Consider the following 117,328-nt stretch of genomic DNA (forward strand, 5'->3'; position numbering starts at 1 on the left):
GCAAAGCACCACAGATTGCTGTCTGTATGTCTTAGAAAAGAAACCCAAGTACTCCACACAGTAGACTGTTTCAGACAAGGTAGATACATATATAATGAAAGTAGCTGTATTTTTGAAACAGAAAAGGATGCCCTAATCATGGCCCCTGTTTAGTACTGGCAGAGACTGCACTTGTGTTGCACTGCAGCAGCCAAGAGTGGTTCCAAACTTTGGTTGAAGAACAAGGGAATTAGAGAATGCCAGTAGAGAAGACTAATTACCCATGATTATTTAGGCCATTTTTCAAGCATTGTCCAGAAGGTTTATATGTTGAAAAGATTCAGGAAAATGTTACTCAAATGGGATGCTCTACAATTTAATTGATTAAGAAAGGGGTGGCACGGTTTGACTGGTAAGAGGACTGAGACGAGAGAGTAATTTGGTAATTACATATATTGCATGACTTCTTATGGTAAAGACATAAGAAGCAGAGACTGGGAATGGAATCCACGTAAGCATGGTAGGTGACATAAAGCCAGATTGTTTGTGGTAGAGAATTTGTAGCACTATTGGTTTTTATGGGAAAGCTTCAGAGAAACTGAAAGCTGCTCTGTCCCTGTTGCTAGTTTAGTCTGGCAAATTTCACACTGGTTCTTGTCTGTATATTGCTGGTTTTTTTCTCCAATCTTTTGAGTACGTAATTCAGAGCTTACCCAGGGAGCACCTTCCCAGCACAGCAAGGTCTCCATGTACAACTGTGCCCATGTGCTGCACTCCTGAGTGGTCTTCTACTTGTCTTCTGTTGAGGGTGTCAAAAATGGCAGCAGCCCACCTGATCATCCTAGTTCACTTAGACACTTGCAAGTCTGCAAAGCAGCAGGTGGCATGTGTGGTAGTTCACTTGGTGTTGATAAAGGTAGCTCCGTGACTCTCGGCGCTGCTACGATCATAACCGTGTGCCCCTGCCAAAACTAGAAATAAAAAAATCAAGAACAAAACAGGAATTGAAAAACAGGTATTCTATTTTATCGGGAAGCAAAATACAACTCAACAATTTACACATGTGATCCTAAAACTTGCATAGACATTTGGTCATATAAAATACTACATAAATGTCATTAGCAAGGCGGCAATTTTCTAGCCAACTATCTTCAAGAGAGGCCTACAGAAAACAAACAAACAAAAAACCAACCAAACAAAAAAAAACCAAACCGAACAACAGCACCCCCAAAATCTTTTCCCTGCTTTCATTGCTTTTCAATAAAAGTGTTTCCTGCCTTTTCTACAAGGTAGACCAAGCTCTGAAGCCAGTGCTCCTCATCATACCGGGCGTTTGAGATCATCTGGCTTTTCCCTTTGTTGTGGGCTCTTTGAGGGCCTTCGGTTTGCATTCCTGTGAAGTCCCTCCAAGCAACAACCTTCATGCATTAAATTAATCCTCTCACTGACTTTGGTGATGGAGGTTTAGATCGCTACCTGCAGCACATTCCAGTGCAGACACTGCTGCTTTGTTTTGCCCTTTTAAAAAAGGGGTGTTGAAGGGCCCGCGGAGCGTTTTATCAGGCACGGAGGACACTGAGGTTGGGTACCGCGAAGCAAAGCCACACAATGCACACTTTGTGCTGGCAATTTAATCCATATTTCGTTTTGCCATGAATGATGGCAAAACCCACTTGCCCTTCACATTGCACATGAGCCATTTTGATTATGTTTGATAATGTAGTGCTTTCAATAGGATAAAAATAATAGTGGGTGGATTTGCCTAGTGAGCCTGCTGCTTTCCACAACAGCAGTGAATAGCGGGATTAGAGAAAATGTTTTCTAACAGTGCACTGACAGAGAGGGTGGCTGACTGAGGCTTCCAGCAAGTGCCATAGCTTCAACAGCAGGGTCAACTGAGTAAAACCCAGATTAAATCTTTTTTTTTTTTTTTTTTTTTTTTCAGCATTTGATTTTCTAAATCCTTCCTTATCACAGTTGGATTTCATTTTTTTTTCCATTGAACTGACAAAAGGAGATTTGTCTCGTTCAAAAGGTTATAAATGACATTTTTCCAAAGCATTGGTGGAAAAGCACACAAAAAATAAGGCAGCTTTTAGAAGATGCTTTCTCTGAGCCTCAGTCTTTGTGGAGTTTTCCATTTCTTCTGTCCAGGTCCCAGTCTCAGTTTCTGGGTGGACAATTCACGTGCTATTCAGCATGCAAAAATTCTCGTAAGTATAGGAGATAATAAACTAAAATCTAGACTGTAATCAACAGTTTAAGGGAGAGCACTGGTTTAAAGCTTGGAGAAAATTAAACCACTGGAATTCAATAAATCGCCTTGATTTGCCCAAGATCTGTATCAGGCAGTTCACTGGAACATAATGATAAGCATGTATAAATACACAATGTATATGTGTATGTGGAGATATATTCTACAGTAGAATAAAATAATAATCAAATTTAGAAGAATTGATCATCTTGCATGTGATCTGAGGCAGGGCATTGTCCAGGCCAATTAATTTTATTCCTAAATCCTTAAACATCAGGAAATTACAGAACACTATGGACCAATTCAGATGAGACTTTTACACTATACAAGCATTTATTCTGCATGTGGCAGAGGTTACAAAATTAATTGAGAAGTTTTTTAAAAAAATAGTAAAGGTTCTATTTCCATTTTTTTTTTTTTAATGCCTTTCAGCCCAAAAATCCAAGTGCCCTAGATATTTCACAGGTCAATAGAGGAGCCTTGGAAAAAAAAAAAAAAAAACAAACCAAAACAGAAAAATACTATAAACAACAAAATAAAACATTTAGGACCTACAGCCAGCACTCTATGGCTCCCTTTCAGAGCTGCAATTTCTTGCTTTTCAATAGCAACATACTGGAATATTCACTGAACAAAAGCAATTTCTCCACCGGGGTCAGCAGCATCTGAAGGCCCGGCCGACCCCGTCGGAGGAACAGGGAGCAGCGGCAGCTCTAACGCCTCCCACCTGGTGGGGATCCCAGCAGGGTGTTTGGTCATGGGGACCCTCTGTGCATGCGTGCACGCACACCTCCAAACAATGGACATTTTAGGAGAACAATATTGAACAAAATAGGAATGGTAGAGGTGGTAATTTGTTATGAAAATGAGAATAAAGAGAAATGGACATCTAGCTATTAGCATACCAAAAAAGAGCAAAATCAGCCATAATATTACAAAGTAATCACATTTTTAAAGCCAAAGTGAAGATCTAGTCTACAGCCGCCTTACTTCTTTAACTTCATGTTCACTTAAACTCACATAAACTCTTGTCGTGGTCTGAGCTCAGAGGGCACCTGAGCACCACACAGCTGCTCACTTCCCACTTCGCCCCCAGCGCTGAGAAGGAGAAAATAAGACAGACTTGGGATTCAAGATAGGACAGGGAGGGATAAATCACCTGTTACAGTTGCGGTCAAAAGGCAGACTTGTTAGGGGAAGAAAAAAAAGCCCATACATTCATTACAGACACTAACAACAACACTTAAGGGAGTAGAACAGTGAGAAGCATTGCCACATCTTGAGAACACCTTCCCCCCATCCCTCCCTTCTTCCTGGGCTCAGCTCTGCTCCGGATCTCTCTACCTCCTCCCCCAGCAGCGCAGGGGCAGGGAATGGGGGGTGCAGTCAGTGCTGCCACTTCTTCCAGCTTTGGTGGGGGGAGATTCTGGAACTTCCTTCCCCCGCTCCATTGTAGTTCCCCCTCTCCCCTCACAGGAGACAGTCCTCCACAAACTTTCTCCGACGTGAGTCCCTCCCACTGGCTGCAGCCCTTCCCAAGCTGCTCCGACATGGGACACCCCCGCATGCCGCAGTCCTCCCATCACTGAACAACAACAGTGGGGGCTGCTTCTTCCCACAAGATCCCAGCCTCCTTCAGGCACAGCAATCTCAGTTGTCTCTGCGAAGCCCCTCACAGGCCATAAATCAGTGTCTGCTCTACCGTAGATCTCCATGGGTGGCAGGGGGGGCTGCCCTGCCATCTCACCACAGGATACAGGGGGGTCTCTGCTCCGGCACACCTCCCCCCTCCTTTCTTCCTCCGTTCCTCCACTGACCTTGGTGTTCACGCAGCTGCCGCAACTCCTCCTCACCAGTCCCACTGCCCGTCACCACGTCCCTTCTTAAATACGTTATCGCAGAGGCGCAGCTGATTGGCTCAGTTTTGGTGCAGAGGTGGAGCTGACTTGGAGCTGGGGGAGCTTCGAGAAGCTTCTCACAGGGGGCCGCCCCTATAGCCCCCTGCCCTGCTACCAAAAACCCCACCACTCACTCAAACCCAGGACAGCTCTGCACCTGACCAAAGCAAAACCAGGAAGATCTGGAATCAGCAGAATAACAGCACTTACTGCGCTAGTTCTGTTCATACATGGCAAATGTGCTTTCTTGTATATTTATGTTGACTTGTGCAACATATGGTAGCTGAGTTTAACATGAGGAAACTCAACAACCTGTATCAGTTTGGCCATTTGTTTCACTCTTTTCCAAGAGAAAAAAGGAAGTTGTTGACCAACCTGATGCTGTTTTATGTTATTGGGCACAAGAATAGTTGTGTTGCTTTATCATATCTTCAGCTTTATTAAAAGTTATTCCTAAGGATGTTCAGCAATGGAAGTTAAGTGTACTGCACCTTTGCAAGAGTGAGAAAAACCTTCTGACTGAGATACCAAAACAAACCCATAATAGTCCACCAGATAACACTTGTACATTTTGTCAAAATTCTTCATCTCTTTCTGATATTTTGAGACTACAAATAGAAAATATTAATTGCTTGAAAAATTTTTCATGCCATGACAAAATCTCACACAAGAGTATTTACTCCAGGAGGGTTTGTGCAGCCACCCTCCATGTTAAACCCTCAATAAATTGAAATCCTCAATATTAATTTAAGTTGTATCTTTAAATATATTTTAACCTTTGGAAGACTTGGTTACTCAAGGAGGACTAATCCATTTATATGGGCAAGAACTACCTCAAAGTTATTTTCATACACTGTTTTTTAATGATCTAGACAGATGGATTCAGGCATAAGGAAGGATCTAAATCTTTTAGATGATAAAATACCTATTTTATTAATGGGTTAAAAGAAGCAAGCCCTGTGGGTTCAGTCTTCTCTCTTTAGTTCCAACGGGCTATGGGATCTGCAGGGAAGAGCTCAAGAATGCCATAAATTATATCTCCTGTAGATTTCAACAACAAATAGATAGCATTAGAGTTTACTCAAGGTGTTGGCAAGTGCTGTAATTGGGATTCCTGAAAATATGTCTGCCAGATGATGTTTCCTAATACACAGAATATCATTGAGGAGGTCTTGCTGCATTTACAGCCAGATGCTTTCTTTTCCTAGGGAGGTCTTTTTATTGCCTTTTTGCAGTAGGTGAACGGGGGCAGTGGGGGAAGCAGCAATGCCTGCAGAAGCCAGAGGAGAGCAGGGTGCATCGCCAGTACATCTGGCACACACTGTAGCCTGTTACAGCTGATTTCCCTCTGCAAGCCTCCCAGCTGTGCTTGGAAACCTAAAAATCCCCAAAGATGCAATATTGCACCTTCTGCAGTGTTGTAACTGCAGTAGATGAAAGCTAGAAGTAAAAATAAATTAATATTATCTGTTAGTTGAGAGGGAGGAACCAAAAATAACTAAAGGTTTGGGGCACAAAGCCTTCTTGGATCTGCTTTCTAATGTTTGCTTGCACACTTTGCATCTAGTGAAAGGTCTACAACTGCTGCGGTTCCAAGGATGCTCCTGCAATTCTTACCTGATCCTAGGGAACAGAAGTTACCTTTCAGTTTGGCCTTCTTATAGTTCACACTGCAAGACCTGGAGGGTTTCAATGCCTGAAAATCTCTGTTCTTTTCCCAATTACCTAACCGTTTTGACAAAAACAAAACAAAACAAAACAAAAATCCGAACAAAAAAAAACACACCAAAACCCTCTCTGTTCAAATGTTGCTTAAGTTCCATTACATACAAGCTGCCTATAATAAGACTCCAATTTAACTTTCTCATGGCAAAGAAATGCAGTTACTTTAATGTCACCCAGAAAACAGCCCAGGAATCAGATGGTGATTCATGCTGTTAGCAGTGTCTCTCTCTGCTGCTTTGCCCCCCTAGCCCAAGAAGCAGGCCAGAAAAAAAATCAAAACACCTCTTTGACCAGAGCAACCCCAACCCACATCAGCAACCCAGTCTTCACAAATCTGTTATTGAATCACAGCTTATGGGTAGTTCAAACAAAACAAAACGGGCAGAGACAGGAGAGAAAAACTGCACAAACCATTACTGGAGAGTTATTCAGGAAAATTCTTGGTTGTGTATTAAAAGATTAGCTAAATAACCTTGGGCTGCACAGGAAGAAAAGTAGGAAGGAAAACTCTCCTGATCTTTACATCTGCCCTGCCCCTTGAGCATACCAGGCATTTTATCTTCTTAGTCTTCATAAATATTTGATTTTGCGAAGTAGACATGCAGCATTTACCCCTCATTCTTGACACAGAAGGGTTTGCGCTCCCCATCCTTTGCCCAGTGTCAGAAATAGTAACACATGACTGGCACTGAAGGCTCATTCCAGTCAGGAAAGGAATGTCTCTATCTCTTACCACTTCTCCTCCTGTTTTATGGCTCTTTCCTACTGTTCTGCCTTAATTATCACTCCTGATATTTTCGGGTATTTCTTTGCCTTCTTTCCACCAAGCCCATTTTTCCCATTCTCCCGCCTCCACTAGCTGGTCTGCTCCTCCATCGCCACATGACCGCAGAATTGTGGATTTAATTTCATGAACCTGGAAGATGTAACACAATGTACACAAGCATCTCGAAGGCTTTTCTCTGTTCTTATATACAAGCAAAGGAGATAAAAGAAAGGGAAACAAAGGTACCCAACCATAATGTACAAATGCTGGCCTGTGCAACACTGGGTAAAGATTACTTTCAGAAAGGCAATGAGCTCAAATTCAAAGTCAGCCTCCCTGGAAAAGTATTATTTGGTTGCATTCCTATCTGTGGACAGCTGTTTCTAAAATGGAAGATAATGGTTGAGTGATTAAAATGGTGATTTTTAAACCCATGCCCTCATTAGGACTTTTCTGCAAGAACGCTCAATGAAAATTAGAGACAAGGAACTGGTCACAGCATTGAGAAAGAGTTATCTATGACAGTATGCAAAAATTCCTGATAGAGGGTCTTACCCTAAAGTGCTGCAAAAAGTTTACCTATTGAAAAGAATACAGGAAGGACAGTTGTGAATTATGATGGTTTAAACCAACTGAAAACGAAAACCTACTGCCTTTTTTTTTTTTTTTTTTTGTCTGGAACAGTCATTTTCTCTTCCCTGAGATTATCTTACCACAAAATATTACAGCAAAATAAATATTCATTCACACCAGATCTGCTGTACACTCCTGACCTGGTGTTCAACTTAATTTCCTGAATGGGTGAGTCAAAGCAGGTTGGGCCAACCTGTAAGTTGAGACACAGGAGGGCATTCCCTGCTGTGCATTTAGTAGGTGGGTGGAAAGCAGCATCAACAGAGCAAAGGAGTTACTGCAGAAAGGACAACACGATTAGACTTAGTCTGCTGCATAGAACTGCTAATTATAAATTGGCCCCAATCACATAGAAGTTACTTGCTTATATTTGGCTCAGCAAAAAACTAGAGTCAAAATTACTTTAATGCTAATGTTTTAAAACACTTTAAAACTTACAAACAGCAAGATGGAAAAGGTGGAATGAAGAAACCCACGTAATTTGGTCTGAAACAGGCAACAGTCCCTGCAGGTGCCAGGAGGGGATGCCAGAAGGCGGTACCCCCACCCGCTCACCGCAGGTTTGTCGACAGCCCCACCGCCCCAGTCTCAAACCCTCAACTTTTGGAGCTCACCAGCTATTGCTGTTTAACAGATCAGCCACAAATAATAGATTTCTTTTATATATATATATATATATAAATAAAAATATTTATATATTTATATATTTATATATTTATATATATTTATATATATATAAATACTGTTATAATCTTCACATTTGTTTATGGGAGAAAACTATAGGGCCTTACAAGAGGCTTTCAAGAGCCCCTACAGCTGCTCATCAGGGCTGGGCTCTGGCAGATCTGCAGTGTGATGCTCCTCAGCTGGGTCCAGCCCAATGCAAAAGCGATGCCACGGCCATTGCACACAGTAGCTCCTCCATCCACACCTGCTGCAGAAGAAACATTGTAAGATATTGACATCTGCCTGACTCCTTTTTTTGTTTTGTTTTTTTTTTTTTTTTTTGTCAAGTGTCGAAGTTTGCTCAATGTCATCCAGTGGGTGAATGGATTTTACACAGGAAACATACACTACGCTACAACATACTGCTGTATTACAAAATTTAGCCATAAAGAAGCATTTGCACTTGGTCTGTTTGGCTCTGGTTCTTTATTAGGTGATGAAGTGGGAAACTGCAAACTAGTTTCAATGGGTGAGCCTTTTCCTTAGCACTGCCCACTGACTTCCAGCAGCTGAAGGATATATTCCTGGATGCAATTAATTCATCAATTTGCAGTATGTGAAAACCCAGATTCAGAAGTGATCGAAAACACTGCCACTACTACACTGCAAGCTCTTGCAATATACAGTATCTTGCAGTATTGCCCCAAGCTGAGCCTGTTTTGCCTGTGGTGGTAATTGCTACGTGATCTCCCTGTCCTAATCAAGACCCACAAGCCTTTTGTTATATTTTCTCCCCCCTGCTCAGGTGGGCAGGGGAGTGACAGAGCAGCTTTGGTGGGCACTTGGCATCCAGCCAGGGTCGACCCATCACTGGAGTAAAGGATGAACAAAGCTGCAGATACATGCAAGTGTGGGTGTAAAAATTGGTGTAATCAGAATGATTTAAGGAACCCAGAAGAACACATAAATTATACGAATTTAGCCTTACCCCTAAATTTGGTGCAACACCTGGAGGCTAATTTGCCATCTGCTTGCTCTCAGCAGAACTACAGAACAAAATGGTTTAGCAACCCCTTGCTGCAGCAAGTGGTCCATGCCAGACACTGTGCCTGTCCTGTGAGGGCTGGAATAAGAGCAGGTCAGAACCTAGTCCTGGCTTTTGCAAGAACCAGTTCTGGGACTTCACTGAAGATCTGTCATCTTCCTTTCCCTTTTTAATATTTATGAGCACAGGGAGCACTAATTGGCAGGATAACGGCCACTTTTTCTAACCGATGCACCTTCAGAGGTTGAGGAGGAGCACATTTGCCAATCAAAATATGATGAAGTGTGAAATTAAACTGTGCTACCCGCCCTTTAACCTTCCCTGTGCAGAAGGGAATATTCTGCAGCCTGACCGACTGCAGCAAGCATCCTGAGCACCGTCGGCACATCCACATACCTCAGTCCTCCATTTTTTTTTCCTGCACGAAGGTCTGAGTGCAAAATCCAGCCTTACCTCCTACCCCCACAGGCACAGCAGCCGCGCGTGGGCACCACTGCGCGTGAAACCCAAGGCCAAAGGCTGCCTGCACTTCTGTTTCATTGCACCCTTGGCTTCAGCAATAAACCCAGTGCCCTGCGAGGAGCTGGTTAGAGACCAGCTCGCCCCTTGCCAGGAGTGTCAGGGCTGAGGACCTTGCTGGGTGCATCGCAGACCTCGCGAGGTACGCAGTGCGTACAGCACGCTGGGTACATCCGCGGGTGGAGATGCAGGATGGTATTTTTAATTTCATCCTCTAGAGAAAAACGCAGCCCCATGCTGATTTGCGCCGCAGTTGACGGGGGCCGCGGACGGACGTGGGCAGGAGAACAGGCGGCAGCCGCCACCACGGGTGCCCCAATCCGTGCCTGGGGGGGATGCTGAAGTCCCCAGCAGGGCCAAGCTGCTGCTTTTCACTGTCACAAAACTGCTCCCCTCTTCCCCGCACAGCTCGCTGGCATTTGTGCACAGGGTGGGAGTTACACCCTGGCTCGTCCCGGTGGCTTTGGGCACCTGAGGCAGCTCGTGGCAGGAGATGCTGCTCCTGCTTTTGGGAAGTCATTCGCATAGCCCCCGCCAAGGGCCACAGCGGTGCGGGAAAGCAGATATTGGGGGCAGGGGCGGGCTTGGTTCCTTGACACCAGCATGTCACACCAATGCTACCCTTCGGCTTTAATTAAGCAAAAGGGAAGTCTCAGGCAGATCTGTTCAAGGAGTGGGGAAACGGAGCAGAGAGCAGGGAAAGTTCGAGTGGTGCAGCCAGGGAGCCAGCGGCCAACTCGGCTCAGCACCGAGGGGTGGAAGCTGTGGGAAGGTGAAACAAACGCATCAGCAAGGCCAAAGGGGAGGAGACAAGATGCAATGCAGGATGTACAAAACTAGCCAAAGATCAGCTAAAGAAGGTAAACTTATCCCAGAAAAGATTAAAATGTGTATAGTGCCGGCTGGGAAGGTATGGGGACAGTGACAGCCTGACTCAGTCTGATTGAGGTAGGCTGGTCATTTACATGTTTGCAATCAAAATAAAAGATCTCATCATTTTCTTGGCTGGCCTCAGCAAGGATTAATTCTCTCCTTAGAGCTTAAGACACTTTTCCTTTTTGAATGAACACAGCTGTGCCAAGCACATTTTAGTTCAAACCAACTTGTAAGAACACACTTCATGATCCCTGAGTTCAGAAAGGCAGCTGAGTGAGTGCACTTGAGTGCCTGTCTGCTGTAATGGACTTTTAATTGCCTGCTCCTTTGCTAGCTGATCCCACTACACCGGTCTGTAGCGAACAGTTCAGACCTGTAGTTATAACTTAAACACTGTAAACTTTCAGCTGAGCAAGCCAACAAGATTTATCATTTGGTATGTCATAGTTACTGTGAAGAAGGATGCTCACTTCAGAATCTTGCACCATTTTCACTGTGCTTTTTTTCACTAACCAGATATATCTTCATTTGACATAATAATAAATTTATAAATTAATTTCACTTATTATCTCTCCTACTAGAAATGTTTGGATGCCTTCCCTACACCTTTGACCAGGCCAAGAGCATATCCAGAAACTAAGAAAAAACCCTAAAGACCCTCTTCGTGAGTTAATCCAGGTCTCCAACAGCCAGCTGTGACCATATAAATTAAAGATACACATGGACTTTCCATAGGGCTTCACAGAAGCATTTTGCAGACTTATCTTGAAGGTAATGAAGCTGTGATATGACACATTCAAATAAAAAGCTGTGATGGGGACTTTCATAGATAGATCTTACATGACACCAGACAGTTCTTCTTTGGCCCTTGAGCACCTGAACTGCTTTACCCAGAAGAAAAGAAGCTATCTCTGAATGTATACATTTTGTTGGACACTGCCCTGTATAGAAGATTTCACATGCAACATTAAAAGATAAAGGCCTGCCTGCAACTGGGAGTGGTTGCACAGGATCGTAACTCTCATTTCCTCCTGCGAGTGTAATATCCAAAAGTCCTTACTAATTCTGGGAACTCCTGCAAATTTCCTGCCCTTGGTCCTGTGTTTTGTTTGCAGCACTCACCCCACCTTTCTAGCTCTCATGTCAAGGCCATGTTGTGACACAAGCATCTCCTGCATCCTTCTCCCTTTTCTGTCCTTACTCCAACCCACAGCCTCCCTCCCTGTCACACTGGCTTGAAACTTTTTGCATCTGACATCTGCGAATCCAAACCCTCATCTGATTTTAGCCCATTTGGTCCTAAACATCCACGTGTTTTAGTTCTCCTCTTCCCTCTCCCCCCCATTGCCCAGGGCTGTCAGCACAGCACTGCTCCAGCCGCTCTCCCTCCGGCCTCCTCAGCGGCTGGTTTTCCACACCTGACTTTCACCATTTCGTCCCCCCAGGTTCCTGGCACGTCGGACTGACAAGCAACGTGACCACCAAAAGGATCTGTGCACACGCTGACGATGGGTTCGGGGAAGGGCTGTTTTGGAGGACCTTTTTGTGGACCTCCTTTTGGAGGACCAACCTGGTGCTGCAGGTCAGGGCGCAGGAGGTCAGGGGGCCCCCACACTGGGCATCCCTCCCGTGGGACCTGCAAGTGGGTTTTGGGAGACAGAGAAGAGGCAGCCCAGACTCAGACCAACAGGAAAAGCCATGGAAGATGTAAACGCACCTGGGGCATTAACACTACAGCTGCGCCGCAGAGCAGTGAGAGCAGGTCCAGCCTCCACCATGCAGGAGCCAAGCCAACCCACCAGCCAAACCTCTCCTAAAAAAGCCACCAATTATTGACATCTTCATCCCCTCCGTGTTGCCATTACCCAGCTTCTTATGAACATCTCCCAGTCCCTGCGGGAGGGATAGCATTTCAGCAGCCCCACTGATGATAACCCTAAAAGTAGAGTAAGATGTGGAGACACAGCTGCTGCCAAGCACCCCAGTGCTCCTGAACAGTAAGGAAATACCAGTTTGGCTGTCACGTGCCCTGCCAAGGGATGTTACGGGACTACTAATTGCTCCAAATGACCTCTGGGAATATTAACACCTACTCTTTTCCAAACAGTGGTCACCGCCAGATCCAGTGCCTCCTTCCACTGTGAGCTGGTTTATTCACACTTCAGTTACTCAGAGATTCATCTACAGACAGTAATTTGTCAGCTGCCTCCACAACTGAAACCACATCTTCTCAATCAGGCTGGCAGGTGCCAGCAGCCTGTTGGCAGTGTGCTGGCAGCTAGCCCTTGGAAAAACGATGTAGGTCTGCAGGAAAATACTGCCTGCTTGGGGATTCAGGGAGGAGAAACTTCGATCAGCCACCTCATTTCATCTCCTGAGTATGTTGCCACTAGAGAAATACTCCTAACTAGAGACATTCGTAGTCATCTGCTGTGTGCATTGTCCAACAGATGGGATGTGTCCTGCTCCCAGTCTGTTCTGGGATGGTCTAATGTGAACCACGGCATGCCTGCAGCATACTGCATCCAGCCAAGCCGCTCAGCCAGGGTGCATCCACAAAATGTGTCTGCAACTCCTTATCCTTTGCATTCTTTTCTATACTTAGGAGATTCACATGTACACAACAGCCAGGCAAAGCATGGGAAGGGCAAGCAAATATCGAGACAAGTTTTGAATTCATGAATCTCTTGGGACTGTCAACAAGTCATAGGGAGATGCTACAGGAGCAGTTAAAATAATGAGGGTGTGATGGCAGCTGTACCTACAATAGGTCTGTCCTAAGGAGCAAATAGTTATATACTTTGACTTCTAAAGACAAACTTGAGATCATCACCTCGTGTATCGTTTTCAAAGTCCCACCTGCAGAAGTGACTCGGGCAGTAGCAGCTCTTTAGGCTCCCAAGTGGCTCAAGCACTCCTGAGTGTTTAACAGAAGGTAAGAAGAGACTCCTCTTGAAGGTGAGTGCTCAAATAAAAGACTCTCCGTGACCAAGAAACCTCGAGGGAGTTCAAATCCTGCGGCTTAGTTATCCCTATTCTCCAGCAGTTGCTTGAGTGAGCTGGGAGCTCCCGTGGCCAGGAATGAGCAGTAAGAGAGATGCCGCAGCAGCCTTGCTGCCGGCCGGGGTTACACCACGACAGAGATGCAGCAGGCGAGGAGCAGCAGCTCCAGAGAGGTGCCGGAGCACTGCTCCCGCCGGGCAGCTGTGCCAGCATCCAAACAGCCCCTGGGGCACGTCTGGCTTGCAGCACACCTTCACCTGGTCCATCATGATTTTCTGCTGGGACTTGGAAATTTCTGCTCATACAAACAGGCCATCTGCAGGTGTAGCCGATGGCCTAGCCCTGCCGCAGATAGATATGGAGCAGCTCAGTCGCTGTAGTGCTGCTGAGTTTCCTTTTCTGTAGCTTCAGGTGGGCTTTGGCTCCAGTAGGAAATCTGCAAAAAATGTTAAGTGCCAACAAAGAGTTAGATACATTTCAGGGAAAAAAACAAACAAAACAAATCAAAGCAAAATAAAACAAACAAACAAAAAACCCCCTGATCTCTAATTTTTCACAAAAACAATTAAAAATTTAATTTTTAAGAAAACCTCATACTTTGCACAAGTACAAATACTGAGATTACAGTATCTTTTGCATTACTCAGATGGAAATAATCCCAGTGAATTTCACCCCTCCTCACAGTTTTTGCCTGCTAATACTTCTACACACGTACAAATATAATGCAATCATACATCTACCGAAGTGAAATTTTAACACACATAGTGCCACATGTGCATACAAAGAGAAAAGAGGAGAGAAGAGAGAGAGAGAAGAGAAAATAGAACTGTAAAATAAAAATGGGACTGTATCTCACTTCATCAAGCACAGACCTCAATACCAATCAAACAGTTGTCATACAACAGCATCTGCAATATCCTCACAACCAGATATCAATACTAGCTCCTCACTGGTAAAATTCAGACATTTTCAAGTGGAAAGCTAGGGCTTTCTGAAGTCCCATTACAATAGCTAGGACACCAACCTCCCAGTTTTCTGCAGTACTTCTGAACTGAATGTCTCCAGCATTTCTGGAAATCAAATTACTCGTTAATATTTCTTTGACATTCTGTACATTGCTTGTTTAATTTTTTTAATAGTGTTTACAGCATTAGAGCAGTACTAACAAAGACAGAGGTTACACACAGAAACATCGACCCTGCCAGAGACTTGCTAACCTTTCTGTTAGGATTTATAGAAATAGCAATCCACAGGAGGGTACAGTATTTATAGTATAGGTAGAAAAAAGCAAATAAAAGGTGGGAAAATTAGTTGCCTGCCGAGACAGGATTTGTCTGTCCCAGTGTTAGCCTCACTGACAGGATGGTAGGGCTGGAGAGCAGTGCCCTGAATCCAGATGGGATTCCTCTGTAGGGTAAATCAGCATAAACAGGGTTAATTTATCTGGGGGATTTCCTGCAACCAGGGTATGCATTCTCTGAATGGGTTCTGAAAGAAAACAAGGAAAACACATTCAAATCTAACCGAAAAGATTAATAAAAGACAGGTTCCCGGTCAGTGGAGGGTGATGAGAAGCAGCAGCAATATAAAAAGGAGATCCCACAGCTGGCTCAGATGATTTGTCATAATGAGAACTTTTCTCCAATATGCAGCAAAACAAAACATCATTTGCCCCAACATTTAGGGGGAGATAAAATAAAATTCTGGGATGTCAGCCAAACCACCAGCTCCAACTTCACATGTCTCCTGTTTCCATGTACATACTGCGACCGCTGTTTCAGGTCTTGATAAATAAGCTGCCCAGAGAGCTCGCACTTTTAACAAACCCTCCCAAGAAATCACAGAAGCCCTGCACTAACTTTGGCCCTTAAACACTTTTTTTCAGAGGACCAGAGCTAAGAAAGCACACACGTGCATGTCCCTTGGTTGACTGAGAGCACTGATGGATCTTCTACCCAGAGCTGGAGCACCAAAGGGGCCTCTGGCCAAAGATATGTGAGCTCAGACTGTCACCTTCCCCTGTCCCAACATCGATACAAGGCACACAGCCCTAAATCCCCTGCCTATAAACAGAGGCAAGTAATGAAAAAGTAAGAGAAAAGCTCAAAAGTCCGGTTCATTTTTAAGAGTCCTGCACTTTTGAACGGGTTATACCAAAGTGACCTGTTACATAGGGTGCAGTGACTGGGATTTGAAGTGTTTTCAGCTGACACAAAGGGTCCTGACACATGGAGAATGAGTTATGAAGAGAGTCTAGCTTTTACTGACTACTTAGTTTGTGAAATGTCTTTTTTTGCCAAATGAAACAGATAAAGCTGAAGATGCAACATGGGGTGAGAAAAAAACATGAAGCAGGCAAGAAGAAAAAAAATCAGAGTAAAGCCAGCAAAGGCACAGGCTTCAGACCAGCTAAACAGATACTTCTGATGGGCCAAGGGAAAGGTGTGGAAAACAGAATAGCTCACAAAGTAAGAAACTGAATGTCAAATTAGCTATTTCCCTGGACTCAGACAGCCTACATCAGTTTTTCACACACATTTGAGACCATCAGAAATGAAAATAAGAAAAAAATAAAAGCAGAGTTTCTTGGAAAACAGAGATTACAAATGGAACAAACTACTAAAACCACCTTGTCTTGGGAATTTGGTTTAAAGACCAGATTGAATCAAAGGTAGCTAATTTGATTTAGTAGAACAAGTTACCTAAATCCCTATTTAGGAAAAACACTGCCAGCAATTCAGCACTGTTTTGCAAAAGGCCTTCGATGTTAAATAGTTTCAGCAAGAGCAATTCCTACAGACACATGGCACTTCTCAAAGCATGTAGGACATGTTTGTTGGACAGGTGCCAGGGCAAGACAACAGATTGAACTTACAGGAAAATAAGAAGAAAATTTGCCAAGATGATGAGGAATCGAGTCTGATCAGAACCTATCTGGTCTCTGACTGCTGATCTGGGTTGCAGATCCGAATAGCACTGCCTCTTCCTTGCAGCACGCAATTACACCTCCAGTTCTTAGGGAATTCCTTTTTCAAGCCCATCGCGACAGTACGTGATATTTGCGCAAATGTTAAGCGACAGTGAACTGTAATTTCAATTCTCATTTGTAATGAATGGGATTTACTATGGCAAGCATGAATCATTTTGATAACACGTATAATTATAAAAGTTTTAGTATGTTATAAAAGTTGCTATATCACTTGTATTCCCCCAGGGCTCTCTTACAAAATGATTTTGTTACAACTGTATTCTTCTTGGAACTGAAGTGTAGACAACTGAGCACATCTGTATGTCAAGAGAAGCATTGTAAGCCAAGACATTCAAGGCAATTTTGCTGCCTTTTTAGTTTCTAAAATCCATGGGAAGAAATGCGATCACTTCTGGACTGCAGCACGATCAGCTGTTCAAAGCTGCAGCTACTGATTTCCCCCCAGGCCATCAGTCAGCGGCTTTCGCACAGCTCATGGCTGCCCAGAGCCGATGCTGGGGCTCAGCTACCAGGAGCCGGGATGCCTGTCAAATGACCTTGGGGGAAAACAGGTATAAATAACATAGGGCTTTAATGACTTCATTTGAGCTATGGAAATTTATCCTGGATGAGGATTTGGCTCTGTACAGAGCGCTGCAAAGTGAGTTAACTGGATTCCACATTCGTAAGGAAGAAAAGTGGGGTTGGTATGAGTGTGCACTACGTGACACCAGCAATCCCTTCTGACTTTATAAGCACTTTTTTCTTTCATATATATTTTGTAGGCTATGATTGAGCCCTTGTGACTAGTTCTGAAGGGTACCATTAATAAACAGACTTTAACTGCCCTGCTAGCCTGTTGTATGTTAGAGGAGCTCGATGATCTTGCCCAACCCTTCCATTAAGGGCTGCTGCAAACATCAGCAAACACAGGCTTCTGATCATGTTCAAGGGAAAGCCAAAATTCAAACACCTACTTGATAAACTACTGTTATTCATGAGGTGCAGCCGCCTGCACTGTATCGAGAGCTGCTGTCTTGTGACGTGCAACCTAGAGGGTCTCATCCAGCCCGACTCGCCCCAGCTTGCCAATGTTTCGCCTTCTCAGTTGGCCACGTTTGGGGCATTTCCCCCAAGTCCACCTCTGCCAACACTCATCTCCCACAGCGTGGGGAAGGCAGGTGAGAAATGCTGCTCACTTCGGGCTATATGGGCCGTAGGAGCTGTGGGCAGGGTGAACAGAACCTACTATGCTGCCATTTTCTTTTCCTCTGACAAGATCCCAACCACCAGGTCAGAGTCACAGCCCAAATCACTCCCCACCTCCTCCTACCCCCTTCGGTCATGCCCCACTGCAGCTGTAAGAGCAGAGAGAGAAGGGGAGGCATTTGGAGGCATCTGAGGAGTAAAGTGAGGGGGCTGTAAGGAGTCGGAGGGACAAGTGCCAAAAGCCACTTCATAAACCCCAAGATGTCCTGAAGATTAATTAAAAGCATCTTCCACAACTAAATTAATATTGTACTACATGATACAGTCATTAATGCATAAAGTCAGTCATATATGGCCAGCAGAAAAAACAAATGATGGTGGCATTTGACGATTGAAAAATGGTAACATAAAAAAAGAGTAAGTTTGGTGCTTCGAGGTGTTCTGAATTTAAAACAGGATTCCTGACACTTCTATTCCAGCCATCTGTGCTTTCACTATAGTTACTGGAGCAACACAAGGCATGTGCAAGAGCTTGTTCATCCCATCCTAAGACAGGTAGGATATATCCCATTTTGAAGGTGCCCATTTCTTGTCATCAAGTTTAATGGCAGCTGGAAAGGCAAGCTTTAGCTGCCTACAAGTTCCTTAGAGGTTACAGGCTCATAGGCAACTGCTTGGCAAGAGGCATCCCACTTCCTTTCCTCTGTGTTTTTCAATCTATGCACCAGCAGCACACCAACTAGTCATCCAGTCAGATCTTTATCAGTACTTTGCTTCTGGTTTAAGCATTTTGTCTTTAACAGATTTTTTGGATACTTCCTCTGAACAACAAGTCGAAACGATTTCCTACAACTACGCAGCTCTGGTGTGCCATGGTGCTCCGTTTAAAAAGCCATCTGCTGAAGAGCAGGCACAGCGGACTTAAAAGGTAAACAAATCTCAGTGTGGGGAAGATCAGAAGGGCCGACAGGCAGTCCTGCCGGTGCTGATTTATACTTCCTTATCTTTTATCTCCTTCCCTCTCCTCCCCGAGCACGCTAGCTGTTCTCCCACGGTCCTTCTCCCAGGGAAATACGTGTGCTTGCCTTCTGCAATCGTGCATTTTCAATTCTCAAGTTCTTTAAGTCTTCTAATTTTAATGTAATACTCCCTTTCTGGTATACTGCAAACCTGCCAGAGTAAAGCACTCACTTGAACTTGTTTCCAACAGCACGTAAATAAATCCCTGGCTCTGGGAACAGAAACTCTCCAATACTTTGCCCAGAAGCAATCTGAGATAGCAGATGCACAGTGCCTCCCACTTCACAGCAAGCAGAGGAAGCTCTTTGGCTCGCATGGCTTTTCCAGCTCTCCACTCACGAACTCTCCCAAGCTGTGAAGCTCCCAGCAGGACAGTTACCCAGCCAGCGTGGACGTGTTACCCTCGTGCCAAAACTTCCTTCCGAAGACGCTCTCTTCATTCATGGCTCCTAAGACCAGAAAAGATGGTTGTCCAATAGCAGAACTATGGCTACAGGGCTTCTCTGAATTACTCTGAACTAGGGCATATTTTTGAGAATACAGTCCAGTTTTAATGTACATTTCTAGTGCTGACCAGTCAACCCCAGCACTGTCCTTCATGTGTGTTCCAGTGCTCGGTTGTCCCTGCTATGAAAAAAAAAAAAAAACAAACAACTTAAAAAATTAGGAGAAAATTTGTCTAATTTCAACTTTCAGCTACTGGCCCTTGTTAAGCATTTGTTTTCAGATCAACGTTCAACCTTTCAGATTTCTGCTTCTGTATCACAATTAAGGTATTTTAATCTTCTGATAAACTGAAACTCATAGAGCCATCAATATCTTTTGATTTTACAATGATCTGTTCCGTTCATTTCCATCTTAGCATCATCTATGATACTCCATTACTTTGATATATATTCATTTTCCATTTTTGCTCACCGATTCAAGTTTGACCCACTGTACAAGCTGCTATTTAACATCTGTAGAAAGGAAAGTATTTTATCAACATACAATATGAATTCTTCCATCTGGCTTTCCACTAAAGACAAAGCAGAAATATTTTTACACCCCTCTGCTTTTCCTGTTACTGACAATGCTGTAATTTCCATTTTAGAGTTATTGCTTTGGAAGGAAAATCTTCTTTTACTCTCCCCAAGTTTCTAACTCAGAGGTCACCTTGCTTCTGTATCAACCTTTTTTCATGCCTGGATTCTAATCTATATTTAATTCTTCCCTGCCCTATTTCCCTTCTCTTTCCTGCCTTCTTCCCTTAACTGCTGCCCTCTGCTCTAGTTATCTTTGTTGGTGAGGCATTTAGTGAACTCCATACACCACGAGCTGCATTTATGTCACCAGAAAGCCATTACTAAGCAATATTTCGGTCTGCCTTAAGTGAATCGGAAAAATAATCACATCAAACATGAAAAAAAAGCAGAGCTGACACCTCAGAATATCAAACGTAATCCACATGCGTTTTTCTGATGTGACTTAATTATGTGTTATTATTTCAGGATTGCATAAGGGTATAATTTCTTCTGAAGATGTTCACTACTTATTTTCTATAGCAGCTAAAATCCAAAACATAGTACAATTTCAGCTTAAAAGCATGATGCTGAGTTACAGTATTATAAAACCAACTTTTGGATAGCTGGTTCAGCAGGCCCAGTGGGAAAATATGGAATGCTGGAAAAGGATTACAGTGGTTTTTACATTTACAAAGAGTTACACTGCTGGTCACAAGAGAGGTCTCACATTACTGAAAGTATACATATTTGCTGGAAAATAAAAGTCTCTCAAAAAGAAAAAAAGAAAGGAAAAAGCATGAGACATTTGAACAGCTGGAAGCATTTTTAGAATCCACCAAAAGAAAAAAAATTTAGAATAATATTTCCCTTACTGTAGTAAGCATCATAGTGGTGATATAATACGTTCTCAAGAGGCTTAATCATGTCTACTGTTCAATCCCCAAAGGTTATTTCATAAAACAAAAATTAGTGGAGTCAACAGAGTTTCTTCACAAAAAAAAAAAACCTGAAGCTGTCGTTCTGAGTCATATTTATTTTTCTACCAGCTCTCATCTTTGTCAAATGTCCCAAGAGCTATGAATCCGTGACAACAAGCTGCAGTCCAGTGTGCTCTGGCAAAAGACAAGATTTTCTTTGTCTATATCTGATTTCAGTATTAGGAAGATGTTGTTTGACACCACTCTGATAAAAACTTTAAAAGACTGTTGTTTACAGAAGGATCAAATGACACAGTGAATTAAGGAAGTAATAGCAGCCATGGACATAAAACAGTGTGTCTACTACATATATTTCGATAAAGTATCTACACTCCAGAGCCAACATCACTTGAATTTCTTTCAAATTAAAATCTAGGGGCAATCTCTTAATTTTAAATGTTCTGCTTATTCCGCCAATTATGATGCTTTATTTTCTTTACCGTAGTGCTCCCAGGGCTGTGTCAGCACTAGGATTTCCTTTTGCTAAGTTCTTTTTATCACAATGGATCTTTCAACATGTGCCAACTCCAGATAAACATTATTGGTAGTTTGCTCCAGTACAAAAACCAGGCAACAAACAACACAGGGCTCCCTTAGCAACAACCTTGAATTCCCTTTAAAATATACTTCCATTAAAAACTCCACGAGGGGTTGTTAAATTTATATTCACGAGCTACTGTATCCTTTTGAGAAATTCCCATCTCCATGGTGTGTTTTTACTCATGCCTAAATTTACATTTGTTTAGTTTTTGTGGGTTTTTTAATCGCTTAACTTGCAACAAAATACCCACGTAGTTTGTTAAGTGAAACCACTCATTCTTTCCTCGTAGGGACCAACTGCAGGTACAGAATGTACAACACAGAAGCCTTGTTGCGGTTCATGTCTGAAAATATGCCTGCTATTGTTTAATCAAAACATTTCTTATCTAAAAATGTCTAAACCCAGTTCTAATAGAATGGCAGTGCTATCTATACAAGACAATTCCCGTGATGCAAAAACAAATTGAAAAAATAGGGTGAAATATCAAACAATACCTGATAGCACAAATTCAGCTAAAAAACAGGGGAAAATCATCCATTTAGCTCTCTTCTTTCTGCCTTCCCAAACAACCATGTTTTCTGGTTGAGCTTTTTTAGCTTTATTCTTCACTTGCTTCTCTCCAGCTATTTGCCCACACCTCTCAGCCTTGGTTTGTTTCCTTTCCCGCTCCTTTCATTGCATTTCTACTGAGCAGGACACTAATGATACCTCTTGTAACAGCCTACAGAGCACCTCTAAAAAACAAGGCCATTTCTAGAGAAAAATTCATCACTTTTTTTTTTTTTTTTTTTTAGGCACTCAAATACCATTTCATAATTTATTTCAAGAGGAAAAGAAAACCCCACTGATAATATTTCCTTTGTTCAGCATTCACCATATAATGTGCAACCTTAAACTGCTCCAGCCTATTCTGGAAAAACATCTTTGTTCTGAATTTGTTCTGAATTATTTTGTCTCCTCCAAAATGTGTCCTCCTGTACTTTAAACAGTTCCTTAACGTTCATCCGTTATTAAAAGGAAACTCCATGCGAACAAACACGCAGGGTCCAGATTCAGGCCATGCCTATGCAGCAACATTGCCAACGTATTTCCATAGTAATTGTTCTCTGCAATGGAATCATCAAAACGCCTGCAAATCCATATTCACTGAAAGATGATAGACTTCATCCAGTAAAGCCCTTAAAGTAAGGTAGGCAAAACTAAACCACCACTACACAATAAAACACACACACAAATAACGGATAAATGGACAAAAGGACCCAGTTCATGGGATAATACTCAGAAAACAGCTGTTGACCCCTAAACACTGAGGCTCAGTGGAAGATCTGCAAAAGATAAGCCTAGGAGCTAAAATTCTGTTGGGTATTTTTAAAACTATTAATTCAACAGCAAGACCAGTTTTATGGCACCTTGTAAATTCCATTCCTCCTCCCAAACATTTTATGCACCTGATACGATGAATGGTTTGCTATTCTGTTCCAAACCGGAAAAAGACCAGGTCAATGTATTCATAGAACAAAAGATACTACTTTTACTTACAAACCTGGCCACGCATATAGCCACTGGTTCATCACAGCTACAAGAGCATGGCTACTTTCCATGTAATCCTCCGCTATGAAACATTTGTGGGGTACCTATTTTACTCCTTTTGTCTCTCTTTTTTTCTGTCGCAAGATATCTCTTTCCTCCACACCCTAACATTTTCCATCACATGCCTGTATGATTACAGTTTTTCTTTTTCCATCTTTTTGTTCCCTACCTCACATACAGTTCCTAGTTTTCCGCTTCATCTTTCTTTCCAATTTCCCCTCCACTGCAAACACAATTTGCTTTTCTCCAATGCAGAACTCCTGCAAGAAATAGGGTTAAACGAGTTTAAAGAATATCCATGACTGTGTGAGAAAGACCCATGCAAATAGTTCTGGGTCATGACACTCAACAGGTACGTCCTAATACTGAATGCAACATGCATACCAAAATACCATTCATACCACTCCACTCACTCTAGAGATGAGTTCAATTTCCATCTGATCAGCTGTTCCAACAAGATCACATTTTCTAACAGTCCATGCTAGAGGATTTGTTCTTTCAAATTCCATGCTTAAGCTGCTATGCAACGGAAAGCCAACATCTTCATAAATGAAACAAGTTGATCCAAAGAAATTATTTATTACTGTTCCACCAGCATGAATACTCAAACTTTTACAAGTGTTCACCAAAAACCAAAATGAGTCACCACAATATTTTATCCACAATTACGAAGACATATGCAATCTTCCATAAAAGAATTCAGTTCTGTTGAACATTTTTATGAGTCCATGATAAACGTTTCGAAGTCCTGGTCTAAGTCTGAAACAAGGGCATCCACAAAATCTTCAACCGAAGGTGATTTCTGAAGCATACCTACAAAACCAAGAGAATAGACTCTTAGCAAGAATACTAGGACCTTGAAAGCTTTGTCAAAAACAACACTTACTGCTAAATAACTTTTAATGTCACATAATGACAGAAATTGCTATCATGTTTCCTTGTTAAGAAATAAATGTAATTACAGTGTACAGGGATTATTTAATTTCTTCAAGCTACCTGTTACAAATTATCACAGAATTGACAGGTTTCAAGATTGTTAACTGATTTTTATCATTACAATCTTGCTTAAGCAGGGAATTATATCCATATTAAAACAAAGTAACCATAGACTCAGTCATTTCCAAATGACTGGAATAAATCAGTGATTCAGTAGGTATCTAAATCCTTATCTGATGAGTATCAGGTCCGACAGAGACAGAAAAAGAAATATATTTTCTCAAAGTGTTATACATCTTAAAAACAATTAATTTAGTATTTTTTTTAAAGTACAAATATCTGAAATTTTTTTCACAGGGCATGCAATACACCCGAATAAAAGCATTTTCAGTGCACTGCAGTTTTAGTTTTGCCTTTTTACAGTACCAGAACTTACCTTTTATTAAGAACTTTAATTAGTGCATGTTAGCTATAGCATATGGCTACAGAATAACAGACAGAGAAATTAGCATAATGAAGAATCATGCTCAAGTACTTTGCCAGGTAATTCTATAAACAGAGCAGCTAAAAATCTCACACCTTCCTCCCCAGAATCCAAGCTTTTAGAAAGCATGAGAATATATCCGGTAAATTATTTTCAGATGTTTCTTTGTACTGAACATTACATTAATGTTGGTCTTTTCACTGTTATTAACATTTTCAAGATCATATATGGAAATTTACTGCATTACTTGTACCAGAAAAAAAAAAAAAAAAAACAAAACAAAAAAAAACCCAACAGTACAGCTGCCAAAAAATGTAAAATTTCATCTTCATACTTCTTTGAAGTGATCTGTTCTTTCTGACAACTGCCAATGTAAATATAACCTTGTTCTACCCTTTCTGATCGGTGTATCTACTGAACAGAATTTTATATTCTTTCACATCCTCAGCAGTATTTGCTTTCAGTGGAAATTCTAATTGCATGCTGCTAAAAGAGTGGAATCTTTTACTACAGCACAAAGATTCAAAACCCACCAGGAAACAGACCAGCTCAAGGTAATTCTGTGTGAGCAAGCAAAAAGAATTTTTTTGCTAAGACCTCACAGAATCCCATTTCAATCTGATTTAAACACGTTGCAAGTGTCAACACAAATTGCCATGACCCAGTAGATTAATACTGAGCACTACAAGGAAAACAAATCTCATACTATGTATAGGTTGACTGAAATGCTGTTAAATTAAGCTTGTATCAAGCTATTTTCAAAATGAAAGAGAACACAGTATTTCCAAATACTTGGTAAACTTGTCATCTGCTTTAATGTTAATAAAATTGCTGTGGAATTACTTCTAGTTCACAATGAAAAATGGCTTGCTATGCACTGTGCTGAGAAACAGATGTGTCCAGATACCAGCTACTAATCTAACCTTCCCAGAGACCCATGGCGTCTTGCAGACTCCCTCCCTCAGGTTTCTGAGCAGGCTGGCTGGGGGACATGGGTTTGCTCCCTAACAGACTTGGAAAATTCCAGTTTAAACCCGTATTATTTTCCTGCAGTTTTCTCAGAAGTGGAGAGAACGCCTTAAGAAGGTGACATGGATGGCAGCCCACTGGAACATGTCCTGTCATGCATGACTACTGGAGCTTCGTCTGAAACTCAGTTGGAGCAGTCCAGTCCCCACAGTACAATTCATTTTGCCATTTTTTGGCCTCATTTTTCCGCAGACATTTACATCTGACCTAACTGGCCCTATTTCTAGAAACTGAGCAGTAGGAAGACACTTCATGCGTGCCACTCATCTGACCTTTTTTAGAGGTCTACTTTATGATGAGTTGTGCCTACGAAGAACCTACTTTTCCCCGTATCCCAGAAAGGAAACCTGGATGACTAGTTCAGGTATAAAAATCTCAGACTAGTGAAATTATTCCTTTCTTCCTATTTTTAAGATGGGACTTTATAAAAGAACCATTTTTCTGCGGCCAATATGCTCTTTTCTATCAAGTATCAATATGGAGGGATGACTGTAATGCTGCGTAGACAATATATAAAGATAGCCATAACAGACATAACCACCACTTCCCAAGCCCCAAAATACAAAAAACCCCTCCCAACTGACTTTATAAAAACCAGCCAGTCTGGATGATGTTTAGCCCATTCTTTTGACACACTAAAACCTATTCATGATTCTTAAAACTGTGATTATCAATATGTTGCAAAAGAAGAAAAGCTAACAGCATAATGCTTAGGGGGAAGAGATTGATGCTGGGATTATCTTCAAGTAGATTTAATTTCCCTCTTACAAAAAATGGCAAATAAGAACAAAAGCATTCCAATCCTGGATATTACAAAATGAATAAAAGAAACATAATTAATTACAGTACACTTCTATGTATTTTAGTGCAGCTGAACACAGTCTTACAAAATCTCACTCAAAACGTGTTACAAATTGCATTCATTTAGACTTCACATGGTTTGTTTTAAATGTCGGAGAATTCAAAATCATTCTGACAATAGCGATGTCAAATGGCCTCCTAGCTAGTAGTTCCAACTTTTGATAATACAAACCAGTTTCAGATTTCTTCCATTTGTGGTCTACTGCATTGCTATTTTCCCATCACTGACATCAAAAGCAGACACTAGGAGAATTTACTTTTGCAAGGGAAGGATGAAGAGTAACTGAGGTCACTGCCGAAGAACTCCTACAGTAGTAAAATTTACGAAATAAGTAACTACAGATTTTAGAGTAGACAACTCCAAAAGAAACAGACACTGGTGGTATTACCATATTTTAACCTCTTACTCTACACAGATGTGTTAAGGGTCATGTCTCTCTCTAAAGTCCATCAAAATATATCAAAGCAAGATCAGCTTTGATATATTGTAAGTACTCAGCACTTCAGCCTAAATGATTTAGTAAGATGTCCACAAGGTCTGATGGTTGCAGTTTTAAAATCTAGGAGTGTATTTTATACGTTCGGCCCAACTCCTATTTCAGCTCAGTCTCTCCCAAGCCTAAGGCAACTGCATAGCTTATCTTCTCCGCTTTGAAGTTTTCTTTCACATTACAGCACAGTGGTTAACCACACCCTTTTGAGAGATGGTTAGCTGTAACCTACAATCACTGAAAATTGGGAGAAGAATAAAGCCTGTGGCATAATTTGGCCTCTGCCCCTTTGGAACACTAATTATTTTGGGTCCATGTAGTTTGAGTTAACATATGTTGCCATTCACATCACCTAGGATTTATGCATATTTCTTATACTTTCAAAGAGACATAAAATCATTATCTGAAGATTTTTACTGCCTCTTCAAATCGTAATTATTCCACAAAGTATAATTTGAGGCACGGAAAAACAAATTTTCAAACTGCATTGGAGCAAGTGCATGTTTATTTACATAGTCGGTTGGTTTGATTACCATGTATGCACACAGCTGAGTATGACTGTCTGCAATATAATACAGCATTAACAAATCAAGAACACAACTTCACATGTAGGACCTCTTCAGAGACCCAAAGGGCAATATGACTGCATCAAAACTGCTCTTAATTCACTGATCATCCAACCCAGTACTTTTCACACTGCAATGCACTTTCTGCCTATACACCTGGGTTTCTTTCCAGTCTGGGAGTGCCAAGGGAGAGGGGGAGGGATGGTGCACACCTGAATCTTGTTCAGACCTGCAACCAGCACACAACTGGACCTGGAAGGGACACCTGGGTTACGTATCTTTAAAAGAATTTGGAAACCCTAATGCTATGTAGTCCTGGGAAGGAGAGAGTCTGCAAGAGCCATGTGGCCAACCCAAAAATTATAGAGGAATCAAGTTCTTCTCAAACTGTATTTCCTCTCTATGGAAAAAAAAAGAAAGCCTCCTGGGCAAAGCATTGTTCACTCATTTTTTAATTGCTCCTGCTATCCATATTTGTGACTATTTCTGTACTTTGTAGATTATCAAAGGGGTAGGATAAAAGGGGTCACTTCAGAAAATATTTAAAAAGGTTTCATAAAGCCTTAGGGTTTTGGTTTTGTTTTTTTTTTTTTTAATGGAAACAAATGCCAAGAGAATCAAATCCAAACAACAAAAAAAGTATATTGTGTTTTCTAATTAAAGACTAGTCCAAACAAGAATCTTGTCAGTAACTCTACTGGATGGCAGGTCAGATCCTTTATCTTCCCTCATCAGTATATCTATGGAATCATGTGGGAGAAAGATTAAAAGCTAGGGTCATATCCAAACACAAAAGAAAGACAATAGATAGCTTCTGAGAAGAAAATCGTAACAATGAAACTGTATAAACGAAATGTGTTTGTGAAGTTGTCTGTTATCAAACAGTCAATGAATATGGCTAACTTTACAATGAGATACAGAAGCACTTCAAGGGTGAGGATACATATGTGCATCTAAAAGTCAGACTTTTACAAGCACATTTCTTTATATATAAAAAAATGCCTGAAATAATAGCCTACAGAACTTAAAAGTTTTTTAAATATGGCACTAGTGAGCACCGAATCTGGACTGTTTCCCCGAAGAAAAATAAAAACAACAAGCTTTTAAGTTTGGTGGAACCTGTCTTTAATCAGGTCATGTGCTATGGGAGCGTAGTTTTGCAACTGATGAAAACCAACAGAAGATGGAAATCAAGTATTCTGAAACATCCGTAATGAAAAGGAAAAATGCAGCAAAAGGAATCAGAAGCTTATTGAACCTAAATAAATTAAAGAACAAGTAACTGTTCTTATTTTCTCCTTAAATTCTCAATTTTTGCAGTAAATACAGAACATTTAAGTATAAACATATAATAAGCTTTTCCATCATGTGCATTCTATGATTTAACCTCAAATAATCCCAAACAAGCCATCAAATTATTAACTTGTCAAAAGACCTGAGTCACCTCAGTTTCATTTTTCAGGGAGTCATTCAAGCATGTTTGTTTAAGTTTTGCACTGTCTACAAATGAACATCACAATATGCATGGGCAAGTAATCTGCTGCTGAATTTGGATTATTTTTATGATCTTGAATATCTTTTAAAATTTCTGTTTAAAGTAATACTAAACAAAATACAGAGTATAAAAGTGAAATTCAGAATACAAAAGTGGCCAGGGAGATAATCTGAAGCAGGGAAGATGCAACCTTGATGGAAGACGATCAAATCAGGGAATACTTAAGCAAACTGGACATACATAAATCCACAGGCCTTGATGGGATACACCCATGATTGCTGAGGGAGCTGGGAGATGACATTGCAAGGTGACTCTCAGTAATCTTTGATCAATCATGGCCACTGGGAGAAGTGCCAAAAGACTGGAAAAAAGCAAATGTCACTCCTATCTTCAAAAAGGGCAAGAAGGAGAACACAGGGAACTACAGGCTGGTCAGTCTCACCTCAATTCCTACGAAGGTGGTGGAGGAGTTAATCCTGGAAACCATTTCCAGTCTCATGAACAACAAAGAAAACATCAGGAATAGTCACCATGGGTTCACTAAGGGAAAGTCATGCTTAACCAACTTGATAACCTTATATGATGAAACAACTGGCCTAGTAAATGAGGGTAGAGCTGTGGATATTGTCTACCTGGACTTCAGCAAGGTTTTTGACACTGTCTCCCACAAGATCCTCACAGAGAAGCTGTGATATATGAGCTGGATGATCAGACAGTGAGGTGGATTAAAAGCTGGCTGAATGACCAAGCTCAGAGGGAGTTAATCAGTGCCACAAAGTTTAGTTGAAGGCCAGTAATGACCAGTGTACCCAATGGGTCAACACTAGGTCCAGTCTTGTTTAATACAGAATCACAACATGGTTTGGGTTGAAAGGGACCTTAAAGATCATCTAATTCCAACCCCTGTGCCATGGGCAGGGACACCTTCTGATAGACCACGTTGCTCCAAGCCCCGTCCAACCTGGCCTTGAACACTCCCAGGGAGGGGGCAGCCACAGCTTCTCTGGGAAACCTGTTCTAGTGTCTCATCACTCTCACAGTAAAGAATTTCTTCTTGATACCTAATCTAAATCTACCCTCTTTCAGTTTGAAACCATTACCCCTTGTCCTATCACTACACTCGCTGATAAAGAATCCCTACTCATCTTTCCTGTAGGCACCCTTTAAGTACTGGAAGGCCACTGTAAGGTCTCCCTGGAGCCTTCTCTTCTCTAGGCTGAACAACCCCAACTCTCTCAGCCTGTCTTCATTAATGATATGGATGATTAGGCAGAGTTCAACAAGGAGAAGCGCAAAATCCTGCACCTGGGGAGGAACAACCCCAGGCACCAACATATGCTGGGGGCCACCCAGCAAGAAAGCAGCTTTGCAGAAAAGGACTTGAGGGTCCTGGTGGACACCGAGTTGAACATGAGCCAGCATCGGGCTGGAATGCTGTGCCCAGTGCTGGGCTCCTCAGTACAATCAGTGACCCGGACATACTAGAGAGAGTCCAACAAAGGGCCATGAAGATGATGAAGGGACTGGAGCATTTGTTCAATTAGGAAGGACTAAGAGAGCTGGAACTGTTCAGCCTAGAGAAAAGAATGCTCAGGGGGATCTTACTAGAGAGTATAGAAACCTGGAAGGAGGGTGCAGAAAAGACAGAGCCACGTTTTTGTCAGTGGTGGCCAATGACAGGACCAGAGGCAGTGGGCACAAACTGAAACATGGGAAGTTCCCTCTGAACATCAGCAAACACTTTTTTCCTGTGATGGTGACTGACCACTGGCACAGGTTGCCACTAGAGGCTGTGGAGTCTCCCTCCTTGGAGATATTCAAAAACTGTCTGGACTTGGTCCTGGGCAACGGGCTCTAGGTAGACCTGCTTGAGCAGGGAGGTTGGACTAGAAGACCTCCAGAGGTCCCTTCCAACCTCAACTATTCTATGATTCTGTAATTCTGTGAGAACATCTTGAAAACCTCTGCCATTTTTTGTAAATCATAGCTTGTGCTCTCGTCACCAGTATCATGCTAATGCTGACAGAGGAGTTACTGCTGTCTGGTTCCCCTGTTACATGTGAACAAGCACACCAGCAGGTGCACTACAGTCACTGACCTTAAAGTGGCACACAGTTCCATTAAGTGGTTTATGGATTCACTGATTTAAGGAAAAAAAATTTTGAATCAAACTGTATATCTTTTATACATAGATTTTTCTGGTCACATCATAAAAGATCCCATTATTCTATCATTATCATCAAGTTCACTGCCCTGCAGTATGCACAACTATTCCTTAAACACAGCTTGCTCTCTTCTTCAAACCCCAGGCTGCACAGCTATCACTGCTTCATCATTCTTCATTGGTCCTGACAACTCACTGACGAACTATCTGCACTAAATGAATTGAGGACTACAAGCATGAGGACTATGAATACTGAAATGCTTAAAACATCTAATTACTGCATTACAAGAGTTAAACTTGTTGGTGTGCTTTCACTGTACCTTGCCAGACTTCATCGTATTTGGATTTCCTTTAAACTTAAAATAAACTTGGAATTTCCTGGGCTATGATGCCACTTTTTTTGATTAACTTCAGTAGCAAGTTTTATCCAAAATAACTGATGCATACTCTCAACCCCAAACTGATTGTAACGTGTTCCACTGTGTTCTCTCACATGCAAGCGGAAAAGCCAGTTGTACTTTCACAGATTTTATATAAGCCCATCCACAGATGAATTTTGCACAATTCATTCAAATAATATTTGATTCAAGGGAGCACAGTGCCAGCAACTTCAACGTAGCCTCTAGGACATTCCAGGAAGATTCCATGCTCAGTAAAATTAAAAATACATCACAGAAATAGAAAAGATGATAAGCACAACTAGTGCTTAAAAACATTCTTTCTTTCTCTACCATATGACTTACAATATAATAATTGGATTTGCTTGTAAAGTTACATGTTCCTATCTTGCAGCTCCTCTAATCCACAATTTTGGACTACAGTTTGAGGTTACAATCACAGACTCTTCAAGAACCGGAAAGAAAGGGAAGTTTGCAAAGTCATGCTGAATGAAAAGTAACCCCATCGATCAGAAATATAGTTGCTTAATATGAGTCTAAGGAGACCAGAGATTATGGCCTTAAATATAAACAGGTGGGTCAAAGAACTGAAATGTTCTAGTTATGAAACTGTGCCAATCTCATGGTGAAATACAGACACGTTACCACTGTCTTCCTCATCTGTGGAAGGAACACCACAAATTCCAGACTACCAAACTGGAGTGAACTGAGGACAATTAATTAATATTCATCCCTAATATTAAGAATTTCAGAGCAACTTGAAAGATGCCCCATTAGATGAAGTACTTACCAAGTGCGAATCAGGAACAGTGACACTAATGCAAAAATGTTTGGTTTGAATACTAACATTATGGAGAAAAGTCTTTATCCTGATCTCACTGATAGATTTGAGATAAAATCAGCAGTTTCTCAAACTTGTTTGATTCTCCTGACATTAATTTTTTTAATATATGAAGTATAGTATTTTTGCTACCACTATGAATGATTTTTAAAAGTTATCTTCCAGATTAAAAAAGGCAAATATGGTATTGAGAAGAATAATAAACCATGTTTTATTACAGTCCTCAGACTTCCATTTCGCAAGAACGTAAACTCAAAGTATTGATACAACCAAACCTATTTTGAGGATGCTAAAACGTCACGGGCAAAACAAGTTCAAATTCTTGTATTCAAAATAACTAGATCTATTATGAATTCCATGTATGTAAAAGTTACTGATTTTTTGTATCTGAAAATGGTGTCATCTATCTTTCTTCAAGTATGTGATACTCTTGTTCTGAATTCTTTAGAGAGCCTTGTAATACAACCCCTTCCAACAGTTCATCCCGTGTGTGTTTTTATTCTGTGTATCACAAGTTCTACTGACCATGACATAAAGTTGGCAACCAGTCCATTTAACTAAATACATGAACAAGGTTTTTTTCATAAATCCAATGAAAATCGTAACTAAAAAGACCAAATTGGGAAATGCAGTTAAATTATTTCCTCCTTGAGCAAGGGAATAAAACAGTTCTAATTTTTTTTCTACCTTGAACCATAAGTAAGGGCTCTTTTCCACCGCCATGTGCCAGCATCTCTCTACGATAGCGCTCGCCCATTGCCCTGGAGAAACACAGATGTTAGGGCCATCTGCAAACACAACCAGTTCAGCTTTCAGTCAGATTTGTTTCCAGGATCTTGACAGGACTCAGAAACAGAGATCAAATGAAATTTTCCACCCTGAAACAATGACTGCCTCACTTCCATGTTGACTCCTCAAATTCAAATTACATTTAAAATTATACTATGAGTAACTGAACTAGACAAATCTTATACATATGAATATGTGTTGGTGTTTATAGAAGTTAATTTGTGAACAACATTTCAGCCTTCACTGCTCCAAGGGAAGAAGTTGTTCTATTACAATGCTCTGAACATTCACTTAAGGTATAAGAGCACTTACACTCTGTGATCTCACCATTTACTTTTTAATTTCACAAAGCTAAATAAGCAGGATAGCTATACTTAGCTTTGAAGTTGGTGACATGAAGCTTTAATATGCACAGCTGCTTTGATTTCAATAGAAAATTACAACTAATTAAGCAACTATGAAAATCAAGCTCTCTAATTACATCTAAATATGGATTTCAGTGCCTCCCAATTGGCACACCTGTATTTTAAAACACTGACACGAATTTTTTTGCACCAATGAACATGTCCCAAAGTACACTTTATACATGTGGTTATCTCCTGTTTTGTAATCCTCTTAAAAATCAAGAAAAAGGCTAAAAACTAATTGTCATTTAAAAAGCCCACCAACCTATGTAGCCCCATTTGTTTCATGTTTTTCAGAAACAAGTAGCATTACACTTTATTCTACTTAATATTTTTTCTGGTTTTACCTATCAAATGGGTCCTGAGCAAAACACTGTTTCCACACCATGGAGGCAACAGCCCTAGACATGAGGTAGGAGTAATATTTGGCACCGTATCCCACAAGATGACTGAATCGCAGCTGCCAGGCCTGTAAGGAAAAAACAAAAAAACAGAAGTCATCTTTTAAATCCTTTAAATTGTTTGGCATTTTCTGAAATATGATGGAAGAAATCTGATACTGTTAATGACACACAGTTCGGAAAAAAAAAAAAAAAAAGAAAGAAAAAAGAAAAAAAACAACCACCACCAGAAATACCAGAATGAACACATCCTTTATTATAAGAAGCATTCTTCAACCTAGATACTGTATTTCCAATATACTGATCATCACAATTGAAATTATGCATAAATAAGGTCAGAAGGAGAAAAAAATCAAGCAGTAAAAGAATGTATTCATATTTGATAATAGCCATGTTGTTTTACTGCTCTTGAAGGAAAACCACAATTACCTTATTACAAGTAACACCACATTTTATCATTTTCCATGCAGGCAAGCCAATGCCACACCTGGAAAAATTCAATTTATAAACTCTTGCCACAGACAAGATGATAATAGGGACTTGTACTTAATACTATAAAAAATACAGCTTTCCATATGCCAAAAAACTCAGAGGTAGACAAATTACATCCACATGCAATGTCATTGTTCACAGATTTGTTTGCACATTTTCAAATGCATAGCAGATTATCATCTGTAATTATATTGCTATTCATTTATGTATTGTTACTTGGCTTAATGACTCATTCCAGTGATGGTGGACTCATTTTTAATGCTGTTTGGTGTTGATTGCTTACTTATGTTTTCTTAGCAGAGAAAATCATAAGTATCAGCTTTAGTTTCACAGAAATTAAAATACTTTTTTTTTTTTTTTCCCCTGACTGTAACAGAGTAATTTCAATTGGGAGAGACCCCCAAAGGTCATCTGGTCCAACCTGTGCTCAAAGCAGAGCCAACTTTGATGAGGTTTCTCAGGGTTCTGTCTAAAGTCTCGGCACCTCCATGGATGAAGATTTCATCACCTCTCTGGTGCAATGTAGAAAGGCAAGCAGGTCCAAGCTGAAAAGGCATTGTTTCCCAACAGATTTGGGCACAGTTTTTGACCTGAAGCTGGATGAATGTATAGATGAAGGAGTGAGAAACCTACTCTGCCCTTTTGTGTCTCTGAGAAAACCAAAGATGAGATGATCTTACTTGTCTTCATATCCAAAGTTGAAGCTCTTAACATTCTTGTGATATGACTGTTGTCACGATTTTTGTAGGTATTACAGAAAACAGAGTTTTAAAGAGGAACTAGAAGATAAAAAATAAAGTAGCACAACAAATGTTTTAAATTTAAATCCATGGGCTGTCAGACGCTTTTTCTTATCCTAGAGTCAGTGGCTAAAATTCTGAGGCAGCCAAACAGAAAAGTGAAGGGGCATGAGCAATTTTCCAGAACTATTTATCTTCGTGATTCTTTATCACACTAAGTAACAATATCCTGATTTTTGACAGCTGAAATAAACTGTTTCTTTATTCAAGAAAGTGCTGATTATTGCCTTATTCTCCATTAGCCAAGTCAAAGATGTAATGACCAACTGAGAGGGTTGAAACAGAAAGTATTTGGCTTTTTGTCTTAAAAAAGTTAGCATACAGTGGCCTATAATCTAGATCACTGTGAACAGCTGATAAGAAACAAAGTTGTTAGCTCCCTTTTCTGAGCAACACCCCCAAATAAAGTTCTCAAAGTTAGCTCTAATCCAGCCATTCAAAAGCTACTTTTACCAAGAGGGTTATCTCCACCCTAAAACAGGTGTCCAAAACAGATGGAATTTGCCATGGGTGAGCAATCTAGCCTCTACAATTAGTTTAAAGTAGGAGCAGCAAAGTTAGAGGAGATTAAAAAATGTCTCTCGTCTTCAATGTGGGTCTTGATGCATGATGCAAATTCTTAAGAATTATTAACTTTTCTTTTTCTTTTCTTTAAAGTAAACACCAACTGTACCATACCTCATTGTAATGCAAGTATGTAGAAACATTCAGTTTGGATACACTCTCCAGTTTGCTCTGAAAAGTATTGTGGTTGCTGTGTTTATACTTTATAGCTATAGTTTTTCTAACTAGTACCTTAATTATAACCAAAATTGCTAAACTAAAAGCAGATTTTAAAACAGATCTGAGAGCCTACATTCTTAGAAGGCTAAGCAGGAGAACATGTCAGGTTTTATTTTATTGTATAGTAAGTTTTCAAAGTTAGGATTAAAAGTTTCAAATTGAAAATAGAACTCTCTCAGGAATATGGAAAGCTTTACTGATGAACTGGTTTCACATACTCAGAAAATTAAATAATTTTCAAATAGATCATTTCAGTGAAAAATTCAACTTGCTTTTTCCGCTACAAACAAAAATAATTGACATATAAAAGAATATTTCTACCTCTTCCATCAGAAAGGAATTATTTTAATGCTTCATACAAGCTGTAACTAGGACAGTATGTCTTCCTCAACAGCTCAAATAACATTGTTCACATCAAACGCTCTTGTATTTAATGGTCTGCACTTAAAACAGCTCGTCTGCACTTCCAAGATGATCAACTTTCCATTCATCAGGTTTGTTGAAACTCTATCACAAGTAAGCAAGGAGAAAAGAACATCTCAGCAATCTGTCCAAGACTAAAAGTTTGTTTCAGAGTCTGCACCTAAAACAGGCCTCAGTACCCTTTGTTCAAATATAAGACATTTTGTTTGACCTTGTCTTTGCTAATATACTTAAGTAATGTCACATTGCTTCCTTTCAAAAGAGAAAGGGAAAGGGTATAGAAAGGCCAAGGAAACACACTACTCCTCTCCCTGCATTTGGGGAGGTTCTCAAATATGAAGTTTAGAATTCAAAAATTCACTGGCAACAGGACAGTATCCCAAAAGGGAAACAAAAATAGAGGATGAGTCAATTCCTCTTAAGATAGATGCCTAACACCGATAAGGTATAGATGACTCTCTCTTTCTTCACTGGAATACATAAGGAATGTACTTTTAGATAGCTCAAGTTATGTAAGATGACTACCATCCTCAAAGGCATACTGCAAGTAAGATAGTTTCCTGATTGCAAACAGCAGTCAAGGAAATCTGATTATAAACACTGCTGTTCCCTAGTGAAGTATGAAGCCTATATTAGATTTTAAAATGTTTTGGGTTTTTTTAACCAGTACAGATTTCCCCCCCTCTAGAGTATGAATAACTCTAGCATGTCATCATTCCCTGACACTACATTTTTTTCTCAGTCACCACACAAAGTTTCTGATCAGGAACTCTCAATCTTCAATATTTCATCACTACACAGTACCTATTACATTGCTTAAGTACATTTTCTGATTCTATGCTGTTCTAGCAATTAACTTTCCACAACTGGACTTAGCTACCTGTAAACAAATAATTAAAGATTAAGACACATCCTCTACCCTAAATCACAAGGAGCTACCTGCCTGCTTAAAAAATTCTTCCTACTTTATATAGATGAGATTACAATCTAGGCAATAAAACATTCATAAGCCCAAGAATATATAGGCTAATACTCCTTTCAAAAATTCTATGATCAATAAACACATCATTGTAAATGTATTTAAAACTAAATGGTTCACCTTTTAGCATAAAACCCCATGTTAATAAAATTAGCTATAGATGCAAAATTACTTGACTTCTTGTGTTATTTCCAATGCTGAATGATTTCTCCATATTAAAAAAAAAAAAAAAAAAAAAAAAAAGACCTATCGATTTCCCTTTTGGAAAGGGTGAAGGCTAGACATGTAACTAGGGCACTCTACTTATTAAATGTTATATTTTTGGTAAGCAGCTAGAAAGTTAATGAAAGCTCTGAGTAATCACCTACTTCAAAAAGTTCCATGAACCCATTCCAGGAGTTTATAAAACAGTGCATTTTACAGCATAGCCCATGGGTTATGATAATATGACATCCACAGGTCATGTTCATGCCTGCTTTTTATTCAGCACAACAGACTGAAATAAAGGTGTGAAAGTGATCCACTGCAGGTAGTAAAGCGACCTTTTCTCCACCAACATTATCAATCTTCTCCTATAATAATTTCTGAAATATTTTCAAAATTCCATGTGCAATGGCTGTCCATCTTACCATGTAACAAACAAAAATAGCTCACTGATACTTTGTATTCTTACACCTTATCAGGAATTTTTTACAAAGTCCTTGTAGGATACATTCTCAGGGTAACATTCAGTTCATTTTACTTTAGCTACCTTAAACTAGGTGTCTTGCCCAAACTAGACACATAGGCTTCTTTTGTAGTCAGAGGACAAAAGTATTTATCCTGTTATCTTTGGAGAGGATAGCACTACTGCTTTACGAGAAATTTGAGTAATTTACTACAACTTCTATTTTCTATTTAAAAGTTAGGCCACTTCATTGATTTTAACAACATGTAGGATCAGTTAAACTAAACTGTTTTGAAGACTATATAAAAAAATTTAGGATTCAATTATTTTGAAGACTACATAATATTAGGATTCGATTATTTGAATTCTAAATTTATAACTGTTAAGATTATCACAGAAATAATCTCATATAAAAATTTAGATATGACTCTAAAAAGACAAAACTGAAAGAATAAAATAATAGGTAGCTTAATATATACTAATTTATCTTTTGCTTGAGTGTGGGTAATAATCATTCTATGGAGCTCCACTAATTACATGGAAAGAGCACTACAAAATCCTATAACAATTTTTGAAAGGAAAAAAAAAGCAACCTACAGAAATTCTTGACTAGTGCTTAGGCTTTTCAGAATGCTCTTCCAACAGTTTATGCTGTGACTTAAGTTACTTCAAAGTACATTTAAGTCCATTTTGCTTTCAACTTAAGAGAAAAAACACAAGTGAGAACCTGAAAAGACCCAACACTAAATTAAGAAACGTACTTTCGTCATTTAAGTCTTCTAATTACAAAATGTGTGCTACAGTAATTACATCAATGAGCAAGTTGTTGAATAGTTTCCACAAGGAACAATATTTGATGGAGATGATACTTGGTGCCCTCCCCCTTCTTAATTAAATTCTTATTCTGGCAGGGAATCCAATAGAGGAGCAGCCAACTTATCTCCTTCGGGGGCTACTGGGTGGAGAACCCCTGGGTCTGGCACTAACTTGATATTTTTGCTCCTAATGCCCTTGAATTTAGCTATCAGCATGGGTGGAAAACTCCTGAGAGTCATGAAAAAGCTCCAGGTTCTGGTAACTTGGGAGCCAAGAGAGAATGGCAATTAGCATGAAAATCAGTACAGGCTACTTCCCTCTGCTGAGACCAAGGTTCATCAGGGCTAGTGAAAATCCAGGACAACACCACTCTGGCATGCAAGCAAGCACACTGGAAGTTAGCACAGGCAATGTTTTCTTGGCACTGTGTCAGCCGCTCATACAGCAGGAGCCGGAGGTGGAACATAAAATGCTGCAGGTTACAGGTCAATAACTATAAAGCCACTTTTCAGCACAGAAAAACGGTGAATTTACTGTGGGGTGCAGATTGGAGGGATGCTCCACATTCAGCTCAGCAAGTTTCCCATTCTGATGTACTAGCTGCACAGGCATCATTTTAAAATATCAAAGTGCTTTTAGCAAAAGAAGAAGCAGGATTATCTGATGACCAGGAGATCTTGTCTTACTTTTTTCCTTTGACACCACTTTGCATTTTCATGCTCTTCACACCCATATTCTGTCCCAGATCACTTTTCTCAAAATTCAAGAAAGATACTCAAGAGATTTCACAGCACAGAACTGGAACAACATTCAGTCATCACATACAGAAAATGCCAGTCTCATTCATTCATTACAGTGACTCCCATAATTAGTGTGCTATCTGCTTGAATTAAATGCCCTTCTCTGAACCTCTTCTATGCTCTCTTTCCCAACATAACTAAGCCTGCAGTTAGACAAGCTGAGAAGCTTCCTGGTAAGGCTCCTCTTTTTTTCCTGCCCCCATATAGTAATGGGTGGGAGCAGCCCAGCACTGCAAGTGAAGCCTGGGCTGTGGCTGCCAGGCTCTGAAGCTCAAGCTCTGCTGCTGGGTATGCGTATTTTGGGGAGGCCAAATTGTCACATAACAGAATTTATTCTCCCAGTTTTCTGTTTAAACTACTCATTTACTTTATGAAACAAGAAAAGGATTTTCACACACACTTTGAAGCTTAAAGAATTCACTCTTTTGCTCTGAAACAAATCACAGAATATTTTTCCTTATTGTATCAGTTTGTTACATAAGTTTACAGCATGCTTTGAAGATGTCCTCAATTCATTCTCAGTTGAAGAAACAGTTTAATGAGTTTTGGAGTGCAGAGTTTGCAAAGTGTTTGTGCCAGTAGCTACCTCCAGGGAAAAGCTAGAGCACTAACTGACTGGCAGAAACAATTCTCTCCACAGGTATGCAGCAGCTTGCTCGGTCAACTTACTTTCTGTATTTTTGGCCTGAGCCTCTCTAAGTTTTATAGAATTACATCATCATTATTCTGGAGTTTCACAATAATAAAAAAATCCAATAAAGAGCTTTAAAGCCACTTCCTGTGCTGCAGTTTCTAATCTTGTTTAGAATAACACGAAGCTAATTTCAAGAAACCACATCTTGTGCTGTGCCCCTAACTTGCTTAATGTCAATACTCTTCAGTTTTTCAGTGTCATGCATTTGTGTTAGGAGTGGGAGACTGCACAAAGTAAACCAACCCAGAGACATCACTGACATTTTAGAAAGCAAGTCAAGCAAGAGATTAAGATTTCAATTTATAACACTTCTATGTTTTTATTATAAAATGATAAATAAATCTAGCAAGGCACAGAATGTAAATATTTTTGCAGTTGTTTACACTAGGGAAGAGGAAAGGAATTTAGCATGCAATTAACCACTTAGGTGATTCTAGATATGTACCATATGGTCTTTGGATTACTTAAAGAAAAATATTTCATTTTTATTTATAAACTCTTAATGCATTTGAGCTGCTTATAGCAAAACAATTTAACACTATTTACGCTTCATCCTCTTCTCTCCTCCCCGCAAGGGTGGGGAAATGGGAACATGGGAGATAACAAGGAATAGTGACATCAAAAATCTGTATGTATGATCTGCATTGCTCCACAATCCTTAAAACTTGGATTAAAAGACACAGAGATACAAACACTGATTCTATATTGTATCCTTTCACTGACCTTATTCGGACAAGTTGAGAGACGGTGTTACTTATAAACTTTGTAAGTAGTGTTTAAAGTAAAATATAAGAAATATGAACTCAGACAATTTTCAAATAAGTCCTTCACGTGTAACACGTAACTCTACACACATATACATACACATGCAACGTACAGACCATTCTATTACCAAATTAATGATTTCTATTACTGCCTAAGCTTTAAAGATGCATAAGCCCAAGATGACCAGAATCAGATCATCACAGTTTCTTTTGGGTACAGACTCAGACTGAAGCACAAGGTTTTTATTCGGTTTTATCAATTAAACCAAATTTTAAGTATTGACCTATTATTTTAAAACAAACATCATGAAAGCTGCTTAAGATAAGCTCTTACAAAAAATGGGAAGTATTTTAAGCAAGGTTGTAACTGCAAAATATATTTTCCAGTACAACTTAATCATGCACATTATCTGTTACTTACACTGGAAGATGAAATAGCTACTATTTTACAGTGATGCTCATTTACTGTCTTTTGCCAGAGCCATTCTAGACAGGGATCGTGATTCTAATTCTGAATATGCCACAAACAGCAGTATGAACTTGAAGAAACTACTTTTTTTCCCCTCTCAAACTGCCACCTCTTGTTAATTGATGGTGATAATACTTCTCTCTCATTCTTTTCTGTTTTGACTGCAAGATTTTCATATAAAGAACAATCTCTCACTACATTTGAAAAGCATTTAATGTCAGGCCCTCTAGCCTGTGTTTATAGCAATGATGTATTCAGCTATATCTGTCACTATCAAATACAGCACCAGTACTGAAATCCTGGAGAAAGAAAAAGACATGAGCTGTGAGAACATAATTATATAAAACTAAACAAAGCAATCAGTGTTTTACATATATACATATACATATGTAAGATATATCTAAAGCACATATAGCTATTTCAAAATGTTACCAGGAGATATATGCAACTACTTCATTCACTGTTTCTTAAAATGCTCTACTACATGGTAAATACTATCACTAAAGTATGTTTGAGTTTCATGGGTCTAACACTTACAAAAAGAATTTCCTTAAAAGTGCTTCACATCTTATGATATCTGTAAACACTCTGCTGCTGTAGATAGCTGCCCAGTGAATAGTGTCATATTACCACCGGAAAACAAATCTTCACAGTATTTGCTATCAGCATTTTCTTTATCATAAAATGTACTCAACTCCAGAAAGACAGAAACCTAAACAAACCTTGAAGGGTGACTTTAAGAGCTTTTGAAAGCCCCAACATCTACTTTAATACTGACCTCAGCAGGGCACCAATCTTTCTGAAATGGCTTTTAGCTATTAATTATTTATAGAACTATCACTTCCCCAGAGTTCACTGTGCACTCCTTTATTAATCTTTTCCTCAGACCCAGACTGTTCAACTTCATTTTATGGTATACTTTTAAGAAGGCTCATATGAAAACTAATCCAGGGATTTGCACTTTGTGTAAACAACTTTGGTTTCCAACATGGCAAGGTAAAAAATTACTTTGAAGGGGTTACACAAACTTCAAGAGGTTGACTAATGACATATGACTTCATCTCTCTTCAAAACACTCTGAAAAGTGGAATATGAGCAACATCAGTGCCTCATCAAGCAATTGAAGAGAGAGGAAAAGTGGAAAAGCAACCTTCTATGAAGACTCTCTGCCTTTACTATGAAATTTATGTCCCTGTGATCTACAGCAGCAGTTTCTTTAAAACTCCCTGTAAGGGAGATCCTAGACCTACCAAGTGGCTTCTTCCCTCTTCAGCAAACAAGGGAAAAGACTGACAAGAGTTGAAAAGATTAGGTACTAAACATAATCACATTTGCTGTAAATTAAACTATTTTTTCCCTCCTGCTCACTCATAAGAAACAAATAATCACAGTCTCAATCCCAATGATATTCTTTTTCATAAAGGTTTTCAATACCAGAACATACTCATGTGTGCCAACATAATTTTGTCTTCGCTAGATAAAAACTCCATTTCCTCAACTTTCCTCACAGGTCAAGGTTCCAAACCTACTATCTTTCCAAAACTGCTTCCTTCTATTTCTTCCAGTTTAACTACATCTTTTTATAAGGTAGACACCTACTACAGGCTACAACACTACCCACTGCCAAGTCCCCAACACCAAATACTAAAATATATTAAAAAAAAAATCAGATATTATTTTCTTTAACAGCATCCCATGAATAAAAGCATGCTCTTTCGGCATTTACTGCTTTCCTAATGCAAACTAGAATAGAACAGACTATTTCAGTTGGAAGGGATCTACAATGACCATCTAGTCCAACTGCCTGACCACTTCAGGGCTGACCAAAAGTTAAAGCATGTTATTAAGGGCAATGTCCAAATGCCTCTTAAACACTGACAGGCTTGGGGCATCAACCACCTCTCCAGGAGGTCTCTTCCACTGTTTGACCACCCTCTTGGTAGAAATGCTTCCTCATCTCCAGTGTAAAACTTCTCTGATGCAGCTTTGAGCCATTCTCGCACGTCCTGTCACTGGATACTGGGGAGAAGAGCTCAGCACCTCCCTCTTCACCTCCCCTCCTCAGGAATCTGTGGAGAGCAATGAGGTCGCCCCTCATCCTTTCCTCCAAAATAGACAAGACAAAGTCAGCCACTCCTCACAGAACATGCCTTCCAGCCCTTCCACCAGCTTTGTTGTCCTCCTATGGACGCATTCAAATACCTTAACAACCTTCTTAAATTGCGGAGCCCAGAACTTCACACAGTACTTGAGGTGAGGCTGCACCAGTGCTGAACACAGCAGGATAATCCCCTCTTTTGACCGGCTGGTTATGCTGTGTTTGATGCACCCCAGGATGGGGTTTGCTCTCTTGGCTGCCAGCACACGCTGCTGACTCACACTGAGCCTGCTGTTGACCAGCACCCCCAGATCTCCTTCTGCAGGGCTGCTCTCCAGCCACTCCTCTCCCAACTTATACTTGGTGCCCAGCATTACTCTGTCCTAGGTGCAGAATCCAGCATTTGGACGAGTTAGATTTCATCCCATTAATCATTGCCCAGTGCTCCAATCTATCTAGAACCCTCTGCAAGGCCTCTTGTCCCTCGAGAGAGTCAACAGCAACTTCCAGTTTGGTATCATCAGCAAACTTGCTAATGGTGCATTCAACTCCTGCATCCAGACCGTTAATAAATATATTGAACAGGACTGGCTGTAGAATTGAATCCTGAGGAACGCTGCTGGTGACTGGTCACCAGCCAGATGTAGCCCCATTCACTACAACCCTTTGAGATCTGCCTTTCAGTCAGTTCTTCAGCCAGTGCACTGTAAACCTGCTCATCCCACAGTTGGACAACTTGTCCAGAAGGATGCTGTGAGAGACAGTATCAAAAGCCTTACTAAAATCCAGAAAAGCTACATCCACTGCCTTCCCTTTATCCACTTGGTGGGTGACCTTATCACAGAAGGATATCAAATTAGTTAAACTGGACCTTTCCTTCATGAACTCATGCTGATTGTGTCTGATGATTGCATTATTCTTTAAACACCTTTCAACAGTACCCAGTACAATCTTCTCCACAATTTTTCCAGGAACTGAGGTTAGACTAACACATCTGTAGTTTTTCTTCCCTAATACCCTTTTCGTAAATTGGAATAACACCGGCTAGCTCCCGGTCACCAGGGACCTCCCCAGAGTCCCAAGACCTTTGGTATATGATCAAGAGGGGTCCTTCTGTAACATCTGCTACCTCCTTCAGTACCCTGGGATGAGTCCCATCAGGCCTCATGGACTTGTGAACATTCAGCTGATACAGCTGGTCCCCTACAATTGCAGTGTCCACAAATGGAAAGTCGCTGTTCCCACACAGGTGGTCCTCAGACCCAGGGGACCGGGCAGCACAAGGTCTATCAGTATTACTAAAGACTGAGGCAAAAAATGCATTGAATGCCTCTGCTTTTTCTTGTATTGGTCCAATGTTTTCTTTAGACCTCCTCTTGCTATTAACATACTTTAAAAAGCCCTTCTTGTTACCCAAAACAAGTGGCCAGTTTCAACTCTAACTGAGCTCCGGCCTTCTTCTCTCTGCATAAATGAACCACAGCTCTGTACTCTTCCTGTGAAGCCCGACATTGCTTCCAGAGACCATACAGTTTCTCTTTCCTCCTGAGTTCCATGATGAGTTCCCTGTTCAGCCAAGCTTGTCTTCTGCCCTGCTTGCTTGAATTACAACACAGTGATCCAACTACTTTGGATCCAAATTCATTTCAATTCTATTTTTCACTTCCGCAATCTTTGTCAACTGAAGGAGCGTCTATAAGTATCATAAATAATTTCTCATCCAAATCATCAACAAAAACACAGAACTGCAGTAATTCCTGGACAGACCCCTGGTGACTTCCACTTAAAATGTCCCAGTCAAACTAAGCTTTCACCTGCTCTGTCAGCATGTTTTTTGTATGTTGGCTCAGCCATAACTCCACAGTTTGCTCATAGAATTACGAATTGCAAGTGTCAGAATGCTTGCTAAGTCTAGAGTTATGATATCAACTACTTCCTTCCAATTCCCAAGGTCAATCAATTTCTTAAGAAGACAAGAGGGTTTTTCCATCTCAGATGGTTCTTAAAAAAATCATGGTTATTTAGCTCACTTGACTGTTCTCAAGGTACTTGTGAGCTGCTTAATAATTGGTTCTACTACTTCCTGAGTGACAAAGTCTGAATGATTAGTCTACAATTCCCAAGTCCTCCTCCCTTCATAAGAGTAGTTATAATAGCACTACCACTTTTTCATGAGTTTGAGTGATAAGTATTCTGACAGCCTGACTACATCTAATCTAATTATTCTTTCTCTCTCATTCCTTAATCTCTGTTGTGTTTCTATCCATCTCAAAAAGTATACACATTAAAATTTCACTTATTTTTTAAAAAACACTGAGGCAGAGGCATGGAATATTTCTGCTTTCTCTGACATTTGTTGTTCTTTCCCTCACTGTCCTCTTATTTCTTCAGTAGTTATGGAACTTTATTAACTTCACTACTTGCATTTTGCAGCTCATAATTTCTAGCCTTTTTTTGTTCTGAATTTTTATATTCTTTTAATAATTATCTCTAGTCATATAATGATTTTTTTTTTTTTATCATCTTAATAAGGTCTTTAAAGGGCTTGGTCCCTTATTACCAAATCTTTTTTCCATCAGGATAGTCTGTGTCTTTGGCTCAGTCTCTCTGATAACTACACAATGCCTTTTGAATCATCATACTTCACTATTTTCCAGTTCCAGCAAATATCTAGCAGTTTTCCTCTTTCTGTTGCATTGGTTTTAATCATTATTGACATTTTTGGTTTTTAAGCTGCTCAAAACTTCCAATTTTATTTTTGGCTCATTAGAGCTTATCCTGTTTTCTGGTTTTCAAGTTTTTATATGACTTCTACTTTTCTAATAGCCTCCTATTCACATATATTCAAATGTACAGGCTTTTTATCTTAATCATTTCTTTTTGGCATCTTACTGATTAGCACCATAAATTTTATTCCTTCTTCCTCAACCCACTACTGGTCACTTGAAAGCTCTTTGCCAACAGCACCAATTCTACCTTTCAGCTGTTATTTTTCATTTCCTTTAACCAAAGTTTTGCTTAGGTTCTAAGGTTATATTAGTTTAACTTCATAAATCTAAGACAAATTTGGGAAGATTGTAGATAAAATAAATATGATGTGAAATCACAGTTTAAAGTTTAATAGGCAGTCACTACTTTGCCTCCTCTACCAATAATTTCAAGATTTATGTTCACTACTTCAGTAAAGTTTTCAGAATTCAAAACCACTTTTAGAGCCAGAGGTTAAGGGTTATTGCTTATTTATTTTAAGATAACTGCCTCATCACTTGCCCAGTCTGAATATTTATTCTTTTTATATAGTGTTACTGATATTCACATGAAATGCTATACAGGATTTGAGTTATAACTACACATTAGTATTCACTCCAAGGACCTAACAAGAAATCCTAAGACAATAGATGCCACAACGACACAGATGACAGATTCGATAACAAGATACTTCACTCAAACTGCCAACCAACCATCAGTAGGCTAAGGAACAGGCCTGTTAAAAACGATACTCTCCTCTCCACTGAAGCACCACTACTGACAGCGATCATGATCAGTATCAGACTGCGATACCGAAATTCAGAAACCACACTGTCTCAATTTTTGGCCTCTGGCTTAACTAACACAACTAAGCCTGAGGCTAGGTCACCTTCGAACTCCTAAGAAAAGGTTCCTAAGAAAGAAAAAAGAGGCACACAGCTGCTGTTTTGCCCTCAGGTGTTCTTCAGCAAAACAATCAGGGGACTCGAGCCCATGGTGACAATGTGTGATGCAGAAACTATTTTCTCTCTGCAGAGAAGCTAGTTCTTTCTGTCTAGTGACACTAACTCTTCTTCAGCTGATCAACCTCCTAGATGCTTTTATACGTGTCCTGCTAATGAAATCCTTGTGTTCTCAGCACTCATGGCAAGCCACATCTTCCTGTAGTGCCTGACAGCCTCCCTGAGCAAGCACTCCAAATGTTAGGCTGCAGCTCATCCACTGATTTCCTTTGTCAGGAGCATGACAGACACAATCCCAGCAAGTTAAGACAAGGACCTAGGTGGAGCCTTCCAAGGTCAGGATCCCTGTCTGGGCAGAGTCCCTCCAGCTGCAGGAAGAAGAAAGAACTAACAACCACATTTGCGATACACCATTTTCCATACACATCTTCCCTCTAGGGTATCTATAACAATACTTGCCTTGTTTTCTGTTGGCAAACTTGGCTGGCTAACATATTTGGTCTCACAGGTGTTTTGGTCTCTCCGATCACTGGCAACCATAGGCCATTAAGAAGTTACCATGCTGCCAAAGAAATCTGCACTCTGGACAAAAGTATATAAGCATAATTGAACCTGTAACCTGATGTAAATTTTAGGCCACCGGTAGAGGTGGTCCTTCTGAACTAATGTGTACTTAACATGTTAGAGCAAAAAGGTATAAAGCAAATTATTTAATGTTCCAAAAAATATCAAAAGGTTCCCTACATACCAACATGTTCCCTCCTAACAAATGTAATTATAATGATGTGTGGGGATTAATTCCAACACTGAACTTTATATTCAAGTACCACACAAGAAATTCTGATGTTTCTAGAAGAAAAGCTTACTGGAAGGCCACATAATTTTAAAAAATACAAAAGGGACTATTTGGCAGTGATCTAAAAAAGAACCCAGATTCACTGTGCCTTACTCTTCAAAACCATTAAACCATTTTTCCTCACAGTCACAAGTCAAACCAGGACACCCCACCAACTTCTGAATTAGAATGAAGAAAGCTTACATATTAATTGTCTGTCCATCATAGAAAGCCCATAATAATTTTTTGAAAATAAGAATCAATAATTCAAACTAATTCTATATTTTACAAAGAAAATTCAGATATGATGATTTGGGCAGCTGGTGTTTACTGTAAAACCACTTAATTATTGGGAGCTCTTTCTTCATAACTGCAGGAGGCTGCAAGTTTCACTATCACTGCAGAGCCTGTTCACCCTGTGTCTCATTTTTTGTTATGATATTGAACCAAAACCCACAGCAGGAGATAGGAATTACTATGCTTGGCGCAGGACTAACAATGGCATATCATTAAGTTTTGATGACTGTCTCAAAGGGAAGTAGTTTTCAAGTCTGAACTTGGAGGACAGGCAGGGGACTAAGCTACAGATCACGGAGAGAAACTTTGATCATGTCTCAGGTTGATCAAAGGGTCACCTGATACTTTTAAAAAAGTCTCTCTGGACATCCTGGAGACAAAGGTAGAAGAGACCACAGGAGATATTCTAAAAGCAGACAGTGTTACCAATTTCAAGACAGGCCATAGTAAATGGAAACTGGCTCACAAGGGATGAGAAATAAGCCATGAATTGAAGAAAAGTTTGGAGCAAAAGCAGAGTACTGAATTCCTAACAGTGCACAGATTTTGACACCAAGTACATTCACGAAGAAATAGCAAGAAAATGTGTGGACATTATTATTTGGTTTATCTTGCCTTCTCAAGAGTCAAAAGGAAGAATGATTGCTTTTTAAAGGCATCACAAGGACTCAACCATCCCACTTGCGCAAAGTTTCTATTCATTTTCAAAACTCAGTAACACAAATCTCCTCTGCCAACAAAACCACCAGACACTACAAAAACAGGCAGATACATTTCCTTGCCCCCTGCCTGCCAGTCATCAGCTTCTGGATTTGGTAATAGAGCAAGGAAATCCCAGTGGAATTTCATCCTCCACGAGCCAGCAGCAAACCTTGTGTACTTTTGAATAGATAAGCAATGGCCAGCCAGAAATAGATACTTGCATTCTTCAGGAAAACAAAGTCTCATGGAATGCTGTTTCTCTGTGCTTCCGTCTGTCTACAGTCTGCTCCGTTCTTCCTTTCTGCCTTGCATGTGGTACTAGTTTCTGCGACCATCTGTGTCAACGCAGTCAACGTAAATACTACTGCATGCAGTGCCAATTGCTCCAATGCCTGTAAAACCTATTTGAATGGCAAATACTGACTTTGACAGGATTTTCTTCCCACTATCCCGTCTACTGTTGGCATGGAAGACATGGTATTTGTTGAGGATGATGCTTTGGTTTACTTTAAAACAGGTATCTCCATATCAATACAGCAGCATTTACTTATTAGGTACAGTTTATGTGCCTCGGTGTTGAAAGTATTATAACAAAAAGATGCATTCAAATTGTCCTGTTATCTGAGATGTGCCTCAAAGACAGAACTTCATCTGCTGAAGATATATGCTGTGGATCTACTTCAGAAAATTAGTTTGCACACTGAGACTGAAGCCCAAGTACATTCAGAGGATATTTACTAAATTTACTTGCCTGTCAAGAGCAATAAGAGGGAATTAACGTTTATCAGAAGGAGATAATAATGGATGCTTGTGCAGCCCCGACAGACAATACTACTAGAGAAAAATCACATTAATGTAGTTAAGTTCTTCACTAAGGAAGAATTACTTTTACCCACCACCATTAACTTAAGATATACAAGCCTAACTTAGCAATTCGTAATTGAATCTAAACCTACAGAAAGCAGATAAAATTAAAATAATCTAAACACTTTGTCTTCTCTGCAAGCCATATATGGTACCTAGCCAAATGACAGATGAGAATAAAAGCTGATCTCTTTTACTATATTTCAGTGTCTAGATCTGAAATTAAATGAAAAGAAGGAATATACTCTCTTCACTTAAGAAAAAATCTTTTTCTTTCAAGACATTTTTTTTTCTGGACTACGAATTAAACTGAAAGCATATCTTAAGTTTGGAAGAAAGAACAGCAAAGGACAGCAAACCAAATTACAGACATTACTTACTCTACAGAGTGTTAAGGTTCTTCTAATGTAATTTTTCCACTAAGTCTTACTGAAATTTAAATTGTATTACAGTTTTTGACTAGAGACACTAATTCTGGCAATTCAACAGTTCACAGCACATTTTTCTGGGATAAAGTTTCAAGCCAAAACTTGCTGTCTCTCTTCATATTGAGACTCTGCTCGTTACAAGATGTTACAATCTTTTGAAAGTAACAGCTAAATAAAAAATATTTTAAACGGAATAAAAAACCCACAGGCTAACTTTCAAAGCAGAGAGCTGTTCCATTCACTGGCTAACACGTGAGGAGGAATGATGTAAAACACTTACAAAAATGCTAAGAAGTCAGATATTGTACTCTGAAGATATCTTGCTTCCACTTCTCTGGCTTTGCCAGGCCAGCAGAGGCCATACAGCTTCAATGAGGAAAGGGCTGAAGCACAGATCTCCTAATACGCTTCTCAGAAACTGAAAGTCACACTTTTGCTAAAGAGAAAAGTACATTTCCTGAGAAGCAGAAAGGAAAGAAAAGACCTGGGTATTCTGACCAAAGTGTCAAACAGTGATTCAGGCCTTACTCTGGCTGGGAATTCAGCTCCAGACAGTCCATAGAACCCCGTGACTATCATCTCTGCAGACTGCACCTCTGGAAGTCACATGAAGTACAGAACAAATGCATGATTCGTCATGATGGAAGATCAAAATTACCTAGCTCAGTAGAAGTCAAGGCTTTAACACTTTCAGACACCAGATTAAAGGTTAAGTGATGTGCCGAAGGTCACAGCAGTACAGTGAGAAAAACTCACTTCCCAGTCCTACTTCACACTGACTTGCTCTCACGTGCTGACACTGACAGCATACAAACACCAACATGCAGCACAGTGTTTTGTTGTCTTTTACAAACAGTTCTTTGCAAAGCTAGAATAAACCCTCTTTCCAGTGTATTGTTTCCAGCGCCTTCCTTAATAAGAAAATAAAATAAAAAGTAATCAAGTTCAGCATGACAAGACTATACCTGTACAAGAATGGGTACATTAATTACATTTTTATTTTTAGCTGAAAATTTCAAACACCCTACTCTCAGGATAAAGTCGCTGAAAGAAAGCAAACTCTTTCAACGTAATACAATAAGCATGTGAATGTGTGGGGCAAGGGGCAGAGAGAGGTAGAGGTATTAATGTGCTATCAAAGAAAAGGTGTAGCTTATACAGTCAGAATGTTTCTACTCACTGTATTAGGTACATATGACAATCCATAAACTTTCTCCTGTGTTTCCTTTAAAATTTCTGTGGTTGACTTTTGTAGGGGATGTTTCCCATGATAGATTTGGTCCAAGACAGCATAAAATACCTGAAGAGATAAAATAAATACATGTTGGTCTTTGGCACATGGCATTGGCATTTGACAACCAAAAAAGATCAATAGAAAAGAATGGGAGAAAAAGAATAGGGAGAGGGAAGAGTTTAAATATATATGGTTTTGTAAATATTTCAGTTTTAGTATAACATACAAGGAGAGAAACGGGTTTTTGGAGTACATCTCTCACCACCATCATGCCCTTTCATAAATCTGTCTTTAGGTCACCAAGAACACTGGCAGTACTAAATCACCTGCATTTTTAAATAAAATTAAGACCTGTCCTGAAAGCCGTCCAGCAATGCCACTTTTCAAAAAGATTATTTTTAAATAGATTTAATAAAAAGACTTAAAGTTATGTGAGTGGACACAGCAAAATAAGCTATTCCAATACATGTGCATGCAGCCATGAGAACACATCACACCCGCACGGGCAAGTTATGGCCCAGGCAGTGAACATAAGCAGCTGCACATGGAGCAGCTGATGCCCCTGAGCTTCTGCTAGAGCACTCAAACAGTGTAGTACTAAGGCAGATCCTTCCTTTATTTTAGCTCTCACAATCAGAGCAATAAATCGCTGCCGGGTAAGCTTAGCCTGAGATCACACTGTACCAGGAGGGTACTTTGCCACAGCTAAGATCTAGTTCATAGGTGATTTTTGTGCAGAAGCATGTGAACTATGGCTGAATACAGGTGCATGGCTAAATTACTGAGGTGTTTGGAGATCAGGAAAGCAGCACCAATCAAAAGACTTTACAAGAAAAGATAGCAAAGCAGAGTATCAGGCATTTTAACAGCAAACATGAAATAGGCATGGATAGAAGACAGTGCCAAGGCTCACTGTGTGACATCACTGAAAAAAAAAAAAATAATTGCAACATTTTTTTTTTTTGATGCTGATGATTTCCTATTCTGTGGAACTGCAGGAAAGACAGAAGAAGAGGACATCCACTGCTGTGCAACACAAGGTATTTTTGAGAAGTTTGGTGGATCCAGATATTTAAGCCAAAGAGTTGAGGTCAGGCCATCCTGTGGTAGGCACATTTAATAGGAAAATTGATGGTAGGGAGCCTCAAAAAAATTTTTATGCAAGGAATGAAGCAAATTATTTGGCTAAAGATTCAGGCCCACCCAATCACATTCCCAGGGACACTGCGATACCATTCCCAAAGAGATAAACACACTGTTTTAGGAATTACAACCATGAAATGCAGAAATTTTATGGAGAAAATGCTGTTTGGAGGCATTCTGCATCCATGGAGAATGGATGTTTTACGTGACATGAATAACACAAACCCCTCAACCCATGAAAAAAATCTTTATTATTATGAAATTTGGGTACAAATCCATTCTGAGCTCTTTAATAATTTATCAGAATTCAGCATTTATTTTATTTGGGCTGGATACAACACATGCTCTCACCAAAACTGTTTCTAAAGGATCGTATTCCTCCTGTTTGAATAAGCTGTCTTCTAACAGACAGAATCTTGATAAATTCTTTGACAGTGTTTGTTGACAAATAACAAATGTGAAAATTGATTTTTTTTCAAGAAAAACTGAGGGTCATAAGGAGAGGGGTGAAGAAGCCATGGCTTGCAGGAGGACTCCTGAATTTCCTGCTTGCTATCTATATGGCTAATGAGGACAAAAGAGGTCAGTAAGACCTAAACTTGCACAAGCAGCCACTAAAGATATTGCAAGTTTTGTGTCCCAGATAGCAACACTGAACAAGAGATGCAAGCACTTAGTATCACCTATCTACAAACCCAGAGTAGGCAGCAAATATCTATTCAGAGGATAACTCCATGAAGACACTGCACCAAATGGCAAACAATAATAAGCACTTTATTTTTTTAAACCAAACTTTGCAGGGGTATTTTAAATTTTCCATCATTATATTGAAAGCATGAAAAACTAAAAATCTAAAGAAAAACCTATACTAGATTGTGAGAACTACAATATTATTTACTCTTATCTTAGAAGAGAAAGAGGCTTCACATTGCCTTTGCTTTTATGTTTCATCCTTAGAACTGGTCTCGAGAATCCAAGTTCATTTTTTAACAAAGTTTAACAAAAGCTACAGCATTTATGGTAGCAAAAGTGACTGAGAGTATGACCAACAGTAAGAACCATGCATAGATCTGGAAATTACCTAATGTAGCAGTCCTAGAAAACTCACTTTCTCCCGTTACCGTAGGCCTTTGTGACTGCAGGAGTCATTTCATACCAACTTCCCTTACCTCTCCAAAAAACCCGCAAACCAAGCATGAGGAACTTCCACATCTGACAATGGACTTTAGCATCCTGCTTCAGCCCAGCCTTGATTCTTTTTTCTATCTCCCAGCTTTGTTAGGATCTGTTTGCAGTTGCTCTTCAGTGTTCCTGTCAAGGTGGCGCAGACTGCACTGCAGTGGACCTTCTCTAAAGTAAAATTTGGAGTCATGTAGTTTGTGGTCAGGGAGCTGAAGCAAAAGCTCAATTCACAGCTAGGTAGTGGGAAAATGTCAGCTGAAGACCAGTGAATTGGACTGCCCAAAGAACAACGTGGTGATAGGGAAGTGAGTCACTGAAGCCAGCTATAAGCTTTTCCCCATCCTGGCACATGTAAAGTGTGGGAAGAAAGCTATAAGCCAGGCCACCTGGACAGCATAGTTAAAAAAAAAAAAATCCATCCCTGAAAATAAACTGATGAACTTTATAGCCATAAGCATTCCCATCTACAAACCACAGTTCTGTGTGTTTACACAGGCCTTTGAAACGGGAAAAGGAGACACATCCCAGAAACAGAGGACTTTAGGTGATATTGCTGAGGAGCATGCGAACACTTAATATTAAGCAGTAGCTAGAAAATTATTTCCGATTTCAGTAAAACACATTTCCCAAAAGGCCTGAAAATATAAAAAGGCCATCAAATAGTTATCTATTTTCATACTGTCTATCTATTTTGCACTGACATTGGTATGTATTGGTTTCACTTGATTACAGTTCTTGCTAGCTCCTTGAGAGCTTAATAGCATTAATATGTAAACAGTTATGCATTTTCCAGTGAAGTTACTATTGACTGAAAGACTCTGGGACTCAGTCTGCATGAAAAAAGCATTATGAGAAGATGCATGGATTCTCCTATCATTCCTCTTGAGTAACTGATTACATGAGCTGGAGGACAATGCAGAGGTATTATAGTTATGATGAAAAACCGGCATCATTTCTTATTTTCACGTGCCAATTTTCTGAATGGAAAGAGCCTTTAGGCATTTTTCCCACTGCTGGAAAATTTGTAAGCATTTTTCTTTCTTTTAAAGGTCAGATAAGGCTTACATAGCATCTAGTTGTCAATATACTCTTTGTAAAGCCTGAAGGAAAGATATTAGAGCCATCAATTCACAGTAGTATGTATATACTTTGGCATGTTTTTCTTCAGTTAATTATTATACTTTTAAATCTGCATAATACACACTTCTACAAAGGAATGGATGAACTTTATATTTGCCATGCAGTCAACTTCTCTGGGACATTTTTTGTGAATTAATAAACAGAATGGCTCTGCCAGTCTGACTCTTTGAAATGAGTGCATACTTCTGCAGGTATTACATTTGGAATCTCCAAAAACATGTGGTGCTGAAGTCGGAAATTAATAAATTAATAATAGTGTGACATTATGGTTATCTGGCATGGGTTGAGACTAGTTGAACATTAGTTACACAAAAGTAATTAGAGGGCAAGCAGCCTGCTTAATCACTGCATCATTGCTAGCACCAGTCAATTATTAGGTGCCCACAGGAATTTGATCCCACTAGAAGTGAGTGCTGTCCCCTCAGTTCTGAAGCTACGAAGTCTGGAGTCACTCTAGGACAGACCCTACAGAGAGAGACCCCAGGAGCAGCTAAGGGCCAACAGCAGCAGGGGGATTGCACAGCCCACCCCATGGGACCAATTCAGTGACCCCTCCTTGATTGACTGCTGGAACACATCATCTCCCCGTCACAGGACAGGGAGGCCATGTCACCTGTTAATGTATCTGTGACTTAAAGTGTTCTTGCTATCCAAGCCCATTTAGCACCCACACTGTCAATTTGGTCTCAGACCTTGACAGGATTATAGCAAATACATATTAGAAGTTGAGACGAAATCTGTCAGATCTATGTATAGCTATTATGGACACACCAGAAGAGAATGGGTGCATATGAAAGCACTTGTTCATCACTTCGGTGGTTACCAGTCTGTACACTGGCAAATTATTCTGTGTTGGTGGACTTCATGAATAGAGATCAACCACTAAACATTCTCAAGTATAAATTTTGTTTCAGTCCAGAATTGGCTTTTTCCCCAAAAAATCCCCATATGAATTAGTTATATTCTTGTCCACATTCTTTCTGGATTCTCAGCTACCTCTATATGAGAACCTTTCAGAGCCAGGAGTGTGCTTTTCAGAATCAGACCTGCAGAGAGGGTGCAGTTATTTTTATGTCACAGAGGTATAGCCAGAGGTAGCACCCTCCTTGTTCACACCTGCACAGCCAACACTGGCCACTGACAGCCAGCGCTGCACTGAAAGCATAATTCAAAAAGCTGTCAAGTTTAACCAATGAAAAATATATGTATACGCTGAAAACAGTGTTAAGTCTGGTTTTGATTAGTGCAACCGACATGTACACATTCACAAGTCCACACACCGGTATTCTGATTAGTTTTAAATCACTATAAATAACTGCACAGACTAAACTGCAAATAATTAACTAAGTTTTTAATTTAATTCAACTTGAGTTAACCAGCACAATTCACATCTGTAGACAGAGCTGTAATCATCTGGGCATTTTTCAGAATGATGAAATACAAAGATTTGACGTTTAATTTATTTCTTTCCACAGTTCAAAAATAATGTCTACCCTTTATTAAGGTACTAGCAGAGTTCTCTCACCTAAGCACCAGGTCAACTGTAAAAAGAAGTTACGCTTCTGGATTAAGGCAAAACAAAGAAAACAAAATCACAAAAATCACACAGCAGAAGCTTGTAGCATACTAAACTATCACTGTAAAAAAACTTGGTTAGATGCTAATGCTACTGTTCACTTCTGAGAACTGATGTTGCAGGACTGAAAAAACCTAAATACCTATTTTAGATAGAACCCTACATTCCTCTACTTCCTTTGAAGAAAAGCAACACCGATAGTTTGTTTATGAGAATCACTGATCAATCACATTTGCCCACAGAAAATAAAGGTTTATGAGTTTAATTACTGCTCCGAACACTGTGAGAGAGAACTCTTACAGCCTTATAGCTCAGCCACCAATTTTGATGGCAGCAAAAAGTTGCCACTTTCATACCAGAGCTGCAGAAGACAAGGAGCTCAAATCACATTCTAGTAGATAAACAAGCTGGTCTGATTTTACAAAGGTGGCCTGTATCTCTCAGTCCTTCTACACTTTAATGATCCGAAAGGTACACAATACTTCCTCTACTGCAAGCTCTCCTTAAATGTTTCCACTAATTTAAGAACTCAATCTTAAACCACATTTGGGAATTCTGATAATCCAACCATTTTCAAAAGCTCTGGTTTTCATGGTATTTTCCAACAGATTTAGACATTTAGGTTTAAGCAGACAGCACAGAACACGTTCACAAAAACAAACATGAAAATCAATATTAAAATAAATTAATTTTCACTATTTTCATATAGTTAATGTGTCTGCATTAAAATAAAAATGCGGTGAAATTAGAAGAAATGAAGTATGTTCTGTAAATTCTGGATAGAGAGTAGAGACTAGAATGCAAAAAACATACCTGGAGTTGCATATCAGCTGCAGCACATACCTTTTTGGACTCACATAGTCTTGACACCATGTTTTTTGGTAGTGGCTTGAATTAAAAAAAAAAAGTCAGAATATATTTAGAATTATTGTGTAATTGTAAATAGTATGCTTACTCCTAGAAAAAGCTGAAGATGCAAAAAAAAGACTTCTGGTGGTACTAAAAGCATATTTGAAGTGCTTTACAACAAGGAAGGAAATCTCATTTGCTAAACAAAGCATTAAATGGGCAATTAAGATATCAGTAGTAATTTACATAACAATCAAGAAACCACTGTGTCTCAGTATCTGTTTTTCTATAAATTGATCCTGTATGTTCCCTTATATGCCTGTTAAGAATATTATGACTAATTTAGAACTAAAGAACAGATGAAGCAGTTAAAGTCCCCCCAGGTCATCCTGATTAATATTCAAAAACAGTTATTATAAGAGATTCTCCTGTTGGTCTTTGAGCACAGTTCACTTAGATTTACATGGAAGCCCACATAACTCCCATTGAGCTGGCAGGGTCTTTTTAACTTCAACTGGGAAAGCATCAGGCCTTCTACCCTAACCCACATAAAAATATTTGGTCATCATGAATAGTAAATCTTTAACCTTTGAAATTTTTCACAAAGTTAAATTTACTCCACATCTATGGCAATAAAATTATCAATGTCACCATGGGCTGAAAGTCAGAGACATTTTTCAAGCCATTAAGCAAACTCTTTCTACTTACTATCCAGATGTCTACAAGTACATTCAAAGACTTTTTAATGGCAGATTTTTAAGAATATGTATATGAATTGTTTGACCTTATACTTTTCCCACTGATTCCTGAAGCTTTTCAATAGATTTTCCTAGTAAGCCTATTCTTATTTTTTCTATCAGTTTTATTAACCAAACATTAAATATGGTTAAAATAACTAGGTTATTGCTAAAATATTAGGAAAGTTACTACAAGCTGTATAATGTAATACAGATGGTATTACACCGAACTCTAAAAACATACCTACACTTTTACAGTGTGTTGAAGTGTTTAAGAAATAATACATGAAAGTCTACAGATCCTGATGTCAGAGGCATATGTTTAGATTCTTTGCAAACGGTACAACTTCAAGACAAACAATGTTAATGTCTACAGAATAAAACCCCAACTCCAGAGAAATTACACATAAGTGAGGAAAATGTTATCAATTGACTCTGTAGAATCTGAAAGTTAAAGCAGGTAAGAAAACCTCTCAAGTTCCACAGCTGTTTTATGCAGTAGCTTGCCAAGGCTTGTAACCTCTTCTCCAACACAAATGTTAGCTGGGTCAAGAATGGGATAGAACAACACCAGCTATTTTATCTGTCATAAATGTGCACAGCTGTTAAATTTCAAGACAGAAAAATGAACCAATGAACATGAAGTCTGTCCTACAGTATATCCTTGTTAGGCCACTATTTACCCTTCCTAAATACAAAAATTCTGTTTCAAATTACATGATGATTTTGGACTACTAGAGTAAGAGTAATGGGCCATTATCCATAGTAATAAAGATGTTAGTAACTTACTACCTTGAGGTTCCGGACTGGATTTAGTATTGGTCAAAATACTACTTAACTATGGAGAAAAATTATTAAGGCATGAAGCAAAGTAGAAAAAAAACTTACAAATGGTAAGTAGTATTTTGGTCGGACAATTTTTCTCTTGGCTCCATGAACATCTCTTGTCTCATTCTCTTACACAGAGTGAGACATGCATTTCAACAACTTTTCATCCAGGAAGTAAAGCACACGTGGGTTTGCAATAACACAGTTTTAGTTGTCATGCAAGAAACCCTTGTGTAAGGAAGCCTATAGAATTTTGAACAGATTTTGTTATTAAGCACCAAACCTATGAGCAAGTTTTGGCAGCTTTTTGGAGGCTTTCATTTCCTAGTGAAGTAGCACAGTCTGGAATTAAACAAAACTGCTTTCTTCTAGGGGCACCTGTATTTTGGGTACAGTAAAGTATGAGAAAAGTGGATGGGAATTCTTAAATTGTAATTTGTCAGTGTTAAAAAAGTTGAACAATCCAAAAGCTTGACAACAGCAAACATGTATATTTTACACAGTTATAATTTAATACCGTTAAAGCCAAGAACACTCCTACCAGTAAGGTCACACCAGCTCTTTCAACATAATAGACTTTCAGTTTTATATTTCAGCTATATTAAATGATGGTAAGAGGAAGTTAAGAGTACAGGCTTTCAACTGGTACACAAAATAAATAGAACAAGAGGCACCAAGACTTTTCTGATTGGCATTTTAGTAAACCACAGTCCCACAGATCCTCAACTGAATTGAGAAATACAAGTTTGCAGTTCACTGGGGCACAGAGCATCAAGGTTTGGAGATGTGGACAGACTTTGTACACTCCCGGGGAGATTTGGTCACATCCAGCCCTGCTTAATAAACAACTGAAGCAGGTTCTTATTCTCAGTTCAGAGCTAAGCGTTTCTTACAGACTTTGCACAGGAGATGGCTTAGCAACACCTTCTAGAGACGAAGTAAAATGTAGGTAATTCCATAAGCCTCCAAGAAAATCTTTTTTGCAGCCATCTGAATATCAAACAAACAATGTAGATCTACTCTGCACTGAAGATCAAGCTCTACTGTTTGAGCAGATTAAAATCAACAGGAAATTACAAATCATTCTTATGAAAATACCTATTGACAAAAATGCACAGGACAAAGACCTAAATGCTTTTTTTGTTTAAATCTATCAGTGCCACTGATCTGGCTCAAAGATTGTGTTGTTTTTGATCATAATTCACAAGCCAAGAAGAATTTGGCACCAGAAAAACATAGCCAAAATTAGATTAAAATGAAACAATGATAAAAAGGAGATCATTTATTTACCCAAAAGCACCTTTGGGATTTTAAAATTTAAGATTTTAGGGAACTAAAATTAGACTCCAGAGTGTTTTTCAGAGATCACCACCCCTCTCCAAAGTTCGTTCCTGTCAATGTCAGGCATACAGATATGCCGAGCTCTTGTATGTACTGAGGAAGATGTACTGTTTCGGGCAATAGAATCTATTTCTCCTTGCTCCACTACAATCTCATGCAGCCCCTTAATAAGCAGCTGAGTGAAGAACAAAATGCATCAACGATTATTTTGCCTATCCTGAAAGATGAACCCTCTGATAAAACCGGCATCAAACTGTCCTCCCTCTAAAACAAAGGCTTCACAGTGCTTTGGCTAAAACTATGTTAACTGAATAACCATTCAATTTTTTAAACACTACAGGCTTTACTTTAGGTTCTACTTTTCCATCCTTCTATATTAAGTAACTTTAAGATCTTGGCATCAATTTTTCAGCATGTTTGCCATGGTGACTAAAAGAACAGAATACCCTGTGTCCCAAAGCACACTTAACTCCTTATTGCTGTGTAGTAACCGCGACACATTATGACTGTTTACTATCTGTGGGCTTATTCTTGTAAGCATGCTAATACAATACTGCCTTTGTAACTCCATCTCTGTAAAAAATGAAGTCAGCTCAAATTTGAACAGCTGAAATACTGGCCTTTGCTCAAGAGAGCCTCCAAAGACACAAAAGCTTAAAATGATTTAGCTTGACAGACCTACCGCATATATCTGTGCACTGAACAAATGAAGTTAAACACACAGTGTGACACAGAATGGTACGTATGAACCAGATTTGTCTGCTTAAGCACTGTTATGACTTCATTTTGGTACGGCCTGACTTCATAAGCTTACCCGAGTAATTCAACTTTAGTAACTAATTAACACAATCTTCTCTATTTTTATTTTTTTTCCCCTCAAGGATTATCTGGTTTGAGTTATCTTAAGATGAAAGGAAAACTAGGCTTGCTACTTTCTTGGAACAAGTATTTTTGTGCTGGCCAGCTTTTTGAACTAAATTCACAAGACCTCCTCCTTTTGCCAGAAGAGCTTGCAAGCTTTTTCACTCCTCAGTACTGAACAGCACAACCATCCAAAATGGACAGAAAGTAGAGACACACTTTATATAAGCTTCAAGATATTTTGGACCAGATCCTCATGATCCACATCTATATGCATAATGCATTCTCATCGTTGAAAGCCTGCCGACCAAATCATTTTTCTTGCAGTGCTACTAAAAAAGTTTTCAACAGTTCATGTTTTAATAATCAAAACAACACCTCTTTCCCCTCCTCTTCCCGTAAGAATAAGCACTGATCCTAAATGAGGATCCTCAGAACTAGTCCTTCTACAATTGGCTTTTATGGCAAGGGCAATCATAAACTGAGACTATGCTACCAAGTTTTTCTGACATAATTATGTTCAGTAGGAGTGTTAAAAATGACACCACCTAAAACTTGAATGCAAAAACTATAGCATAGGTGCAGCAATGCCAAAAGAAAGATACTTTTTCAAATTATCTGCACTGCCTCCTCAACAAGCTAGGTCAGTAAAAAACCCTCCTTCTGTCAACATCCAGTAGAGCTATGTTGGTGTTGCTGCAGGAAAGATCCTTCTCACACAGAAAAGCTCAGTCTCTTCATTCATAAGAAGCAGCTTAATGGAAGTTCTCATATGGAACAACATTTGGATAAAGTGGTTTTACAAATTTAACATTTTAACTGTTTCATCCACCTTCCTTACTTCCCCTTGAAAAGGGGGTGAAGTGAACTAATTTTTCTTTCAAATAACTAAAAAAACGGAGAAGAAAATGTTGACTCAAGTTTCTATTTGCACACCAAAAAAATCAGTCAAGGAATAAGCACAGAAAATATAAACCCCAAAAGGATTTTTGTGAAGTTGTAAATGTAAGAGAGCTGGGATTTTCTATTCAAAGTACTTTGTAACATATACACAACAGATAAAAGTAATTGCTGTAACAATCACTAAATTCAGTAACTGAAGACTTCAACCTATTTGTATTTAAATGACAGATATAGAAATCTGATATCAGATTCTTAAAACTAACTTAGATGAACCAACATAAGCAAAAGCAGATTTATATATCTTGGATTATGGCTTAAAAACACATTCTAAATTTTTAAAAAAGCAATTAAAAGGAAGCCGACTAAAGCCCTCAAAAGCCACACAGCAGTTTCAGGCTCCTTTTCTCATCTTCCGGAATAATCCATTCTTGCCCCCTTCAAGACTGAATTTCTACATTAAAACTCTCTCAATTGCTCTCTGAAAGGGCAAGATTTCACCACCAATAAACAGAAGAAGCTTGTGGAAATGTGAAATGGGACACAGTGTCTGGTTCTTAACTTTTGCACTGCAACTAAACGTGGTTTAGATTTGTTAAGCCATTTTGAAAATACAAAGCCATAAATAATGTTCCACAAATCTCTTTCAGATGTTTTAGTCAAGCTCATTCTCTGAACTCATATGCAATCAGATTAACTCCACAATGTTTAAACACTACATGAACTTTATAGAGAACACTAGGAAGCAGTGCTTTGGTATGTGGACTCAAACATAAATGGTGAACACTCCTGAACCAAGTACTTTTAATGCCCAGGTTTCAAGGACACTTTCTTAGTCCAATCAGTTCTACAGAAATTGTTGCTCTGTAAAAAAAAAAAAAATGGAAGCATCTTTACAGAGCAAATTTATCAGACAGCATCTATCAAAATAAAAGTTGAGCAATGTATTTTTCTAACTGTTCAATGGAAGTAAACATAATTCCACTTTCATAATAGTGAAATAGACAATGCTTAGTATTGGATAAAAAGCTTCACTAAAGTATAACACTACACAGCTCTTAAGAGGCTTTCGTGGTTTTGCATTGATGGGTAGTCTATTCTTCAACCATCACATCTGAGTACACTGAAACTTACTTCAATCAAAAGCAGTAGAAAAAGATCTTTGGTTATTGTTTACTGGCTTGTATTTTTAAAATGGCTGTACAAATATAAACCATGTTCTGCTGCCATGCATTAAAGCAACCATCAAAAGTCACCTTGTTCCAAAGAGCAGTTTTCTAAATTTCCCATAGAAAGCAGATCTATGCAGTAGATTGTATAACTTCATGTAAAAAAGAGAACAGAGTTTCAATGCAGAGATTCACAACTGCCAAAGTCTAACTGATCCTAATCTCATTCTAAATAAAGCAGTACACTTTTTATCACAAAATATTTCAATTACTACCCTACACTGTGCTAAAAATGAGAGTTTTTAAACACTGCAGTTCATTTTGATTTATCTCCAATATTCGGTGCCCAAGCTTTATTTTAAGATAGGCTTTAGAAAGTTCAATGATGAATCTCTATTTTTGTCATAATTTACCTGTCATTAAATTAAAATATTCCACATAACTTGATTCACAAAGAATTTGTTCACCTACTACACTAAGTTTCTGTAGTGTAGAAACTACACAACTTTTGTAGGAAAAAAAGGTTCAAAGTTTTAAATACGTAATTGGAACCTTGAATATAAGGATCTGGTAGTCTTTTACAGACTACATTTATCTTTTCTGCAACGAGAATATTAACATTTTTTTCTGAATAACTGAAATTATAATATTAAAATAATCCATTGTTTGACTTTAAACATTATTAACAAATAACACATTTAAATATTATTCTTCTCCTGAATTTATTTATTCCTATTTTCAACAGTTTACGTATTAATTTTCCCTACCTGTCCTGTTTTATAATGCCTTGCAAACTGGTTAACCACTCGATAGTCATTTGCAAAGTACTCCATCAGAATTGAGGGAACTTCAGCAAAGTCGGTAGGACATCTGGTTCCTAGAGGTAGAAGAATTGTACACATTAGCATTTGCTATTTTCATTAACACAAACAGTTAACCCTTCCCAAAAGGTTTGGAAACTTTCAGTTTGGACTTCTGGTGAACTTTAATGTTCTTTCATTTATTCAGTCAATATTTTATTTCCATAGCACCATTGTACATATTGCCAAAAAAACTTCATTATAATCCTACACATTTTACAATAAATCACAAAGTAAAACAAAATATTTGAACAGCTGGGTGAGGCACCTTATAAAGCTCTGGATCACACCCTTTTTAAACTAAACCAGACTGCAGCCAAACTGGCCCTACATGAAACACCAAATCTATTTAAGTGTCCTAAACCTAAATCAAACCATAATGTAAATAAAACTCTGCCTTAATCCCATTCACAGTTACAATTTTTAGCTTCCATCTGTTTGCTGAGCTTACTTATACTTTATAATACCAAGCTGCTCATTCAAGGAAGACTCTTGCACGTTGAAAACATGTCCTAAGTAAGTGCAATGAGATAATATCTTAGCAGTTAGTATTTTCAAAAAACATTTTGCCAAAAACCTTATTTTCTCAATTTTTATCAGCACCCTACATAACGGAAGTTGTTAAGATCATCACCAAATCAAACCTGCATTTCTAATTTCTATATTAAAGTTAGGGAGCTACAAAGCTGTAGCTTTAATAACGGACCCACTGGGGTCAACACCTCTATCCCTGTCTGCTGGAGACAATGTCAACATTCAAAGCTAGTCTTAAATGCAAGTATGATTTTAGCTTCTACTATTCTTTCTTGAGGACTATTCTTTAAAATCACTCATTTGATCTTTAAAAATATTTCTCTCATTTTTATTCTGAATTCATAATCTGTTCTATATTCAATGTTTACTGACCAATACTGTTTTTAGTATAAATAGCATTTCCCACATTGTTTACCTCGTAAATTCAGTGAAACAATATTCTCTATTCTCTCTCAGCCATCATTATCTGAAGACAAGATAAAGTTTAACAGACTATCCATTGTTTCTGCACCTGCTTCAGTTTGAATTCACCTTCAGTCCAGAGACACAAAACCATGCCCAAGCACTGCATGAGGTTTCACCAGTATCTTCCTTAACCATTCTAATAGTTATTGCTGTTAGATGCACCTCTGATGTAATTTCAAAACACATTTGTCCCTTTCACAGACACATTAGCTATTTGTAGTTCTGCACTAGCACATAAAACTGTTGCACCATTACTCCACCACTGTTGAAATATCCATTTGATAATATAAATTCTCCTTCTACTCTTGAAATGCATGATCTGCATTGTGTAGTTCTGAACTGCATTTTACTTCTAACACTGCACTATCTGGTCATTCAGTTCTTATACAATACTCCAATCCTTCTTTCATACCATCACATTTCATTAATAGAGTCTTTTTTTTTGTTGTTTGAAAATCATTTTTAAAAAGCCTAAAACAAGGCAGGTCCCGAGACAAATGCCTGCAGAACTACATTGATGTCCCCCTAGCCATTTATGCTTTCTCAGTGCTCCTTAATAAAGTGGCAGAATTCTTTTAATAATCATTAAAGATACTCCTGAAAAATTACATTATCTGAAAGTCAGAAAGGTAAAAGGTTGGGCAGTTATCTGGGATAAGTTAGTCCTCCTGTAAAACGTAATTATTCTCTACTGCATGATAAATCAAAATTTAATATAAGGTAGGTTTTAAAAAATCTTATGCACACACATACACATTAAACAATCAATAAATGCATCTAGCAAAATGACAGATTATCTTAAAAATAAGCACATCATAAGTCAAAAAAGTACAGTACTGCCCAAGTTTTGGGCCCATTAGCAGCAGAATGGATTCCTGAATATTTGGGAATGTTCATCAGAAAAAAGGGAAGCAGGGGAAAATAGGAAAGATGTCAAATACTCACAGGATCTCAACTAGAATGTCAAATTTTTTGTTCTTACAATAGCCTGCAGTCATCTTTTTTCCAGACTTTGCCACCCTATCGTCTCATGAGAGCAGATGGCCCCTAACAGATATCCCTGGGACAAGCCATTTAATTTTCACACATTCCAAACCCTGAAAAAAAAAAGTCCTCTGCAGAAACAACATGACTGACCTCTGAGGCTGCTTTTGCAATGCTAGATCTGGAGTGAAATCCCCCGAGATGCAGGACTGCCTGGAGCTAGGGCAATGCTGAAACCATACACAGGGGCCCATGGAAAGTCTGAGCCTCAAAATTAGCCATTTCCTGACCCTTCAAGACTTTCACATGCAGATGCATACGGTTCACCACACGAGAAGAATCCCATCAAAGCAGTTACTTTGGGCATATAAGTAGTCCTGGAGGTCAAGATGAGCAAGACCATATGAGTGGAAGGAGTGGGGAAGAGCAGTTAATCATCCCAAGGAGTATACAGAACTTACACTGAAACAGCAAATATAGTGTTTATTTATTTTTATATAATGTCCATTTGTTTTACCATGTCCCATAGTGATACACTTACAAACAGCTCAGTCTATTATAAATGGAAGATTTAAGAAAGAATATTTTGTCACTGGGTGCAAAGTATCTGTTGATAACGCATAACTCCCCTTTGTGTCATTAGCATAATATAAAAATGGTAAAACTTTAAAAAAATCCTTCAGACAAGGGAGCTACAATTTCATGTGTTTAGTTGTGGGGCTTTTTTTAATATGTAAATGTCTACTGCAAATGGGATTTCCAGCACACTATTATAGAAGGTCAGAAAAGTAGCATGCCAAGCTGCTTTAGCCAGGACAATGTCTTTGACCCATTTGCCACGACTGCAGAAGGCCACAGCAGTCTGCAAGCTGTCAACCAATACACTCATTGCCACTGCTTGAGAAGAGGGGCTGAAAGAAAAAAGGCAATGCCCCTTCACTGTGCATCCACTAATCCGTGATTGCATGTTCCTTCGTGTTCATTTACATATGATAAAAAGGCCTACCAGTTAATCATGCTTGCAAATACAATACATTTTTAATCTATCAACTTTGCTTTACTCAGAATTGACTAGAAAAGGCCTGGCTTTAAAGATTTTCTATATAGCTAGTGTATGCTCTTTGCAAGAACTAATGTACTAATTTTCCTTAATCCAATTTCCTAAATAATTTCCAACCCAGGATTCATTGTGCTTTAACACTAGGCACAAGTTTAGCTCAATTTCTTTTCAATCCTCCAACTATTCCATTATTATAAATGCCTCGTGAGGCAAAATTGCAAGAGTAGATAACACCACTAGAACAAGATCAGCAGTACAGAAAGAAGAGATACAAATGCCTAATTCTATTAGGGGAAGAATAATATTCAAGTGTTGTTTGGTTGGGTTTCAGATAATATCTGGGGATCTGATATGGTATTTTCAAGTCAAAGATGTAGAACTATCAGCATGACTCAACCATTTCTGGTTCATCCTTTTTTTTCTTTTTTGTATTTTTTTTTTTAAATCTACTCCTTTCTTCTAGAAATTGAACATTTAACTAAAACAAAACAAAAAAACCACTACTCTAACTTTCTTACCAGTGACATGTTGATACCGAGTTCTTCCCAGCATAGAATGCATAGCATGTCCCATTTCATGGAAGAGATTCTCCATCATGCCGGGACTTAATAGAGTTGGTGCACTCCTTGTTGAATGGGGCAGGCTGAGCATAAGAACAACTACAGGCAGCTGGTACTCTCCATTTTCCCTTAGCCGGCCTCCACGAACTGTAAAGTGACAATCCTTTTCAAGATAAAAGCAAACATATGGACAGCCAATGTCATTATATCAACGATATTAAAACGGTGATGAAATTATTAAACTTGAAAAACTGAATTAAACCTAAACATATACCTGGTTACACAAGTTGAATTCGATGATCATTAACAGTGTCACTCAACAGCAGCATACTGTTTCACCAGTATTTTGCTTCATATTCATAAAGAAGCTACCTTATCCCATACAGACCACGTTGCTTTTAGAAAATAAATATTTTTTTTGTTTTAGAATTATCAAAACCTCTAAATTTTTCTATAAAAATATCAGCAGCTCAAAGAAATTTACTGATGTGTCAAATCTGTAACTTCTAGATTAAGTTCTCTCCTCACTCTTCAGCAATAACTTCTTTTTAAAATATACTGCATAGCACTCCTACTATATCGTGAAATATTAGCAAAACAGAGTAACATATTAAACTAAATTTTGTCCACTTACCACCTCACTAAAGATGGTAGTTTGCAGATGCCTCTACAGAGTAAAGTGTCTATTGTACTGTATCATATAGTGAATATACTGGCACTAGACAGCATGAGTGAGCCACAACAGTTGGTACCATCCACAGTTTTATGTAGAATTTTGAATAAAAATTAGTTTTCTTTATGAGCTTTCACCTTCAGAGAATAATAAAATTTCAGATAGTTTTTACCTGTAAATAGTAGGCCAGAAAATAGGTGTTTAAAAATCTACCATTTCCCCAGAGTTCTACAACATTTCATAGTGCCTATCATTCTGTAGAACAAAGAGTCTGAGTTCAGACTATCAGGTGACATTTTTTAAATGAAAGGTTACTCACAAAAATATTTCACCTAAAAGTGCACTTGAAGTTACAGACTTTCCCTGTTTAAATTTAATTTATTTTAAATTTAGATAACTTTTACTAAACTTAGAGTGAATACAAATGACCCTAACGCTACAGTCATTACTCGAATTAAACCCATAACCCATGCTGGAATCAGATCATAGATGTTACCTGATGTGGTTTATCAGGTCGCTGAAAGAAGTCACAATAGATGTATCCTAGCAAGCCTTCAGTTTCATGAACAACAGCCTGAAAAAAAAAAAAGAGTATAATTTCTACAGTGAAAGAACTGATAAGATATGTAAATTGAAGACATAGTATTCTAATCCAAAGGTTTATAATGAATAAATGACAAATAAACTATGAATAATTAATGTAAAATCTGTTGGCAATTTTAATTGGAAAAAAAATATATACAAGATTCACAACTTGTCCCTCAAACTACAGCCATTTCTACATTTCACTCTAAACTAACTAGACTCAGATTAGTATTAAAAGTAACTCTCTGTAGCCCCTAAATGATTTCTGAGAAGTCAACAGTAACAGAAACCGATTTACCATGGAAACAAAAATAAAGTAAGGAGTAATTATTAATTGACCCACAGGATATAAAGAACAGCAGTTCTTGCTGGAGGCTGGAGATGAAAGAGCAGTGAAGAAGAACTGTCAGTGAATACATGGAGGGAAGACAGAGGAACCTGGGAACCTGATGAGTAAATTATTGCCCAAGTTTTTATTTCCACCCTGCGCCAAAAAGAGGGCAGAAAAATAAAGACATAAAAACCAAGCTCAAAGTTAAGAGGATATACAGAATAAAAAAATGAGGCAGACACATGACTGCTAGAATATACATCTACAGCATTCTAGTTGTTTACAGTCACGTACCAATTGAAGCTTAAAAAAAAATTAGCAAGGCTCATTCAGAAGGATGGCTTGCAAGGTAGAACAATAATTTCCAAACAGAGAAGCTGCTTCTGATTCAGGCAACCTTCACACAGAGACATAGTATAACAGCCATAAAATATCAAGCATACAAAAGGCACTTAAAGAAAGCATAAAGCCCTTGAGGACTGACTTCAACTAAAATTAGACAATTAGTCTCTGCTTTTGATAGGTACTTGAGTAATTTAAAAGCAAAATCTTATTCGTGGCTCATCTTGTCTAACTTCCTTTCGTCATTTCAGATGCTGGGAACAATACTTACCAACTTTCGAACATCTTCAGACCAAACCTCTCCTCTCTGTGTCTGTTCAGCATAAAGGGAGATTCCTAGGAGCTGACTGAACAAAGAGTTCAGACCTTCCATGCACGCCCCAAGAGAGAAAAATGGACAGTACAAGCCAGGATCAATGTTGTACCTAACAAAATACAAGAATCCCAAACCAGTCAGTTCAGCTACATAAACTATGGTCTTCATCTCCAAGTCACAGGATGTGACAAAATATACCCGATAAGCCTTGAGGCCCTTATTGAGGATGTTTGGCTCTATTTTTCAAAGAGTGACACTAAGTCACAGACAAGGTATGGCACAGTGCTTCACAGTAACTCAATTCCTGTCATATTTAAATTCAGCAGATACTGACTGATTTTCAGAGATGTGGGCAAACACATAGCTCAAACAGACCACGGCAACACCATGAGTGGCCAAGCTGTGGTTTTTGATCCACAAGAGGCCACCAGCACTCAAGTGTCATTCCCATGCCAAGGCTGTGCCATGTGACTGATCAGAAAATAAATCTGGCTTTGGCTGTGGTATAAACCAAATCCTCAGTTAGGGTAGGAAACCAACCAGTAAGCACTGCTGACTCTGCAGTCTTGTCTTTTGCTGGAGCAACAGAAACACCAAGGAGACACAATCACCTCCTATGCATGAATCACATGTCAAACTCTGGGGACCCTCTGAACCATGTAGAAAGTATCTTACAGCTTTGAGCCACGTGAAGATTTTAATATGAAACATGGAGTTCAAACATGGCCAAGCTTCCTGAGTTTAACATCAAACAACTATGTTCAAGACACTGTAACACAGAAGGCACATGTGGGGAGGAAGACATATACATCTGCATGCACACACATAAACGAAGAATGAACAAAAAGCAATTATAAAAGTAGTTCAGAGACATATGCAGCCTATATTTGGGCTCTAACTTTCTGAGAAGCTGACCCTAAAAAGTAAACAAACTACAAGTGTATCAAGTAAACAAACTACATGTGTATCAAGCAAACAAACACTTTGCAAACTTACACCTTCCACAAGCTGCTCAGGGCCACACAGCTCTCTGGGACATGGCAGCTAAATCAAAACTGCTTGTAGTTGTGTGTGCACCCCAAATGGCAAAAATTCTCTTGTTCCCTCATTTCACATACAAAGTCCAAGTGTTAAGGTATTTATATCATTTCCTGGGGTCTCAGAGTAAAGACTGCTTAAGTCTAGAGAATCACAGTCCCTCTCTTCTATCTTCTTTCTTTCATACTCTTGTGCTTTTGCTTCTTGATGACATGGTAACTAGTCACTGAAATTTAAACACGCATCATCAGCCAGACTACAATATCTGCACACCAAAAATGAGAACCATGCTATGTTAAGGCCTACTATCAACAGGCTTAGAGACCAGCAGTGAAAGAGTCAGTTAGTCCCCAGCCACTTCCCTACCCTTCCTTCCCTCCCACTCTCATACACAAAAGAAAAGTGTCTACTGGGGATACTGCATTTGCCAGTGTGCTGCTTACAACTGCAGCTAGAATTCACCACCCAGCTTCACTGCACTGTGATGCACAGCAGGGTGGGGTTACTTCTCTAAGCCATGGCATTCATTCTTGAATGTCAATGTATTTTGTTTTCCTAGTATCCTTTATATTACATTTATCACATACTCTAGCACCATTTTGCAACTACCATAGCAACTTCTGTCAAAAATATAGGTATGCTCAGTTACAGGATTTTGCTTAATTTCACACTACTAAAGCAAATGTATTCCGTTCTATTCTTAATTATACTAGAACATAGAAAATAAAGCAGATTTTGCCTCTACCATACTGACACAACTTTTTCAAGATGCGTAGCAACACTTAAATTCACACTCAGCATGCTGCAATACACGTATTTTCCTTCTTACTCAAAAAGAGTCTTTACACCAAAAGTACAAAAATAAATCACTTTAGATGAAAGTTAGATAAAAAGACTGGAAGCAAGTCTAAAAAAAAAGCAGAAGAGATGAGTTAATTTCCATGTAATAAGCCACAGAAATCTGAAGTACAAAAGATACTGCTTTATGCCTGGAACCCCCAGAAATACAGAATTACAGTATATGTGTTGAATATTCTCAGACTTTTTAAGTCAGTAATTCATAGGAACTGCAGCTCCTTCAACAATGGCACTCTTTGGAAAAACGTAGTAGGTAAAGCTCAGATGTCTCCAGATTTTTAAAGTATCACTCTGTGATCACCTTCTACTCAGATTGTTACCAAGAAAACTTAAACCACTAAATGCTTCAGTCCTCCTGCTCTGAAGCTTTCCCTGCATACAGACTACAAGACCTGTTAAAATGACCTTTTTATTAAAAGGAAAAATAACATCTTTTAGCAGCAAGTCGTAACAACTTCCATAATAGTTTAGGACTGTTTTTTGTCACATCACTTTAGAATCTTATACCATCATCCTACATACTAGTATGAACACTAAACTGAGTTTCCCATCTGTAATTCAAACTATTGCTTCTTTAACTAACGACTGACCATAAATGAAAAATTTCACTGTGAAAGTATTGCCTCAATATAAGTTTACTATAATGTGAAGCAGGATTTCTCCACATACACACCTCCAAGCTGCAAAACACGATCATCCTTATTTTTAAAATTACAACATTTATTTCAAAATAAATTACTGATGAAATAGTAGGTAATGATACTCATTGTGTATAGCTAAAAAATTACATGAAAAAAAAGACAAAGTTATGCATCACTTTTACTCCTACTTCAGCCTTGAGTCGAGCAGTAACCTAGAGCTAGATGTCCTCAGAGCCAATTCAGATGAGCAGCATTTATTAGTTCTGGCTCTGCCTCAATTCTGCTCGTCCCACACTGGTTTCTGCAGAGCCACTCAAATTTACCATACCATGGTTTAGGTTCCAGAAAAATTTATTAATCTAAGTGGAGCATAATGCCCAGCTACAACAATATCTCAGAACCAGGAAAGTAATACAGACACACTTGAGTAGTTTCAACACCAAGGTTGCATGAGGGCTCTTTGCAGAGCTCATTTCAATCAGCCCTGCCAGAGGTATGCAAAGCCCATCTCGCACCTTCACATCCTCCTCCCCCCAACATTCAATATCATCCAGGTTTTCCCTGCCATTTCCTCCCTGTCAACTGTGAGGAGAGCTGATTGTACGAGATATTTTAAGACAGAACCAATATGATGCAATACTACAAAGACACACTTCAGTAAATCAAAATTTAACCCCACCAACAGCTCACAGTCATAGCAAATAATCAGATTTTCACAGTTGCAAGAAATTAAAACATATAACTCCTACCAGCGGATTCAGTTGCAAGAAAAGAGAATATGAGAATGATAAAGTCAAGAAGAGCACCCCTGAAAACACTTCATGAAATTAAGCCACATTTACACAGCAAGAAAGAAAAATCAAGAGAACTGTGATATCAAGAGAGACAAGACTGCTCAAAATTTTCTGAGGAGCAGAAATCTTTGCTGGTGGACCAGCTAATCCTGGAAACCATCCAAGCACGTGAAAGACAAGACAGTCATCAGGAGTAGTCAGCACAGATTCACCAAGGGCAAATCATGCTTGGCCAACTTAATAAACTTTTATGATGAAAAAACTGGCCTAGTAGACAAGGGGAGAGCAGTGCACATCTACCTGGACTTCAGTAAGGTCTTCAACACTGTCTCCTGTAGGATTCCGACAGAGAAGCTGTTGATGTACGGGCTGGATGAGAAGACAAGGAGATGGACTGAAAATCAGCTGAATGGCTGAGCTCAGAGGGAGTTGATCAGTGCCACAAAGCCTATTTGGAGGCCACTGACTACCAGTGTACCCCAGGGGTCAACACTGGGTCCAGTCCTGTTTAACATCTTCATTAGTGACCTGGATGATGGGGCAGAGTGTACCCTGAGCACATTTGCTGACGACACCAAACTGGGAGGAGTGGCTGATATGCCAGAGAGTCATGCTGCCATCCAGAGGGACCTTGGCAGGCTGGAAAAACAGGCTGACAGGAACCTCATGAAGTTCAACAGTGCAAAGCCCTGCACCTGGGGAGGAACAACCCCAGGCACCAACATATGCTGGGGGCCACCCAGCAAGAAAGCAGCTTTGCAGAAAAGGACCTGGGGGTCCTGGTGGACACTGAGTTGAACATGAGCCAGCAGTGGGACCTTGCCACAAAGAAGGTGAATGGCATCTTGGGCTGCATTAGGCAAAGTATTGCCAGCAGGATGAGGGAGGTGATCCTTCCCCTCTACTCACCACTGGTGAGTCCATACCTGGAATGCTGTGCCCTGTGCTGGGCTCCTCAGTACAATGAAAGACATGGACATACTGGAGAGAGTCCAACAAAAGGCCATGAGGATGATGAAGGGACTGGAGCATTTCTTCGACCAGGAAGGACTAAGAGAGCTGGAACTGTTCAGCCTAGAGAAAAGAATGCTCAGGGGGATCTTACTAGTGAGTATAAAAACCTGGGAGGAGGGTGCAAAAAAGACAGAGCCAGGCTCTTGTCAGTGGTGGCCAGTGACAGAACCAGAGGCAGTGGGCACAAACTGAAACACAGGAGGTTCCCTCTGAACACCAGAAAACACTTGCTCCCTGTGATGTTAACCAGGCACAGGTGGTCCAGAGAGATTGTGGAGTCTCCCTCCTTGGAGATATTTAAAAGCCAGCTGGGTGTGGTCCTGGGCAACTGGCTTCAGGTGGCCCTGTATAAGCAGGGAAGGGAGGTTGGACCACGTGACCTCCAGAGGCCCCTTCCAACCATTCTGAGAAGAGGTCATACTGAGCCTAGGACTAAGACCGCACAGCTGCTGTATGAGACAGATTCCAGTTTTATCATGAAGCACTGTCATCCTCTGATAACTGAAAAGGATTTTCACACTCAGTTGAAGTATTAGATTAACATGTGTTTGCGGGAGGGTAGAGGGAAAGAACTCTAAAACTACTTTGTGTTTCAATTCATTTCTGTCAAAAACTCAGATACATACTAGCAGGAGAAAGCAGTGATATTTCTCCACGGAAAGAAGAGCTGATACTAATATTACAGAGAGAAAATAAGTGTCTGTTTCTTCCTCATTCTCAGCACTCCTTGAACATGCTTCGTCCCCGTGAACTTACCCCATAATGAAGAGGATGGGGAGAAAGTTTTCTAATGGGTATTTTGTAATACACTGTCACTATGCAAAGTGGGCTGGGGGGAAATCAGTCTGTAATAGTTTTGTCTTTTGGAAAAGCACGATACTTATCCACCCACACATGAAAATAGCAGTAACAGACAACCATACTGGCTTAAGACAGACTCCCCAGGGAAACTAGGCCCCTACCCTGGCTTATGTTTGAAGATGTCACAATCTGACATTTTGAGTACAATGAGGTCCTGATTAAACAACCACTTTAACAATAACTACACAAAGTTAATGTCAGTCACTTCTGGTAGAACATTGTCAGGATCAAACCTCTCCCACATTTAATGAAAGATGTGTGTTAATATTCCTCTTGCCAATGGAAAATTAAAAAAAGTTTTCAAAAACTTTAAACAGAACACGAAAAAAAAAATTGTTTCTAGTTCTGATCTCACTTATTTCTCTATTTCTGCCTTGCTTACTACACCAGTGTACAAACAAAGATCAAAGACGAAGATATTGAAAAATCCTCAAATAGCACTAGTGTCTTATGGCACAAGACTGCTATTTAAATTACTTTTGGACAATCCTGACAGCAGTCAGTGGTGATTATTATACCTTAAGTTATCTGGCATCCATAGTTCACTTGTTTGCTAGCCACTGCAATATCACAGGAGTTACAAAGTGTTTAAAATATGATAATATAATGCAATTTTAATAATCGGATTATAACAGTGAATAACACACTTCAAAATTATTATTGGGTACTGAAAAAATCCTGCTACTCCAGGAAGTGGATACCACGTCTTCAAAAATCTTTCTCTAACACCAGTCTATACCCACTAAGCTGTTATCATTCCAGACATCAAAGCACAGATTTAATTCACAACTTTTGAATTTGTTCCTGCCTCATACATGAAATCTCTTTTCACAAATCAAGTAAGACTAACTATCACTGAAGAAAGTCTAACCCCAAACTTCCACCGAGTCCAGGAAAACTTTCTCTTTGGGCTTATTTAAGAACAGAAATTAGCCAAAACCTCAGCTATTTGAAGCTGGTATCTTATAATAAAAAACTCTGTTTCTGGAATTAATAGATGATCTTGTCTTTCAGTAGCAACAGCAAGCATGTGACTCTCTTCTGAGCCCCCATCTTCAAGATTTAATGCTACTCACTGCAGAATGAAAGGTGTAATACTAGATAAGATTAGAGGACAATGGGGAAAAGGGAAGAAATTAATTTAACACACTTGAATCTTTCCCAGAAAAAGAATACTCGGTGAGCAGAACAGGAAATCCTAGAATCTCTCCTAGATCTGTAAAACTGATGTCTGGCTGGAGGGTGTGGGTGGAAAAGTATTTAAAAGAGTTTACAGACAAATTACATGTTCCCTTACTGAAGATTCTTGGTTGATTCCAGGCACCCAAACGGTAGCAGCCATTAGCAACTTCATCATTTCCAGATGACAAGAAAAAAGCATCTGTTTGCTAGCAAATGATTACCCAACCTCAGTTATCCACAGCTTCATCACCTTAGTGAAACTGCGAGAATAAAACATTTCCCAGGCACAGTATTTCAGTGTTCAAATTCATGCTAATCTAAAACACCGTAGCACAACTTCCTGGCAGCAATGGGGACTGTGATTCTGATAGCAAGCCAAACTTCCTTTCCTCAGCCCTTTGAATGAAATTTCTAATGCTCTTCAAGGGTCTCAGGTTGTACCTTCAAAACACTCTCTGACAGGCCAGGTAATCTAAAAGACCACATAAAACTCCAAGATGAAGACTTCCATCAATATATTCCTTTAGCACTTTAAACTGCCCTGTAACATAGATAGAGATTTTCTGTGTAGGATGCAGAGCCTTTCTGAGGGCTGATCCAAAATGGTACAATTAATTTCTCCTGAAGATAAAGGGAAAACTCACAGTTTGGCGTGTTCTATCTCAGGTGTATGGTGTTTGATATTTTTTTTTTTTTAAATGAAACCAAGTGTATTTGAAAATGCACAAAGCAGCCTCCCAACAAAACCTTACCAAAACAAGACATTCCACAGCACATACTTCTTTATTGATAGAATAAAAGGGCAAAAACTTTAGTTAATGAATTAAATGCTAGTGACTGACCCTATACAAAAGGGTACAGAATTTCCAAATTACTACAGCATAGCCTGCCCCAGAACTGCTCATCGGTCAGAGCAAAGCAATCTTCATCATCTATATGCTAATAACTGTTGATGACCCTCCTGTACATATAATTATTTTTATTATGCTACCTGTCAAAGTAGCAGCCATTCTAAGAATCACTTCATGCATTATTTTCAAGCTGTTATCAACTGTGGGCTTGGATAGTTGTTTAGCTTTGTTCCTTCTATTTAAAACAAATAGTAAAAAATTCAAATAAAGCTGCAAGAAACAGTTGCTTTAATGTGAGCACACTCTTTGGCAGGCTTCCGCTGCATTTATTGGGCCTAATTACAATTTTTATCTCCAACGGGAAATGCATTCAAGTATTTTTCGGGAAAAGAAATCGGAAGGGAAGTTATTACAACCCATACTGAACTGTGCTAAAAGGCATTCTGCTACCAGTAAAATATCTGCTAAGGGTTACTGCTGCTAGCAAGAAAGGTTAATGTTCTGGAGACAGACAGCTAAAGTCTACGTCGGACACCAATTGGGACTCCATTTGGTGACAAATGCAGAGAAGTGCCTGAAGACAGATTTTCTTATATGCTGTAATTTGCAGCTTGCTTGCTGCACCAGCTGAGCAGACAGGCAGAATTCAATGGGGAGGATGATGCACACGCCATACTAATGTCACCAGCAGAACATTGTACTGCTGTCTCCAAAGCTGGCAAATAACATGGAAACATAGTTACAGCTCTTCCTAAGGAAGAAAAAGGATTCAGGTCAGCTAAGCAAGCCAGGGGAAGAATCAAACATCCCGTCTGAATACCCTTCCACTTAAAATGTGAGTTCTGGACCCCAGCAAGGTGATTCAGAGTGCTTCAGATAGGCACCTGGGATGCCTATGTCACCAGAGAAAGGCAGACACAAATATAATGCCACTCTCAGGCCTAGCAAGGTACCAACTAGAGCTGACTAGCAGAAGTCTTGAGCTCAGCTACAAGCTTGTGCTCCTCTCTGGAACTCAGGCTTCCCTGTCTGGGCAGCATGTTGTCTACCTGAATCTCACAAGAGGATGAACAGCACAGCCTTTTCCATGGCAAGGTGCCTTTCAAAATGCAGGCAAAGCAAATAGAAGAATGGTCTGACGAACCACAACAGAACTTTGCAGAGAACCGCATACTCCAGTCAAAAAGTCATCTTAACATAGAACCTTGCCCCAGGGCATCCAAGGTCAAAAAAACAGGTATAGATTGATTTTTGATACTTGAAGTGCTGCAAAAAGTTTTCCCAACTACCCTTGAGCTTGAGCACATAAATTTTCTTAAGCCCTTATGTGAAACTTAAAGGATCTGAATGCATGTCTGGAAGAGCAGGAAAAGGAAATACCAAAATTTCTATCCATTACAGACATATACGCTGGAAAACACAATTACTAATCTAAAAGATGACTTCCTTAAATCAAGAAGGCATTTTTACATGACTAGATATTTAACAAAAAAAAAAAAAAAAAAAAAAGATTGCTTTTAGTTTAGATGTAGGAAATATATTACATTTAGGTAAAAAAATAAAGGACAGCAGTATATAAATTTCACTCAGAATAAAGCAGAAATGACATCAACCATATACACAGGAACTCATCTACAGTGGAAAAGAATATTTTTCTCTGCACCAAACTTTCACTTAGCTACTTTAACTTAAAAAAACAAAATCGAGAATCAAAAGTAGGCCCTTTTATTGTAATAACGAACCTTAAATTATTTTGTTGTTCCCATAGAATTGCATAACTCATATGCTTAAATGTCCAAACCTAGAAGCACAAATACAAACAGAAGAAGTTTGTTCTGCTTTCATTTTGTCTTAAAATGCATTCCAATAACTTAATTCACTCTGAACATCTGATTTCAAAAGCCAAAGTATTTATAACAAAGCCCAGGAAAGAACGAAAATTTTCTTATGTACTTTATGTCAGAATATAAACTCAGAAACTTTACAAAGAGCAACCTCAGTACCCTCCTAAAGAAAGTAGAAATATCAAAGAAAACAGTAGTTTCTTTGATGTAAATTCCTGCTTTATATTAAAGCATAAACTATGTTAAAAAATCCAGACACCTTACTTTTACAGTATGTAGCCCAGCACTATTTTTAAAATAAGTAATGTAGCCAAACCAATTTAAAAACCAATTTTAACAAGTTAACTGACACAATGAGGTTTGGTTATTCTTCAAGAACAGCAGGCTTCAAACAAAAAGGCTGTGTCCCTGTAAAGAACAAAGATGTAGTATGTGATTATAAATAATTATTTCTAAGCTTGTATGACTTCACTAAGTCTAGATAAAATGCAGACTTCTAAAATCACTTTCATTTAAACTATATATTTGAAAGGAAACTAAGACTTTTGTGTAGTATGACTTCCATTTATTCTATTAAGAATGATTTTTACAAACTTGGACATTAGGGATATTTGAGTAAGGATCACTGTTCTTCAGAACATGAGCATTCGGACTCTTAACAATTGCAAATTAGCTGCTTGACAAGAATTCTTATCAGTGGCTATTAAATGTAGTCCCTGATATACCTTGACTTTTTTTTTTTTTTTTAAGAAAAATTATTATCCTGTTGATGTCGACAAAAATACAGAACACTAAGTTAACTAACTCAAATAAAACAGATTCTGTCAAAGCTTTCAAAGAAACTTGAAAAAAATCTTGTTAGTGGAAGATAAAAGTGAGATGAACCCCTCAGGTTAACTTGAAGAGATCAAGACAATGAAAACCCCTTCCAATTTTCACTACACGCTAGACTATGAAATTTAATTCTTTACCTGAAGGGAGACTCTTAACCATGATTTATAGAAGACTCTGGATTTCTTAAAAATAATACTACTACTAATAATAATAGAAAGTCTTTGTACTCTCATCAACCATAAACTAGCACCTGTATCTCACGTTCCTTTTTTTCCTTTCTGTTAATTGTACTTCATGGAATATTTTGGAGGAGGTCGGGGGTAATTCGAAATATTGGTTTGGTATCAGCACTGTACACAACTTTTAGATTTGGCTTTGTTTGCAAATCAACAACAATTTCTTTGTCTTTCCACAATGTTTTGAATAAAAAAATATTTCTTGAAACTTGAATTCTGCTTCACAGCAAGCCTTTTTAATAACTTTCAGGTTTTCCTCCAAAAAGCTTAATACACTACCTTAGTGACTGGTTAAGTTAGATGGACTTTCCACACCTACACGAGTTCATTTAATATAAGGCATGCTTTCCACTGCTTGTAAACCAATAGTTATAGAAAGCTTTCCTTCTCTGTGAGCAATTTGGTCAAGAGACTTCCTGGTTCTTTTTAAATTTTGCATTATTTTTCCACTTCAGCTTTCAATTTCAACTGACACTTTTCTCACATATTCAACAAAGGGTCTGGGTTATTTTTCAACAGGGTGTTCCCAATACAGAACACTCTTTCCTAAAACTAATTTAAGAAAAAGCAGCTATAAACAAGTTTGTTTACAAGTAAATTTCAAACCTTAACATTAGTTGCAGCTTTTAGCAACTTTAGAAACATCCAGAGTCATGCTTAGGTAGCTTGGTATTGTCCCTACCCCTCTGAAAAAATAAAAATTCTGCTCACTCTCCCCTGAAGGCAGCAGCCTATGTACAGTCACAACAAGAAAGGAGATATTCCTAATTTCTGCTCAACTGGTCACCTCAAGATCCAAAACACTTGCAGTTGCTTAGTGGCTTTTCTTACCCACCCAGCAGGAAACTGATTTATTTTGGCATTGATTTGTTTATCTCCAAGGCCAGTCTTACTTATTTCCGCAGTCCCGAAGAGATGGACCAGCACAGAGTGCAATACCCTCCAGGCACATCCCAGTTGCAAGTTGAATAAAATCGTTGCCATTTTGGAAAAAATTCCCAACAGTCACTTATAGTCAGAGAAGTCAGCCCAGCCTGATAAGCAGCAAAGGTTAGGGAAACAGGAGTCAACACCAAATACACTAAACTGACCACTGACAATTCGCAAGAACAGCTCTGTGCCTCCATCAGAAGTGGCTTAAGGACAGTCAATCCCACCTTTGAGGCAAGTAGTTGACCTCAAAAGGTCCCTTCCAGAGTTTGTTTGTTTTGTTTTGTTTTTTTTTTTTTAATGACCTAGAAGATGTCAGCAAGGCTACTACATCTTTGCAAGATCGGGGCCTTGAGAATTATTTATAAATGCAGCTGTACTTACTGCGAATAATGGGATTTAATTAATACTATGGTACTTGCCTGCACTAAAACTCAACAGAATGATTTTTATAATATACATATTAGACATCTTCTTACTTGTTAGAGGCTGAAGCATGTTCTAGCATTCACTGTTTTATTATCCTTAGCCTGCCAAAATTCTTGAGGTTCTCCTAATTACTCTATCTTCTTTTAAGCTACTACTACCATGTATTTCAGACTTTTGTCTCCAGTTTCTCTTAAATGTACATTTATACTGACATCTATTTTCTCTGACATTTAAACTATAGCTACAAAAACATTACAAACATTACACTGTTGTAAATGTGGGCTTAAAGCCAGAGAGGCTACTTAACATGATTTAAAATTAAAAAAAAAAAAAAAAAAAAAAAAAGTAGTAAACTATTCTGTTGCCATCAATGGGAGACTTTTGAAATAGGATAAGTAGGATCAAGTTTCCAGGGAAAAGACTTGGTGAAAGCTGACAAAAACAAAATTATCGTGGCTAAATTTACAGAAAGGAAAATGTATTCTGTGAATTATGTCTGGAGCTCCTCCTGCTGTTCAATTTACAAAACAGCAGAAATGGTCGGTTACAACTGTAGAAGCAAAGTGAAAATAAAGGCAACCAGATATGACAGCAAATATTAAATTCAATAGTCCAGATGCATGTTAATATCCTACATTCTTCAGAAGTAAATATCCAGCTCTTAAAACTAATTATAAGGAATCTAATGAAGGATTTGTTTCCATAATCCTGTACTAATTTTGCATAAACACATATTTGGAATATAAAATACATAAATACATTTAAAATATACAACATATAGATGTAAAACAGACATATTAAAGTAAGTCATGAGTCTCAGTGTCATTTGAGACAAACTGATGTAGCTGGTCAAAATCTAGAGAACTAAAGAAGCAAAAATCACATCAGGATCGCATTGTCTAATGTTTGCTCACAACATTTCTGTTTGCAAATGTAGTCGTATAGACCATAATAGGAAACAGTAAACCATTTCCAACAGACATAGACACTGTCCCATCTAATATCTCTTGCACACCTTACCGGTGCATGTGCAACATACTAGAATGTTGCTAAATTACTCAATCAATAAATGATATTGCTGTAGCCTCTCGCTTTATATGTAGGTTTGTAAAGATAATCTCCATCTTATGTAGCTGACAATATCCAGGAAACTACAGTTCTGTACATCAGCTGGAACAACAGTGACCACAGTAATCAAAAAGAAATACCCACAAGCATACATTTGCTTCCCTTTCAACAAAAACTAAGCAGAAAAAAAAACCAAATTCCTAACAATACAGATATCCCACACACAAACTACTACGGAATCCCAAAACATGACAAAAATGTAATCCATGCACTGCATGCAGCACTATTACGAATAGGACCATGGCATTTCTGTAAAAGACATAAAGCTAAAAGTAAATTTATTCCAAAAAAGAGAAGTCATTGAAGAACAAAATAACTAATCTACTAAACAAAGAATACTAAGAACAGGAGAAACGCATGACACGCAAAGATATCTTGCACAAAAACATGTTTTTGTCATTACATGATGCAAAAACGCAAAATAAAATAGGATATAATAAGTAAAAATTATTTATTTCTCTTATAAGTAAATAAAATGAAACATGATCTGATTAAAAAAAAAAAAAAAATAAAACAAAAAGAAACAAACAAACAAGAGTAAATTATTTTCCCAGTGAAGAAAAAAAAAATCCAAAAACAAAACCAAGGAAAACAATGTCACTTTTCCTTAGAGACATTACCTACTGCTGTAAGATAATTGGCTCAGTTACAAAAAGACTAATAACAAATAGCCAAAAGTCAAACTCCTCCTAGTATGAAGCTTTGTGACAGATATGGTTCTCCCAGCTACAAAAGCACTGAACTGAACATACCATAGCATCCAAGAGGCTTTCAAGAAAAGATGTGGTCAAACAGAAGTAGAAATACAAGATAGAGGATAGTGAATTCACATTTACATAGTCAGTAAGTGGCACACAGAACACGTTTAGGGCACAGACATGACAAGGTATATTCTTGTCCTCTGTTTTTTGTATGACTGCTCTTTGACTAGTTTCAGTCATAAAGCACAGCCACTGATACTGTGCAGTGGAAAACTAAGTTTTACTTTTCAGGGCTGACTAGCCAGTATCCAACACCCTGTTAAATGCCTGCAATATGGGCAGAATGAATGTAAAGCATTGTTAAGTCACTGCCAGATCAAAAACTTTTCCCAAAGGCAGTCCACTATCAAGAAAACAGGCCAGTGAAAGACCTAAGACCTTGGTTTTTAGCGAAACACTGCTGCACACAATGGAGATGAAAACTACTTTTCCTTTCCTGTCTTGTAGATGCTTGTGTTCCTGCCAGAAAAAAATACCCCTGCCCAAACTGGAGGAAGAAAAAGGTTGGACTCCAATCCTGCATTGTAATCTGGGAGGTCTGTCATGGGTTGAGCCTGGCTGGCAGCCCAACACCACTCAGCCAATCTCTCTCCCTTCTCTTCCGGCAATAAGAGGGTCAGAGAGCCAGGCGTGAGGTTTGAGATAGGACTGGGAGGGGCAGATCACCCTTTATGGTCACGAGCAAAAGGCAGACTCGTTAGGGGAAGAAAAAAAGAACATACATTTATTACAGACACTAACAACAACACTTAACAGAGCAGGACAGTGAGAAGCATTGCCACGTCTTGAGAACACCTTCCCCCCACCCCTCCCTTCTTCCCGGGCTCAGCTCTGCTCCCAGTATCTCTACCTCCTCCCCCCAGCAGTGCAGGGGCAGGGAATGGGGGGGTGCAGTCAGTGCTGCTGCTTCTTCCATCTTCGGTGGGGGGAGCTTCTGGAACTTCTCCCCCTGCTCCATCGTGGTCCCCCTCTCACAGCAGACAGTCCTCCACAAACTTTCTCCGACATGAGTCCTTCCCACAGGCCGCAGCGCTTCCCACACTGCTCCATTGTGCGTCACCAACTTTCTCCAACTGGATTCCCTCCCACAGGCTGCAGCCCTTCCCGAGCTGCTCCAACATGGACACCCCCATGCTGCAATCCTCCCAGCACTGAATTACAGCAGCAGGGGCTGCTTCTTCCCACAAGACCCTGGCCTTCTTCAGGCACAGCACCTTGATCATCCCGGCAAAAAAACACAGGCCATAAATCAGTGTCTGCTCCACTGCAGATCTCCATGGGTGGCAGGGGGGGCCACCCTGCCGTCTCCCCACAGGATACAGGGGGGTCTCTGCTCCGGCACACCTCCCCCCTCCTTTCTTCCTCCGCTCCTCCACTGACCTTGGTGTTCACGCAGCTGCCGCAACTCCTCCTCACAAGTCCCACTGCTCCTCACCACGTCCCTTCTTAAATACGTTATCGCAGAGGCGCAGCTGATGGGCTCAGTTTTGGTGCAGAGGTGAAGCTGACTTGGAGCTGGGGGAGCTTCGAGAAGCTTCTCACAGGGGGCCGCCCCTATAGCCCCCTGCCCTGCTACCAAAAAACCCCACCACTCACTCAACCCAGGACAGTTCCTACATAGGTTCAGGAGATTCTTCACACTGGTACAGCTTCCAGACTTGGTGCCCAAATACATAAAAAATAGCAAAGATACATTGCTAATGTCTTGGTCTGTTTTACCTGCCGCTCTCCCTTCATAAAGCTACCATGCAATTCTCAAAGTAAAGTAACTTTTACAAAGCCCCCCAAAAAGGGAAACATTTTTATTCCTGATTTCTTCCTGATGCTAAAATGAGCAGAACAATCTATTTGTGATCATCAGCACCTCAATTACAATATGGTTAGCTCCATGAGATGATCCAAGAAGGACAATAAAACAGTATCAGAACACACTCCCCCAGGAGGAGAAATAAACAAACACAGAGCCTTCTACACCTAACACTCTAACCCTTGCAGGACACACTAATTCTGAAAACAGAGAAAGACACTATAGGAAATGCAAAAAAAAATAGGATACGTAGACAACAAATTTCATCAACCCTTGACAGTAATGTTAAGCACTATGTATCAAAATGTAACTCCTGCTGTTTTGAAGATACTATACAGGCAAGGTAAAGGAGATCCATAAGCTACAAGATAATATCTTGAATGAATATGACAGTGCTCTTCCACAGAATGCTACTGACCACTGCTAAGATAGGTTTTGCAGCTGGATGAACCTTGACTCTCCTCCAGTATTACCACTACTTTGTTCCCACTTCCACAGAAGCAGGTCTGCTACCTGTCCAGTTTAAAACAAAAGCAGCCACTCCCAGGCTGTGCCACAAACAAGCAATTCACACATACACCGTGGAGTGCCATGTGCTCCAGCACCGGCTACTGGGAGCGGACCCAGCAGCTGGACATCCCTCTTCCTCCTCTGCATGACAAGTTCTGCACACCCAGGACACGAACGCTGCTGTATATACATAGCTCAGTTCTCATCTGAGCATGCAGTAGCTTAAATCAAGGCCAGTATTAGAGCTGCTGCTCATAAAACTATAACCTAAGTAACAAAGTACAAGAAAGCAGCAGAACAGCCTGGCCAACTGCTGGCCAATCCTTCCATGCCATGTCTATACTATCATAGCTTTCTGATCCAAAGTAAACTGCTACTTTAATCAGATGCATCCCATCTAAGTTTATTTAAAAACAAAAACCTACAAATCTGCAGTGAAGGAAGATTTTTCTTGTGAGAGAAGTGCAACTTTAAATTATCTTTTCCAACACAAACCTAAAAGGTCACTGCTGCTGATCTAAAAAAAGCAACATGCAGAGCTCATCTTTCAGAGCTGGCATCTCATTATGTGCAGAGGTCTTGTGCACTATTTAAGTCCATGTAGAGGATTTATTTCCCAGTCTTTGCAGGAGAGATAAGAATGAATTCTGTCCATAAACAGTAAAACAGAAGTTGCTATTTCAAGTCTGTATAAGGGGATGATAGCTGCATGTTCGGTGAGCACAACACAGTTAAAATATAAGAGAAGTTGGATTGTATTCAGTCATCAAAATTTATTTTTAAACATTACCGCAGCTCAGCTAAAAGCTAAAACCAAACCAAGAATAAGGATTTTCTAGCTGTTCTGAAACAGTTTCATCCTCATATCTTCAAAGGAGGCCAATACTTCCCCATAAAACAACAGAGGAGCTGAAAACTTCTACAGACATTCCAGCAGTAACTAAGAAATGTTACAAACTGCCCCACAAGATACTCTTTATTTTTTCATATTGAAGCACATCTTCAGAGAAGGAAATCCTGTTTACTTTGAGGACTTTATCCTTGTTGCAAGGAATGAAATAGACACTCATTTACATTACAGTCATGAACATAAGGAGCTTACCTCTCAGCACGAAGGACACCACTGTAGTAAGGGTGATCCCACGGCATCAGCTTCTGAAAGAGAATTCCAGTTTATAATTACAACAATGGACAAGTGAACCCAAAGTAAAAGTTTTGTTTCATCTGAATATTTTTGCAGTTTTGACAAGTCACAGAACTTTAAAACATGAGAAACATTCAGTGCTAAAAGCATCATCAGAAGTAGTGTCATATATCAAAACTTGAACCTTTTTTTAACATTTGCTTGAAGATGGTACTTCTTGTTCAAATCTATAATGGTCCTTCATATCAGATTTCAAAAAATACACTCAATTCAAATAAAAAGATAAACCTTGTTATGTACAGAATTAGGATATATAACTGGACATGCATCTAACCTAAAGTACAGCCTTTATTTTTCAAATGAATCAGTTAATTCAAAACAAAGTCATGTTCACTTTGACCACTTTCTGTTTTGGTTATCTCAGTATCATTTTGTATAAACCAACAGTTATCTCACACTCAGTACTTGTTTTTTATACAAATAGCAGCTAAGCAGTCAAACAGCATTTGAAGCCAGAAGACAAAAAGTTTCTCTTTAATTATGCTACGTATTGTACACTAAAATAGAGTTAATTGTTCTTGTAGAACAAGGTTAGCTTATACTGTATTGTTCTTGTAGAACAAGGTTAGCTTATATTTTGGGTTTTTTTTTTTTAAACAAAACAGAAAACCACATATAAAAATTTAACTTACTGAATTCTGAGGGTTGAGTTTCATTTTCGTCTTTGTCATCATTTCAAAATCTTTTTGAGTTCTGAAAAATATTTATTATGATCAAAGTGTTAATGGATGACTTTTTGGGCAATGAAATACAGTACGCAATAATACTCCATCCTAAGAAAATGCCTATTAGAGATTATAGAGATTACCCTGTAAAATGACAGGCCCATATACTACAGTAAAAGAACTTTTTCATTCTGCTTCTGTCATTCAGGTACTTTCAAATCAAGTCACTCTTACTCTGGTTGTACACCTTCAAAGATTTTCCTTCTTACAATACACCCCATTTATACACAGCGATGAAACTGTTTTGTGCTGTGTGGAATTAAGGGAGGCAAGAAGGACAAACAGGGGAATTTGCTTACAGATGTAAAATACATGGTTGAGTATAGGATGAAGACAATGAAAGGTGTTCTTCAACACTTAAACTTGGTCTTCTTGTTTGCTGTTGTCTGCAGTTCTTGGCACATCACTTGTTGCATTCAGTCCTGGGTGTTCTCTGATCACAGATACAGAATTTATTCTAAGCCAAGAGCTCCCCTTGAATGTCTGAGAAAGTCTTGCTTTTTTTGTTTCATCAGACCATATAACAAGCAGCACTGACTGACTTCTTAGTGCACAAGTCCCTCTATTATTGAAATAAAGAGTATGGTTAGAAAAATAACTTAGTGAAAAAGACATACCTTTTAGACAACTGGTCAGAAAGCTTCTCCAGAAACTGTCTTACTGTCTCTAGAAGTAAAATGAAGGGAGTGGAATTAAGAAAGTGATTTCTTCCCTTAAAAGATGCTAAGTTTACATCAAAACATTCCAAACAAAACAAGCTCCCTTAGCACAACAAACTACTCTGTTGACCACTGTGCCATCACTTCAAGAGAATTTAGTACCACATTTATCTTGTTCCACGCTGGGATAATGCCAACTTTATAATCTAAGGAGCGAGCATTGACTCTGAACAAAAAACTGGTTCCTACTCAGTGAGTATTGCCATTTATAGAAAGCATGAGTATTGTATACAGCAAAAATGTAACTGCAGTAAGATACCTCATTGGAATAAGTATATATAAACTTGGCAAAAGAAGCTAAGAACTTTTGACCTCAGACCTAACGCAGTGCATTTGTTTTTCAGCATGTCCTTCCACACATGCCTTATACCTGGATTTTTGGCCATCGTTCCCTGAAGAGCCCTGTGGGCAAAGGTGTCATATCCAACCAACTGTGCCAGACTGTTTCGGCTAGCAAGCAATTCTTCTAAACGGCTCAACTGCTCAGCATTTGGATAAAGAAAAATCTTGTAAGCAGCTTCTCGCACCTAAAACAAACAAAAAAATAAAAAGGTCACATTACTACAGTGCAATTTTTAAGGGAAACGATGCAGTTGAAAATCTGGCATTGCATTACAGCTGTATTTTCTGGTATTGTTGATAAAAGGCCTAAAGCTTTTTAACAATAGTAATTACAACTGCCTGACAATTATGGGTCTCTTATCCATTAAAGATGGAATGAGGAAATGCAATGAGACAACCTAACAGATCAAGACTGCCAAAAAGGCTCCTGTTCTCTATTGCTGTCAATGGTCTCCTCTCTGCTCTGCTTCCCTCCTTCTGCCAACATCTGTGCTTCTCAGACCACTCTGTGGGCTGTCTTAACTCACTAAAACTTCTGAAAATAAACCCAAAGAAAGCCAAATTGTTCTCTGCATGTCAGTCAAGCTGGCTTTTGGAAGGATCTGATAAGAACCAGAGACAGGGTCGGGGAGAGAAAAAAAAAAGGAAGAAAAAAGCCTTATTTCTTTTGAAGTATCAAGCTATTAGTCTGCCCATCTGCCCACAGACAACCGGTCTTTATCCTATTTCTGGTTTGTTTGGGTTTTTTTCATAACTCTCTCTCAAAAAAAAAAAATCACATCAAGCCTCAGAAAATTTGGTAAAATGCTTTTATGTCTCACAAACCAATTGAAGATAATCTTTATTTTGTACATATGGCATAAGCTTAAGCAATCCAGCCAACAACTTATGCTTCTCTTCATTTGAAATAAGCTTCTCTCTTGGATAATATATCCAACAAGAATGCAGGTCCTGGATTTATAAAAAATCTGACTATAATAATTCACAAGTCATTTCGTACCTGTTCTGTTCCACCAGGCTTTCATTTTTTAAAAAGCAAATAAAATAAGTTATATTATTCCTTGAACATGGTTCAGCAGTGCGCCAGCACAGGCCAACAGCATACTGAGCTCTATTAGAAAGAGTACAGCCATCTGGTCCACGGATGTGATTGCTTCCCTCTACTTGGTACTGTCCAGACTAGATTTGGGGTACAGTGTCCGGACTTGGGTTCCACAGGACACTGACATACTGGAGTGGGTCCAGCACAGGGCCACCAAGATGTTTAGGGGCTGGAACACATGACACAGAATGGAGGCTGAGAGAGCTGGGTTTGTCCAGATTAAAGAAGAAAAAGCTCAAAGGAGATCTTAATCTATATCTACTTAGCAGTAGGGCATAGAGAACATGCAGCCAGGCTGCATGTGCAGGAGGTGCAGAGCAAGAGGAGGAGATGTAATGGACACAAGTTGGAAGATGAAAAATTCCAATTTGTTCTCAGGAAAAAAAAAAAAAAAAACAGTGATGGTGATCAAACAGGCTGCTCAGATAACTAATGGAATCTCCATCCTTGGAAAGTGTTCAAAACTCAACTGGACATGTCACTGAGAAACCTGGTCTACTTGATCCTGATCTGAACGGGATCAAACTCAAATTGACAAGCTCCAGAGGTCCCTTCCAACATAAATTATATGATTTCCAAAGATGTGACTCTGAGAACTGCGTTCTTTAATTGATATATTACTCATAGCTTTAATAGCAATTCTACAGATCACACTATTTTCAGAACGAGAGTTTACAGATAACATGCAATGAGTATTATTCCTTTATTTACATCCTATCAGTGCCATAATCTAATTCATTTTTAATTTCTTACAGAAAATAAACATTGGAGCTTGGGTTCTACCACAATAAGCTTTTCTTTTTTTCTTGACAAGAAAGATTTCAAAGTCACCTTGATGACTTAACTATATAGAAAGTAAAAAACAGACCACTGGTAATACACAGCTGATCCTATAGTCATACCTAAAAGACTAAGGAACCACTGTCACATTTCAAAGAGACTAAATTAATTTTCAATTTATAAACAAACTCTAACTGAATTCTCTTTAGAAAAGCATCACTAGCAATAATTAAAATGAGAATATTCAGGATAATTCAGGTTGGACGTGACCTCGGGAGGTCTCTACTCTAACCTCCTGCACAAAGCAGGGTCAGCTATGAAGTAAGAACAAGCTGCACAAAGCTTTTTCCAGCCAGGTGCCGAAACCCTGGAAACAGCACGACCCCTCTGTTTCACTGTTTCTGTATCGTCATCAGGAAGAACTTCTCCAACTGGCATTTCTCACTTCAATGTGTGTTTGTTGCCACTTGTCCTCCTGTCATGCACCACTCTGAAATATGATATCCTCATAGGTACTGGCAGGCTGCTGTCAGGGTCTCCCCAAAGTCACCTCTGTTACAGGGTGAACGAGCCCAGAGCCCTCAGCCTCTCCTCACAGTGCAAGCACTCCAGTTCCTGGCCATCTTGGTGGCCTCCGCTGAAGTCACTCCTAGAGTGACAAGTAAAGAGCTGTAATTTCTTCCTTCAGTCTCTGGCTCTGCCCCTGTTCATACAGCCCGGGAAGCTGTTGGCCTTTTTGGTGCCAGGGTCACTGCTGGCTCATGCTCAGCTTGTTGCTCACCAACCCTGTGGGCCTTTTCCACAGATGAGACCCAGACAGGCAGTCCCAGCCTGAACCGCTGCCAGAAATTCTCCCTTTCCAGATGTAGGACTTCATATTTGTCCTTCTTGAATTATATAAGGTTCCCACTGAACCATTCCCTCAGCTTCTAGGCCACTCTGAATGTCATCCCTGCCCTTCGGCATATCTTCCTCCCAATTTGCTATCACCTGAAAATCTTGTAGGCAAGCACTGTCACTTCCTCTAGGTCACTGATAAAGATGTTAGATAGAGGTCCCAAGACAAACCCCTGCAACACTATTTCATTACCATCCTTCCAGTAAAGTACAATACTTCAACCTCTAATGAGTAGTTTTTTACTGAAGTTTTTTATTTATTTGGTTGTCCACTAATCCAGACGGTAAACTTCTAACTTGGATTGCTCCATAACCTTCCTAGGGATCAAAGTGAAGCTAAGTTGCTCATAGTTTTCCAATCTGGGGGGGTTTGGCCTTTCTGAAGATGTGTGGAACATATTATTTCCACCGGTCATTAGAGTTCTTCCCTGATCTTCACAGACTACCAAAGACAGCAAGACTTTCAAGGACAATAGCCAGGTCTCCCTGGACACTTGGATGCAGCCTGTCTGGTCACAAGGACTTGTACAGGTTGAGTTCTCTCAAATAATCCCAAACTGGATCCTCATCTACTGCTGGTTCTTCTTCTCTTAGAACCCCTTCACTTAGCACAGTGGGCCGGGAGACATCAATCGTGAACACTGAGGCAAAGAAAGCAATCAGCACCTCAACCTTACCTGTGTCTGCTGCCGCTAAGTCACCCACCTCACTCAGCACTGAGCCTGCCTTTTCCTTGTCCAGCCTTTTAGTATTAACGCAGCAGCAGTTGCTCTTCTTGTTGCTTTGATATCCCTTGCAAGTCTCAACTGCAGTTGAGCTTTGGCCTTCCTGACATCATCCTTACAAGTACAGACAATATTTCTAAATTCCTCCCTTGTATCCTGTACCTGCTTCTACCTCAAGTCTGCTATCTTTTGGACACGAAGCTTTGTCACGAATTCCCTGCTCGCCAAGCCTGGTTCCCAATACATCTGCTTGGCTTTCTAAGGATCAGGATGTACTGATACTGAGTATCTTAGTATCCTCATGTGCTTGGAGGATGCTTCCTTTAAAAAACTGTCAGCTTTCTTGAGCTCCTTTACCCTTCAGAGCTGCATCCTATGGGACCCCACCTTCCAGTTCACTGAATAAGCTGAAGTCTGCTTGCCTGATATCCAGGGTCTGTATTTCACCCCTCTTCTTCCTCAATCCATTCAAGATCTTCACTTCCATTATTTCATTGCTGTTACAGCCAAGGCTGCCATTGATTATTATGTTCTAATACAGTGCTTCCTTGTCAGTCATAGCATCGTAATCATAAACCATATGCATTTGCCTCAGTAACGAGTAAAATAACTGACACACGTTTTTGTTACAGAGTATGCCAAAGCAAACTCAGGAGAATACGCACCAGATCATCAGGACAATCAGCATGCAGACCAGCAACTTGTAAGTAATTGCCTTCAGCTGTAAAATTATACCGAATATGCTCTGGCAAAACATGTTTGTCAATCTTGTTGGGAAGGTGAGTTCCTGTCAGAAATTCATTGCATAAATCCAATATTCTGACATTGAGGTTGACTGCCTTTTTACGCTGTAAGAAAAATAAAGTACAAAATACATAATATTTTCAGACATAGTATAAGCAGAACTCAAAGTTTCTAAATCCTTAAAGGACTTTTCCAGAAATGAAGCAGAAAATACAACATTTAAGATTCAACCCACAGCATCAACAAAATCTTAATGTAGTGCTGAAGTCAACAAGATCAGATGTTCATACAGATCTATAATTTCATACAGGATTGAAATTTTAAAGAAAATGTCTATGTTTCTACAGTAAGAAAATGTACAGTGAAGTTTAAGTAGAATTTACATAAGCTTTGCTAGCTGCTTTGAAAGCACTTATAAAACTATGCTTAATACGATTGTCATGTAAAACACAGAAGAGAAAAAAAGCATCATCCAGACAGATAAATCCTACTAGCATCCTGAAACAGATACAGAATTACAGTTCTCTTGTTACTGTTGGTATTGTATTATTTTCTGAAGAACATAAAGCATTTACAGTATTTCAACCTTTCCCTGAGGAGTTTGTGATTTAGGGCTTTATCACCATCACTACAGTATTTCACAAATTTAACCTTACTGTAAGATTTGCTTCAGTGAACTTACTCATATTAGTAGAGTATGCTCTCTGTTGTCTGTGGGTTCACAGCTCAAAAAAAAAGGATGAGGATGCAGATACAACATACTTGTAAAGTCCAAAGAATGACAAAACCTGCCAATCTCCGTCCTCCTATTCCACCCTTACTCTTTAAAATACCTATTTTGAGTTTTATTTTAAAAAGCAGAAATTCTTTAGAGCAGAAGTAAATTTCAACTTCCAACAGTGAAGGATTTCTAAAGTCTGAAAGGAGAATTGAAAAGAAACACTGAGCAGCAAGCAATAGAAGAAAAGTGGAATAGGCAGTGAAGGAAGAAGAAAATGTGCAAAAGTAAGGGACAAGTGAAATTGTAACTGAAAGGGGATGAAGCACCATAGAACCAATAGTCAAATCAGACATAAAATCCTGAGTGCAAGTTTCAGAGTTGTCCTTTGTACAAAGTAATTGTAAAAATATATTCTAGAAGCATTTTCCAGGTCACAAAACACCATCACAACCACGATTTTCAGAGTAACTTTACCACATAAAAGAGCCTTTGTACAGATCTTTTTGGAGGCGATGACTCCAATAAACAAGGTATTAGCTTTATACAGGGACATGAGCTATGAACAGACACCCAACAGAGCATCCATACCACAAAGCATGGTGAAAGCTGATGGTTTTGGCAAATCCATCACTAACTACATGCAAAAGGAGGTAAAAGCTCCAACGGAGGTAATCCGACCAGAGATTCAATTTTGAAGAAGATTTACAACTTCTGGTTATGTGAGCACCAAAAGAGAGCCTGGACACACACCGGATTCCCTCTAAAACACTCTACTTGATTAGCCTGTCATCACAGTGCATGGGGTGCTGCTTTTCCCCCTCTGTAAATAGGTTGTCCAGGCAGTTAAGCAGCTATTTTAAATATCTGATGCAGACACTAATCAAATAAAGCAGGATCCCAGGTCTTGCTTGTAACTCTTCAGAATGGACAGAGGAATGATGAGGGCCAAACTGGGTAGAACAGCCAACTAACATCTACAACAACATAAAAAATTCACTTTAGAAGTGATTTAAAATAGACAATCACTTCTGAGAAGACAAAATTTCACAGAGGACAATGGGAATCTTGGAGGACAAACTGGCCCAGAATCACGATTCATGTCCCACTTTTCATTATCTCATCTTTGGTAGTTAGGCAAATTTCTGTTCATATATTGTAGCCAAAAATTACCTTTTCTTCATCCAAATGAATGCCACTGATCTCAAAATCAAACATAAAAAGTTCTGCCACTCTCCTAAAAATACAGTAAATCCCCGTTAAAACAGCCTCATTTTATAGTAAGCATAATTTCTTAACAGATTTTGCCCTTAATAGTTACTTAGGTTTCATGTTTTACAGAGAATAACACCACAGTTATACGAGTATTCTTATTATGGACACAGACTTTTTATGGTTTATGTCCTTAACAGTTTATTCAGTGAATCATGATTTTTCCTCTGTAGTTATTTTAGTCATCTGCATTAAAAATAATCTTCTATTACATTATTCTATATGTTTAAGCAATTTGTGCAGATTACCATTTTGACACTTCATTTATTCTCACGGGCCAGAAAAAGACCTCTTCAAATATAACATCCTTAATAGTGGGGAAAGGAGGAAGAAGGAAGTAACTTACTCAAACATTAAGCTCGTCTAACCATGTCAGCTAACAAATAATTCAAAACTATAACTGAATAAGCAGCTAATAAAACATTTTACAGCAATCATAAAGTAAGCTTTATATAAATATACTGATAATATTATTTTGAAATATATCAATTTCTACAAACTAAAATCATTATATAGTCTGTTCCCTACTTTTATTGCTAAAAACACTGATATATACACCAGAGTACAGTATCTCGTTTTAATCAAAATTGTGTTATTGAAGAAAATCTTAAATTCTCATTTTTTAGTTTTTGCAGATCTCAGTTATTCAGCCTAAATACATCTTGTGCTCTACAGCCACAAAGACATCCCCCAAGACTACACAACTACAAACTCCATAACTCCTGTGCAGGTAACTCAGTAGTGACTAATAAATTAGTAACCAATGTGGTATGTTTTCCAGTTGTATTAATTAATTTAACAAAATACAAAATATAAGCACAATAAGGAACGATATATACTATCTAAAAATCTAAATCTATAAGCATTGTTAAGTACCTGGTTTCCGGATCTAGGGAACTCATAACAATTTCATCAGCTAGCAGACGTCTCAAACTCTGACACAGTTCAACATCTGTATTTAATCTGTAAAGATAGAGAGTAAAAGAATCACGCATTAGCAACAAACACTAGTATTTCAGACTCTTGGTATTACTCAAAGGCAAAGCTTAGTATTTACTGAAACATTAAAACCCAAGGATTGTATTTTGAAAATGCTTTCTGGTTCACAACCACACTTAAAAACAACAAAATTTGTATAAAAAAGATGTGTGGATAAACTGGCATAGAAACAGGTCTTGTGCATCCAATAGGAAAATACTGGACGGCATTTTGTGGCAAATACAAGCAAATCTAAGACCGACAGCTTATTTTTTATGCACAAAGATAATCATGGCAATAGCATACAGGTGGGACTTCTGTTTTCTAATCCTTATTTTGAAAGCACTCCATTAAAGGAAAACCTGTGCTCAAGTTTACCATCAGATAAATGTGCTTCTGGCTGCCACTGAAGTAAAGAGCTTACTGTCCCCAGGACATTTCCAGATGCTCATCCCTGTCCCTGTGCCAGTCAATACTATGTCCATTGGATTTGCTGGCATGTTAATTACAAGGATGTATGTCGACCTGGATTATTGGGTGGGAATCAGAGCAGGGAATGAAACATGCATATACATGAGCATAGTTGTGGTGGGCAGCAGCCTCCCATCTCACGGTCTTGAACACTAACTTCTTAAATCAGCTGAGGTGCAGGAAGCCTCTGCAGCCCCATTTGTGAAATGAACTTAATAATTACCAATACCCAATTCAGAGACAGAAGATGACATTGCATCATGCCTGTACTTCAGAAAAGGCTCTGTACAGAAGGTGCTAAATAAGAAGCCCAGCACTCTGTCAAAAAGTGGCTAAAACCAGGTATGTATTGTTAGTAGTTCCTGAGGGATACCATTTGCCCATGAAAACATTCAACAATAGCTAGTTTTGAGCATTTACAATAGTGTATGAACCTCTCCGATTAATTTGTGACTACTTTCTTCTTTCTACAAATTTTAAATCTGAAGTGGTATTTAGATATTAAAAGTCAGAATGAGCACACCATACATAACAACCTAAGTCCTGAAAAATCCAGTTTCAAGTGAAAGGTTTTCCAAACATGCTGGCAAGACCAAAACAAAAGTTTCTGCTGAATTTAATCTTAGAATTCTCTTTTCAGCCAGACACGTTAGTCACAAGGCTTACTAAACAAACTGATGCACTGCTGTCCTCCTCTGGGTACAAAAGGCTTCACTGCCTCTGCAACTTACTGTGGAACACCAGGTCAACACGTCACTGCCCCCACACATTTGGAATCCTGAGGGAAGCAGCAGACTCTGGGGAACCTTCACAGTACTGCTTGGAAAAGCTTTCACTTAAGAAGACTACTGATTTCCATGGGAAGGGAAGACACTGAAAGAACAGTGCATCTGGAGGTTAAAGATCACCCCTTTCCACCTTCTTGCCAGCACAAGCAGACGAGAAGCAAAGCAATTCACTGTAGTCAAGGTCCACAGAGGTAACTTTCCGGATTTTAGGTTTTAAGATATTTTTTAAAAAGAAAGAAAAGGACAAAAAAAAGAGCCACACTTCAGAAATAGAAGTCTTTAAGAACATATTCTATAAAATAGGTTTTTAAATAAATCACAAGCATGCCAAGGTAGACCAAGCACATACCACAGCCCTAGACAGACACATCCTCAAACATTCCTTTTAATGGGAGACTATCATTTCCTCTTTCACATATCCCACTCACTGGTTGAAATTCAAGGGGTAGACAAACCAGAAGAAAAGGTGTTGTGAAATATAGCAGCTTAAATCTTAAAAACAAATAAGCATTTTGTACATGCGCTCTACAACAGCTAGCTAACTGTCACAAGTCCTAGAAAAATGTAGATTTGAAACTTTCACTGGTTTCAGTGACACAGAGTCAGTTGCTAACCTAAAAACTGTTCAGAACATAAATTGAAACTAAAATAGAATAACCTTTCATGAGACACTGTAACAAAGCTAAATCCTTAAATATTTGTAACAGCAAGACCGATACTTTGTTTCCATGTGCAAATCCTTCCTCAATACTTCTTTGTTGATTGCAGTTTTCATAGATGATATGACAGTCATTTTTAAAGATGTAAATGGAAATAATAAAAAAAAAAAAAAAAAAAAAAAAACAACCAACCAAAAAAAAAACAACCAACCAACCAAAAAAAGCACACATACTTCTCTACCACAGTTCCAATGTTCCTGCAAGCTTCTTCAGCAGCCTCCCTGAATGCAAAGTCAGGATGGGCAATTTTCACAAAATCAGCCTGACATAGTAGAAGAAGAAAACAGTGAGACAAAAAGGCAAATAAAAAAATTTTTAATTATAAACAAAGTTGCACTCAAGTAGTTCCATTTCAATTAAATTTATTTCTAAAGTTCTGTATAATCTATTTGCAGAAACTATTGTATCAGACAGTGAATGTATCTCTCCAAAAATATGTTTAAAGAGAAAACCTTAAAGTTATTCTGGATCCAGAACAGGGTTTTTATTTGATTTACTGATTCTTACTAGGTATCCAAATAATTAAAGGAGTTCAGAAGGCTAGAAGGATGCTAAAAGGGTGCTGGAGACCTAGGTGCTTCCATGACTGCCAACAGGAATTCAGGGATGTTCTGGCATTGAAATGATAAAGAATAAAAGATTAGGAATATACTTAATTAAAGATTAGGAATATACTTAATTAAAGATTAGGAATACATTGAAGACATTCAGCATAATTTTACAGAAAGTACATAAACAAGCTTGATTTTGTTCAACAGCAGGATTGCCATTTGATTGAAAAGGCAACCTTACAAACGTTACAGACTTAGGATTTCTGTATCTGAGAATCTGTTTAAAATCCTGTATATTATTGACAGAATAGGTGCTGAATAGCAGATCTCAAAATTACTGCCAACAGATAACAATCACCAAATTGCTTCTAGACAGAGCTCTGCAAACTCCGCATCTCTGAACTTATAAAGCTGGAAGTAGTACACAGGAGGTAATTTTAACTCAGCAAACTGATACAAAACTATGACCACTGAATTATGATATTAGTGATTTAGTTAGATATTGATTGATTAAGAGGAATTAGGCATAGTCTATATAAAATAAGAGACAAAAGGAGAATTAGTGACTCAACAGAGCATGTTAAGTATTTTCAGAAGGAAAAAGTGCACAAAACATGTCTTAATTCTAGAAAAGAGTTAGAAACCAGATTTGAGAACTGAAAACACACAGAGAAATCTGAATGTGAAAACCAAAGTAAAAAAATTCAGTAACCTATTTACTAAGAACTGATTTCAGTATGAAAGTTGGGTCTGCTTCCTTCAAACGAAGAATGATGCTTTGATATAATATGTACTTCGGGCAAACAGTTTCCAGAGCACAATATGAAGTTCTCCATTAAATTTAACATTTTGTGATACAGAATATCAGACTAAGTACTCTAATTCTTTGGACCACAGAAACTGAAATCTAGGAAACCGCTGCATTTTTTCTTGCGTTAATAAACAGCAATACTGTTTACTTTTATCTGATGCCTTTAATCTGTAAATTCTTTATGGACCTCCACCTATAAATTTTCATTATTTAAAAACATCTGTACTGCAAGCCCAGCTTTGAGAGCAATCCCCTGTTTTCTATAATGTAAGTGACACTGGAAAGCTTATGTATTAATATTACAGCAGAAATACAATTCTGATTTCACTGTTACTTTTCTTGTGTCCTTTATACTATTTTTACACCTGTCTTAGAATTAACTGCACAGTTTGACAGGATTTGTAGTTAGCTATCATTTGATAAAAGCTTTTGTAATTAATTTTCAATCAATTTAATTTTCTGTCTTAATACAAAATTTCAGTGTGGATCTGCTATTTACTGCAGTGCAGAAAATCATAAAAAGGAGCAATGTTGTGTAAGCTTATTAAATCAGTCAATTTAAAAGAAGTGGCTTCAAGTAATAATAATAATAATAAAAAAAAAAAATCACTTACCAAGTCTGCTACTCTGCACAAGCCATCTGAAAGCTGATCAAAGATCATTACAGTCTCTGGCCCAGGTGGTGTTGAACATGCCTTCTGGACTAACCGTTCTGATTCTTGCAAAGCTTTGTCCTGCGCTTCTTGAAACCCTTCTGGACAGCTCAGTTCTGGAACACCAAACAGACCCTGCAGTGCACAACACAGTGAGAACACATCACATCTGCCCCTTTGTTTCAGGATGGAATTATCAGCACAAAATTTTACCAAAATTATCCTAGACAGTATATTGTTACACTTCACTAAAACATTCCTACATGAGTGTCTTTGTAAAGAGAACAGTCACAAAATCAGTTAAAGACAGTGGTATCACACAAAAACATCTTAATTTCCCAGAACAAAACTTCACTGAGGTTCTTTTAGCCATAATTGTTCTCAGCAAGCCCTAAGAGTTCGGCATCAAATCTTCACAAACTCTCTTCTTCCACCCCATAACCTCCTATCCCATCTTCTTCTCAAAGCGTTTTTTATCTCACTTCCAAAGCACGGGCACCAGACAAATCATAGGAAGTCCATTTACATTCTGAAATGAGGGAAAATCATCCCCCTGAAGCAAAAGAGACTTATCAAGGAATATCAGGACTAAGTAGGAGTGCCAGAACAATGAATAAGGTGGCCAGGAGCAGATACAAATGGATTGCAGGCAACAGGACAGTTGTCTCGGGCTCATTAAATGAGCCCCAAATACCAGAACCAGATCTCAAAGAAATGATCAGTAACAGCTCAAAAAATTTCATGATATGAACAGTTTTATTCTTGAAGTTCGTATCAAGCCTGGTCCTGTCTAACAGGACAAGGTAAACACACTGATTCGGGCAGGATAGTCACAGACAGCAGTTCTGTTCTGCATTTGTGGAAGAGAATTAGAGGTCCTACTGCAAATCAAACAAAATTGCTATCACTACTCGCTAGAGCAGTTCCACAATACAGACCTACAACAGTAAAAACACTTCATTTAAGATAAAACAGCATCTCTGCAAGCAATACACTCCCTCTGCAACTGCCTAAATGCAACATGAGCATCTCCTTACCTCCTAACTACAGCATCTAACAGTACAAGGTACACAATTTTACACAACATCCATCCCTTCCCAAATTTAACCTCAGCATCTAAAAACTACAACCTGGATTTGAAAATCTGCAGGCAAGTCACTTTACAATACACCTTCTGAAAACTCTTTTGTGCTACAGCAGTCAGTTGCAGGTTTGCATGTAGCTTCCAAGTATTTACCCAAATAAAATTAAAAGCTGAAAACTGACAACTTGTCTGTAAAAGTATACATTCTGAAGCAAAAGCATCCCCTAAAGTAACTATATGGGACATTCTGAGTCACTTTTTCCTGTTTTCTTCCTGCCACTGTTGCCAAAACTGTACTCTCCCCCCTCTTTTTTTTTTTTAACTCTCCTAATGTTCTTACTATAAGCTGGCCACCCTAAAACAGAAACTGTCTCCTCACACTTCACATGTTTTGATTTATTATTTGGAAACAGGAACTGGACTGAAATGAACACTGAAAAAAATATTTTTATATATTTACACATGTATATAAACACGTGCACACAAACACAAATATACGTGTACCATACCACCTTTCCATAATGTATGCTGTCTAAGAGACTCACTCAGATCCTCAGCCAGCTGATGCAGCATCCTGCAACATCCCAGACAGCTCCTGGCCTTCCTGCTGCCCTACATCACCATTCACTCTCCCAACTGAGCTCCTCCTGCGCATGTAGTCCTTTGTGGACAAGAGATATCTTCTCTTAGAGATCAATTTGCCATGGAGCTTGTCTTCCATATGACTGCCAAGTTCAACATACAAATCTAAAAATTGCAAAAAAAATGAAGCCTGGTGTGCAGGTCTCTGTATTCTTTAACAGTGTGGCTGCACAGCTGAAGCATTATTCTATTTGCTTGGCCTCAGCATTTACACCCTTCCTGTCGCAGCCTCTTTGGAAGCCTGAAATACACATCTCTAATTCCCAAAGAACTCTACATCCTCTCCGTGGGCCAACTGAATCCAGAACTCATTCCCTAGGCCAGGAAAATGCAAAATATTTAACTGAAATATTTCCTGGAGCAAGACTTACACCAGGGTATCTGCAGAGGTAGAAGAGCCAGAATAAGTTTCCCAAACAAGTGCTGGTTTATAAACAGAGGTCAGGTTTGTCCTCACTGAATCCCTTAGTCTCAGAGTTGAACAGCTTCACCAGCCTGAGCACCATGGCAGGAACAGCTGAGTCAGCAGACTAACACCTGGATTTTACAGGAGTAAGCATTCTGCATGCACTGTGCCACTGAAGGTACATATCTTATGCTGTCTAGGAACTTGTTTAGATTCCCAGGACTCTCATTAGCAAACATACCTGACTCATCCTGAAAATAAATAAATCAAAAAGCCTGACTGTCACAAACCCAGCAAAAAAATGTTGTGGGTTTTTGTTTGTTTTTTTTTTTTTGCCACAAGCAATTGAATGTTAAGAATGATATCCACACAAAAGGATATCATCAGTCTATCTGATTTTGAGGCACTGCAGGAGTGCACTGGCATGACACTGATGGATTAAAAAAGCCACAGCCAGGTAAGAGTTAGCAGTGGAAGGGATAATGCATATATATATATATATATATACTTATGGTCTCTATTGAGGCTCTAAGCAAATGTTTAAATAAACAAGGCTTTGATTTTCAAACTCTCGCGTGTCCAGAAGACAGAATGCTTTGGCTCATGAGAACCAAAACAAACCCTTACAAAGATGTCACCGCCAAAACAAACCCTTACAAAGATGTCACCGCCAAAACAAACCCTTACAAAGATGTCCCCCCGGCACCGCGATTCGGAAGCTTTAAAAAAAAAAAAAAAAAAAAAAAAAAAAAAAAAAAAAAAAAAATTTGCACTGAAGAACAGCCGAGCGCCGGGCTGCCGGCAGCCAGGACCGCCTCCAGCCCGCCGCAGGCCCGTCCCCGCCCGCCGCTCACCGTCTCCCTGCCCGCCGCGCTGCCGCGCAGCTGCTGCTGCTGCTGCTTCGCATCGAAGGCGGCGCCCACCGGGCTCCAGCTGGTGCTGACGGCCCGGCGGCCCGGCCCCGCCGCCCGGCCCCGCAGCGCCCGGCCCCGCAGCGCCCGGCCCAGCGCCGCCGGCAGCGCCCGCCGGCAGCCGGACAGCATGGCGGAGCAGGCCCCAGCACCAGGCCCCAGCACCAGGCCCCAGCACCAGGCCCCAGCACCAGGCCCCAGCACCAGGCCCCAGCACCAGGCCCCAGCACCAGGCCCCAGCACCAGGCCCGGCCGCGGTGGAGGGAGGCGGAGCTCCCCGGCCGCCGCCCGCCCTCAGCCCGCCCGCCGCCCTCGCTCCCTCCCCGGCCGTTCCGGCTGCGGGCGGCCGTGGCCCGGCCCGGCCCGGCCCGGCGCTGCGGGGAGGAAGGGAAGGGCCCGGCGGTGGGAGGAGGGGCCCTGCCGACTGAAACCTCCCCTATATGTTTTCCAGTTAAAACTAAGTCCACTTTAAAGTGGTGTTTTGTTTTCTTTTTTTTTTTTTTTTTTTTTTGGTCTAGATGCTTCTATGACACAAACTGATGGCCTGTGGTTTACAAGAAAAAGATCTTTTGCTGAAAAATTCACATAACCCTTTCACCTGTCACGGGGAGTCCCAGTATCTCCTTCACTGTAATTCAGCAGATGTGGGAAGTGCAGCCGTTTTTTTTTCCCGAAGAAACCCACCTCGCTCTGTTCGTTTTGGGTCTGGGATCTGTACTCGGGGTTCAGCAACTGTGGGGATGTCGTGTCCCCCCCCAGCATTAGGGGTGATGGAAAGCCAAGCCTCATGCGCCTACAAGGCGTTTGCACTGAATTTCACGATGCTGACCCATATCAGCATCTCTGCTTTATTCTCTTTCAAGGGGAGGGAGTGAGACTTACCAACATCTTTTGTTATATTTTTGAGTTTTAGGGGAAAAGGGGGGAAAAAGAAAAAAAATTGAGAAAAATTCCAGAAATTAAAGTTTTGTGGCACAGAAGATATCTCTCCATCACTTCTCCAGTATGTCTGCTTCAGTGTTGATTAAAAGTTATCTTGCATTTGAGAGAATTTGTTTTGCACCAGCTAATTCTGAAGTACAGCAGCGTTATGCTGTATCTTTGCACCAGCACTGAGAATCCGTTCCACATCAGAGACCCCACATGGCACTTCCTCCTATCACTCCATTTTGCTCTCTTTCAGACCTTCATCTACCATGTTGAAAAGCTGTGAAATCCACCCAGCTGCAACAAAACTCACTTGTGCCACAGAGCCAGCAGCCCCTGTGGAGGTATCAAACTATGCTAATTTTAAGTTAAAAAATTATTTTGAAATAGTTGGATGTAAACTAACCAAGTTTCAAGTCCATCTATGCATGCCACCTAGAAAGACAGAAACTGGCTTGGAAGTAACTGCTGCGTAATGTTTATACAAGATGGCAGTGACCTACATGTCATAATTCCAGAACTTTAAATTTTATTGTTTATTTCATCCCACTTTATTTTAAAACATTTGTCCTCTAGAACTGGTGTATGCACCCCTGTATAGCTACAGTAAGTCACCAAACCAGTAATGTGTAGATTCTTTAGAGCTGTCCTCTCCTTATGCAGAAGCTGTTGCTGAAACCAAGGGTCCTGCAACTGCAGCCATAAAAACAGTTTATGCACATGAGGAATTTCTTTTATTTTGAGTTTTAAAAAGCAAAGCTGACAACAGTAGATTAGGACAGCTTAATAAATAAACACCTGATACCTTGTGACTGGGACAAGAAGGTGTTAAATTCAAACTCTTCTGAGCAGGGCTCTGAGGCCTTGAGCTCTGTTTTAGCAGCTGGTCCTGAAAACTTCAGCACAGTAAGTTGTGCAATGAGCAGTTGTGTGCATAATGAAGCCTGGTTTCCTACAGATATAAGTAGTGTGATCCTACACCTTCCCACTGTGATGACTTCAGTTTAGAAACAAAAAAAAAAATGTACTCAACATTTAGGGAGATGCCTAGCTGGTCCCAACCCACCCTGCCGTCCTACACCTCCCTTTCAGCCCTCAGTGTACCTCCCTGGATGATTTCTGGTTTCTGTTGAATCCAGTAGAAATTGGCCAGCAGATAACAACTTTATTAGGGAGGGCTGAAGGACACAGACGTCCAGCATTCACAGGTAACGTGGAGTTATGCGGCAGGCGACGGCAGCGGCTCCAGCAGGTGAGAGGTGCTGAACAGGAGGAACCCCGAGAAGGTGGTATCATCATCAGCGTCTGCAAACAGCCCGTTGAAAGTCTCTCCTTGGTGAGCCTGCAGCCACACCTCGTCTCCTCCCTGTAGCTCGAGAATGGCAGCTCCCGAGGCCTGGTCCTCACCACTCTGGTACCTGTCCACTGTGTGCAGCATCTTGATGCCGTTTTTAACTAGAGCTACTCGGACGTTCCTTGAGTAGACAGTGATGTGGTAGGTGAAATAGTAAACACCAGGATATTTGCAGGTGAATTTGCCAGTAACTGAGTTGTAGTCATTCAGACTATTATACAGCACCTTGTCAAACTTGATCGGACGATTCGGGGGGGGGAATTTGGTGGCAGTTGTAAGGCCAACACTGAAAGCACTCCTTGGCAGGACTGCTGGGGCACCTACATTCCCCTTATCTCCTCTGTCTCCTTTCAAGCCTCTTTCCCCCTGAACTCCTGGGTTACCCTGTGGCCCCAGATCTCCAGCATTACCTTTAGGACCTGGATTTCCAGCTGGGCCAATTGGCCCTGGGAAACCAACTCTTCCAGGGTGGCCAATTTCACCCTTTGTCCCTTTTGGACCTATGGGCCCAATGTCTCCTTTTAAGCCCCTTTGTCCTTGCAGTCCCAGCTCTCCCTTCTGACCTTTGTAACCCACTGACCCGATAATTCCTTTTGGACCCAGTTTCCCAGGTCGTCCTCTTTCTCCTTTATCTCCTTTGTTCCCCTTCTCTTCCACAGTGCCTTTGGCTCCTACATGAAAAACAACAACAACAACAACAAATAGAAAAAGATACTTTCTTGTGATCTTCCACTGGATTAGTGTGGTGTGAGTTTTAGCATTAAGACATATATGTGTAGGTGTGTGTCAACATAGCACATATGTGCTCACTGTACATACAATGTCTCATACATTTAAGTGCAGGATAAGCACAATATTTGAAGAACCTGTTATTCTGTTAGAAAATAGGTGCCCTGGCTGAGAGCAGTAAGAATAAGATCAAAGAAAGGAGGGAGTATTATTTGTCTACAGACAGCAGTGATAGCTCACATCATCTCATGCACAGCAGCATCTGTCCAGAAACTTGTTTTCAGCTTTGGTATACAAAATGGGGAAGATGGTTTACTATTTAATCAGAGGGAGGTTCTATTTAGACAACACCCAGAACTTGCTTGCTATGTGTTTCTTTAAGTTCTACATGATAGAACTTTGTTTGGGTTACCCAGATTGCTACTGCAGTGCAACTAAAGTCATTTTGTTCTTGTTATTTGCTACCATGTTCTCCATTTATCCTTCATACACTCTTGGACTGAAGCTCAAAACCTTTGAAAATCCTCTGATGGCTGCATGAGGGTTTAAAGGTGAAGGCCTCATGATGTGAAGGGCATGTTAAGGATCTTTGCACAGGAGTTAGCAGGGCTCATTGAAAGAGCTTTAAACTAGGTTTGAAGGGGGAAAGGGGTAAAACCAGGCTTGCTAGAGATAAACCTGGGGGCAGCACGCCAATGTTTCAGAGACAGTGAGGTCCTTTGGTCTACCATCTCAGTGGAGGTAGGGGACGGAGATCCATGTGGCAGCAAAGATGCAAAGGTTATTGATGTGTTGGAAACCATGGAAGCACCTGAAAATGGTCACAAAGGAATTACACCTTCTCTCCCCCAAAAGGTGGCGGCATCAATAGTCCAACTGAAGTGCATCTACACCAATGCGCACAGCATGGGCAACAAACAGAAGGATCTGGAAGCCACTGTGCTGTAGGAAAACTATGATATAGTTGCCATCACAGAAACACGGTGTGATGACTTGCACAACTGAAGTGCTGCAATGGATGCTATAAGCTCTTCAGAAGGGATAGGCAAGGAAGGAGAGGCAGTGGGGTAGCCCTGTATGTTAGGGAGTGCTTTGATTGTCTAGAGATTAATGATGGTGATGGTAGGGTTGAGTGTTGTCCTGGGTTTGAGTGAGTGGTGGGGTTTTTTGGTAGCAGGGCAGGGGGCTATAGGGGCGGCCTGCTGGACCTGTTGTTCACAACCAGAGAAGGACTTGTGGGTGATGTGATGATTGGAGGCTGTTTTGGGCATAGCAATCACAAAATTATACAGTTTCTGGGAGAAGTAAGAAGGGGGTCAACAAAACTGCTACCTTGGACTTCTGGAAAGCAGACTTTGGCCTGTTTAGGAGCCTGGTGACAGAGTCCCTTGGGAAGCCATCCTGAAGGGCAAAGCTGTCCAGGAAGGCTGGACATTCTTTAAGAAGAAAATTTTAAAGGTGCAGGAGTAGGCTGTCCCCATGTGCTGAAAGACAGGTTGGCGGGGAAGAAAACCAGCCTGGCTGAACGGAGAGGTTTGGCTGAAACTCAGGAAAAAATGAAGAGTTTATGACCTTTGGAAGAAGGGGCAGGAAACTCAGGAGGACTACAAGGATGTTGTGAGGTTATGGAGGGAGAAATTTAGATGGGCCAAAGCCCAACTAGAATTTAATCTGGCTACTTCTTTAAAAGATAATAACAAGTGTTTCTATAAATACATTAGCAACAAGAGAAGGGGTAAGGAGAATCTCCATCCTTTATTTGATGTGGGGGGAAACATAGTGACAATGGATGAGGAAAAGGCTGAGGTACTTAATGCCTTCTTTGCCTCAGTCTTTAATGGTAAGAACAATTGTGCTTCGGGTACCCAGCCCCCTGAGCTGGAAGACAGGGACAGGGAGCAGAATGAAGCCCCCATAATCCAAGGGGAAATGGTTAGTGACCTGCTACACCACTTAGACACACACAAGTCTGTGGGGCCAAATGGGATTCACCCAAGGGTATTGAGGGAGCTGATGGAAGTGCTCACCAAGACCCTTTCAATCATTTATCAGCAGCCCTGGCTAACCGGGGAGGTCCCGGTTGACTAGAAGTTAGCAAATGTGATGCCCATCTACAAGAAGGGCTGGAAGAAGGATCTGGGGAACTACAGGAGCAAATCATCTTGAGCAGATCATCCTGACTGCCATCATGCAACACATACAGGACAACCAGGTGATCAGGCCCAGTCAGCATGGGTTTATGAAAGGCAGGTCTTACTTCACTAACCTGATCTCCTTCTGTGAGAATGTGACTCGCTTAGTGAATGAGGGAGAGGCTGTGGATCTTGTCTACCTAGACTTTTGTAAAGCTTTTGACACTGTTTCCTACAGCATTCTCCTGGAGAAAGTGGCAGCTCATCGCTTGTACAGGTGTACTCTTTGCTGGGTAAAAAAAGTGGCTGGATGGCCAGGCCCAAAGAATGGTGGTGAATGGAGTTAAATCCAGTTGGTGGCTGGTCACAAGTGGTGTTCATCAGGGCACAGTACTGGGGTCACTTCTGTTTAATATCTTCATCAATGATCTGGACAATAGGATCCAGTGCACCCTCGAGTAAGTTTGCAGATGACACTAAGCTCAGTGGCAGTGTTGATCTGCCTGAGGGTAGGAAGGCTCTCCAGAGGGATCTGAACAGGCTGAATAAATGGGCTGAGGCCACTCGTATGAGGTTCAACAAGGCTTAGTGCCGGGTCATGCACTTGAGTTACAACAACCCCATGCTACACTACAGTCTTGGGGAAGAGTGGCTGGAAAGCTGCCCAGTGGAAAAGGAGGTGTTGATCAACAGCCAGCTGCATATGAGCCATCCGTGTGGTCAGGTAGCCAAGAAGGCCAATGGCATCCTGTCTTGTATCAGAAATAGCATGGCCGGCAGGACTAGGGAAGTGATTGTCCTCCTCTGCTTGGCACTGGTGAGGCTGCACCTCAAATACTGTGTTCAGTTTTGGGCCCCTCACTACAAGAAAGACATTGAGATGCTGGAGTGTGTCCAAAGAAGAGCAACAAAGCTGGTGAAGGGTCTAGAGCACAAGTCTTTTGAGGAACAGCTGAGAGAACTGGGGTTGTGTAGTCTGGAGAAAAGGAGACTGAGGGGGACACCTTACCATTCTCTACAACTACTTGAAAGGAGGTTGTGGCAAGGTGGGTGTTGGTCTTTTGTCCCAAGTAGCAAGCAATAGGACAAGAGGAAATTGCCTCAAGTTGCACCAGGGGAGGTTTAGACTGAATATTAGGAAAAAACTTCTTCACTGGAAGAGTTGTCAAACACTGGAACAGACTGCCCAGGGAAGTGGTTGAGTCACCACCCCTGGGGGTATTTAAAAGGTGTGTAGACATGGTGCTTAGGGACATGGTTTAGTGGTGGACTTGGCAGTGCTAGGTTAACAGTTGGAATTAATGATCTTGAAGTTCTTTTCCAACCTAAACAATTCTATGATTCTATGTTAGCAGTTGATAGACAAAAGATATCACAATTATGATATACTTTATCAATCAGGAAAACTGATATTTTCTGCATAAGAGCCTCTGGCTTCTGATATTAGTAGTAATGCTGCATTTACAATTTACTGTTCTCAATTTACAATTGAGAGTAATTAAGAGCAGAAGTGAACTGAAAACAGGTGAGATTGTATGGTGAGCCTCTGGGATCACGAGTCCATGAGGACAAGGACACAGGAAAAGAAAGTAGCTTTGGTAATTTTAAACATTTGTGGCCTCATGTCTCACGCTCCTGCCAGGACTGGGGTCATTTCTGTTAGACTGGAGAAAAGTCTGAGGATTGTAGAGCAGCTTGTAATTATTCCCATGTAATGCATATACCGTATGTTATTTCTCAGGGTCAACTTCAGGATTTTGGAGAACCTGAACACTGTCTTTGGCAGTCTTCTATGCTTTTGGACATATACATTTAAGAGTACAATTACTCTTAGGGATGCACACATCCAGCATCTCAGAGTTACTGAATTTGTGCAGAATGATGCGATTCCATTTGCACAATGGCTGAGTCCCTGTTTTTATGCACAAGTCACTCTGAATGTGTACATCCATCTGACACAGGAGACATGCTGCATGTGCATAGTCTGGCTAAACAGGTGAAGTATACAGAATCTATTGTATTTTTAGGTGTATAACTTGCGTCTTCTACAATTTCTTTTAAAAGTCCCTTTCCTTGAAGTTGCACACATAGCTACAGGAGCCTCACTTTCCCGAGGCAGCTGCAGATGTGGTATCTTCCTCAGCAGCTGAAAAAAGGATCAGAGAGGGGAAAGATAGGATAACAGTCTGAGTGAACAAGCTGTAGGTCATCAGAGGTAACAGGATAATTGGAGGTGACAAATTCCTCTTGCATTGTCAGCATATGTGTGCAGCTGCTACTGCTTCTGGAAAAAAGGTTCTTTAACCTTTATGGTACTTTCATTACAGCTAGTATGCATAGTACATCCAGTACTCACAAACACAAGAGCAGCAGTTGACAGACAAATAATACATTGAAATACTTCTTCTCTGACCTTGTTCGCCTTTCTCTCCATTTGCACCATCTTTGCCTGGACTGCCAGGATATCCTGCTTCACCTAGTACAGGAGAGAAAAACTGATTTTCGTTAAACAATCAAATTACCAGAAAACTTGGGATGAATCCTTCTCTAATCCTTCTTCTTCAAACCTGGATAAACAGTAATGTTTAGAGTAGTCTTATTCCTGAGTTTTATTGAGTGAAACTGCTGGTACTTTTATCTTATAGAGAGATTGATGGAAACTCTGCTTGAGGACAGTGCTTTTTTGAGACAAAGGGAATCCTTGGCATGAAGTAGTGGGTTATTGAGATATGTATGGGAGCTATACCCTGGTCAGGATGACCGATGTAAAAACCTCTTCTACTGTTGTTGCCTCCATCCATGGAAGATACCAACAGGAAAAGGAGTGAGAAAGCCACATTCAGCAAGAATCTCTGCAGGGACAGGAAGCCTAGTGATGAATCAGTGGTAAACTCCCCTCTCAAGAAGAGACATCTGCAGGGGTTTGGCCAATAGTAATGAAACATTACAGTGGAATAATAGTGCCTGTAGATCTGAGGAAGGCATTCACACTCTTGAGGTCAATACGTTAGTGGATAGACTTGTCTTTCAGTGGTCCAGGGCAGGCCATAAGCAGTGAATAATTCATTGCCCAAATGATAAATGCTGGTTATTTTTCAGCTGATCTAGTTTTCTGTATAGCCACACAAACAGTTGTGGTGTGTAAGAGAAGAGTCAAGTGGTAGGAGAAGGATCTGATAGAGGATCCTGCCTATGCCAGCAGAGCCATCGAAGAACCACACATCAAACTACAGCTTCAACACCGATTCTGCAGCACACACTGTCTGCGAAGGCGTATACTTTTCTGGTGGAGCCGGTGATTCATTAGCTTAGCGACTTGGTCTGTTAAAGACAGACATTTCCACTAGCTTGAAAGACAGTAAAACACTTTAGCACATTTTAACTTAATTCCTTTTAGACTGTTGACCTCATTTTGGTTTATGTACTAGATTATATACTCCACTGAAAAGAGCTGTGATTCACAATCCTTAAGATCAGCTCTTGGTAGAACGGTTTATCTGTTAAGTACGGGTTTGATCCAAATTGATTTGTGCAGCTGAGTTAGCCAGGCCCACAATAACAGTATTTGTGACCAGTTAATGCATTAAACCATAATGTCACCTGCATGAAGCTACACAATAGCTGACCTAACATAAAGCCTGTTGGGGAAAAGGTGTCCCCCAAAAAAGTTTTGTGAACAAATTGGAAGCAGCAAATTTGCGCTTGTCCTGTGCTTTGCATTCTGGGGTCGTGACACTTCAGATGAAGTGTTACATGTCCATATGCTCACAGATTTACCACCTTGTGCAACCCTGGCCTTGATATTCCAGCATGGAGGCAAGGGCCATTGTTTTCCTGAGGTTTAATGTACTATATGAATTACTAGCTTTTGGATGCTGAGTAGATTACCTCTGCCTTCAGTATCACACAGAAATCTCTATTATAGACTGTTAGAGCAGATATGAATCCTATACTGCTTTTCATTAGTCTCCATTCTTGAATTTCCCTCTAGTGGCTCTTGAGTTAGAGCAACTAGGCACACTCAGAAGCAAGTCATATAAATGTAAAATACAGATAAGAAAGAGAAATCTTCTTCCTGCTACACACTTCTTATTACACCTTATTACATGTTTTTTTTTTTTTTTACTGAGATTGAAGCTCTTTACAGAAATATAGCTGCTACCTTAGAGATCTAGAAGTAGGTTTACAGGCTTTAAAATTTTCAAATAGACATGAAACTGTTCCCAAAATAGAAGGCATAGTCTTTCTTCTTTTGTTTTTATCCCATGGACTTGACCTCTCCATAGTATTAGCTATCTTGCTTTCATTATTAGTTCGTTCTTTCTATTTTCTTCTTCAAACACATAAACGACAAATGTCTGAAATGTTTCCTGAAGGCTAGGCAGAATAATCCTATTAATGCAGAGTGACTACAGACAACTTCAGGAACTAGTGGCATTGCATTTGATACATGAAATTATTTATTCTGAGTATAGTACCTGTATCTCCCTTGTCGCCTTTTGAACCGTCACGTCCGTCACGACCAGGTATGCCATTGTGTCCAGGATTGCCGGGGATGCCAGGATACCCTTGGGTACAGATGTCCTGGTTTTGTGTTTCTGCTGTGCTGACTACAATAGCCAGCAGTATAATCCAGCTTTTCATTCTTTATATAGGTTATATGATTTTGGCTGAAAGATTTAAGAAAGCAAAAGTCCATCTGCCTAAATCTACCTTAGAAGGGGATGCAGAGTGAGGGAGAGAGGAAAAAGAGGAAATGGGTTTTCACCACGTCTATTGTTTTCTTTTCTTTTTTTTATGCATCACTATATAGCATTAAGTACAGTCCTAGAGACTACTGAGTGCTATTTTAAATAATAATTTAATGGAAATATCAGCCATAGCATCCTTATACATTTGAAACATTAACTCAGCTTTACACAGTTCAAAATATTCCTTAGTTCCCTGTGATATGGAGCATCAGGTTCTGTTTCCTGTTTTCTTATGCAGTATCACTTGTGGAAAGAAGTGACTCTGCAAATGGAAATTTTGATGCAGGTAGATGGTGAGCAGCTAAAAGTCACAAAAGCTCTCTGGAGGTTTAGAGCTACACTTGATGTCCTCATGATCTAGCCAGCAAACAAGAAAACAACTGCTCATTGCATCCCAGAGTTTCATGCTGGTCTATTTGAACCATGAGTGTATTGACAAAGCCCAGATTTCATGGATTTGGCTGAACTTAACCTAGATTTCAAGATCATAATAAAAATGCCACTTGGACAAAAGTGATCATCTTGCCCCCAGTCCCCCAGCAATTACAGCAAGGAATATACACTTGCAGCAGCTATATGCCAAAGAACTTCCAGTGACCTGTCTTACTCCAACCAAAACTGTGAAATCCCAATGTCTGGCAAATCTACTAAGGAAGTGTGCTAATAATAATGTTGTTTCTATCGTAAGCCCAAATCAACAGTCAGAATTTCAAGTCTTCAAAGGGTGATTCAGGTAGGACCAGTGATCCTGCATTCATACTCAAGGATTCATACAAAGTCGTTTCTTTGAGCTGTAGTTCTGCTTATGGAACATACAGGCATTCTCCTTGTTCAGAAATCTCTTCGTAAAATCCTCTAGCCAGAACAGTGCCCAAGCAGGAGCTATTTCATGGCAATTGCTGCCTTTCAGAGCCATGCAGAAGCCTGTCTACGTTTTCCAGCTTCCTCTTTCCTATTTCAAAGACTTCCTACCAAAGAGCACCTTATGCATTTGGAGCCTGTAAGGAAACCCTTCTCTCTGATCTCCAACCTTTTATCAGTGTTGGCCATTAGTAACCCATTATCTATCTAACAGCTTCTTAAGGGAAAAATAAGTGGGTCAGCCAAGCAGTTCATAACCAAGAAGAAACAAAGATCTTAATGCCCACTTCTCAATCTGCATTTCTTTCTGCATCTTCTCATGACTGCACAGTTGTATCTCTCATCACCCAGGAGCTGGCTCTGGTGCCACAGGAGGTGAACTAGGGCAATTCAACCTCCTAATTCAGCACAAAGCAATAAACTTTTTCCCTCTTTTTTTTTTTTTTTTTTTTTGGTGTTTTTGTTTTTCCCATTGGAATTAGTCATCTACTGGGTTAATAAATTGAGTGACCTCACAGAGGGTCAGAGCTGGAGAGGAGCGAGGTAAGGTCAAAGATGTAAGGGATCAAGTAAGAGAGTTTTTTGGAAAAAAAAAAAGTCTTTGGTCTGGTTCTCCCCCTTCATGTAACTATTCTACTTAGAGTCCAGCTTGTATTTATCCTTTCATTAGAGTGGCCCTCCTATATGTCTTTTAATATAGGCCCACTGAAATACATTAATACTTAATTCTGGACATAAATGCTTTAAGTGAGTGTAAGTGCAATTAGTGGAAAGATATTAGATTGAGGAACAAAAATCAACTAGCAACAAAAACAATGCCCATTTTATTTGGAATTAATATTCATAAATATCTAATGCAGAGAAGCTTGGGCTATATAGGTTAAGTACTTATACAGGTAAAAGTGATAGAATGAGTAAATTTTACATAAATGTCTTTTGAATTGGTCCTTTCATTAATGAGAACTTATTACTAAAGTCAGTATTCCTTTTGAAATATTAACTAGCATTGACTGAAAAAATTATGTCTTCTGTTTAATCTTTTCACCACCATTTCTCAGTCTTATGAAACAATGCACACAAATACCATGTAGAGAGAGATAAGTATGTTCTCAATAAGAATAATTACACCCTACTAGCAGTATTCAATCTAAATATTCTTTTAACTTAATTTATAGAGGAAGACCTTAATTTTGAGACATGTTCCTTAATCTTTTTATTCTGTTTTTAGAAAAGTTCCCAATTTTGCAAGTTATTGGAAATGTGATTTACGGTGCCTTTTCCAATGGTCTACAGAGAGATGTTTGATCACCCACAAGCAAAATCCCGCTTTGTCTGCTGCTGCTGGTTGACACCAAAGAACTTGAAAATAGATTAAACATTTGCTACTTTTGAGCTATGTAAACATTTGCTGCCTTAGTGAAAGGACTCCAGAAGAACACGAAGGGAAAAAGTTCTCTGTATGACACTGTTAGGGTATGATGCACCCCGTGAAAAAGCCTGAGAGTCCTTATTCACTGACAGAAAACCCTATTTCCAGTTTTTAAGGGAGTATTTCTTGCACAAGGAACAGACAGTTTGGTCCCTGTACATGCACTCCTCTCCACAAGCTGACAACATCAATAGCAGCAGCAGCAGCTCCACCACCACCATCATCACATACGTGAGATCTTTGGTCTTACCTCATTCACGTCGTACTTGCAGTGTGCTTGGGCATCTTTAACCTGGGTATAAAAGCTTCATGTAAAGGAATGCACGCTTCAAATACGTGCCTTGAGGACAAGCACTTGTTTGGTCACTAAATTCTCAAAGGTCAGTGATTTAATTTTGAGAGCTGTTCAATAATTAAAACAGAAGTTTAAGCTGGAATCTTCCTATTTATTCCAATATTAAGCTGCAATGCTCTGTACTTTGGCTTTTACTGCTGTTATGTGAAAGAAAATTGTTAAAATGGATAAATAAGGCCTTGATTTGCCTGTTCCATTATACAAACACATTACACAGATGTTACCCTTTGACAGGTTTGTTGATTTGTGGGATGCAAGGCATGTTTCATACCATTATTGTGCTTCAAAAACATGTAATAAAGTTAGTTTATGTATCAAGCAATTTACAACGCAATTAGGGAGAAAAAAAATCCTAAAGAAAATAACAGTGCTGTTACTGTGGCATTACAAATATTAGGTGATTATGGAAAAGAAGTAATGAGGTTGAATTAAAGTAAATAACTGGAATGACAAAGAGAGGTTTTCATGTGTAATTGTCAGGCTCCCCATCTAGCCATTCAAGCACCAGTCAAAGCTATTGTGCTACTAAATTATGCATTATTGGTAACTAAATTTGAAGAATCCATAACTTGATATTTAATTCTTCTTGAAACTACTGAAACTGCTGCTGTCTAAGGACTAGTGGAAGTAAAGCAACTGAGTGTATCATCAACTCCATAAATGCTGATCATGAACAGTGAAAGATAAAACCAATAGTAACAGGAGTTAATGTGTCATAGGAAGGAGCCTTAATTCACCTCTGTTGGTACAAGAGACTGAAAACACTGTGTCTGAGGGGGTTCCCACACTGCAAAGAGATGACCGTGTAGTCTGCCTATCAAATAATGTATTCTCAGCAGAGCTGAGCAAGAAATAGTTTTTACTAAGGTCTTCACCACCACCCTGTGGTAATAAGAAAATACTGCAAGCATTACGGTGCTCTGGGAAAAAGGAAGGACAATGTGCAGCAAAGAGCTGCTCTACTTGAATGAACTTCTATAGCCAAATTAGCCTTGCTGCTGTGCTAATTGAGAAGAATAAATGAGAGCCATGACAGACAATTCTTTTCTCTTTACCCATGAGGCACCTTTCTAAGGTTCTTAGCCACAGCCCCCTCTCACACTTCAAAAGTTTGAGTCATTAAAAAACAGCCCACCCTGCCAATTTAGTGCTGTTTCTTCAGTGATCTGTCCTGCCATGCAGAAAACCTGGATTTATTGACAAACCTTCCTGGCTGCAGGGTGCTGGGAGAGCCGGTGGCTCTGTGGGGACAGCACTGGGGGCAGCAGGGTCTTCTGGGGACATGGCACCAGCAGCGGCAGGGCCTCCCGAGGAGGCAGGACCCTTACACTGACCCAAAAGAGGCTGTGAATTTTACAATGACAACAGTCACGGTCTGTCCATCCCAATCATGAGGTGAGAATGACAGAGTTCATTAGTTACATCTACCCTGATGGACTCTGCGGTTAGTCTGGTTTGATGCTTTTTGACAAGAGAACCGAGAAAACTGCTGCGGGAATGGCCTTGAAGACAAACATTACTGTCAGCTGCTTTCTAGTGTGCCTTGTGTCATCCCAGAACAAGGCCTTGGAAATAATTCCACAGTAGCAAAATTTCATCATTTGCTCTTAAAAAACGTTGTCTCTGAATGGCAGGATGTGCAGGAGTTTTTAGATTGATTGCTGTGCTAATTACCTTTGTTAGAAGCTGACTATGGCAGTAATGACCGTGAGATGGATGGTTAATAAAAGAAGATATACCTAACCTTATAAACAGAGCACCTTCCAGACATTTTTTCAGTCCTTCATGAGTCAGTATCTCCAAAGTCTGAGGTCTGCTTAAAGGTAGAGGCCAAGGTTAAATGTGCCTAGCAAATTTGCCTTCTGACAGTTCAAGGTATATATTGGGCCTTCTGCCTTCATTTCCGATGTGCCAGAAACGAGGAGGAATTTGCCATGAGTCTGGTTCTGCCAGCAAAGTCCCTCGGGGGCACCTGGAGCTCCTCCTTCCCCCAAAGTAGTTTCAGCT

At 39.5% G+C, this 117,328-nt stretch overlaps 2 protein-coding genes across 2 annotated transcripts; both read right to left on the reverse strand.

The window, feature by feature from the left end:
* Positions 1 to 23,232: 23,232 nt before the first annotated feature.
* Positions 23,233 to 102,951, reverse strand: LOC104366465 (mitochondrial intermediate peptidase). Its single transcript, XM_042792969.1, has 19 exons — positions 102,727 to 102,951; positions 99,702 to 99,875; positions 97,899 to 97,987; positions 95,646 to 95,732; positions 94,671 to 94,734; positions 92,701 to 92,883; positions 88,560 to 88,716; positions 88,088 to 88,136; positions 87,378 to 87,438; positions 86,644 to 86,696; positions 69,779 to 69,932; positions 68,746 to 68,823; positions 67,535 to 67,739; positions 63,881 to 63,990; positions 57,242 to 57,316; positions 51,334 to 51,453; positions 33,479 to 33,600; positions 32,626 to 32,699; positions 23,233 to 23,486 (listed from the first exon to the last, which is right to left on the reverse strand). The coding sequence occupies exons 1-19, from the start codon at positions 102,913 to 102,915 to the stop codon at positions 23,392 to 23,394; spliced, it is 2,139 nt and encodes a 712-aa protein (XP_042648903.1). The 5' UTR covers positions 102,916 to 102,951; the 3' UTR covers positions 23,233 to 23,391.
* A 1,900-nt stretch (positions 102,952 to 104,851) lies between these two features.
* Positions 104,852 to 117,117, reverse strand: LOC104362825 (complement C1q and tumor necrosis factor-related protein 9A). The gene is made up of 5 exons (XM_042792669.1): positions 117,066 to 117,117; positions 115,217 to 115,258; positions 112,404 to 112,595; positions 110,339 to 110,401; positions 104,852 to 105,735 (listed from the first exon to the last, which is right to left on the reverse strand). Exons 3-5 carry the CDS (start codon positions 112,567 to 112,569, stop codon positions 104,930 to 104,932), a joined length of 1,035 nt encoding a protein of 344 aa, XP_042648603.1. The 5' UTR covers positions 112,570 to 112,595; positions 115,217 to 115,258; positions 117,066 to 117,117; the 3' UTR covers positions 104,852 to 104,929.
* Between the last annotated feature and the right edge of the window lie 211 nt (positions 117,118 to 117,328).

Source organism: Tyto alba, unplaced genomic scaffold (assembly GCF_018691265.1).
Source record: "Tyto alba isolate M040663 unplaced genomic scaffold, T.alba_DEE_v4.0 Super-Scaffold_2, whole genome shotgun sequence".
In the NCBI taxonomy this organism is placed as follows: domain Eukaryota; kingdom Metazoa; phylum Chordata; class Aves; order Strigiformes; family Tytonidae; genus Tyto; species Tyto alba.

What these genes read in the sequence shown, in the direction of transcription:
- LOC104366465 (XM_042792969.1), bottom strand. Translation starts at nt 102,915, where the DNA reads ATGCTGTCCGGCTGCCGGCGGGCGCTGCCGGCGGCGCTGGGCCGGGCG. An exon ending in GCGCGGCGGGCAGGGAGACG is followed by an intron (nt 99,876 to 102,726) that starts GTGAGCGGCGGG and finishes TGTGCACTGCAG; the next exon opens with GGTCTGTTTGGTGTTCCAGA. An exon ending in AACTCAACCCTCAGAATTCA is followed by an intron (nt 86,697 to 87,377) that starts GTAAGTTAAATT and finishes ATTCTCTTTCAG; the next exon opens with AAGCTGATGCCGTGGGATCA.
- LOC104362825 (XM_042792669.1), bottom strand. Translation starts at nt 112,569, where the DNA reads ATGAAAAGCTGGATTATACTGCTGGCTATTGTAGTCAGCACAGCAGAA. An exon ending in AGGCGACAAGGGAGATACAG is followed by an intron (nt 110,402 to 112,403) that starts GTACTATACTCA and finishes CTCCTGTACTAG; the next exon opens with GTGAAGCAGGATATCCTGGC. An exon ending in TGGAGAGAAAGGCGAACAAG is followed by an intron (nt 105,736 to 110,338) that starts GTCAGAGAAGAA and finishes TTTTTCATGTAG; the next exon opens with GAGCCAAAGGCACTGTGGAA.